The 144179-nt window shown below is 35.8% G+C and overlaps 3 protein-coding genes across 5 annotated transcripts; 2 read left to right on the forward strand and 1 right to left on the reverse strand.

Moving 5' to 3' along the window:
- The first annotated feature begins 3315 nt into the window (after positions 1–3315).
- Positions 3316–38561, forward strand: LOC121418699 (neutral alpha-glucosidase AB-like). 2 transcript variants are annotated; one of them, XM_041612711.1, is made up of 26 exons: positions 3316–3396; positions 7017–7133; positions 8734–8973; positions 9564–9737; positions 13157–13259; positions 15339–15459; positions 17086–17182; positions 17899–18000; positions 18759–18837; positions 19562–19735; positions 20036–20097; positions 20738–20815; positions 21648–21723; positions 25866–25992; positions 26961–27184; positions 28072–28168; positions 28650–28751; positions 29492–29550; positions 30140–30324; positions 30919–30983; positions 31709–31782; positions 32373–32447; positions 33743–33856; positions 34894–35003; positions 35413–35513; positions 36103–38561. In XM_041612711.1, exons 1-26 carry the CDS (start codon positions 3365–3367, stop codon positions 36204–36206), a joined length of 2892 nt encoding a protein of 963 aa, XP_041468645.1. In that variant the 5' UTR covers positions 3316–3364; the 3' UTR covers positions 36207–38561. The 2 variants fall into 2 exon arrangements, with proteins under 2 accessions (XP_041468645.1, XP_041468646.1); XM_041612712.1 differs by having other exon boundaries at positions 13235–13259.
- LOC121418698 (nuclear valosin-containing protein-like) lies at positions 37254–70755 on the reverse strand. Of its 2 annotated transcripts, none has more exons than XM_041612710.1 (25): positions 70602–70755; positions 69101–69236; positions 67007–67080; positions 65686–65735; positions 64275–64368; positions 63360–63426; positions 62647–62928; positions 61938–62130; positions 61454–61518; positions 53181–53315; positions 52473–52574; positions 51467–51584; positions 50741–50879; positions 49376–49513; positions 48419–48681; positions 47817–47896; positions 47078–47200; positions 46081–46185; positions 44924–44986; positions 44533–44655; positions 44111–44210; positions 43550–43656; positions 43083–43159; positions 42238–42424; positions 37254–40011 (listed from the first exon to the last, which is right to left on the reverse strand). In XM_041612710.1, the coding sequence occupies exons 2-25, from the start codon at positions 69197–69199 to the stop codon at positions 39898–39900; spliced, it is 2898 nt and encodes a 965-aa protein (XP_041468644.1). In that variant the 5' UTR covers positions 69200–69236; positions 70602–70755; the 3' UTR covers positions 37254–39897. The 2 variants fall into 2 exon arrangements, with proteins under 2 accessions (XP_041468644.1, XP_041468643.1); XM_041612709.1 differs by having other exon boundaries at positions 70421–70755.
- Positions 70756–70768: 13 nt separating this feature from the next.
- On the forward strand, positions 70769–92704 carry LOC121418700 (elongation factor 1-gamma-like). Its single transcript, XM_041612714.1, has 10 exons — positions 70769–70854; positions 70994–71152; positions 73002–73065; positions 73446–73588; positions 74709–74852; positions 75967–76096; positions 76462–76645; positions 82660–82838; positions 84618–84742; positions 91420–92704. The coding sequence occupies exons 1-10, from the start codon at positions 70843–70845 to the stop codon at positions 91570–91572; spliced, it is 1293 nt and encodes a 430-aa protein (XP_041468648.1). The 5' UTR covers positions 70769–70842; the 3' UTR covers positions 91573–92704.
- Positions 92705–144179: the final 51475 nt, after the last annotated feature.

Consider the following 144179-nt stretch of genomic DNA (forward strand, 5'->3'; position numbering starts at 1 on the left):
GAACGGTCAATATCCTTTTTAGGGATTCATAATCATGTAAACCATGTAAACAGTCAATACTCAGTTTATGTTTATGTAAATACATGAAGTAAAATATATACACAGTCAATATCCTTTTCAAGCATTCATAATGTTATGTGAATATATGGTATAGAATAGAAAACATTCAATTTCCATATATGTATGTAAATCCATGTAAGTATAATACATACACAGCCAATACCCCTATTCAGCATTCATATCACTGTTACGAAAATATATGAATACAACTAGTCAACATTCAATTTTGCATATGTATAAGTATAGAGTAGCATGCATAAACAGTCAATATATCCTTTTTCAGGAAAATGTATAATATGGAATGCAATGTGCATTTCACCACATATATGTAAATATATGTAGTGGAATGCATAAACGGTCAATATCCCATTCCAGCATTCATAATTACGTATATATGTGATATGGAATATAAACCATGTGATTTCCATATGTATAAATATATGAAGTAGAATACATACACCGTCAATACCCCATTTCACCATTCATATTCATAATGCTATGAAATATATGATATGGAGTAAAAAGTCAACATTCAATTAACATGTATGCATGTAAAGGTATGAACTTAGCATACATAAAAAACAGTCCATGTTCCTTTTCAGTAGATGTGTGATATGGAATACAATACTCTATATTCAGTTTCTGTATATGTAAATATATGAAATATGAAATGGAATGCATGAACAGTTAATATCCCTTTTCAGTATTCTGTAAATATGTGATATATGTGATATAGAGTATAGACTTTGTAAACAGTCAATATTCAATTTCCATATGTAGAAATGTAAATGTGTGATATGTAATTTAATTCATGTAAACGGTGTATATATTTAATTTGCACATATATAAATACATGTATATGAAGTAGAATACGTACACAACAAATACCCTTTTCAGCATTCATATCACTGTTATGTAAATCTATGATTACAAACAGTCAACATTCAGTATGTAGCAGTATGAAGTAGCATGCATAAGTAGTTCATATCCCTTTTCAGTAAATGTATGATATGGAATACAAACTGTCGAATATTAATTTTCCATATATGTAGGTATATTAATTGGAATTCTTAAACTGACAATATACTGTTCAATATTCTGTGGATATGTGATATAGAATATGAACCATGTAAATGGTCAATATTCAATTTCCATATATAGAAGTATATGGAAGAAATATGGAATACACAGAGTCAATATTCAGCCTCCATGTGTATAAATATATGAAGCAGAATACATACATAGTGGAACAAGAGTTGATTTTCGTAAATGCTCTTCTATAAAAATGATACATGTGTGTACATGCTGCTGAGCTCTCGATAGAGGAGATAAACTTTGTATAATAAAAAAAGGAGATTGACCATCTTGCAGTATTCGGATGAGATATGGAATACAAATAGTAAACATTCAATTTCCATATATATAAATATAAGTATGTCAAAGTATGAAGTAGCATATATAAGCAGTCAATATCCCTGTTCAGTAAATGTGTAATATGGGATACAAGCTGCGAATTTTCAGTTTCCATGTATGTAAACACATGTTGCGGAATGCATGAACGGTCAATATCCTTTTTAGGGATTCATAGTCATGTAAACCATGTAAACAGTCAATACTCAGTTTATGTTTATGTAAATACATGAAGTAAAATATATACACAGTCAATGTCCTTTTCAAGCATTCATAATGTTATGTAAATATATGGTATAGAATAGAAAACATTCATGCGTATTTATGTGAAGCAGAATACATACATAGTGGAACAAGAGTTGATTTTCGCAAATGCTCTTCTATAAAAATGATACATGTGTGTACATGCTGCAGAGCTCTCGATAGAGGAGATAAACTTTGTATAATAAAAAAAGGAGATTGACCATCTTGCCGTATTCGGATGAGATATGGAATACAGATAGCAATTTCCATATATAAGCAGTCAATATCCCTGTTCAGTAAATGTGTAATATGGGATACAAGCTTCGAATATATTAATTGGAATGCTTAAACTGACAATATACTTTTCAATATTCTGTGGATATGTGATATAGAATATGAACCATGTAAATGGTCAATATTCAATTTCCATATAAAGAAGTATATGGAAAGATATGGAATACAAAGAGTCAATATTCAGTCTCCATGCATATAAATATATGAAGCAGAATACATACACAGTCAATTATCTTTTTTTTTTCTTTATTTTCATAATCTTGACATGACCAACTAAGAAGAGTATTGTCAGGTTTCACAGTGACGACTGATTGCAATATACATGTAGCTTACATATGTTTTTTCTTTTTATTTTTCTTTAGTTGTATGGTATATAAAGTACCAATATTCAGATAAACAGATGAATACTTTCCAGTAAGTTGTTGAATTCTTAATAAGGGGAATTAGAGTAAAATATGATATGATACTGTTACCTAGGACGATGGAAGATTGAACTTCATGCATTTTTAGCAATATCAAACTTACTTCTGTACATGATAGTGGAATTAAGTTTGAACTGATTTTACATGAACAGTTTATGAATTAATTGCGAGTGATTTCTGCATCAAAAGATGAAAAAGGGGATACGGCTTCAGGAAATCGCATTACTTCCTCTTGATTATGATGATTTTCATGATTTTTATATAATCCCCATCTCCATCAACCGGAATTCTTTTTATTTGTATAGTTATACTGACCCAAAAATTTTTCCACTTTCCATTTCAACTTGCCTTATTCCATTCCCTTTTGTCGACATCTCTCCTTTTTTTTCTCCGCTCTCCTTTTTCTTTCCAAGTATTTTTTTTTCTTTCTCTCCGCTTTTTTTGGCGCCGCCAACAGGGGCAGGGGAGGGGGCCGTGGCCCCTCTGCCCATAGCGGCGGAAGCGGGGGGGGGGGGCAGGGGGGACGTGTCCCCCCCTAAATTTGAGGAGGGGGGGACGGTCCCCCCTAAATTAGTTGTTGATGACCTTTTTTTTTTTTTTTGCTTGCTTGTCAATTTATTTTCCTACGTCCCCCCTTAAATTTTTGGGCTGAGAATCTTTTTTTTTCTTGTCAAAAATTTTTTGGTTGTCCCCTCCTAATTTTTTTTGCTTCCGCCGCCAATGCCTCTGCCCCCCAACTGGATCCGCCTATTGAAGTAAATTATAAAATAAAACTGCAAATTTTCTCATTCAAATCTTTATGGAATCTGATGAAAACAAATATTTAAAAAAAACATCTTAGCAAAAAGTTTAATCCGCCACGTAGTCCACCACGCAGCAGAAACATGTATTTCACAGCTTTGGTGATCCCTTCAAAGCTACCATAACATGTCATCATGGCGATGCTGAGAGCGACGTGTAATAAATTGTAAGTTTTCGCTTCCTGTTTATTTGATCATTTAATGTAGTTGCAATAAAGCTTTGGTGATTTTTCCGTAATGCAGGTATATTTGTATTTGTTTCACATTGATCGAATTGTAATAAATAATGGGAAAGATGGATTTGGTCGATTGTTGAGAGGATAAACTGAGCAGTGTGATGCCACAGTTTCTCACTCAGTCACTGCGCTCATCTCGGTGCGACAGCGAAGAGATTCGGTGAGAAAGCGGGAGCGATGACATCGTTGCGCGGTGTCGCTGTCGAAAATGTGGGATTGGGAAGGAACTGGGATATAAAAGAGAGGTGAGAGGTAGCCAGGAGGTTCCGGCCTTATCCTGAAATAAGTCACCTCTCTTCTTGTGTGTGTCAGAGTGTGTGCACTCGTTGTGTACAAATGGGAGATGAAAGAAGTACCGTACCGGTACTAGGTAGTCACTGCCATCGACGAAATGAACGGCAGTGAATGGAGTGGTGATTGAAACCAGGACCAGGTAAATGGCCCGGGGGGGGGGGGGGGGGGGGGGCACTCGACCAAAAAAATGGCGGGGGGTGTGCCGCAGGTGAGAGCGGGTTTATTGTAAAAAGGAGGGTCCTCGGAACGGGCTTCGGACCTACAAATGTTTGTGAAAACTGGTCCTTGGAATGGAGGGTACCCTGGAACGGATCGCCAGTGTGTGAGCGCGTTTAGGCTATGGAACGGTCATGCAGCTAGCGCCGGGTGAGCTCTGTGGCCGCTTTTCACCAAAATTGCGGCTCATTGTAGCAGATCAATGCGTTTGGAACGGCATAACGAAAAATATGCGAAGCTTTGGAGCGGATTTCTTTCTTTTTTTTCTCAATAAGAAGAAATGCTATGCCTTGGAGTGGCTTTCTTTGTTCTTTTTCTCAACAAGACAAAGATGCTGTGCCTTGGAACGGAAATTTGAGTGTAAAAATGGGGGTCCCCTCCGCGGCACATACCCACTATGCATTATATACTGAGTGCCCCCCCCCCCCCCGGGGTAAATGGCGAGGCTCTTAGAGAGTTAACCCAGGGAGCTCTGGCCTGCAAAAAGTGGGCCGGAGCCCAGGACTTGTCCATGTCATACGAGGCAGACATATGCTCTCCAAAAAACTGGGTAGAATGGGGTTGCAATAGCACTCAAAATAAAAGAGGAAAATATAAATTATGCACTTGATTATATGGATGAAGGTCTATCGTGAGACACAGAATCCTGACATTTGAGGCACAAACTAGACCCTCAAAAGAAGGAAATGTCCTGTCTCGTTCGTTCTCCTTCTGTCAAAATTGAAAACAAAGTGGCCAATTGACACCGAGAACGAACGCGATTGTGGTCTAACTCCCTGGGTTACTAGGGAGTAAAAGTCATGCACTAACGTGTGTTACTCTCCACCACTTGTTCACTGCTACCATCCTGCCTGTGGAGAATCTACAGGTAGGACTATGGTATGCCAATGCTGTATTGAGCACACTTTAAAAAATCATTGAAATAACACTTTTGTGACCAGAATTACTAATTTCCATACAGTTGCAATTTATTTTTCATTAGTAACTTGGGAATAATTTTTGTATTCACCAGAGCACTCAAAAACTTGAATTTTTGGCATATTTTTGTGTACGCCCTCTATTGGTGGAAAGTAATATGGCACGAAAATTTTCATTTTTCAATCTCTATTTTTAATTAAGAAAAAAATAATTAAAAAAATTAAATTTACATAAGAGCCAAGTTATATGATGAATAGCTGTAATGAAAACTGACAGTGTAAGAAAATCAAGCATTTCTCCCATAAAAAAAGAGAAAATAAGCCAAACATTGCCACCCTTATTTTGTCACACATGGAGATGTAACTGAGAACAAGGTTATATCATAACCTTGTTCATTGAATGAGTGCTCTCCACAGGCTCAGAGCCAGGGACTCACCTTACCCCCTCCCCCTCATCACTCTCCCCAAACACTTACACATGCTCACTTCAAAAATCACCACTACCCCCCCACCCAACCCTTACCCCAGTCATGATACACATCCATCCACACATGTACACGCATACACTCTGCATCCTGCTGTGGTACATCTAGCTGTATTGAACAAATAAAACAAAAATGAAGCAACCAAGACATCCATAGTATAAAGACAAGTATGCATTGATTTGTTCCCACTTTCTTAAGTGCACCCCCAGCTTCCCCTTTTTAAATGCTATTTGATATTCCGTATCTATATAAGTGACATGTGTCACTTTCTGTACAGTTGGCAATATTCCGTTTTCTTGAACTAAAAATAATGTACTTAACTAAAAATATAATACAGTTTATTAAAGAAACTCAGTAGTATTTCCAGATATCCCCATGATAATTGTTTTCCAACTGTCAGTGCCAAGTTTATTCATTTGTAATGTTTTATCATCACTTCACGTAATCGCTTACCCTCGGGACAATAAAAAAATAAATTTTGGTAAGACTTGACTTCTTTTTTACAAAAGGAACAAAAATGATCTGTCTCAAAACCAAATTAAAAAAGTTCCCTTTTCGTGTACAGCCCCTTGTAATTGTTTGTATTGAGTTTCTCTGTGTTTATTGGAGAGCATTGAACATTTGAGTCTCAGAAATACTTCTTTCAATTCTTCCATCCCCAGACCTTATTCGGATTTCCCATCTGTAACATGAAATAGTCATTTTGAAGTTGTTCAATAAAGTGAGCATATACTCGTCTATATTTTATATCACATAGTTTCTGAACAAACCCAAATATCAATTCAATTTCAAAGTTGTCTGTTCCCACTGCCATGAAATCACCTTGTATCATCCACTCTTCTGTTATGACTGAAAATATCTTTTGAATAGTGAGCATTTTTTCAGATGAAAATTTTATATTTCTTGCACATTTGCTACAGCGCCATCTACTTTCTTGGGAGTGTCTAAAATTAAAATGCTAATATTTTTTTCAGTTAGAGTATACAGATTCTTTACAGCTGCATATTCTGTAGAAATAGACCCAAGGCTGATATCGCTGACAGAAGTGAATTATTGACAATAAAATCAAGAAACTTTACTTTATGCACTTGATCTGGAAGATTAAATATATGGCTTGATGGACAAAACTAATTTGTTTCATATTGTATGTACCCTTATCCAAACTTGGGGAAAATATTAGATAAGTTTAATTAAAAGATGATAACATGTAAAGACCTTGAAAGGTCAAAAGTTTGCCAAGCTTAGAGCATTAGGAGAAAAATGGGCTACATTTAACTTGATGTTACTCTCCAATGCCGTAGTGCCTTTTATTTTTGCATACCACCTTACAAATATTGTAGCGATTTGGTCATAAGAAACAACCACCAAATGTCACTATCGTCACAGCAGATAGTCTTATTTCGTTGTTAAAATTTCTTTCTTTGTACCGATGCAATTACTTTTTCTGTTGGTATTCTGTATGAGATAATGCCAATGGGAACGTGGGAAGGGGTGGCTTGCAGCAGATAGGTTACTTCTACATCTGTACTTTAACCTGTATACATAGGATCCTGCAAATAGAATCATATTTGCATAAAAAGAAATACTCCTTGTTCATATTCTCTCTCTCTCTTATATTTGTCTTTTTCATTGCATCCAGGAACATGGGTCTCGCACAATTGTCTTTGATTGGCCTTTCCCTTGTGCTACTATTTGAAGTAGGACATGCAGTTGACAAGTCCAATTTCAAAACTGTTGATCAGTGTGGTTTTGCAAGGTAAGTTAATAAACCAAGTTGTATGTATAGAGGATTATCTCTCGTCTAGTGATGTGAAAATTATTAGAATGGAAAATAAAGAGAATTGTAAATAACACATTTTTTTAGCACATTGTATTCCATGTTTTCTGACTGTAAGATTGAAAAGTACGAATGATCAGTTATATTTGGATAATTGATACTTTTTTCCCATCAGAAGCCCATTTTTCTGTAATACCATATATTTAACAGCCAAAATTAAAACTTGAAATCATTTTAGTGGATGTGTTTGAGATCTGACCAAGGCCCTGTAACACAAAGCTTAGCGATGAATAACAAACACTTCTGATTGGTTCCTGGTCAGTCCATTTAGCGATTGATCTCTAATGTTTGTGTTACGGAGCCCAGAGTGGTCATAACTCAGGAAGGAAAGAGTAAAACTTTTGACTGGCCCTGATTCCACAGTCAAAATCCTAAACAAGATGAAGAAGTGGTATTCATATGCCTTTTTGGATGTAGAACCTCTTTCATTATTGTGACACTATATTTCTTTGCAGATAACCTACCACTGTTTAAATTAATAAGATTTACCTGATGTTTAATTTACTGAGGAGCTGGAAATAAAAATGGATCGATATAAAGTTTGAAACACTTTAGTTCAAAGGTCAGACCATTGTTCTTGTGTTGAGGCAAGGAATATAAATGTTGTAATCCTTTCAGTTACAGAAGAAGGTTGATTGATGTTTGTTGAGTGCTGACCCAAATGTATATCAAGTAAAGTACCTTAGGAGATCTTTGTACTCTAATCATATCGAGTTTTCCAAAGGAAGTTCTTTGTACTCTAATCATATTGAGTTTTTCAAAGGAAGTTCATTAAAAGTTATGTGTGAACGATTTCTATCAAACAAATGTGGAGTAATATTTTGCTTCTCTAGGCATTAAGGAGGTATATTCGAAAGCTCATAAATGATAAATAGGTTTTACTATTTAATTTGTCATGACACAAAATTTGCTCCTCCGACAATTGCTCTGGGATTAATTTCGTCTAAGAATTAGGGTTAGGGTTGCAGTATGTTAGGGTCAGGGTAGGGTGAAGTGTTAAACCCAGGGTTAGTATCGCGCTCGGTGTCCATCTGCCGCCTGTCTGTCAGTCTGTCAATCAATTTAACTTTTCAATGATAAGTACGATTTCTTCAGTTTAACTTACCCTGGCTTATATAATTTGGTGTGTATTATAGTAACATGGGTCCCAGGAAGCCTATTAATTTTGAGGTCAAAAGGTCAAGATCACAGTGACATATTTTCATCTTACCCTTCTGCAGTCCTTGTAAACACGATAACTTCAGTTTAACTTAACCTAGGCTCATGTAATTTGGTGTGTATTATATTAGCATGGATCCCCAGAAGCTTATTGATTTTGAGGTCAAAAGGTCAACGGTCAAATCGCCACCTTCCACTTTTCTTGCGTGACCAATAACTCCATTTTCAGCGTTACAGGCGGGCGTATTATGTGCTCGCCCCAGCAACACTCATTACTTATTCATTACGGCAGTTTATCATTTTTGGTACTGCAATTGTAGTCAAACATGCTATAAACTTTGCATATCGAATCTTCATACAGGCGGCACAAGGACATTCCCGAAGGCCAGTCACCCTATGCAGCTGTCCTTGATTCCTTCCACATCGAGGCTGATGGAGTGATGCGAGGGAATATTCTCAACACCAAGAATGGTGTCCTGCTCAGTCTTGAGGTCTTTGGCCTTGAGGATCGGATGGTCCGCTTCAAAGTCAATGAACTGAGTCCTATCAGACCGAGATACGAGGTTCCTGATGTCCTGGTCCTAGAACCAACTCCTGTCAGGTAAGTCATAGCAAGTCAAGTCCAAGCTGACCGTGATTTCATTACTCGCCTATTCCATGAAGTAGTATGGCCTTGAAAAAATCTCAGCATAGAGGACTTAGACATAGATGGCAACTATCAATAATTCCTTCCTTCTCCAAAAATGGTCACACCGTATATGCTATGAAGTCGCATTGAATTGATGGTACATGGTGCAATTATGGATTTCATAAAGTATTAATTAATGCTATCAATTGATTATTGCGAGTAATTGAAAAACTGTCATGTGGAAACATGCCATGATTATGTACATGTTATCCACAATGAGTAATTACTTCAGTACTGGTAATGCATAATGTACAAAGTTCCATTACATAAATCATTGTTATTGTCATGGTAACATGGCTCGACTGCCAATCACTGTCAAGGTTTCAATTATTCACATCGTTAACATGATGATTATAGTAAAGTTTTATGCAATATGACCTAAACACTTTTTGAAATAAAGTTGTCCTTGGGTTTGTTGAAGCTGACTTAATACTCTACCGTTTGATGTGAAAGACTTATTTCCTTATCTCCATTACTTTCCCTCCGACTCACCTTCATAAAAGATGGACTATCAACAAGCAGGACTCGACGTCCATTGAGGCCACCACCAGCTCTGGCATCACCGTGCTGCTCTCCTCGCAGCCATTCCGTATGGACTTCTACGACAACAAGCAGCTCGTCTTTAGCATCAACCCTAGAGGGCTCATGAAGTTTGAACATCTACGGGAAAGGAGAAAGTAAGATTAAATAAGAATTTGGTAGCGTGGCTTCACTTCAATGCCTAGACTTGCAAAAGAGAATGACGTCAAGCACAGAGTACCTCTGTACTGGTGGTGGGATTTTGATTTTACATTTAAAAAAAAAATAATTCTCTTAAATACACATATTCTCTTCAAGATTCTTGTTTGCTTGTAGTTATTGGTATCCTTTGAACATATTTTTTGAAATTCTGAATATTTCGCATAATAGTCTGGAGTCAGTAAAATTAGATTGGAAACCGTTTAACCACTTTTTGTCAACACAAAGGTCATTTGTTCAAGTTTACCTGCAAAAGTTCATAAGACAAATAACTTTGCCACGGTTTAAAATACATTTAACCTTTGCACATATCAATTCAATTATTTTACTCATATCAAAGGGGAGGGGTAGGTGAAAGGGATTAGCATTTCATGAAATAGCCCTTCTGAAATTTCATAGGATGTTGCATTCTACGGCAGGTGTTTCACAATGAGCAGTTGATACAATTATATTGCATTATGACGGTGATCATGATATTTATTTTTACAAGTTGGCAAGGCAAATATCACTCGTACCTTGCTTTGAAAAAAAGGAATCAATGCAAAAGAAAAATCTATGCAGGGCCTTGTGAAAAAGTATAATATTGATAATTTACCCTCTAATGGTAGTGGTAACAATGCTCAATAACCAAACAAAATAAACAATTCCATGCAAATTACACAAGGATGGCGAAGATACATCATTAGTCAATTTAATGCATAAAGGGTCAGGGGAACATGTTTGTACTTCTCTCAAATCAATCATACAGGTCTTGATCAGCAACTTTTCCCATTTCCTTCATATCATACCACCATTTTTATTATTCTGTAATGATTTCTCATATTTTTTTTTTTTAGATATTTCTTCCAGCCGATTGCCTCAGCTGGTATTCTATCACAATACTTGCAAAGAGCTAAGCATGCTACTTTTTACCTGAACTGAAAAGATTTTTGAAGTGCTTTAAATGGTTAGGATATTAATATTAGAGCATCACCATGTAGTCAAAATCTTTGTGGAAGAAGTGGGAAATAGTCCTACTTGGCGAAAACATAGTATCAATCCATCCTCAGAACATATGATAAAACAATTTTCTTATAAATTTAGACCATGACAGTGTATACTTTGAGACATATGACAGTTTATGCTTTGAGACATACAGGTACTGTAAAACTGGAGCTGTTAATTTCTGATGAAAGAATATGATTTTTTTTTTGGGGGGGTTGATACAGGCCAATATAGTCTATCATTTGTGATTGCATCATGCATACCTTATCTTGCCAGTATTAATGTACATGTATCTGTGCCATCCTCTGTATTTTTGCCAAAACAGATTCATGCCTTTGCTCTGAATGACATTTCTTTCTATGTTGATGTGCACGTGTTTAAATGCCTTTGTGTGCAAATTTCTGTTCTTCTTGTTCAAATCCATTATATACTGAGAAGTATTTCATTAAAAAACTACATGTTTAAAGTTTAAATGCATTTGAGTTAATCCATTGGCCCGTATTTTGAACTCTGTCTGAAGTCTGTCTGTTTATCAAAAAGTATGGATGATAGCCACAAGTCTAAAAAAAAATTGTTGTTCTTCTTGACCTGGCGCATCTCTCAATCTTTCCATAATGGATAGAACTTTTGTAGTTCCATACAAAGTTTAATGATTCAAATATCAAATGTGATGACAAAAGAAAGTGATCATTTTGTAGAGATGGCTGTCCATAGTTAACCTGCTATAGACCCATGGTTTGATTTTAATCCAAGTTCAGAAAATGGGCCATTTGTTTTAAAAAAGAAAAAAAGATAGACAATCTCCTTAGTAGGGATTAGAGCAGTTTACTAACATGCATTCAATCTCACACTATACTGAACTAACATTTTTATTTTCAAGTGGCAGATTCTTATCTTTTTAGCATTTCATCCAGAAATTTGCGTGGACTTTTACTATCTTAGTCTAGACCAGTAGACCACCTGATGACATCATACAAGATTTTTTTTCTTCTGAATTTGAATTGTTTCATGCATTTGACAAAGTACTTTGCATGCAAAAACATGAATGGGATTGATATAATGGGAGGCAGGGTGTTTCTTAATTTTTTTTTGAAATTTTAAGTGATATTTGAAAGAATTGAATAAATATGCATGAACATAGCTCATGTTTAGTTCATAATGTCATAAGATCATACTATAGCTGTTGCTCTGTACATACCCATAATGTTTCAGTAATTCATGTCAATTAACCATATTCTGAAATTCTGTTTGACTATTTGTCAGTGTCCCTGCATGCCAGTCTGTTTCTGTACTTTTACATTTTGGTAGTTACATCAACACAATTTATGTGCCCATTGGAAAAAAAAAATGAAAGGGGTGTTAGACATCCAATACTTGAATTTCAGTCAAAACACTAATTCTGACAGTTTAATATACAACCTATCAGTTTTTGGTTGTCATCTAAGCACACATCTTCCTTTTCATGGCATTGCAATATCTCAAATTTCAAACTTGGTGGAAGTTGATGCTGGTATCCGCATGCATCTCCATGGCAACGAATTGATTATAATTGGTTGTTACATGTAGGTCATGAAGGTCAATCGAAATATCATTCAATATTATTGCATTTCTTGTTTATGCTTACATACATGTATCCATGGAAACATTTCGTCTCTGCTAGTAACATCTAATTCCATGTTGTAAACCAAAAAAAAAAGAAGAAAACGTTTATTGTATTACCCAAATGACTGTGCCATTACCCAATTTAACATGGTGGTGGTTTATATGGTATAAACATGTCCATTCAATTTTCTAAGTTTAAAGAGGGTAAATCTTTAGTTACTTTCAATATAAAGTGATCATTTTGTGTAAAAAAGAAGAGGATAAAATTCCAATTTTCATTAAAAGGCAGATAGTACCTAACTATCTTTGTCCAGAATTCAAAATAACAATGCAGCTGCAAATTCTTTTAAGTTTTACAGGAATTGCAATAGTATATGCCAAGTGGTCAGTTTATTCATTAAGATATTTAATAAAGTGAACCATCATACTGTTAGAAATTCTTTAGTAACTGGCTGAAATTGTCTCCATGTATCAACATGCTGCTGCACTCTGCCACCCATGTGGTTTGCCTGCCTGTGGTTTGGGTGCTCTCAGGCATGGTGTATGGCATGCCTCACTCATTTATTGCCTTTTTAGATTAATGACTTCCATGTCATCTACCAAGTTCAGGTATTGTTAATAATACACTAAGAAGACTGCGATACCATATACTTCTGATTCCATCAGTAACAAATTGTTCTACTGTGGACAAAGTTAATTCATCTCTTGACAAGGGAAGTATGGTGTCTAATAACATATGTGTATCTTACTATTAACATGTATACTACCCCAGCTCTTTGGACCAGGGTGAAGAAGGCCCTGGTCTACTTGACCTTGCTAAAGATGCCATTCTTGATTTGGTTGGTTACAGATCCGAGGAAGACCAAGACCAACCGGTGAGTAGTCCAGGAAGCTGTCTCATAAAGCTGTTTGTAGTTTACACATGATTTACACACAATTGTGACCATTTGTTGGGATAAATAATCCTAATATAGTTGACTTTGTACCTAAGAACATGTTCCTGTCTTGTGTACAGTCATGGGTATCATGCAAACAGCTTTATGAAACACTATCTCGCTTTAAATCTCGGGCAGCATACATGTACAACATCTTCCATATTCAAAACTTTTAATAGCATTCTTTCTTTCAACTATTCAATCAGTTCTCTCTCTTTAAAAAAAAATTGTTTCTATAAATTCTTATCCTTTTTAAATTATTATTTTAAGTGCCAAATTACATTCCATAATCCAAAGGCATATACAGTAGCAATACAAAAGAATAAACATAACTTGCATAGCATTTGCACACACAAAAATATATAATGAAAACTATCATTGTTTAGAAATATAATTTATATCAAACACTTCGAAAGATGAAATGAAATTGCTGTATGTGATATTTTTTATTATTGTTTTTGTTGTGAGTAAAACATCTGGCAAACATTATTTTACTGGTATTTGAAATCATACATTTTTCATTTTGCTTTTACATTTTTAAGTCAGCAAAATATTTTTATATACAGTCTTTTTCGAGTGGTTTTTTTTTCACTCTATATCCAGAATCTTTGCTCTATCCTTGAGTAGTAGATATAGATGACACATATGGTGGAGGGAAAGGTCCCAAAATTTATTTGAAGGGATTTTAGAGTTCGATTCTTGATGTGTTATATAGACCTACCTGTGTATTCCATGCACTTTATGGTCCTGTTGCATATACACATGGTGGCCCTGAACTGTGCTCGACGATGAGTCCTATAAACTTCAATTTGCATCAACTTGATAACTTAACTTTAAATAAATAAGACGGTTTTGATCACCAATTTGACAATTTCAGTTTGCAAATTTGCAACTTTTTATACCAATATTATGATTTTTTTTAACCATTATTATAGTTTGGCAATATTTTTATGGATTTTTACAGATGGATATGACCAGAAAGCACTTATTTGCCATCTGTTTCTTCAATACTATCAATAGATGATTGTGAAGTTTGCTACTAAAAATGCAAGCTCAAAAGCAAAATCTTCTCAATTGTTATGAAATTCACAGCAAATTGAAAGGCCATGGAGCACATTTTTAGGCCACCATATATTATAAAGCTGGCTTTGATATTGTAAATATATAGTTTATCTGATAGATGTAATATAGATATGGGGACCTAAAAAAGCTGTATTTTCAAACTCGATACTAAGTATTTTAGATTGATGATACATGTAGGTTAGTGTGGTGCAAGGTTTCTTCTAAAGGTATTTGACTATGCTTCCAAACCAATAAATTCTAGATTTGAGGAGAAACGTGTATGAATAGCTTCATACATTAGTATGTGCAGTGACATTTTTTTTTTACTGGTGACAGCTTTCTGAAGTGATGCTCTGCTTTAATGTGCACTTTTGATTTATTTAAAAATAAAAAAAGAAGAGGGTCAGATAATTTTATACTCTCTTATTTATGCCAAGTGTATTCATGGCAAGAAATATTAATTGAATAATTGAATGAGAAATGACAAAGTTTAAGGTTTGCTTTCTTTCATGAGATGGAATATGCTGTACCAAAACCATTTCTTTTGTATTAAAAAATATTGCTTTGGTTATTTTATCCTGCTTATGTATAACATAAGAATCTGAATTTTTAATGATGTCTTTCGTTCCACTCTCTTTAAAAGCTATTTATAATATCTCAGTAGATTTTTCTTATACAAGGCAAAATGTAGCTAGGTACAATATCCAACAGACGTGAGTACACCCCTGACAAAAGTACTTCACTTACAGCTTTTCACCAAAGTTCTGCTTCTTAATCAACATATCCACGAGGACTGTGCTCTCATCCATTTGATATAGATGACACACGTCAAAACGAAATGAATTTACTTTTAAATTGTCCAAAACATGCGACGGGGCTTATTTCTCCTATGTATCTTGGGGTAGTTGGAATATTAGTTTAGCATGAGATTTGAAAATGGCTCCTTATATTGATCAGGTGGAGGATGGGGAGGAGGTGGAGAATGTGGAGCAGGCCGAGGAGAAGGAGCCGGAGGAACCGGAGGAGCCCGATATGTGGGAGGAAACCTTCAAATCACACACTGATAAGAAACCATACGGTGAGTCCAGGACCTTGCAACACAAATCTGAGCAACTGATTTGTGTTTACAATTGATTATTGTAATTGATATTGATTTGATTGCTCATAGTGATCAGTGAAATCAATCAGGAAAATCAGTCCTGTGATCAGTTGCTAAAGCAGTGTGTCGTGGGATCAAAGTTTGATGAAAGAATTGTATGAAGTCTGTCTGTTAATGAGCTAGCTCTTTGAAGGTCCCTGGACAGTTTGTGTGATATTATTATTGTTACTTCTGGGTACTAAGGGTATCAAATTCTTAAAATATGAACTATACCCAAATATCTCATATTGCATACCTCCCTATTAAAACTTTTGCTGGGGTACATGTAGGCTTGTGCCTTATTAAAGGCAAATGCTTGTACCTTGGAATACTGGAACTGATTTTTTTTTCAGGCCATAGCTCAAGTCTTTTTTTTTTTGTATAATCCCATTTTCTATTTTTTGGGGTGTTTAGCAAACTGGCATCCATGGCTCAGGTATTAAAAAGTGACTAGTGTCCTTTAGCTGACTTCCCCTCTGCATCATTGTATGAACACTCTGGGCTACTTTTATTTGATGTCCTGAAATTTCTGCCATAGACTATACAGTGCGTATCAAAAAAAAGTTTACACTTTGAAAAAGCCCTGGGAATTAAAAAATATACAACATGTGGGTAATTTTTTCACATATAATCATGGGTTTGGGTCTCATCTATCCAATGAAGGTAAAAGTTTTGACAGAATGTTACACTTGAGTGAGCACTGTCCATTTTTGTAAAGCTCGCAGAAATCTGTTTGCGCAGAAATGCTTGTTTTCACGCTGTGTCAAGGGGAAAGGGCGAAATCAAACTTACCCTGTGAGGCATTTCTCCTAGATTTCCCTAGCACTTTTAGCCAATTGAAATAAAACGTATACATTCAAGCATTTTGTAACAATTTTGCCGCCCAAATTTGAAATTTCAACACTTAGTAAGCACAACCTTTACCCTTTTTGTGCCAGCTGGATCTGAGGACATAACTGAATCTGAACAAAAGTTTATATCAGACATCTCCAGCATTTTCACTAAGCTTTTATCATTCAAAGTTGGTTTACATTTCATTTTCATTTAATACTTGTTTCTCCACACTTTTCCCAAGCTTGGCAATGATTAACAAAATGAAAATCAAGCCTAAGCCATTTCATTTAAATCACAGCTCAGTGTAAAGCAAATATCGTCACGATGGACTCGGTGTGTGGGGGAGTGGGATGGGGCGCAATGCACTTTTCGAAGTGTTTGGGCAAGGAAACACGTTTAAAAAGGTAAAAGATATCTTCATATCAATTTTACTTGCTAATTTCCACGTGTTCTTCATGATTAAGGTCTACTTTTATTCGCATAACTATTTCAAAGTTCTGCGCAAATCATTTTTCATCAACTTTTCAAAACTAAGTGGTGCTCACTCAACCGGAAATATTTTTCGACAGTTATATCGTCATTTGCTTAAATGGATCTGTACCAATGCTAAAATGTGGAAAAATCGTCAGGATATTACAAGTATATAATTTTACAGGATTTTTTCTAAGTGTAAACTTTTTTTTGATCCGCACTGTATAGTGTATTATGATGTATTGTGTCTTTCATTTACAGGTCCTTCATCAATTGGACTGGATTTCTCCTTCCCTGGATTTGAGCATGTCTATGGTATCCCGGAGCATGCTGATTCTCTTGCTCTCAAGGCAACAGGGTAGGATACCAGCAAAACAGAAATTACCATCTGGGCCACGTCTGACAGAGTTTCGATTGATCCAATCAAATCAACTATGCAAAATCCATCAGTGTCATAGTTCTAATATATATTTTCGGCACCACCTGTGCCTGGGAGCCAAAAAACAAACTGAATCACTGTGACCCAAGGCCTCTCCTCCAGATATACCTAATAACTGAAAATATATTGAAAATGTAAACAATCCCCATGTGGAAATATAGAGGAGCACACAGATTTGTCAGGAAATTATGCTTGTACAAGTAAACATCATATTTAGAGATCTCCGTAGTCAAACGTACGTTCTAGATGTTTGTGTTGATGACTTTCTATAGTTGTGATTGATCAAGTCAACCAGAACTGTTTGTAAGAGCGGGACCTGTTCTTGGGGAATTCATGTAGAAGTTGACATTTCTCATTTTTAACCATCATAATCGGTGGACCTGCGATGATCGGTATGAGTAGAAGATATTTTGTCTAATGTAGGTGTGTTTTTTTCTGATCATCATCTTGTTAGCATATTATGTAATTTTCTACCATCTTATATAGCTTGAGCTTGATTGGCGAATATTCAAACATTAATAGTACTATGAGATATGAAGATCTTTTTACATTACAATCCTAAACGTTTGCCTGCTGCCGAAAAATATTTTACGCTTAAGTGTTCATTGAACATCTGTACCCCATTAATATTGCAGATCATCTGATCCCTATCGTCTCTACAATCTGGATGTGTTTGAGTACGAGTTGGACAAACGTATGGCTCTATACGGATCTGTACCTTTTATGCAAGCTCACAAGTAAGTGATTGCTAGCTCTAATCTTCCTTGTGTCTCACGAGTGTTATGTCTGTAATTGATTTGCTTTTTATGTTTTTTTTTTATATCACTGAATTGAAACCAAAGGCTTCAGTAATATCGAGACTTGTTTTCACCAAATAGGGCGCCCGTTTCATAAAAAATTGTTACCATAACAAATTTGCAATTACTGTTTAAAGCTACTGAAATCATTCATTTTGACTGGCTGATAGTAAACTTGTAAAATCGTGCATTTGTTGTTACCACAAGTTATGAAACGGGACCTCGGTCTGGGCCATGGAATCGGCCTGTTCCTGTACACGGTGCATGAAAAATAGTGGATATACATCATTTATCTAACTATTTCCAAAAGATTGTATATACCAACTGTGCTCAACATTTTATATGGGATGTCTTTTGGGTTATTTTGATAAGATGGGACTAGATGGCCTGTGTCTTGTTTAGTATATCACAATGACTTTCGGCTGATTGTCAAGAGTTCAGACTCAAAAAAGATTTACATCTCTTTATTAAGATAAGTTTTGTCTATTAAGTCTTGAATAATTTGTCGGTAGAGTAAAAATATTAATTTATGGTGCTTCTCTTGTACTATGAGTTTTTGCTTCTCGGTTTCTCCGCCTCCATTCCTTTTTTTTATTTCTCTTTTTCTCACTTTCTAAAATTGGGAAGGTGATGTGGAGATTGGTAAGGTAACTTTGAACAAATGATCATTGCAATTATTTATTTCTACGTACTTTCAGCAAAGAGAGGACAGTAGGTTTGTTTTGGCTGAATGCAGCAGAGACATTCATTGATATTACATCAAATACTGCTGATAAGGTGAGATCTAATATTCCATATATAAGCTTATTTGTGAAGTATAAACTTTGTTTTTTTATTTGTCACTTTTATTTCACTTTTTCACATGCTGGTCATCTGATAAAGATAATATGCTTCATGTTTAAGTTATTTTGCAATTCATCATAATGCATTCCTTCCCAATTTTTTTAGAGAGTATTATATTCAGATGAGTTTAATGAGTGTTCAAATTGTATAGTTCAACATATGTGAACTTTATTTCAACGAATTTACTTGAAGTTAAGGATATTGCTTGAGTTTAAAGCTAATGTGTGATATATGTTAGTAAAATTGATTTGAACTAAATAGAAAAATGTTATTGAGAGAGTCTTATGTAGTCTTGAGGATGATTCATAAAGCTGGAATCAATACTGTTCAGAAGATTGACACTAGTTACAACAGTGGTCCAGGTAGGTATTTCCTAAAACTGTTCATCAGTTATGAGCAACTTCACGAATGACTGGTGATCATTTCTTGTGGTAAATGATATTCACCAAATTTTCATAGATGTTGATTTAGTGCCTAAAGAGGATCACCAGTCGGTCGTAAAGTCGCTCGTAACTTACAAACCGCTTTATGCAACACCTTCCTGTTCATGATCATTAGCAATGTTGATCTAACAATGTATGTTGACCTTAAAATTGATTTCACCTCATTTACAGTTGATTTTAATTGTTAGTGAATGACACCTTTGTCCTTGTTCTAGTCTTTCTTTGGAAGAATGTTTGACTATGTGAAAGGAGAGAGTGATGTCCCACAAGTCGACACCCACTGGTATTCTGAATCTGGTATCATCGACACCTTCCTTCTTTTTGGACCTTCTCCAAAGGATGTCCTATCTCAGTATACTGATCTGACTGGCAAGCCCTTCCTTCCTCCGGTTAGTATCAATCCATGATTTGTTTTTGTTTACTGGTATTAGCAAGAGATTTATTCACATTGTGCTGCACTCATCTCAGGTGAGGTGAATTGATAGCCAGCAGGATTTATTATATCTCAAATTCTCAGAGCGCTGGAGGTGGGAGCTTGAGCAGTGGAGTCAACAATAGTGTGCCTTGGAATTGATTATTTCTAGATAGATGATGCACTACAAATACCTAATATTATGGGGTTTTTTTAAGAATAAAAACTTATTTGTTGATATTGCTGTCATTTCCATTTCAAATTTCTTTCATTACAGCTCTTTTCCATAGCATACCATCAGTGTCGCTGGAATTACAATGATGAAGATGATGTGTTACAGTGAGTAAAACAAGATATTCTTAAAATCAATATTTACCATGAAATCCACCCTGATGTCAAGTGGGTTTAAATTAAAACAAAAAAGTGAAATGAACGTACAATTCATTTCAATTCAGAATCCTATTATTCTTGAAAATAAAATGAAAACATCAAAGTCTATGTGAATACTTGTATATAATGGCATTAGAATAAGAAGAGAGGGCAACACTTGAAAATAACCCTCCAAAATACAACAAAGCATGTATATGTCAGCCGAAGACCCATTTCATCCATTAATAAAGTAATAGCATAGGTAGAAATAGTGAATACATACACATGCACACATCTTCACACACAAACATGCCCAGAACTTTCATCCTCCCATTGACACTTATTAATGAACATGACGAATATAGTTAGATAAGTTTGGTATTGAGTGAATGAAATTTTGGCAGAAAATCCATCAATAATTGTTAAGGTTATCTATTTATAAAGTTTTTATTTTTTATGTTATACACAAGCAGCTCCACTCTGAAGATCCGCACATGTATTCAATAAAATGTAATTTTCTCACTAATTTAATAATAAGAAAAACCAACTCAGTTGAGACGAGCATTGTGAACAGGAAGGCCAATATGTATATTGTATTTCCTCCTTTCAGAGTTGATGCTAATTTTGATGAGCATGACATCCCCTGTGATGTGATCTGGCTTGATATTGAACACACCAATGGAAAGAGGTATGTTATTTTTCAATCCTTCATTTGCAGAATAATAAACAATAGAAATTATTATTAATTTTTTCTCTTCTTTCAGTTAACCATGATGAAAGGTGATTTAAGCCATTTATAATGTTGATAGGAACATTAATATTTATTTGAAACTAAACACTGACATATTGTTTGGCTCGGATATAAAGAAAAGTATGTTTGATCATCTGATATTTTTCTTATGACTTTGGGATAAGTTTTGATATATGCTTGGGCAAAATGATGCTTGCGTTTGTTTGCATAGAATGTGCATGGTGATTCATTCAGTGCTTGCGAATAACGATGGCCTGCTTATGTAAAAAGTTTAGTGTCCTGTCTCTGCCTTATTACATAGCATCCTAGGTCTAACCTATTTTTACATCCTTGTTTGTCTATTGTGTGTGTGATCATGAGGAATTTTTTTTAGTATTCTGCTATTTACCAGTTAAAAGTATGAAACTGAGTTCGGCTGATGCCTTTCTAAAACGAGTGGGCTTTGAATGGAAGATCTTAGTTTCAAGATCAATTTTAGGCTTGAAGTAAACATTTATCATCCAAACAGCACATTATTTTCCCCAAGTATAGCAACCATGGCCTTGTGATAATTAGATTTTTTTCTCAATGTTGATAATAAATCTGTTCTGAGTTTTAATTCCAATTCATATCTTCAGTCCTATTCAATTCATAGTCAATATGTAGGATTCTTCATATATTATGCACAATGCTTTCTGTTTATATTTTTGTATTTTGAAACATTTGTATTACTACATTTATTATATGCATTGTTTCGTTTATTATGAAATTATCATGTTCTTTTTCATAGATATTTGACTTGGGATAATCATAAATTCCCAGACCCAGGAAGAATGTTGGATCAATTAGCTGCAAAAGGAAGAAAGGTAAATATCCAATTATTTTCTTATCTTGTTTATACACCAGCTTCCAATGACAACTGGTCATTTTCAAACAAAAGTGGACAGGGGGGTGAAAATTAAAACTTGCTAGAAATCATTAGGCTTCAATGTTTTTTGAAACTAGACATCTTAAAGTATATTTTTCCATTTCATTTACATAAAATTATTAATTATGTCTTGAGATACAGTGAATTTTATGCAAGGGAAATTAAATGTTACAAAATGTTGATTTTTGCATTAAAATTCACATATTGCCTATCACAATATAACATTTGTATTAGAAGCACATTTGTTGGCAAGATACAAGCTGTGTATTGTATCTAACTCCTAAAAAGCAAAAAAAATTCTGTGAAGTGTTTTTCTGAAAAAAATTGGGTTTCGAAGTTTTCAAAACTGGTTGTCGTGTCACTCACGTTTTAAATGCAAAAAGTTTTCTAGAGCTGTGTATTGAAACTAAGTTACGGGGGCTTGCCTCCCATACAAGCTTCGCTTTTCTTGGCAAGCCCCTCCGTTCTGTTTTATATAGTTATTATAGTCAAAGTTACTTTAGTTATCGATTGATGTTGTACTTTATATTTGACTATGTATTGTTTGATTTTGTTGTGCTTTGTGAACGGAAAATTAATAAAATCTAAATCTAAAATCTAAAAATCTATTCTGAAAATTATTTTATCCCAGTACTGGAGCAAATACAGTTTATCTGTACCTTATTGTATATAAAGTAACTTGGTCCAATGTGTTAAGGTAAAGCTAAACTGTCAAAGTTGTGTCGTGTCACTCACAATGTCGTGTCACTCACGAAATGTTGTGTCACTCACGGTATTATATTGTGTATAAAAAAGGACATCCAGTAATTTTTGAAGCGTTTTACCAGGGATACAGTCAAAATGTTGTTCCTGACATCATTTAGGCCTATTTTAGGCTAATAATTTCCTCCATCCTAATTTTACTCCTATTTATGGAAATATTGAATTTGACATTGAGTTCATCTATTTTCTCTCCTCTCCGTGGTTGCCTTGGTTTAAAAAATCCTGACAATTTTCCATTGGTGTGAAGACTCGGATCCTAATTCATATTTTGGTGAATGTACTGTGATTAAGAATATAACAACATAATCAACACAAAATTATGAATGTATCAAGAGAAAAACCACTATACTTAAGCAATGGACATATTTACAATGCATAAAGGGTTGGTGATGGTGATGGTTCAAGTCATACCTAGGTATTACTCGAACATTCTCTGTCTCCATTTACAGAAATAAGCAGAAAGTTCACCTTTCTTTTGAGTAATGTTATTTCTTTGTTATACTCAGCTAGAAAAGTCACAGATCCTTTTTTGAAATTTGCAGAAATTTTAGTGGTAAAGTAGTGTACATGAGATATAAGAGATCACCATGAACACCAAACATTTTTTCAAATTTGGAAAAGAAAATATTTTTCTTTTCCTTCTGATTGATTAAATCAACCTTTTCATTTGCCATAAAGCTTGTATTCCAGGACATGAAATAAACAAACATTTCAGGTGAGAATGTACTGAGATTTGATAGAACATTTTGGATATTGCTTGAAGCAGCTACATGCCAAGTTCAAAATCATTATTTGTTCGGCCACCATTCATAACGCTAGTGATTAACTACATGTAGGGTCTGAACAGCAAACTACCGTAAGTGGGCCGATGTGTGTTCAGAGCAGATTTGCATTTACACATATTCATTACAACAAAATGATGCATGTTCATGTAGGTCCCAACAAGTCCCAACCGAGACCGCATTTTGATTTGAGCAACTTTGGATGGGTTACCATGTACCAGTAGATCAATTTTTTTTTTTGGGGGGGTACCCTGATAAGAACAGAGCTGGACCTCGAGGGGAAAAAGCTATTGAGGTGTAAAGGGAGCCTGGTTGGGATGTTGAATTGGATTTTAGTGTGACATCCAAGGGCTTAGAAAAGGAAAGGCTAATGACTTGTAGTTGTTATGTAATAGTAGCAGACTGCAAGAATCAGGTACTGACTGCGTCTTTCACCTTGTGGCTTTCCCTGGATTCCCGTGGTATGGTATATGATCAAATAATTAGCAATGAAAAGGCGCTTACAAATTCCAGCAAAAAGCATAGCTCTGAATTTTGGTACAGTGCCTTCATGTAATGCCTTGGGAGGGTCCACATACAAGCAGTGTTCAGGAGAAAACCTATGCTTGTTGAGTTGAATTTCCAATTTTCTCAAGGCGATTTGCTGATAGTCCATCTGAAGTGTGCAGCAACGTGATTGTGGTTTGGTACCAAAAAAGACATTTAAACTGCCATGTCCTATTTGGACAATGCCTATAAAAATATTAAAGGAGGATAATATTGAAATCCAATATTTCAAGAAAAGGGAGTCATACACGACATCATTGGCTACCAGACCATGCCAGATGATGTGAGTGACTATTGAGAATACCTTTCTTACAAGGAAAAATTATTCCATCCACATTTAAACTGCCATGTCCTATTTGGACAATGCCTATAAAAATATTAAAGGAGGATAATATTGAAATCCAATATTTCAAGAAAAGGGAGTCATACATGACATCATTGGCTACCAGACCATGCCAGATGATGTGAGTGACTATTGAGAATACCTTTCTTACAAGGAAAAATTATTCCATCCGTTGTGGATGCTGAATTGTATAAACCTGTAAACTTTCATATACAGATAGGGAGAAAGAGTTAAAGTTTTGAATGATATCAGGCCACAAAAAGAATGTTTGAGTTGATGTCAATGCCAAGACCTCATAACACCTCCTTCAAGTGCCCCCTCCTCCTCTAAAGAGGAGAGTGGTAGAAGCCCTAGTGTGACAATTTGGTATGGTATATGGAATGTGAGTTGATGGGCAAATATGACCATAAACCAAGAATAAAACATCAGGATGACATATTATGAACTTAAAAGAAAGCAGCTATTATGTAATTAAGCTTGTTTTTTGGTTAATGGTATTTTACTCTTCTACATCATGCAAAAAATACTTTCAATGTTGAGATAAATGTTGTATTTTTGCACTTGTCGTGTCACTCACGTTTTGGATGTCGTGTCACTCACGGTATATAGGAGGGTACCATTTTCCATAGAGAAGGTTTGATTGATTTTGACTATATGTGTTAGATAGGTACACTATTTATGTCCATTTACTGGTACTCACAGTACTCCATGACAACTACTTGGGCACGAATCCAACTATATGTGTTAGTGTCACTCACGCACCGTTTTTTAATCATATCTACTAAACAAATTGTTGAATTCAAATCAAACTCATAGTGGCCCATGCCAGTCCTACATTGTATATAATATAGTAGTCATGATTAATAATAATAAAAAAAAACGCGCCTCGGAATAGAATATTTCTAGATAGATGGCGCTATATAAATGCCTATTATTATTATTATTATTATGATTGATTCATAACCTTTAAGTTTGAAGATATGAGCCCTTAAACCTCTCCAATTGTCGTGTCACTCACGTTTGAAAATGACAACTGTAACCTGGCAGAGTATCCTCCCATTCATAGAAATATGAACTCCCAATTATTTCTATGATATTGTAGTATATTTATATCATAATCATGATAAACAAGGCATCCTTGCATTAGGCATTGATCAGTAGCTTGGAATCAGGGACTCATTTTTCGCAATCAATGTCATCACAGACACATACTTTCTGTGATTTTTCTGTTTTTAAATTTCATTGAACTTCAACCTGATAGTCCAGTTGTAGTAAGTAAATCTTATGAGTTTTCACTTCATTTTCAGATTCAGGGAGATTATGTAGAAAAGTGTTAAACTGTTCTCGATATTTCCACACATTCATGTTTATAGGAAACAACAGGTGATACTTTTGGTCTGACCACTTGTGTGTAGTCCCACATATTTATTGCTACGTGTAGTGCATTGGGCTCTGCAAAATTACATCAAAATATTATAATTCTCTTGATTTCACTACCATACAGCAATTGCCAGTTTTTACATGCTCTTGGTGCTTGTTATAGATCCTTTCACAATTCTTCAACAAAAATATAAAAATTATTGTAACCAATTGTTTTGTAAAACTTGACACTTGGTAGACTGTCTCTATCAATTGCCTTCTATGTAGATGGTGACCATTGTGGATCCTCACGTTCACCGAGATAACAACTATCACATGTACAAAGAAGGCAAAGACAATGATTATTTCGTCCACAAACAAGATGGCAGTGAATATGAAGGCTGGTGCTGGCCAGGTGAGGAATTCCTTTTTTATTTTGTATTTGTGATTGAGTTCACCAGAGACTGCTAAAATGTCTATATTATACCCTGCGAACACTTTTTGAAATATACTTTTCCAATTGAATGGCAAATTAGACTGACACTTTGTGGGAGATACAGTTCTTGATTATTTTCTTGTTGAATTACACTCCATATTGTATGACAGTATGGGATTTTCTCGAAGGTATGCATTTATAATTTAGTTATTTGTAATTGGGTAACAGTGTAGACTGCCACTTGATAGATTATACCCTGTAAACTAGTACTCTATTCTTTACTGTATTTTTGTTGGAGTGACACCATAGATTCCTCTCGGACTTCGGCGGTGACTTACCGACCCTTGGCTATATTTCAGATTTTTATTTCAGAGGGGAATATCATGACTGTTAATAGAAGTAGCAGTATATTGTAAACACTCAAAAGAATTGAAATGTGGTATTAAACTGCTGGGATATTATCTAAAATTTCCACTGAAGCTTGCAAAGGATTACTGGTGGTCTTGTTGCTGTTTGAGCGTAATAAGATTTAAAGTTGAAGTAATGTGATGATAAACAATTATGGAAAATGCTTAGAAAAGTTCTGGCCATTACATATGGCCTCATTCTCCAGTTATTTTTTACATATTCAGATATTCCTTACCCTTTTTATGATACACTCTCCAAGGGACCTGATTCACAAGCATGACTACTGTCAGTTATCAGATGCTGTTGGCCAATCAAATTTCAAAATTATCCGGATGACACAAAATTGGTCTCAAAAGTTGCGCAAGACTTGAAAGTAAAAAGTCAGCGAGCATTACGGTCAAAACAATTTGCGCGGCAGAAAATATCGCGCGACTTGTGGAGGGGGGCCTCCGAGGCCCCCCCCCGCACTAGATAGGGTTAAATAGTCGCTCCCAAGATACTGTAAGTATATGATTATCCCCTTGTCTCTGGTTTCCTAGGGTCATCAAGCTACCCAGACTTCACACGGAAGGACGTCCGTGATTGGTGGGCAAGCAGACTGAGTCACGACAGCTACCAGGGCAGTCGTCCCAATCTTTTCAACTGGAACGACATGAATGAGCCGTCTGTTTTCAATGGCCCTGAGGTCACCATGCACAAGGATGTTGTCCATGCCAACGGCTGGGAGCATAGAGATGTTCATAATCTGTATGGACTCTATTTTGTAAGTAGGCTCTTCTAAGGGAAAGTTCTCGTCTTCTTGTGTAATCAAGATCTTATGTGATATTAAGTTTAATTTTCATCGATAACTGCCTGCCTCTTTATATAATTTAATAACTTTTAAATTTAAATATTATTTGGATGTTAGGAGATACTACAGTAAACCCTGTTATTATCTTGTATTGAGTTGATTTCTTCAGGAGTGTGATGCCATGTCTGATAGACCATTGTTCCAATCTAGTTCATTTTATATACTTTCCAGTCGACCAAGTGGTTATTGGAATGAATTACAATTGTTTGAATCATATTGAGAGTATTTGTTATTTTGTGTGACAAGTATTAAAGTTGAGAGGCACATACTTTCTATAAAAAAAAATGATATAGATATTTTACATGTTTGACAAGAAAATTCTACTAAAGATTCTGTAACTTCAGTTTCATGGCAAATTTTACATCTCTGTCCATCAAAAGGCATCTCAATGAATATTAAAATGAATGTTTTGTGAAATATGAGTGGGAAAGAGATTTATTACCAATGGAGGTGTACATTCTTCTCCTTGCCTCACATGCTGAACTATCCTTTGTCTTAACTAAATCAGGCGAAGGAATATCTTTGATATCAAATCGATGACACTGTCCAATTTGTAGAGTCACAAATAATCAGCTATATTGTATGTATTTCTGTTGCTTCTCACTAAATCTGATGTCCACAAATTGTAATCTATTTCCTATGAAATGTCAGTATAGACTGGTTTTAAGTCCTCATTATGTCATCTGTGTGAAGTTTAATTGATGTAAAGATACTAACAGGTATGTCATTTCGAGCTTTAGAAATGGCTTTATTTCCACTTTATATGAATTGAATTGTATTTGCTCTCTTTACCCATGAAGCATATGGCCAATGCTGATGGTCAGATAAAGAGATCAGGTGGAACTGAAAGACCATTCACCCTGTCAAGAGCATTCTTCTCTGGAACGCAGAGATATGGTAAGTCATTACAAATATTCCTGAATCACTGTCAATTCAAGTGTGCAAACCATCACTATATGTTAAAAGCTGATTATATGAAATAATGTAATAAAAATGTAGGATTTGTATAGCGCACATATCCACCTTGTTTAGTGCTCAAGGCGCTCCTATATTACCACGGCTGAGGTAGTCTACCGATTCCGGTGCTCACAGTATTCGGGGGAATTACTCTGCTGGTATGCATTTGTGAGTACCTTTATTTGTGGTGTGGATCAGTGGATTAGTCTATGGAATTTGAACTGCATGGTTGGAGGTTCAAATCCCAACATAACACTCATTAAAGTCATGAAAATATTTTGCCTGATTTAATATTGGCTTTTACAGTATGTCTTTTCTACCATGGAAAGCATTTTTCACAATGCTGTTTATTCATAATAATACTTGTTGATTCAGTGTTGTTAGGTTTAATTCAAGGTATTTGGTGATGTCTTTTTGGTAGGTGCTATCTGGACTGGTGACAATGCAGCAGAGTGGGGTCATTTGAAGGCTAGCAACCCTATGCTTCTGAGTATTGGTCTAGCTGGAATTCCATTCATAGGAGGTCAGTAACTAACAAGAGGATCTGTAATGATAACAATTTATATAATATTGTATAAAGGCATGCACTCATGTGTACATAACATTGTCATAAGGGTATGTACCCAGATGTACAACGTAATAATGATAATAATAATAATAATGATAATAATAATAATGATAGTTATGATAACAATAAACACAGCATTTATTATGCGCCATCTATCTAGTAAAGTATTCCGAAGCTCAGAGGGATGGGGAGGGGGATTACAGAAAAAGTATTTGCTTGTGTAGGTGTATGGTCAGATCAAATTACCTTAACATATTCAACAAAACTAAGAAGATAATAGATAGGATTTTAGATCATTTTTAAATGCATTAGATAGTCAATAGGGCCTGATGTTTGATGTCAAATCATAACTGAATGTTAACAATTTAGCTGAATTGGATAATGGCATTTGAAATTCAGTTACGGAATTATGAGACCAGCTAACTCCTTAATGAACTATTTCACCTGAGTACAGCTTGTCATGGCTGAATGGTCATCATTGCTGAGTGTGATATTGATTGCCTCGTCGATCTGGCGCTGCACGGTGGCTGCCGGGCCCACGATCAATTGGGCAAAGCAAATTTTCGGAGTATATCATTTCATGTCTATTTCAAACAATAAATTATGGATGGATGGATGGATTGGATATTCATGATTATAAACAATGAATCTGACAATGTACATGTAATGTTGCAATATGTTTATTCCTTCTCCAGCGGATGTTGGTGGATTCTTCAAGAATCCAGATGAAGAATTGCTCACCAGATGGTATCAGGTAAGATGTTTGTTTTGGAACTTCTATGAACTTCTCTCCCACCTCCTCCATGTCATCGTAGTTTTTGTCTTTCTCTTCTTTACGTTATAATCTGCCCTTGTCTCCCACCTCATGTTTATCTTACCTACATAGCAGCAGCAAAACATAGATGTTGCTGTTTTTAAGCAGTTGTTTGTCATATAAATTCAATTAAAACCTCTTAGGTACCTTGTAAAAAATCAAAGCTACCTTCATCACCAATTCATAGACATGACAATGGGGAATGCGGGAAAGCCGCTATGAATAGACGCATAGTGCCATTATAGCGGGAGTCGTGCTTATACAAGTGGCACAGACTTTTATCAAGGTATGTAAGCCCTGTCCCTCCCCTCATTGTCTTCTTCATCCTTCTCCTTTCCGCCTTTCATTTACCACACTTCCTCTTCTCTTCATTCTCTTCAACTCTCTTACAACTTCTTTCTTTTTTATTTCACTGAATTAAATGTAAATCTATAATAAAAAGAAAATGCTTGCTTGAATTTCCTTATTTTAACAAAACAGGGCTTTGTATTATATCATATAATTCCAATTTACTACACATTTTCCCCAGGCCGGTGCCTACCAACCGTTCTTCCGTGCCCACGCTCACATCGACACCAAGCGTCGGGAACCGTGGTTGTTGCAACCGGAGAACAAGCTGATCATACGCAGCGCTATCCGTGCAAGATACGCTCTCCTTCCTTTCTGGTACACCCTCTATTACAACTCCTCACAGACGGGTCTTCCACCTATGAGGTATGTTTGTCCAAAATTTGAACAGTTGTCTAAAACAATGATGAATTTAAAAAGATATTCTTGATATCCTTACTATATTTTTTATGATGATGCCATGTGATCTACTGGAGTGAAATCATTGTCGCAATAGTATCATTTATGTTATGCAGGGCCCGCTGGATGATTAGCTTATAGCTAAAAGTGGCCATCTTGGTAAATTATGGACAATTGTTATTTGTATATTGTTACAATTGAAGACATAGATGGAAGTACTGAGAAATACTGATTAAATTTGCAGAGAATCTGACTGTAAAACAATTATAAGTGATCAAATCAAGAATGTGCTTTCATCCTCAGAGAAATAAAACACAGGATATTATCTGGCAAATACCATTGCATGTCTTTTAGTGCATGAAGTCCAGAAGTCAATATATTTCCTGTTGTATCACCCTCTCTCTCTCTTTCCTTGGTTAATTCTTGTATGGCACTGATTGTAGTCTGGTATACTGATAGTCTTACCTGTAACTTTCAACTGTATATGTTCACGATCAATGTTATCAAATGTCAATATTATGAAAGTTATATTGACAGATTATTTCCCCTCTTTTTTTTTAGACCTATGTGGATGGAATTCCCCAAGGATATGGATACATTTTCAATGGAAGACCAGTTCATGCTTGGTAAATTTGTTCTTAATATTAACAAAAGATACTGATTCATGTCGGTAAAATGGTCAAACTTACATTAGGTGTTGGAGATAGCAAATATTGTAAATGTGTTTTTAACAATAGCACCAACATTGAACATGAAATCTCCCATTGTTAACTGCCGAACACTATGTGATGTCAATATAAGCTCAAGCTCATTTTAGGTTTAGTGTTTGGCTAGTGCTTCATTTCAGTTTTGGTGTTGTAGCTGGTACGTAATAAAATCAGGCCAGCTTTCCATACTGTACTTGAAAGCATCCAATGAACCTGGGTAATTCTAGATGAAAAAACAATCACACCACTTCATAAACAAGGTAAAAACAAATATTCACATATATTCATGTAGGAAAGGGTCATACCATGATCATCATTAGTGCCATAATATACATTTGATTTTATAAGGCACTCTAATTGTTCTGTGTAAATTGCTTAATTTTTGTAAAAAGAAAATCTCCTTTGTTCAATCATGAATTTCATTAGAAATGGAATGAAAGTGTTCTAATGGATACAGAATTATTATTCTGATCATTGCATGTTACAAATGAAGTCAAGGAATAAAACAGGCATGCAAACTAAAAAAATATGAAATGGAACTTGTTTAACTGCCCATCTGTGATTCATGTAATAGGTAGAGTGAAAAGTCCTTATATTCTTTGTTGTATAGCAAATGAAAATGATGTACATCTTTTTTTATGCAGGTAATGCCTTACTGGTTAGCCCAATCACAGAAAAGGGATCAAGAGCTACTTCAGTCTATTTCCCTGGAACTGATGTAAGTCATTTAAAAATATTACTGTAAAAACTTTAACTGTATAAAACTTTATTCATGTTTTTGTTTCACAACTTAAAAAAGTTCAATCCAGTTGTAAGTAAAACACAGCATGCATTTAGTTACAGGGATGTGATGATGATGATGGTGATGATGATGATGATGGTGATGGTGATGATGGTGATGATGGTGATGATGGTGATGTGATGCTGATGATGATGGTGATGATGGTGATGATGGTGATGATGATGATGATGGTGATGATGGTGATGATGATGGTGATGATGATTGATGATGACGATGGTGATGATGATGATGGTGGTGGTGGTGATGCTGATGATGCTGCTGATGATGCTGATGGTGATGATGATGATGATATGATGATGATGCTTATGGTATTGAGAATAGATGGCGTAAAATGCCGTGTATTATTATTAACACTCTTTATTATTAGAAACTTAATTTTTTCCTAAAAAGATATATATCTTTCATTTGCTCAGACCTTCATTCTAATTCTAGACTACAGATTTGTTAAATCTAGGTATGAAATGTCTTGAGTATTCTCTGCGTATCTTTTTTCTCTTTCTTTCCAGCCATGGTTTGATGTTGATACATTCTTTGCCTACCAAGGACCAGCTACTCATAATGTGAATGCTGACCTAGATAAGGTATGCTTTCACTAGGTTCACTCCATTGTCCTGTAAGCCATGTAAATATTAATTAACTCTGCATTATGGCATATAACATGAACTGTACAATTAAGCATAACTGTTTATTCTATGGCAAACCATATTGTGAAAGATACAAATGAGAATATTGAGTAGATCTCTAAATATGTCACACATCCTTTCTGACACTAAACGATAGATTATGCATTATACTTTATACCGGTATATTATACATTATACCGGTATATTATACATTATACCGGTAGGAAGTAATTCCTTAAGAAGCTGTGTGCGCTATGAACGCCTAGCTTAGCCGGGTAATATAGGAGCGCCTAGAGCACCTAACAAGGTGGAAATGTGCGCAATGTAAATATCCTATATTATTATTATTATTATTACTTTACATGTGATTCAGAGTCTTCAAAATGTGTGTTGTTCTGAGTTGCAAAGACCTGTGATCTGATTTTATGCAGGTCGATAGTATATGTATTACAGAATGGGTATGCATTTAATTGAGAAATAATGCAGTTGCCAAACAAAATGAATGGAAAATCAAGTGGTAATGATGAATGCTACACTGACGATACTCCTGACGTGTGATCAAATCTAGAAAAAAGATTATTCATTGATGGTTGTTTAGAATTTAGTTTTTGTAAGTGTTCATATGGGTCATATTGTTTCTGGAATATGAGGAAATTTTGAAAATACTTTTTCAGAAGCAAAAAGTCAGGAAATTTGTTCATTTCTGCTTGAAAGTAATGGAGGGGGGATGGGTGTGTTCAAAACACAGTTCAATTTAGATGTACCTTTCACGTTTACATGATCATTGTGGAGTGTGCTAATTTACTCTTGGGGTGGTCCTGCATGAATGACTCTTAATTGACGAGTCTTTGAATTTACGGTGTATATTTTCTGATCTATTGGTCATTGAAAGTCAGACGATTTTGAAAATATGAGTGTATTAACAATATTCCTACAATATTTATTTTAATTGTCTATGTCAAATAATGAGAATAAAATTACTCTAAATAGATGATAACTGTTGTGTTGGCTCAGTTGATAGAGTGTCCATCTCACTACTGGGAGGTTGGGAGTTCAAGCACTGGCTGCATCAGGCTAAAAGACATTTAAGGATTTAAGGGATACAGCATTATCAATCTGGCACACAGTGGCTGCCGGGCCCACTGTCAATTGGACAAAACAATTTTTTTTAGTATTTCTGTTTCAGATTTCTATGGCCGATAATAAAATATGGATTTTTGAAACTTTGCTTCCTTGATTTTTGTATCTTGTAGATCCCAGTCTTCCAGCACGGTGGATCCATAGTCCCTCGTAAGGAGAGAGTCAGACGATGCTCATCTCTAGCCGTCGATGACCCTTATACATTGACTGTTGCCTTGAATAATGCTGTAAGTTCATCATTCCATTATTACAGGAACTTGCTTATTTTTCAAATATTTTCAAGTGAAGGTGATGCATACCACCATATTTTAGGGTTGATAAGTGGCTTTAACCTATTTTCATATTTTGATCATTTCTACCTAGCAAATACATTTAGATGTGAAAACATGTCAGTGCCTTCTTGTCTAGGTCTTGTTTAGATTGTGTGATATGGTAACAATTTACCTTGATTGAAAATACTTTTCCATCAAAATTATTGCTCATGTTGAATACCCCAGTTTAGCCGTGAGTAAAAGCATGCCTGTAGACCTTGCTTGGTCATATCAGTGGCCAAGGGAGGGGGATTTCCATGCAAGATAAAAGCATATCAATGGTTGGTATACTCTGTAGATCTATCCAATCTATAGATATCTACCTTCATATGCTACAGTTTATTTATACATAGTGTCTGTTTTCCCACCCCTCAAAACTAAATCCAATGAGTTATGACAGAACCATATTGTCCGAGTGTTGAAAATTTGAAAGATTAAGACCTTTTCATATGAACTTGAAAGCATAGACAAGACACAATTAATAATTTTAGGAGGGCATCTGCATTTAAGGGATCTGATGTATTAAAATTCTTTGTGGAAATGCCACATATTTTTTTTTTTTTTTTGGGGGGGGGATTTATGCTGTAAAATTTCATCCCATCAACTACTGAATTATTTAATCCTCATATAGGCTTGGTACAGGAACTACCTGTAGGTGATGGGTTAAGTTAAGAGGATGTAATGCTCTTTATATTGCTCCCAATTAGGGAAGAAATACACTGGGGCTTGCTCCGGCGATCTAGCCCCTGAAATACACTAAATAGCCCTGAAAATCCCCATTCCTCTCAATGTTAAAGCTTATCCATTATTGCAAATTTAGATAGTAAGTTAATAGGAAAATTAGCTCTCAGAAATAGAAAAAGAAGTATATATTTTTGTTTTGCCTGCTTCCACTATACTCTGGGTGTACCAGTCTGAATACTTATAGATATTTAACCTTCCTTTGACAACAGGGCACAGCTACCGGTGATCTTTACATCGATGATGGTCACAGCTTTGATTATAAGCAGCAAAAATATATCTATAGACAATTTACCTTCAGTGCCAACAAATTAGAATCAAGGTAAGGAAGTTTGATCTCTTTTTGTCAGAAACATATCAAAATTTTGGGACCCCCCTTTTATTACTTCAAGTAATTTCCTGTAAAATCATAGCTCTGTATCTAAAAAAAGGAAATGAAACCACTAATGTTATGTAAAATGGAAAAATATCCTGTTACTCAAGTACTATTACAACAATTCTTTTACAAGGGGTAGTATATTATTCCATTCTCCCTTTGTCCATCTTGTGAAAGTGATGTTCTTAGAATGTGAATGTTACTTGAATCTTCATAGCTAAAGCCAATACGAATAGTGGTGTGGTCTGGTAATATTTTGGAGCCATAAGGTTGATAACAACATTAATATTGCTTGTTAACATTGTTTAGAATGCTATAATCATACTTTTATACATGAATTATATTTTACGAACAGGGCATTATCTGGCACTGGATTTGAAACCAATTCTTGGCTTGAGAGAGTAGTCATCATTGGATTGAAATCATTACCAAAGAAAGTAGAACTTATTTCACAAAGTAAGTTTATTGTGAATGTTTCTACCGTTCATTGGATGTCATTTGTTCTATTTAGGTCTTGCTAGAACTTGTATACTGAATAATTGCTGCTATTTTAGAAGTAAGTAATTAAAAAAAGCGAATGTGCCAATTTATGTGTTTTCTTTCATTTAAATTTTAATATTTCATGAAATGGTATTTATTTGATGTATTTTCACCAATACAAACAATGCACTTTTTCATACACCCTAGCCACCATGGTACAGGGACATGGGTTAATTTGTTTGAAATATTGATTCAATGGGCCTTTCTAGATTTCTTTCATTCAATACTTGTTGATTATTCTGTATTTTGAAACAGAAAAGGTTATTAATTCAGGAAGTTACAAATATGCATATATGATGTACTGGTAGTCTTAGGGTCAAGATATAATCAACAGAACAGAACAATTTGGTTTGCATTTTCCTAGAAGCTGATGAAATTGTTAGAATCATTAAATATGTTGAAGATGAGGAAATTAGATTTTATTTGAAGTTCACAGATGTTAATAAATTTCAAAAGTTTTCTTCAATTTCATCTCATTCTTTTCATTCACTTTATCTCTTTACAGCTATCACCCAGTTGTCTTTCACTACCTCTCATAACAGACAAGTTTTGACGATACGTAAACCAGGCATCAACATTGGTCAGGATTGGACAATACGTTTATCTTAGATAATAATAACCAGCAATAAATCATTATTTTAAAAATTGGATTAAGGTTAGAGCTTGTTACAGCAGAAACCCCAAATCCTCACAGTATTCCTAGGCTTGAATATACATTTACGTTTTGAATTCAGTTGAAAAATGATTTTAATTTTACTGCCGTTTTGATTTGACCATAGTACACACAATGGATGTCATAAGAACAAGGACCTCAGAATTAGCAAAGTATATTGTTCCATCAGTGACAAGTTAGTAAATAATTGTTGCCATAGTAACAGTGCTTCCCAGCCAATCAAAACCAGTAATTTCACCTTAGATATAACCAGTCATTGGGATCAACCTATAAAACAACTTTCAAGGGAGTATATCATGTCCAATGTTTGAGGTCCCTTAGAGAGTATTTCTCTTCTGAAGAGCAACATGCTAGTCATTGGGGAGTTTTCCTAGACCCTTACATTTGAGCTTGAAATGAACAAGTTTTACCACATGTATTTCAAGAAGCACACGTTTCGTTGACAATGTTAACATTGCCTTTGCATTGACAATTCAGACTATTGATATAAAGGTAGTATTGTTTGAAAGTTTTTGTTCAAGGATTTTGCATTCTTAAACTTAAAAGGAATTCATTTGTACCAGATTTTCTTCCTAATATGATTTAATCTTATTTTGATTTAGGAATTTATTTGTATATTGGTGTTATAGAGGATGTAGTTAGGATGAATAGATATCAAATATCTGATTAAACTATTAATTTCTTTTGAGGTCACCCATATATTGTATTGTGCCCAGTTTATAGAGATATTTGATTTTTTCCCCCTTTCTTGTACAATACAAATCCCATCCTTCATCACTCTTAATGTTTCACAGCTTCCATTTTTAATCAATATGTCAATTTATGTAAAATTTATGAAGATGAAGAATTATATCAAATTATGTATTAATCTCAATCTCCTGCATGTATATCACACCCACATACATACATACATGTATGTAAATACACCTCCATATATTGCCATATATATTTTGGTGTAACCCATTGCGTTTTTTGGTATGGCGCAAAGAATCTTGCCTTGTGGCCAATTGTGAGTTTGGAGCCTAGTAGTCCCATAGTCTCTCATTGGAGTGTTACCAGTATTCAGCACTATACTCAAAGTCAGAAAATTGGTGATTTAAGAGACATAACTTAGCCGAATATATACAATATATATACAAGTTCTGCTTTTGTATTTAATCAAATTCCAGCCCAAGAAACCTCTCCTTAAAGACCACCTTACCTGACTAAGAAGACCAACTTTCTTGACTCCAGATTTAAGTGTAAACAATATTGTGTTAATGGTGTAATATTTAAATTCATGTTTGGTTTGTGTTGGTTTAAGTTATAAAGTACTAGACTCATGCCTCAGGCTCTATTATAATTTGTTTGTTGTACTTTATCTTTCTGATCTACACAGAACATTGTGTTGTATTAGATTACTAATTATGCTAATTAGAGAGAAGATAATCATTTGAACGGAAACATCGAAGGTATTTGATACTTTATATTTCATGCATACTTGATTTAAAATCATTATTTGTCAATGTCAATATTCATTCACTTTTTTCATTTGTCATGTAGTTTGTTTTGTTATGTGTATTCTATTATTCTTGCATTCAGTGAAATTGAATCAAATCATGTCTCCAGTGAAATTGCATCTTTTATTTTGATGCTGGCATGCTGCACCATGTGTGAGATGGCCAAAGGTCACACAATCATTTTCCGTGACAAAACCAATTGGTGGGCGTTTCATAGAGCTGTTCATAAGTCACACACACAACTGCTGACCCTTTCGCGGATGCTGAATCAGATTTACCATCATTTTTTTAAATTCGCAATCAATCTGATTCCCTTGTGGTTAAGTTGTAATCTGACATCTGTCAATGAAAATTTTCAATTTTTCAATTCAATACTGTCAAAAGTTTGATTAGAGTTATAGGAAATGCCCTTCCATGAATGTTAATTTGGGGTACTCACCAGTCATACCTAACTTAACAAACAGCTTTATGAAATGACCCCCTGGTCCTTGGCCTTTGTATTTCTAGAAAATTACAAAGTAATTCATGGCTGAATGGTAAAGTTATCACTTGACTCTAAAGAAAAATGTTCAATTTTTAACATAATCTGTACCCATGCATAATGTTGTGTTCCATTGTCTTTTCTATTTGATTATTGTAAAATTATACATAATTCCAATGCCTTCTAGTGAAGTAAAACCATGATATTGTGATGTGAAAATGTAATTATGATGAAATCACCTGAACATAATTTTGTACAAGTTGTAATGGCAAGAAGGAGTTGTATACAAATTGGAAATAAAAACCATGACATTAATTTGGAAAAGAAAGACTTGATTAAACTTTGTTTGATGTTTTACAATAAATAATTGTATATTCATGTACTAAAAAGAAATGAGACAAAATATCAGAATAGATATGGTTACATACATGTACAAATACAATAGACATAATTACATAAAGGGAAAATATATAACTAAATACATAACAGGATTTCTAAAAAAAAAAAAGTTCATCCCTATTGGCCAAATTATTGCAATTCACAGTGATCATGGGAAATCTCATATTCAGTGTCTTGAGCATATTTCTAAATAAAATATATGTGAAATTAACTCCAATGTTGGTACCTCAAAGTTAAGAAATTGAAAATTCTTTTCTGTCTACATTCCTGTAATGTATTTTAATTAAAAACAATATGAGTACAAATTATGAAGTAAAATTATTAAGGTATTGAAACTCAAGAGAAAAATAGAAGGGTGAATAAAAAAAGGGAGAGTTAAACAATAAAAATCTATGTCAAGATTGGAAAAAATGTCACACACATTTATCTAAATCCTTTGAAAAGTCAACAAAAATACCCCCCAAAATATTCCAAATAATACCGAAAATCCAGGTACCTAGCTTAACTTTCTATAAAATGATTTTCACATTTTACTGAAAATAATTGATTTGATTGCAGAGGGTACCGGTAGAATTAAACAAGCAAAACACTCAAAATTTCAACAAATTTAAATGTAAAATTGCATGTTTTGGCATGTCTTCTATTTGCATTATTTTGGTGACATAGTTCTATGCATGTCATGAATATGCATTGAGCAAGCTGATGTAAACTCCCACACTTCTTATGTATTTTGATTTAAGAAATAGCAAATATTCAAATTTTTCGGCTCCAATAATGAAAGAATAGAATTAATAATTTAATTTTTAAGATCTGAGCCATAATTTGTTTAATACAACAGATATTTTCTTCTGAGAATAAAATGAAATAATTAAGATTTCATGTTATAGAAAAAAGGATGACTATTTGATATCATGAGCTCATTTATTGCATATTCATGACCTTAAGCATATTTTGTTCTATTTTGCTTTTATAAATATTGAATCCATTTAGTCAAAATATCAGTTCTTCATCACCCTGAGTAGAATAGAGTTATATGTTTCATTTCATGAAACTGCACAAGATTCCACAGGCGGTCAAGGCATATTGGTTTCTTTTCCATACTTGCATTAACCTCTGTTTTGCTCTAATGCAATAATGTATTCAAGTCCATGAGCCATTCTTATCATCAATCACTGAACAGTGTTCAAAACAAAATCACAAACACAAATCAGCCCAGCTATTGGCTTCCAAGGGACATTCTGATTATGGTCATGTCTTTGGATCCTCATTGCTTTCCTCAGGTTTGTTTGACATAGCATCCTCGTCACATGCAGACGCATCCCTGAGCACGCTACTTCTCATCCTCTCGTACATGATACGATCCTGTATGGGTGCAAACAGAAATCATTTCATGCTTTAGGATATTATAATGAATCCCTGGTCAAAGAAGAGGAAGGATGAACTGGTCAATGGATCAATGTGACTAGTTGATCAAGACAAAGTTTTAAATATTAATGAGTGTGGAGTAGTGGAGTAATAATAACATTACATTATGAACATTTTGCTAAATAACAGCGATGGGATGAAATATTGGTGAAAAATCTAGATAAAAACTATTTTTTTTTTACTATTTCAGTCTTCATCATGTAAAAACGATTTGTCAATAACCATATATTGCAAGTATTTTTTTTTTGCTCAAGAATATTGTATAAGTAACCGAAACCAAATATACATAAAGTAAAATGTTCAGATATCGTATAAGAATTCTCATCCCCCAAAAAAAGAATCAGAAAGATTATTGATAATAATAAAAATACATTTCTGATAAACAGCACCTTTTCATAAGATACAAGGCACATACTCCATAGAAACAAACAAGCAAACAGGGGTCAACCTCTAAAATTTAAAACTATGCAAAAGTGGAAACAGAAATAGAGGTAGGTTTTTTAAAGGTAAAAGGCAGGGAGTTCCATATTTTGAGGGGCTACATCTTAAAAGGTCTATCACCTATAGTTTACTGATTCAAGGGACTAGTGGCAGAATATGTGTTGCAATTGAATATGTGTGCATGTACTAGTATATCAGCTAAATATATTGGGGCATGATTAATACATTTGTAAGTGAGGGTTAATGTTACATACACATATTTTAAACGGTTATTAATATTTATTCAAGAAAATGATATCCCAAAAGACTGCCATTTTTTTTCTCCACTGTTCAACCAACAAATTAATGAATAACTGGTTTAAAGAAACAAGGAAATAAAGATTAAAAAAAGAACTGAACAATTGAAAGAAATTCAGGAAATACAATGCTAAGAAAGGCAATAAAAAAATCAGCCAGCCTCCTGTATTATGTCATTATTGGAGACAACAAAATTCATTGAAAAATCTAAATGTGCAGAAATTATTCTGATTTCATATAAAAATATGAACCAAATAAAATAAAGCCCAGCAAAAGATTTTATTTTCACCAGGTCAATGCTCTCCATCTATTGTAAATTACACATTCCTCCCTGTTTACAGATTTTGACCGATAAATTACTTGGTGGTAGATTTCATCCTGTCTGTAATCTACATGCAGGACTAACTATTGTTTCAACATACCATGATTGTGAATTTCACATCAATGGCATGCCAGTGTTGCATACAAATGTCAATCAAAGTCAGCTGCTGAACTTTGTGACCTGATTCTGTTCTTTGAAACTGGTTTGAACCAGTTTAAGGATTGCAATGATTTAGTGAAGTGTGCAAACCCTGTATGTATTCATCTTATCTTTGTTATTGAGTATACAGAAAACTGAATTTAAATTGCCAGAACTACCATGATTTTTAAAGTAAATGTTTTCAAATGGATTCAAACAATATTTTAAAAAAAACACAAAACAAACTATAACAGCATCTGCATTATGCCTGCGTCCATATGAATTGTACTTCAGATTTATTTTCGCTTGATTTGTTCTAGTATAACTTATGAAATACTTAATTATTTGTAATTTTCTGGGGAGCGTTTCATGAAGGACTAATCAGATGTTTTATTCGACAAATTCTTTATCTGACTGTTAGTAAAAGTAAAAATAAAAATGAAAATCCAGGACAATCAATGAGATCTGACAACTTTTCAGATAAAAATTGTTGGTGACATCTCTACTACAATGTATTTATGAAGTACTATGAAGAAACACTTCAGTTGAGAATTCTTCATCAATGTTCTGTGTAAAATTATAGCAATATCATCATGCTTGCAAATGATGATCAAACTTTGTCGATGGTTTGCCAACAGTTTACAAATTATATTAAAATTTGAATCTGTCTAGTATAAAAAAAATCAGGGCACATATCCAAGGCCTTTGACAATCATGCTTTAATCTGAAATCAAACCTTGTTTCATTATGTTGATTTAGTAAACAACCGGGGGGCATTTCAGAAAGCTGTTTGAAAGTTACGAGTAAATTTTACCCATGACTGGTAACCCTCTCTTATGCTAAATGATATATCCATATGTAGCTGACTTAGCAACTAAGAACATGTTCTTCATCAAGTTGTGCATATTTAACTTTACAAACCCCTTTCTACATGAACATAGTAAGATGTAAATAATATTTCTCACCTTTCTTGACACTGATGGTTTCACTTTCCTGAAAGCTGCCTCAAAGTCATCTCTGCAGACAACAACAGTTAAGTCCTTCTGAGAGGCAGCAGCAGGGTCACCCCTCTCTAATAATAGACCATTCCTAATGACCTTTCTCAGTGCTGACATTGAAGCTTCACGGACAAATGCTGCTAAGTCTGCACCCCTGTTAGTAAAATACAGAATTTGATTAAAAATATAAACACTTAGCTCATTTATACATATTTTTTCAATTCAAAGGTAATAAAAAATGTAGCAAAGATGGAAACCATCACTGTGAACTATCATATTCTTTCTCTGATTTTGTTCTCTTGTTGGAATGCTCCTAAGGGAGTGGAGAAAATGCATACATTATGTGCGGGCATACCAGGATCCAATGACTAGGGTAATGATAATTGCAATGTAAAGCGCTTAGAAACATAAACGCTCTATAAATGTAACTATTATTATATTAAGGAAGAATATCATGGCAAACTGGTCCATTGTAAAGGAATGCTCTTCTACCGCCCCTAACATTCAACATATAACAATAACTGCTCAAACTGTAGGGTTGACAAGTCCTATATGTGCCAGATTTTTGTGTAAATAATTATTCTGAAATAATTAAACAATTCTGTAAACCATATCAGGAAAATTGTAATGAAAGGTCCTACTTCATTCATCTATTCATGAAAAAAAAGGGAATTGAAAAAAGAACAAGGGAAATATGTCAAAATATGTCGAAAAACAGTCCAGGTCGATTTCAAAACCTCCCATAATATCACAAATAGTCCACACATGGATAGCTGCATATGCGATGTAGGCCATATCTATAAATAACTTACGTGAATCCATTACATCTTGAATCTTCTGCAAGATCGTTCAAGTTTACTTCTTTCTCCAAAATGGGTTTGCAACCATTCTGAAAATCAATTCAAGACATATCGCTGTAAATAATGAAAACATTATGACACTCTCAGCTGGACATTTCTTTAACATTTTCAACCATTTGCATGTCTGACTTTTCCTGAATTTTAATCCACGTCAAGAAATGAGGAGATAATTTGAAAGCTGCATAATTTTAAATATGAAGTAAAATTAGAATTATTATCATTTTATTTTATTTTTTATTCTTTTTTTTTTTTTTTTTGGGGGGGCAAATCCTTTCCCAAGTCTCAAATATAGACTATAAAGACTTTATCACCATTATCATCATCATCGTCATCATCATCACCACCATCAACATCATCATCATTCAAGCATAAAAAATAAAAATATGCAAGTTGCAGACATCACAGGGCAAGAACATTACCTTCGTGATGGTTCTGAGTATTGCTATCCTATCTTGATTTGAAGGAATTCCTACATAAAGGATCTTATCCATTCTTCCTGGACGGAGTACTGCCGGATCAATGATGTCTATAATGATATCAAAACAACATTACAAGCAGAGCTGCAAAATCTGTACTTTTCTTTTAAATTATTCAAGAGCATATGATGAATGAAAAACTTTGATAAATTTTCATGATCACTTTACGTTTCTTTTACAGGAAAGTAATGAACAATTCAAAATGTGTGTCCCTTCACCATAAATGCATGGCATCAATATAATAGCACCGAAATATACAGGAAGATTATAATGACTACCATTATAGAATAGAGTAAAAGAAATGTACATTAAAGCAACACACATAATCCAACATGATATTTTTGCAAAAATGTATTGGTCTGAGTTGTTTTAACATTTAGTTAAATGAAATGAGAAGACCTGTCATTTATTTTTTCCTATATCAACGTATTATCATTGACAATTTTGATACAAAAACTCAAACTAATAAAAGTCTCAAAAAATTAAAAGAGTGTACATGTATACCTGGTCTATTGGTTGCCCCCATGATGAAAACTTGCTTCCTAGCTTCTAAGCCATCCATCTCGGTCAACAACTGATTGACAACCCTGGCACTTGATCCAGACTAAAATGTAAATTATAATTTATAATTTTGTAAATATGTAGTAAGTATAATATAAGGATGGTATTGCAGCATCATATTATCATGAGGGAGAGTTGATTTAACTGTGCAACTTAAATAAGGTGAATAAGAGAGAGAGAGAGGGGGGGGGGGGGGAAACACGAGCAAGTGGAATGCCCCTGACAGCCTTGCCTGCATTATGCAATTCCATACAAAAGGAGTGTTTGACATTGTTACAAATCAGCTAATCCCAAAAAATAACCCCTCCCCCTTTTAAAAATGAAAGGGGAAAGTGTAACCAGCAGTGATAAATCTGTATGCTTACATCAGAAACATCTGATCTTCTTGGACACAATGCATCCAGTTCATCAAAGAAGATAACACATGGTGAGGAATTCCTTGCTCTCTGGAAGCACTGGCGAACTGCTCTCTCACTCTCTCCTACATACTGTCATAATTCAAATACAGAAATATAGATTAATTTTCACTTAAAGATATGTTAAGTCTCTTGCACTAGGTATAAGACTCTCATGTGAGGGAGGGGCTCTTGTTTAGGCCCTAACCACCTTTCTCATGCCCCCCATATCCATCTACAAATTTTGAGAAATAAGGTATTGTCGTGCCATCATTAAGATATATCATATATTCAGGGTGTTTAATCTTCATCAGATATTGTACATGTAAATGAACTTGTTTAGGATGTGGACAGTACTTACCATATTCATCAATTCTGGACCTTTGACTGAAATAAAATTGATTCCTGATTCATTGGCTACAGCCTGCAATCATACAATAAATACATTTAATAATTATTTACATTTACATACAATTACACTGTGTAAATACATGCATTGTTTAAGCTGCAAAAAAGTATATTAGTGAGGTAATAAAAACATATATTTTGGGAATATATTTACAGCCCCCCCCCCCCTCCATGTCCTCCCTAATCTATTTAATGTAGACAATTTATTGACAACTTTACAATGATATTGACAAGGGGAAATTGATAAAACAATATTTGAAATTAGCTACCTAAGGCATATCATCTACCAAACCTGAAAATATGTAAAAGATACATTTCTTAAGGCTTAGTAATATGGAAATATATTTTGCTGACAATCTTGTAAAAATAAGTAAAATACAAAATCAGAATACCTAAAAGTTCAAATACTATTGAATTATTTGGAAGGCCAAACAATATATATGTAAAAGAAACCAAAACTTTCACCTTGTTTTGAAATAGACATGTATGGTAAGTAAACTTTCCATTAAAATATTTTAAAGCAAAAACAAGCAACAAGAGTGAGCAAAAAATTAAGATAATTAAGACATGGTCGTTCAAACTAAGGGGCATTGCTAGAAATTTTTGACCAAAATTAAGGCAATTGTAAGAGTCCAAAATTAATCATAAGTCTTCTACTAACCAATTTCCACTTTACAATGGAAATTTGCAATCTGTTCCAAATTAGTTTCTTGTAGCACCCCCCTTTAATAGGTAAATATAATTTCATAAAAATTTATCCTGTTCATATATGCTAATACTACAATATTGATATTACCGACGCATAGCAGTAAGCCTTTTCCGAAACCCAACTTCACATATGCTTCACGATACTGCAATGAACCACTTTTTTTTTGCCTCCAATTAAAGGATTTTATTTCCAACAAAGCAACATAACATGTTATAAAAATGAACATACATGAGATGACAAGACATTTTGGAAATTATATGTACGCCAACATTGCAGTGTCATAATTCACAAAATAGCCACAAAATAAGCATCAGGAAGTAAAAGCAGCGAAGTACTGATTTATGTGGTATTAATGATTTCTTCATTCAATGTAATAGATAATCAAGTTGAGCTCTGCTTACTTTAGCAAGGAGTGTCTTTCCACACCCTGGTGGTCCAGCTAAGAGGATACCAGGAGGGTTAGTGAGGCCAAGGGCGTGGTAGGCTTCTGGGTTGCGTACTGGGGCCTAATGGGTAAGACGTAATGTTATAGTGAATAGAAAATACATAATATAACAAAGTAATATGTAGCAATACACTGTGATTTGTCAGCTTTGAATTATTGACATGTGTTATTTTGGTTATGTAAAATATGTTATATGAAACAATGTCTCTGATTGGTCAGCTTTGCTCCTCTCACCAGTGGTGGACCGTGACCCGGAAGAGACAAAGCATTGGAGGGGCACAGCATTGTTCACAAAGAATACAGTGCCCCTCCAATCATTTGTCTCCTTCGGGTCATGGTCCGCTACTGCCTCTCACTAATGCAGAATTTGTTATTAACTGATCATCAGAGCCACTATACATAACCATTTCTGCATGCTTTCTTGTGCTAAAAATTCAAAGAGGCCAAGGTGCGCAAGAGTGAAATGTGAAAACTGTATTGCATATAATTATCCATATCAGGCATTGTAGAGATTCATGAAGACAATGGCCTCCAAGGGCCCATAACACAAAGCTTAGCAATGATCGTAGAACATTTTTCTACGATTGATTCCATTGACTGCAATGTACAATCAATCGTAAAAATCAAGGGTATAATTAATCGCTAACCTTTGTGTTATGGGACCCAGATGTACAAAACTGCAGTGTCCCTAATAACAGAATGTGATTAGCAACCTGGATTTCTTGAGGTAAGGAATACGAGAAAAAAATCACCACTCGCTAGGGCCAATATCTCTGGCATCAAATATACACAGGATTTAACATTAGTTTCCAATTGTACCAAATGCTTCATAAGATTGAAGATGTAATGAAAACTTACTCAATATCGTAGACAGCAATAATGATATATCATGAATACATCAGATAAATCTTGAATATATTCAATTTGGAATGACCAGTGTTTTTTAAACTGACCAGGATAGCCATGGTGAGTTCCTCCCTGACTCCTTCCAATGCTCCCACATCGTCCCACGTCACATCAGGAATGGTAGCAAATCCTTCTCGTTTAGCCGATGGTTGGACATTGGGTAACGCTACCTGATAAGAAGACAGAGAACACTGCTTTCAGAGAGAAATGACTCAAAGTAGTACTGGAACAACACAAAGGCACATCCAACCCCCGATATGTGAGACCCAGGCCTGAAATGCGTATCTGTGTCTACTATTTCAGATGAAAAATGGTCATGCTCTAAATCTATCTTGGGCCGAGCAGTTCATGCAGTTTGCCCATAAAGAGATTGGAATATTGATTTATTCATTGAATGGATTTGATTCAAACTTGTATTGGTCAAATTTAAAGTCATATTGGTATAATTTGGTATTGAAATTACATAAAGCATTTTGGAAAATCATCCTGACTTTTGAAAAATAGAGTCTATGGAGATGCAACCACTATCAAAAAGTCTTTCACTATAATACGCTGTATACTCTGCACTGAGATGATGAAAAATAAGAAATGAATCAAAATTGTGAATTTAACAGAGACATTTCTAAAATAGCAAACTGACACTGACTCATCAGAGCTAATATGAAATGTATTATTCAATGATATGATGACAAATAATACATTAATGAACTTATAAAGGAAGTTTCTTTAAAAGTTTCAGTATTGACATCGACTCACTGTCTATCTTATCTGTTTAAAATCCCTCACCTTGAAATCTTCCATAGTGATGTAGAGACCTTGTAACTGGCTTTCAGAAAGAGGAGGATGTTCCTTTAACCAACTTAAAACTGAAAATATCACAGAAAACAAAACCTCCAAATAATTGGATAGTTCAAGGTTACAAAAGATTTCTAATTACAAAATTTATTTGAGTACTTGTAGGGGTGTAACATAAAACAAAAGAAGCTTTCAATATCTTAAACTTACAGTTTTGCAGGATTACACAATTGATTTATCTTGAGTTATAGGGCCTAAAAGCAATATTCAACGGAGGGGGGGGGAGGTCATTTTGATTCAATACAATTAAATTGGACAGTTGCATATTTCACACTATAGTCCTGTAATATAAAAAATACAAATGTCATGGAACGTTACTTTGAAATTTGAGACATAAAATTACATTAAATTAAAGTGGCACGAATGTAAGCCATTAATAGTGCCTATATTATACATGAGGGGATGTCTGACATGGGATCCTGTATATCATAGCAACCTTTCATGAGAAAAACATTTTTTTACAGCTTTTAAAAAAAAATAGTGGAATTTGGGGATATGTAATATATTTTTGATACAAGCATATTTACTCTCACCCATTTTGTAACTCTCTGATTCCTTCAAATCTGAATCACTTCTTGAAGACTCGCCAACCAACTCATTGACAGGTCCCGTGTCCATCTCCTCTGTTGCTGAAGTTGCCTGTCCTTGTAATGTGGCAGTGACATGTTGTGCCGATACAGCTGTGTGTTGTAGCCGTGGTTGGTCAGAGGCTAATGCAGTTCCATTACGATGCAGTGATGTCCCAAGAGTTGTATCTGATATTGGTTTTCCTGTGTTTTGGAGGTAGGTGAATATCCTGCAAGAGAATTATCAAAGGGTGTTTAATTACATTATTTGTGGGAGTGAAATGGTTTTATCATTATGTTGTCATGAGTGTGTCAATGTAATTTTGGATCACATTTCTACTCACATTGTAGTTATGTGGTGTAAAGGGATTTTATGTTTTTGCTTTGTGCTGCAACTTCCCAAAATGTTGTCCCCTTCTTTGTTCAAGCCTTGTTTGAATAGCATTTTTTTTTTTACTTCACCTGTCTGTTATATACGCAATGTACATTTGGTGTAAATAGATTGTTTTTATGCTGTTTTAATTGCGTATATTGTACTTTTTTATCAGTAGGAACGGACCATGTCTTGAGAGTGCCTCTGATATAAAGGAGTTTTGTTGAAATAAATAGATGGATGGATGGACAGATACCGGCAGATAGATAGATGAATCATTATTTTCCTACTTATGAACAATTATTGAGCCTAGTCATTTACTAAAACCATTTTCCAAAATTAATCTTTCACATCTTAGACACAAATTTCACAGTAACAATAGACTTTTGAAATAGAAACAAAACACAAAGGATCATCACCTAGTTCTGTTCCTTTGAAAGGTGTTGGCATCACATACATGTACCGCCTTTGCCTTTTGTCACAAATCTTTCAAACTTCTCCATGACTATTAAGATCAATTCACTACATTAAAGGTTGGGATGACTTGTTACCTATTAACAGCAGCCATAGCTGCTTCCCTGCATAATGCCGTCAGGTCAGCACCCACGTAGCCAGGGGTCAAAGCTGCTAGGGTGTGGTAACTGAAGTCATCAGACAGACGCAGCTTACGACAAAGAACATGTAAGATCCTAGATGGATGGCAATAAAAAAAAATAAGTGCAATTTTGTGACTACTATCCTCAGGATAATTCTATGAAATATATGTCTGACCCTCTATAAGAGTGACCTTCCTTTATCAATCATGATTTGTCTCTGTTCTATAGTTTATAGGAATAGTTGTAATGCTCTCAAATTATCATGGCTTGGGCTCGTTTTGAAAAAAAGAATGGAGAAAAATGGGATTGGATGTGTCTTGATTCATTTCATGGAATTGCCCTTCACAGATTAAAATATGTACTCACATTATTTTAAAGACTTTCATGAAGACCCTACAGTCATTTGCATTTGCATTTCTATTGCAAATCACAATTCAGATATTTGAAATTTAAAAGTGCTACTAATTCAAATAATTTGTTCTTTATATATTTTGTATTTTAACAATAAAAATAGGCAATGATTAGTCATAAGGGGAGATAACCAAATAGTACACCTGGGTCCCGTAACACAAAGGTTCGCGATTAATCGTAAGCTTGATTTCTATGATTGATTGAACAATGAAGTCTATGGAATCGATCGTAGAAAAATATTCTACGATCATTACTAAGTTTTGTGTTACGGGCCCCTGATCAGTTGTCACAAATTGGTGGACTTCCTTGTCTTTCTACATCATGATGATCACCCTTATCCCTGTATTTAGGGGGTGTTTCACAAAGATTTAAGTATGAATTATAGCCACCACACACCTTACGACCCGACTGGTCTATGACTGGTTTGCAACTGAGTGAGGGGAGATGTGACGTCACAGCTCTTGTCAGCTTGAGAGTCGCAGACCGGTCAGAGACAAGTCGCAAGAAAAATCGTAAGGATTTGACATGTCGAATCCTTATGACTATCCTCATGACTACATGAACCTTCATTACCTTGCGATTCATCTCTACTCACTCAGTCGCAAGCCAGTCGGTTGTGCTTCAATGCTAGTTGTGTGCGTTATAACAGACATGACAGCATTGGTCAGGTCATGCTGAGAGGACGCGCACTTCTGCGCATTGATCAATAAGATTGCGTGTTGCATATCATGTATGCGTCGTCATTGATGTGCGACTCTAAGTCATACTTAAATCAATTTGAATCCCCCCTGATCACCAAATATATACGAATAGATTTTTTTGCTGCTCTTATTTAACATGGGGTACTAGTTCATTATGGCTAATACCATGTAGACAGATCTACAAGCTTAAACAGAAGATGAAATGTACCTTGTCCTTGCTTTCTCATCTGGTATACCCAATGAGATCTCTCGATCAAATCTTCCTGCTCTCCGCAGGGCGGGGTCTAAAGAATCTACTCTGTTTGTCGCACCAATCACCATCACGTGTGAAGTTCCATTATTTAGTTCTGTATTCATAGAATAAAAATACAAGCATTTGTGTCGCTAAAATGATTATTACTGAAATTAAACTTGAGCTTTGTCTTCCTTTCATTTTTCAAATACAGAAACATAATAGAAGATGTTCCTAGAAAATTTAGAGGACGATTTGAAAATGAAGTACATTTGTTGGATACAAAAAGGAGCAAAAATGGTACACAATTCAAAATATGACATTCTTGATAATCAGATAATCCCTAATGAAAACAACGGCTCTTCAATAGACTAATAATATCAGTAAGTAATCAATTCATTATACTAATTGTACACCACCAGGGTGATTTTGAACAAATTATGAATTATGTGCATTGTATCCCAATGAGTGCCATGCCTAAGATATCCTGGGCTGGGGTATATGGAAAACATGAATCATTCTTAAATCAATTTGTGTTCAATTGGTAAATAGATATTTTTAAAAATGTATAAGTACTTGAATATACCAATATTCACCAGAGGAGCTTAAACTTTTATTACTGTTACCGTCAACAACTAAACAATCACATCTAAGCAAAATTCTAGGAAGACTAATGATTTTCTAGATATTAAGTTGGCTTACCATCCATACAGGCTAACAGCTGAGCAACTATTCTCCTCTCCATCTCACGTTGAGCAGTCTCTCGTTTGGGAGTGATAGCATCTATCTCATCTATGAATAATACACTAGGAGCTAATGCCTATCAGGTCAAATGAATGATATCAGAAGAAATAAGTTATGATTATAATTTTTTGTTCTCTATTTCCAGTGCCAGTCTCTTTTGTTCTCTCTCTCTCTTATCCCTTTCTTCCTCTTTCCATTTTGCATGAGAAAAAAATAATAAACTGGATTCCAGAACTTATCAAAGACAAAAAAGCAGAATCTATATTGAATGTATTAATAACTAGAAATTTTACGTTTCCAAAGGACATAGATGCCCCCGCTTAACGCGATCAGAAATTCTTTCAATATGATTGAACTTAATATTGTGCAGAAACCATTATGCAATATATAAATAATGAACAAATTTAGAACTTTGAACCAACTCCTTACATAGTGAGCTGTGACCTTTGACCTGCAGACTTTGAATTTGAAGTTGTATTTTGGTGTCATCTACCACAACCCAAAAGTTATTAAAATCCATTAAATATTTTTTGAGTTAATGCGTGGAAACCACGTGGAGGGACAGAAGGACGGACAGGGGCAACGCTTAAGATTGTTTGTTCCTATTCCTTACATTTTCACTGTGTCCAATGTACAGAGCATACAAGTGAACCAAGGGTAATTTTACACAGTATTTTCAAAATAATGGTGTTCAGTGAATCACAGTCTCAGAAACATCAATGTCCTTTATATGCTAATAAAATGTACTTTTAGAACATGTGATATCAATCTGATTGGAGATATAAAATGGAGACAAATTCATTTTTTAATGAAGAAGAAAAAATGTTTCGAAAGGCTTTAATCTGTGATGCTATGAGGTGTTCAAACATTTGTTCGACCAGAATATCATAATTCATCTTTGAAATGCTGTCCTAACTATACATCATTATTTCCACTACCCAAACCAAAATGGTATCAACCTTACCTGTGCTTGTTCAAAGAGATCTCTGATGTTCTCTTCCGACTCTCCTGATACGCCAGACACTATCTCTGTTGCTGCAAGCTTCAGGTAAGGAAGGTCCAACTCCTAAATACCAAAAGAGAAAGGCAAGGAACAATATTCAGTCATCCCATGGAAATTTAACAAGATTGTCACTAATATTTTGAGAAGCTTGAAAACAAATATTCTGTTATATGTTTAGAAGCTTTATGACATGAAAATAAGCCACACTTAAAATGTTTGTATTATGAAAATGCTGCATATTATCATCGGGGTTCAATTTCTATGAAAAATCTTTCAGAGGTTGATATACACAATATAATAAAAACATTTTCATAGTACTGAGAATTATTGCTAAACTACATGCTTTCATTTTTCAAATGCACTCTTGTAAAACAAGCTTTGTGTAAAGTGAACCTCAAAACGTTAACCTAAAATAAAATCAAGTGTAATATACAAAAAATAAAATAAAATCCCAATCCTAAGAAAGACATCGTCTTAAACACTTTTGTTCTTCTTTAATGAATATAGTGATTAACATCGGGATTGTCAAAATAAAGTGTTACAGTGGGCAGGGTTTTTTTTCCTGCAAAGTACTAAAATACGTTGTCCTGACAAATCAAGTAGAAAGTTTTAACTTTTAAGATTGGGGTAAACCAGTGCCCCTATTTCAACACCTCTAAATTAACTCACCCCAGCAATAGCATTAGCTAGGAGGGTCTTGCCACACCCTGGCGGTCCATGTAATAACACCCCTCTGGGTGGAGACACTCCCAGTTGTTGGTAGACTTCAGGATGCCTCATGTGGACCAGAAGCTTACATACCTCCTGAAAATTCAAGAATTAAGAACATATTTTTTAAGTTATAGTAGGGGAAGGCGGGGTAAGTTGTGACACTTTTTGCATTTTGCATGTTAAAATTGATATGACTAGTAATATTGTAGAAATAAGTACCTTGCCTTTAAATTTGATTCTTGGGAAATCTTTTTCACCTATAGATAACTTTCTACCCCCCACACTGAAAGTAATCGTGACCTTTGAAAAAAACGATGTCAAATGGCTCAACTTGCCCCATCTGTGGGGTAAGTTGTGCCACCGTCTGGGGTAAGTTGAGCCACAAAAACTATGTACAAAATGTATGCAGGAAGAACCAGGATGTCAATTTTTCATTTAAAGTCTTTTCACTTACTAATTCTCTATAAATACTAACATCTTCTAAAAGTAAAAGAACTTTCATGTGAATTTGCTCCTTTCTGCCTGCATATCAATGGCTTTTTACATTTTTAACATTTTTTATTATACATCACCATAAGAATTACCATGGCTCAACTTGCCCCATGTCGATTTGGCTTAACCGTATCTAGGCCGGGGGGGCCTCGGAGGCCCCCCCTCAACGAATCGCGCAATATTTTTGCCGCGCGAAATTTTTTGACCGCGCCGCTCGCTGACTTTTTACTTTCAAGTCTTGCGCAACTTTTGAGACCAACTTTGCGTCACCCGGGTACGTGGTTCCGAAATTACGCAACATTATGTAAGTGCATGTCAGACCAAAAATTGCTCAAAAACGTGATTTCGTGTACAAAGTCAATGCAAATTGTGTTTTCAACCAAAATTCATAAATGTATGATTATTTTTAGTTTTGCTGGTCTAAATGTATTTATTTTATGCTTTTTATGATCACAGAAGAGTCACCAACAAATTTCATTGAAAAAAACAATGAAAAACAAAAGGTCAAAAAACAAAGAAATACATAAGAAATTACAAAAAACAATAAAATACATCAGAAAATTATTTGATATCGCAATTTTTTTCATTTACACTTGCTAAGAACACCACAAAGAGTTTCTATACCAAAAATTAGTACATTTGGAGCTTTATTTAGGGAGTTAGAGGAAAAAGTATGATTTCGCATACTAATTACGCATAAATTAGCATAATCACTTAATAGCGATTCGCATGAAATAAATTACTATACAATCTTGTAGATTATGTCCCAGGCAACCCGCATGCCAATTTTCGGCGCAATCGCGCGGTCGACATCTTGGGGGGGCCTGGGAGGCCCCCCCCTGGCCATATGAACTCCAAAAATACCCCGGCCTAGATAGGGTTAAATTACCCCAGTCCAAACTTATTCCGATATTTTCACATCCACACATTTCTCAAGCATTCATCATGTAAAAGACTATGACAAAAATGAGAATCCATACCTGGACTAACGACATTGTTCTTATTTCTATAGTATATTTAAAGTAGAAATATATTGAAAATCGTAAAAATGGAGAATCATATATCACAATAAAGGAGAAAATAAGGAGAACACGATGGTGTACATCATTTATCATGGAGACCGATGAAACTCAGTTAATTGATAGTTTAAAGTTCTCTCTCTGAATGCTTCAAACACGCAGAATTACGTCCGCGAAATTGGGGATTTTTTATGACGTCACTGTCTGTACGAGAGGCGTGATTGGCTATCACACGTGAAGCTCCACTTGCATGCAAAACCTGTTGCAAGGGTACATTCTTCCACATTGTCACTGAATACTTCGATCCCGAAATGAAAGAAAACCCAGAATTTTATCTAGATTTGGATTTTCAAATTGATGATTTTGAGATGAAGAGAATGATGATGAAGTGAACAACACAGTGACGTAGTTGGAGGTAAATTGGGGGAATTACGCCGATGATGATGATGAAAATTCAACTTGCAACACGATCACAAGTGAAGTCATGTACATGCCGATTCGCTACCAATTCATGCTGCTGGAAGTGCTAGCTACACCGCGCGGGCCAAATTGAATTCATGCTGAACATGAATAACCACATCCAGACAGAGTCTATCATAAGAAGGAAAATAATGATATAACTGTACTTACAACTTTTTTTTTTTTTTTTTTGTTGGTTGTGTGCGCCTGCTGGTGGCCCTTCCACATTACTCTTACTTTTCTGCTCATTGTTGCTAGTTTTGTGTATTTCCATGTTGTATTGATTATATCAAGTGTTTTGTTACTATGTTAGGAAGCAGGTAGACTATTTTGAGTGGCTGGTAAGCTTGTATTTCGTTGTATTTACTCATTTTGATTTTTGGATCTTGACCCACTCTGTTCACTGTACAGCCATTTTACTCTACTCTCCATGTACATTGCCAGATAAGTTTGCTGTTTAGTCACCTTTGTTGAATGCACCTTTGTTACTTTGAGAATTTGTGCAGCAGGTCTATTGTTACCTTGTTTACAGTACTTTAATAATCTTGTACACAATGAAGCCAGCTTGCCTGGTATCTCTTAGATTTTGTTTAATCCTATTGTGCTGTTGTCAGCTCCAGCATCATGAATGTGCACTGGATTTCAGCCGTATGCACTCCTCTCAACCTTGTGTTTTAAAGGGAAAGTATGTTGGAGCCCCTGTACAATATTATGCAAACTCCGAATCTACATTTCAGACTTTGTTGCTGATATCTGGTGATATCAATCCGAATCCAGGTCCTAATAGTGATCAATCTAACCTGTCTCAAAAACACAATACTCGTTCCATTACTTCACACTACAAATATGATTCTCAAACACTTCATTCATTCAACACAAGGAATAATTCTCTTTTTAAGAGTTGGTTTGATGCCAACCAAACTGCCTGGAATCGGATTGTATCTCTTGGAATTAACAGAAAGCGGAAGACACATCGTGGTAGGCGTAGTAACCATACCCATGTAGGTAGCTATATTAGGTTAGGTATTCTTAATGTTCGTTCGATTCGCAACAAATCCTCTATTTTCCATGACTTTGTCTTAGATCACCATTTTGATTTTACATGTATCTGTGAAACTTGGCTAACAACCTCTGATGATGCTGTCATTGAAGATCTTCGACCTAGTGGTTACACCTTTCTCCATCGTCCTAGAGTCTCCAAGCGCGGAGGTGGTGTCGGTTTCCTGTACAATGTGGTTTTGAATCCACCACAAGAACATGACACTTTTGAATCAATGCACGGGACCATTTCCAACAGTTCATCATGCTTGGACATCATGGTTTTATATCGACCACCTGGCAATCAATCTTTTTCTGCCTTTCTCGACGAATTTTCTGAGCTTCTTGATATGACTCTCCTCAAGCCATCTCCTATTGTCATCACAGGCGATCTGAACATCCACCTGGACAGTTTGTCCTCACCGAACACACAGAAGTTCAAAGATCTCCTTAGTAGTCATGGTGTATCTCAAATTGTCACCTCTCCTACCCACGACAAAGGTCATACACTTGATGCAGTCATCGTGAGGAACTCTGATAATCTGCTTTGCTCTGGTCTGAAGGTTATTCCTGGTATTTCAGACCACTCTGCCATCACCTGCTGGCTTCGTCATAAAAGGCCTCTTCGAACTGACTCCACGTTTACCTGTCGCAACATCAAGGCAATAAATAGAATAGCGTTTGCCAATGATGTTGCCAGCTGCACCATTACAGCCTCTGATACAGACAGTGTATGCAATGCTGTGCGATTGTACAATCTTCAGCTCGGCACACTCCTGGATTCTCATGCACCGGCCAAGACGAGAACCATCAAGAACCGTAATGACTGTCCTTGGTTCAATCCTGATATCTCCGCAGCTAAGAGGAAACGCAGGAGACTTGAACGTAAATGGCGTTCCAACGGTAAGCTACACATCGACAGAGAACTATGGTGTGCTCAGAAGAACTTGGTAAACTCCATGCTGATGAAGGCGAAACGCTCACATTATGTTGGTCTCGTTGACGACTGTGGTAGCGACTCACGCAAGCTCTTCTCTCTTGCTAACCGTCTTTTGAATCGAAAGCAGTCTACCCCTCTACCGCGTCACACTGATAGTCATGTTATGGCTGAGACGTTCATCCAGTTCTTCCAAGCGAAAGTTCGGACTATCTGCGACACTCTTCACCCAGATGAGTCCTGTCCTCAACCTTTCACTGCGACCTTGCTTGAGACTCTGCATCCTACCAATCCAGATGAGATTCAATCAATTCTTAGGAAAATACCACCTAAATCATGCCAGTTAGACCCGATTCCTACCATTTTGTTAAAAGAATGTTGCACTACATTTGCTCCCATTATTTCTCAGATAGTTAATTTAAGTATTGATCAGGCTGAAGTTCCGACTTGTTTGAAGGTTGCCTATATCACTCCACTACTGAAGAAAAGTTCTCTTGATCCAGAGGTACTGCAAAATTACCGTCCTGTATCTAATCTGCCATTCTTATTCAAAATTCTTGAAAGGGTTGTTTTTTCTAGACTTTCTGATTATTTTTCTGACAACAATTTATTTGATCCCTTTCAATCTGCATATCGTCCCAACCATAGTGTGGAAACTCTCTTGGTCAATGTGTCCAACTCTATTCTTCAGGGTATGGACAAAGGAAATATCTCAGCCATGTTCTTACTCGACTTGTCTTCCGCTTTCGATACTGTCAATCATACTGTTCTTCTTAATACACTCAGTTCATTTGGTGTTAGGGGTCAGGCATACGAATGGTTTCAGTCATATCTTTCCTGTCACTCGCAGATTGTCTGTATTAATGACTGCAAATCTAGTAGTATGCCTCTCTCTCACGGTGTACCGCAGGTTCTGTGGGCGGACCCACTTTGTTTTCGATTTACTTGATTAGTTTGGGACATATCTTACAACGTCATAATATCCATTATCATATCTATGCCGATGACATCCAACTCTATCTCTCCTTCAAACCCAACCAGGCTGATGCAACAAATGCAATTGCCCTTCTTGAGAATTGTTTAGCTGACATTCACTCCTGGCTGGATAGTCATTCATTGAAACTGAATCCCTCCAAAACTGAGTTCCTTCTATTTGGTTCAAGGGCTCAACTTAGTAAGGTCAAGTTGTCATCCGTCTCTTTTTCGGGATGTATCATTAATGTGTCCCAGACGTGTCGTAACCTAGGTGTCATGTTAGATTATGGAATGTCTATGTCAAATCAAATAACCAACATTTGTAGGTCTGTAAGGTATCAGCTCCGCAATATTGGGTTCATCAGGAAATATTTGTCAAAATCTGCTACTGAAAAATTGGTTCATGCTCTGATTTCTTCACGACTTGACTTCGGGAATGCCTTACTTTACAATTTACCCAACACCCAGTTGTCTAAACTCCAAAAGCTCCAGAACGCTGCAGCACGTTTGGTCACCCTATCTAAAAAACATGTTCATATCACACCCATTCTGAAATCCCTTCATTGGTTAAAGGTCAACGATCGCATCATCTTCAAAATCCTTCTCCTTGTATTCCATGCAATTAACGGCTCTGCTCCACAGTACAATATTAATCTAATCAGCAAATACACTCCAGTGAGGTCCCTCCGTTCATCAAACTCCGGTTCCCTAGTTATTCCCAAATCCGTTAAAACATGGGGGGCTCGGGCTTTTGCGCATGCTGGCCCTGTTCTATGGAATGGTCTTCCCCTGACAATTCGTGAATGCACGTCCATTGATACTTTTAAACGTTACCTTAAGACTCGTCTATTCAATGCCTCTTACTCTTAATTGTTCCTGGATTGATTACTATTATATTTGTACCTATTCTCTTTCGTTCTTTCTTTCTTCTCTCACTGCGCCTTGGGCATTCTGCCGAGTGGATTTGGCGCATTACAAATTACATATATTATTATTACAAACAAGTGAATAATCCGAACCTGATTGCAAATCAACTCAACGAATAGTAGCAGACGATATGGCATATGCACTGACGATAAACTTCATGTGGCTGGGATAGATTGTCACTCGTTCTGTTAGATGTAACTTTTATCTCATTAATTTGACAAAATTACGAAACTCGGGGAATTTTTTATCTATATAAAAATATAGTAACATCTCTTATCATTTTTTGAATTACGATAAAACCTGTTTTGAAAACGTTGAGGTAAATTAAAATAAGATGTAAAAGATCATCCCATCATGCGTAGCATTATGTGATCGTAAACAAACCATCACAACAACACATGCCGTATTGTTTGCTCGCCTTGGCTGAGACTGAGAGAATAGATCTATGCACGTGTTGCACAGCTCTCAATCAGCCAGCAAGGCGAGCAAGGAAGGAATACGTGCATGTTTGAGATGGTTTGTTTGCAATGACCAAGGAGCTTCCAAAGCTCCTTGCAATGACAAACAAGCTACGCATGTTGGGGGATGATCTTTTAATTACATGTAATTTTAGTTTACCTCAACCTTTTCCTTCAAAACAGGTTTTATCGTAATACAAAAAATAATAAAAGATGTACTAAATTTTTATATATAATAATTCCCCGAGTTTCGTAATTTTGTCAAATTAATGAGTTACAAATTACATCTAACAGAACGAGTGACAATCTATCCCAGCCACATGAAGTTTATCGTCGGTGCATATCGTCTGCTGCTATTCGTTGAGTTGATTTGCCTTCAGGTTCGGATTATTCACTTGTTTGTAAGTACAGGTATATCATTATTTTCCTTCTTATGATAGACTCTGTCTGGATGTGGTTATTCATTTTCATGGATTTAATTTGGCCCGCGCGGTGTAGCTAGCACTTGTAGCAGCAGCTGCATGGGTTGGTAGCGAATCGGCATGTACATGACTTGTGATCGTCAGGCAAGTTGAATTTTCATCATCATCATCATCGGCATAGTTCTCCCAATTTACCTCCAACTACATGTGTTGTTCACTTCATCATCATTCTCTTCATCTTTAAAATCATCAATTTGAAAATCCAAATTTAGATAAAATTCTGGGTTTTCTTTCATTTCGTGATAGAAGTATTCAGTGACAGTGTGGAGAAAACGTACCCACGCAACAGGTTTTGCATGCAAGTGGAGCTTCACGTGGGATAGCCAATCACGCCTCTCGTACAGACAGTGACGTCATCAAATTCCAGTCAATTCAGAGACCGATGCGAGGCATATTTCGGAGGGGCATTTTCGCGTTTTTTAATCGGCGATTTTCACCTTTTTGTATTATTTTCGGTATTTTTGAATGACCCTCTGATGATCCCCACATCTTTACCTTTCCATTGATATATAATAAGACCACATTCATATTCAATAAATTTCTCCTTTAAAGATGTGTGTGGGTAAAAAGCACTTATCTATTTTACACCCTTTTTTACTTTTTTGGCTGAAATTTGTATTTTCCCTCTAAAAAAGCACTTTTTGTTTCAAAGTTGGAAACAAAGTGGTGAGGTTAAGGGTTATGCTATGGGTCATCAATACATGACACCACCATAATGTCTGACTCATTCATTATTAGCCTGGGGGTGGTGGCTTAACTTGCCCTTATGCTCAACTTACCCCGCCTTCCCCTACACATTTTTGTTATGTAGGGCACACTGAGAAAACAGTTTGTAGAACTCCAGTAGCTAACCTGTACAGTCATCATCATTATTACATCTGGTTAGATGGTGCAGTAAAGAGGCCACATAGTGGTAGCAGTACATAGTGGAAGTAGTGGTGGGGGTGTTGTGGTAGGAGTGGTGGAGATGGTGTGTGGTGGTAGAAGTAGTAGTAGTAGTAGTAGTAGTAGTAGTAGTAGTAGTAGTAGTAGTAGTAGTAGTAGTAGTAGTAGTAGTAGTAGTAGTAGTAGTAGTAGTAGTAGTAGTAGTAGTAGTAGTAGTAGTAGTAGTAGTAGTAGTAGTAGTAGTAGTAGTAGGAACAGCAGGGGCCCATTGCATAAAACTTTTTACCTGAGAAAACTCTGGTAAAAACTGAAAACTAAGGTTAGTCTGATTTCTGCCAGTGACTTTAACACAGGGCAAAAACTCTGGTAAAAACAACCTGAGTTTTCTCAGGTAAAAAGTTTTATGCAACGGGCCCCAGTAGTAGCAGCAGTAGTAGTAGTAGTTATAGTAGTAGTAGTAGTAGTAGTAGTTGTAGTAGTAGTAGTAGTAGTAGTAGTAGTAGTAGTAGTAGTAGTAGTAGTAAGAGTGTTATCAAGTAAGTTCGAATCATAATTTTACCTCTAAGGTGCTATCATTTCCTCCAATATCAGCAAAAGTGTTTGTGGATCGCTGAGGTTCAATAACTGGAAATGCAGATATGTACAGTTTAATGAATTACAATAGCTGATAATGAATAAGTAGTATTAGACAAGAAGTGAACAGTCGAAAAGGACATACTGTACATCACAAAGTACAAATCCATCTTTTTTTACAGTTGAAGGTTTTTTAAGCAAATTACCAATACACATGATATGATTTTTAGACTAAAAATGTACAATAACTAATCAATTAATTAAACTATTAATTGTTTATTGAAACTTAAAAATATGGATGATATCATGATAATCACCCTTCACATGAGAAAAAGTGATGATTTGTTCAACAAATATTTCACCAAACATTGTAAGATTTGTCTCCTGAGATCTCAAGAACTTAACATATCAAATCCTTTCTTTCTATTTCAGTAACATATCAATGCCACAAATCCAGACCAATGAAATACCTTTTTTCTTTCCTTTCCTAGGTCCTTCAGATTCCGAGGAGCGAGGTTTCTTTTTGGTGCTGGCCTCCGTTCCGTCTTCACCTTTGGTAGAAGATTTTCGACTAGGTGTTTTGACATCTTTACTGTTTATCTTGCTTGGTGTCTTAGATATATAAAAACTACTGTTCTGAGATGACTTATCTGATACAGCTTCCTGTCATAGTGATAAAAATAATTTATTATGGATTCAAGAAACATGCTGCATAGTTAGTAACATATGACATCAGGGGATAAACTGAAGTTTAGCCAAGTGATGTCACTGGTCAAAAGTGACATCATGTGATAAAATGACATTTCCCACTGATGTCTTTGGGCAAAAGTAAGATCATGTCATAAATTGAAGTTTTGCACATTGGCCCCCGAGGTGAAGTTTTATCTTTAACTGACCTCTCAACTAACAGTTTTGGTAAATAGAATAACAATGTGTATTATCAACACTAAGAGTATGAGCAATAATTAAGTTGGTTGCACTGTGCATTATCTTGAATAAAATTTTGTTGCAGTGTATTATCTCATCCAGAAGCAATGCTATATCATATAGTCTGTAGGATTAATTTTTGGCCATGTTGCTAAATTGAATTTGGCATTTTGAACCCAGTACTAATCACATCCCTAGCCACAACCCCTTCAAGATATCAGCTACATCTATATAATCATCCTGAGAATTTACCTCCTTCTTTTTGACATTTGGCATCAATAGCTTTGGCTTCCTGGATATCTGCTTCGCATCATCCTCCATCAGGTCACCGGCCCCAGCAAGGTCAAGGGTCACAGTACCCATCTCCATGCTGTCTCGATCATCATCTTCACTGTCTGAAGGCCTGGGTGTGGCCTGGGGTGTGACAAGGGGAGTGGCAAGGGGCGTGGATGTAGCACTCCGGCTCTTGGGGGTGCTGGTGGGAGTTCTCTTCATGTAAAGGTTGCTCAAAGAACTGTTGACTAGGTTGGAATCCTACATGTGATGGAACAAGATTGGAGAGTACCTAAATTTAACAATTAATTATTGTATGTTAGGCTTAATCATAGTAACGGGGCGGGGTGGGGGTATCCCTGCTACCTTCGCAATACAAGTTTCCGTAACCCTTTTTTTCTATGATCTCTCATAATGCACAAGTTCCAATACACAATTTATAATATGCACGCCTGCTCCTGTCCCTTATTCTAACATTACCAAAATTAACTTGGTACTTTTTACACGGCATTCATCTAGATCATATCAGTCAACATGTTTTAAGTAATATTTTTTTAAAAGGTTATCACCTTCAGTGAATTGAGGAGTTAAACAGGGGGTGGGGGTGAAGAGGGAGCAAGTAAAAAGGGAGCACAACCCTCCCCCCTCCCCTGGATCCGAACCATAAGAAAGGAAATTAAAAGTACACCTACCTGAACCTGAACGTAATCTGGATTATCAGATGAGAAACTATCACTGTTTGAGTCTTCTTCAGCATCGCTAGAAGTCAAATTAGGCAAATAAAACAAACAATTGCAATAGGTTTCAATTCAAGAATGGCATAAGCAAAACCACAGACTGAACAAATCAAGATAAGTCAATATCATGGATTGAATTAACAAACAACAGACATTCTGTAGTATTCAAATTCTTCATTGATTGGCAGTTTACCTAGAAATTCAAAATCATAATCCGTTTCATGTATTTTCTACCACCAAGGACAAGAAAATGCAGTTTTTCGGTATATTTTAAAACTTCAGAGAATGATTCATCTATCATTCTATTCTGGTCCACTCCATTTCACAAAACTGAATACCACACATCGCAAAAATTTGGTCGTTTGGGCAACACAGTTGTTTTTCTGTGCTTTTGTTAATGAAACTCATTGGCCCGAATTCAAAAAGGTGGTTTTTAAAACCATCGGTTGAACCCATGGTTCATGCAGATTTCCTGTATAAATTACGCCTATTTATCGCGTATATCAATGTCCAATGCTGATGCACATTTTTGTCACAATGCGCCAAATTGACGGCTTTTGCCATGGTTGAGTACGCTATTTTATTGAGTCCACTGTTTGAACAGTGGACTCATTAATTCAAAACATTGGACTCGTGAATAAAATAGCGTACTTAACCATGGCAACAGGCGTCAATTTTTTGCACTCTGACAAAAGTGTGCATCAGCATTGGACTTTTTTTAAACTATGCGGTGAATAAGCGTAATTTATACAGGAAATCTGCATAAACAATGGGATCAACCAATGGTTTTAAACACCACCTTTGTGAATTCAGGCCTTTGTCTTTTATCATGTTACTAAATGTTTAATAATACTTTAATCATAAACTTACTCCTCTTGTTTACGTCGTTTGGACAAATGCCTTGCCTCAAATTCATCCAGGTTATGATTAGATCTGGACTGCTTGGATTCAATGCAACTGTAAGCTATGTAAACAAAATAATGTGACGTATACATCAAAATATATTTTTAAAAAATAGGTAACATAAACCAAATATAGAGCAGAATAGGCCTATTTTAGGACCTATGCATTCTTAAATCCATACTAATATTTTCTTTAACTTCAAATCTTTTAAAGATACTTAAAACAGTTTGCAAATTAGTAATAGTAAATATTCGCTAGAGGGTATTCATTTGTCTCGCAATCTACTATGGTCAACAAGGAAATTCGTGATCACTCTCGCAAAAAGTGTTCACTGGCTTTCTAGGAAATTCGTGATCACTCTCGCAAAAAGTGTTCACTAGCTTACAAGTTCACGAGCTTTCGAGTGCCACTGCAACTCTTTATCAAGTGACAGAGATTGTCCGATATCGTACTCTATTTATACTAGTCTCCAAGACCGTACGCACAAACGCGAGAACAATAGGTGGGCACTGATGCGTTGTGTGATTGGTCAGGAGTTATGCAAATAAGCCGGGGGTATATGCAAATACGCCGTGGGTCGGCAATATGCAAATGAGACCAAAATTGGTGGGCTCGCTAGTTTCCCGTGGGCGGGGGTTGACTAGCTGAGCCGTACTTCGATTGGGGCCGGGAACGATCGGGTCGAAGTGCACTGCCAGGTAAGGGGGTATTGTGCTGTCGGATGGTTCGCATCCAGAAATCGGGGATGTCGATCCCGCTGTCTCTGTTGAAGCTGTTAGGACAAAGACGTATACTAATAGCCTCCTTAATCCTGCGTGTATACCAATGTCCTTCTTTGGCAATGCAACGTACACCATCCCAATCTGGGTGGTGTTGCTTCTCCCAAGCATGTTCTGCCACCGCGGATGTGTCGGTTCGCTCTAACCGAACATCGCGCTTGTGTTCAGAAATGCGTTCAACTATCGGTCGGGCTGTCTCTCCGATGTAAGACCCGTCACATATTCTTAGTATTACTTGTACATGTAGCTCAGAAATCTCATAAGCTTTTATCACATAACAATGATCATGCTGCAACAAAGAGTTATATGAACTTCTCCTATCTGTGTCTGTACATGTATGTGTAAACTTTGAGAGAGAACTGTTTTTGATTCATTTATCTCAGTCAACACCATTTTGTACTCCATTACACATTAGTTACATGTATTTGCCATTATGATACACAGGAAAGAATTACAAATATGTTGGATTTCTTTGAAAACATTATTACCATTATCAAAGTAATGATAACAACAATGTCCTATGATTCCATCATTTTTAAAATGTGTCCTGGCAAATGTCAAATATCTGGCATTCTATTTAAACAACAAATAGTACTCACCTTTTTCAACAGCTTTCTTAAAGACTATTCTTTTCTTCCTGCCATATTCTCTGAAAAGAAAGAATAAAAAACAAGGTAGTAACTTATTATATGAATAGAGGATGTCCACCTCATGATCCCTTTACCAAATATTTTAAATAACAACAAAAACACTTATCACTCTTTGTTACATAAGAAATAGTGAGATGCATTCACTTCTAGAAATAGAAAATATAGAAATTTGTGTGATTATCAACTTTCAGAAGTAGATTTTATTGAGTTTGAAATAATAAAATCTCACAAAAAAGTGAAATTTCATGAGAAAGAGGGATGGACCCCAGGGAGGGGTTTCATAAAGCTGTTCGTAAGATAAGAGCAACTTTAAGAACGACTAGTGAACCTTTCTTACACACTAAACCATCGCCAATGAACATTTTGGTGCCTATACCAATTACCACAAACAAGTAAATATACCATCCAAGTTTTGTTGAAAAGTAACTTTCGGTTGCGGAGTAAGGTGTCATAAGAGTCTTGCATGTAAACTGTGACGTTGACCTGAAAATGACCTTTGACCTTACCATGTGACCTCAGACTGCAGCATAACATACAGGTCCCCCAAGTCCATCTACCATCCAAGTTTGGTTGAAAAGCGACTTACGGTTGCAGAGTTAGGTGTCATAAGAGAGTCCTGCATGTAAACTTTAACGAAACTTTAACGTTGACCTGAAAATGACCTTTGACGTTACCATGTGACCTCAGACTGCAGCAAAACATGCAGGTCCCCCAAGTCCATCTACCATCTAAGTTTGGTTGAAAAGCAACTTACGGTTGTGGAGTTATGTGTCTTTACAGGTTTGTGACGGACGGACGACGGACGCCGGACGGAAGACATTTGGATCCCTAAGTCTCGCCTTCACCTCTGGTGGGCGAGACAAAAAGGATCACCAGTCGTTCTTAAAGTCGCTCTTAGGAACAATTACGAACAACTTTATGAAACACCCACCAGGTGTCACTTTCAGGTGGATTTAAAAAGGGCAATTTTCATAAGAAAAAAAATATTGATAGTTGATTAAATTACTAATGAATGAGAAAAGTTGCATCAAACTTTATAAAAGTGTGATTGAAACACTTGTCCCTGCATTAATAGAAATAGGGGCTAGATTGATACCTTGCCCTGGGCACTATTTTTCATAAATACGCCTCTGTAAAAGCCCACAAAAAAATAATAAAACAACAAGGACATCAAAACAACTTCAGTGCCATCCACTATATCTAGGAAAGAATTTACTTGATGATAAGATTTTGAAAAATTAATCAGTTTACAAATTAGAAAGCTTTTTACTTGTAAATATGCTGAAGATCTTCCACCATGGTGTCTACATCCACATAGCCATTCTTTGATTCGGAGTCAACATACTGCAAAAGGAATAGTGTAGAGAAAAAAATATACATTATTCCATATTCCCTCACATATGGAATATAAAAAAATTATATGACACCTAGATATATCCTTGTCATTTGATTGGTTGGTCGATATCGATCATTCAGCCAATTTTACAATGACCTCATCAACTGTGTAATTTTAGATCCATACGATTTTGTCCATTGCACGCGCGCATCGAGACAGCAGGCACCACAAAATATTGTATGAATGCCAGCTTGCACTGCATATGAGCATATTTTACATCGAAATTCACAAATTTCATATGAAAAAGAATCTAGTTTTGGGTGTCATATAAACCAAATAATGAATGTTCTTTTCATTCTTGCAATGGACAGAATACTTCCTTCGATGAAAGATGAAATGATCCATTGCACTCATAAACATTCATTATTTGTATAATATTTTCCTTTATTTAGACAGGGGCTATAATGCAAATTAATCCTGGCCACTTATCCTGGGGCAGAAAAAAACTGCAGAGATTTAGAAAGAGGTTGTAAAGATTGGAGAAACTCCTTATCATAGTGTCTGCACATCTCTCTGAAACTTGATATAAATAAAAAAAACAAGTGGAATGCTTCTGGCGGTCTCACCTGCATCACGCAATTCAACATAGCAGCAGTGCTGACTTTGAAAACTACTATAACTCACACAAGATGTTCAATGATACTTGGTTACTCTTATTTCCACGTTTTATGAATTAGACCAAGACACTTACAGAGATAGGATGGTAATTCAACAAATACCCTCAATGCGGCCAAAGTTCATTGATCTCACATGACCTTTGACCTTGATCATGTGACCTGAAACTTGCACAGGATATTCAGTGACCCTTGATTACTCTTATGTCCAAGTTTCAAAAGTCAGATCAATAAACTTGCAAAGTTATGATGGTAATTCAACAGATACCCCCATTATAGCCAAAGTTCATTGACCTTTGACCCTGGTCATGTGACCTAAAATGCGCACAGGATGTTCAGTGATACTTGATTACTCTTATGTCCAAGTTTTATGAACTAGACCAACATACTTTCAAAGTTATGATGGTAATTCAACAAATACCCCCAAATCAGCCAAAGTTCATTGACCCTAAATGTCCTTTGACCTTGGTCATGTGACGTGAAACTCATGCAGGATGTTTGGTGATACTTGATTAACCTTATGTCCAAGTTTAATGAACTAGGTCCATATATTTTCTAAGTTATGATGACGTTTCAAAAACTTAACCTCAGGTTAAGATTTTGATGTTGATTCCCCCAACATGGTTTAAGTTCATTGACCCTAAATGACCTTTGACCTTGGTCATGTGACATGAAACTCTAATAGGATGTTGAGTAATACTTGATTAACCTTATGGCCAAGCTTCATAAACTAGGTCCATATACTTTCTAAGTTATGATGCCATTTCAAAAACTTAACATTAGGTTAAGATTTGATGTTGACGCCGTCACCGTCGGAAAAGCGGCGCCTATAGTCTCACTCTGCTATGCAGGTGAGACAAAAACTGACAAGAGCATTTTTAAAGGGGTGTTAGAGAGTAAAGAGAGGGGGGAAACAGTGCAATCAGTACCAAGTTGCTGTATTAGGTCTACAGTTCTAAAAATTATAAAATTTTTATTACAGCTAATAACACAAATGCCAAAATCAATGTGGATAGTTGTTTTGCATTAATAGATGAATTGTTTCACTTTTACTGATTCTTGGTGCATTTTGTGGTTTCTTGCTAAGTATCTTAAACACAGGAGTGGAAGCAAGGTGAAGATCACCTTATCATTTTCAAATGAAAATTCATCCTTAAGCAAAGTTTAAGTTTTTCACAATACATTTAGAAGTCATATATTTGGCAACATAACATTTCCAAAATGGGAGTTATTACATCATTTTAAATATTCAACTTCCAAATAAAGGAATTAAACCTCCAATATCTTAAAAGCATGCCCAGAACTGGAGACAAAAAGGGAGGTTACTTCCTTTATGACTGGCAGCTGAAATTACCTCCTGTACTCTCTTGAGAAGTAAACGATCTCCATAGTAATTGGTTGAGCACTGTTTGCGATCACTGTTACTCTGTCTGGAATGTTTTCCTGGAGACATTTTGTACTTCAAGTAGAAATACTGTACAATTGAAGTTCTACAGAGATGAAAAAGAAACTTTTTAAAGACAGTTAAAGCTGGCCATGGAATGTTGTAAACGGTACAAAAACACGAACAACTGGAATGCAGTCTCGAATGAATTATGCAAAATAGCATTTATTCACATTCATGGCTGTGAAATCTATTAGTTACTTCATAGAATTCCATTTTTGTCCTCTCCCTCAAACAGCAATATTAATTTTCCACCCTATAGCACACAATTGTCGATAGTTTGAGGACATGTTGAGTTCTAATACCATTCATAAACACAGAATGACATTAGGGCCTATATGTAAGTCATGCTCTGCATTCGGTAACAAGTGAGAAATGGCCAACCTGGTAATGTCTTAATTGTCTACCGACTGGAACAGGATGGTGCCAAGTCCTTATACAAAAATGGGGCAACAGTAAGGATGGAGACACTACCTGCGACTTTGGAGAGGACCAGACAATGTCTTTCCACCCAAAGCCAGATCTTGTACCCTCCACTGTTCTTTCTGGATCCTTTCTCTTTCTCTCTGTTCATTTTTCTTTCTTTTCTTCTTTTTTTACCTGCCTTTTTTATTAAATTTCCTTTTTATCATTCCTTCATTCTTTCTTTCCTTAAACTTTTCTTTGCTTCCTTCCCCCTTCCTCTCCTTTTTGTTCGTTCTCTCTTCTCCTTTCTTTCATTCTATTTCTTTTCCCTTATTCTTTCTTTCCCTTCTTTCTCCCTTCCTGTTTCTTTCTTTCAAAGAACGAAGGAAACATATTTTTCTTTCCTTCATCCTTTTTTTTCCTCCTTAATTCTTACTTTTTTTCTTTCTCTCCTTTTTGTCTTTCACATATTTATTCATCTTTCATTCCTTTCTTTATTTTTCTTTCTATATTCAATTTAAAGAATGACGGAAACCTTTTTAAATCTCTTTTATTCTTTCTTTAATCCTTTAAAAAATTTATTTTTACTTTCTTTTATTCCTTTTTATTTTTTTCCTTCATAATTTCTTTCTTCTTAATTCATCTCTTTTCTTCATTCTTTCGTTCTTCCTCCCTTCCTATTCTTTATATTTTTTCACAAGTCTATCACTTTAGTTTTTTCGTCGATTGTCCCATAGCTAGGGCCTATTTCACTTTGTGAAATCTGGTCACTGATTCCGACCCAGGCCAGGCCTAAATAAGAACATAATGGAAAATGAAATTTACCTTAAAATCTTCTGCTATGCTTTCCACTGCAACTTTTATCGCACTGTGTCTGTGACCAAATGTAGTTTTTCTGATGAAAATTTCGAACTTAACACGTAAATTTGCATGCATGGGACTGCAGATGTTTGCAACGTTAGTTTTGGAGCATAACATTGCAATTAAATATAAAAAATGAACTCACTGAGAATTCTAAACAGGACTGATGTTTCATCAATTATGTTTTGATCAGATGACTACAAGAAGTAATAATTTCATTCCGGTTTATGGCCGTACATAGTCAAAAAGCAGCTATTGTCATGGAACATGTGCAGGCCGGCAGCTGACTACGCTCCATAGGCATCGGGAATCTCCCGGCGTGTTGTTCGCGCAGCTCTTCTGCTTCTCTTTTTGCAACGTCAACACGGTCTTTTCAGCTAGCAGCCATGGCTTCCGGGGTAAGTCCACACGTGTATCTTGATTTAAATCCACTTATATTTCTTTCATCTTATCAATGTACGCTCTAAAATACCTTTGTTTGTATTGATATAATATTGAATATTATGATGATCTATTCATTGTCATCTTGTTTTGCAGACTTTGTACACCTATCCCGAAAATACTCGGGCATACAAGATCCAGATCGCTGCTGGTTACAGCGGTACACAGCTGACCGTTGTGCAGGACCCACCGGCTTTCAAGCTTGGCGAGACCAACAAGTCAGCCGAGTTCCTGAAGAAATTCCCGTTGGGAAAGGTAGGCCTCTCTCTCTTTCCTTCTCTCTCTGTCAGTCACAAGGGGCTTTGTTTAACTTGGGAGCAAAAACATTGGCTTTGAATTTGATTGACAGTTTTTGAGTGCTGTGGTGAATCGAATTGGGCCAAATCATCATGGTTTCTGCCTCGTCATGCTCGTCGATTTAGATCAAAGCGCACTTGTGACAAAGTGAATGGAGGTGGAAATATCCGCCCTGGACTCTGGAGGCGTCTGGGGAGTAAAAGTCATCTACTTTACGTAGGCTTAGCCAGGCGGCTTCTTGAGAGTAAAAACAGAGGCGCTGGTCCAAAAATTGGGATTGTCCCAGAAAACAAGGATATCTTCATAAATCAAGACAAATCATGTCTTGATAAATTGAGACTGTCCTTGTTTAAGTATGGGGACGTTTTTTTTTTTTCACTTCCTCCTACGGGACAAAGACAGCAATTACGGAAATTGAGAGTGCTAAAAATAGATTCAGTGACCTCAATTCCCCCCAGTTCACCGTCTATTTTTCATGACTTACCGTCTTCCAATAATCTTGTTATGAAACCTGATATGTTTACATTGACTAGCACACTTGATTGGTGTCGGCACTTGACAGGTGAACGAACTTTCCTAAAGACCTAAGATGAATGTATTTAATGTAATTTTTACCTTCATTGGCATAATGGCGCCCTCCCCATCATTGCATTAATTCCCAGTATGGCCGCTTAATACATTGACGAGTGGATACCATGCACGACCAAAAAACATGTAGGTCCTAAAAGGATTTATTTTTCAAGAAAGGGCACGTTCCGTACATAACGTGAGAAGGGTGTCAAAAACACAAAAATAATGAAGAAAGGGTATCTCGCTAGGAAAGCTACGTGTTCAGGGTTGAATGTGCTGGGATGATAAAATGAAATTAAAATGTTTTATTAAAGGATGTCCCTTTCCCCCCAACACTACGTGTTTAAAAACCATATGGTGTGTAAAGGTACCCCCTACGACCGATGGACGTGTGAAATAAAATATCACTGTACTTGTTTAGGGATTCATTTCAGGGAATACTTGCCAAGAGTATCGTTTTATTTCCAATACTTGTTGAGGGTAGGGTTTCAGACGCCAATACTTGTTAAAGCCTGTGTATAGCTTGGTAAAGGGTCAATAATGTGATTGATAATCGAATATCATCTAATATGACAGTCTTACTGAAGCGTAGAGACCGTTAGATATTTTTCCAACTGCACTTCTCTGAGAAAATTTCAAATATTCAAATCTTGGATATATAGCGCCCTCTCTCGGCGATGCTTGTTTTAAATTTTAAAAATGGGCATTCAAGCACTTACCTTATAAATTAAGTGATTAGAATTAGATATCCAAAAGTTACAGACAAAGAACATATCTTGAAAGTTTCAGCCCATTCCATGATTTGGAATAGGAATTAATTGAAAGACAAAAACACACAGATATTTTAATTTGATCGGGTGACCCGATCAAGTTAAATTTCCATGTAAATTCGCAAAATTTATCCTGTAAAACACATTTTCATTTCATATCCTCCACATCATAACTGTTATAGGGCATATCCATATCAGCTAGCAATGAATTGGAATAGTGATAGGTGCATTTTGGTGGATTTACCAAAACTATACACAAGCATTTCATAATATGGAAAATATGTGTTTAGGGTGCTTTTCAAGACCCCATGGTCGCACATATAGTATCCACTCGTCAATGGAAGTGGGGCATGAATTACATTTAAAAAAATTTCAGGTTGACCACTCTCAATCACTTTTGACAGTTCCCTCCATATTTTACTTTCATGACCAGAACTAATGTTTAACCTGATTTTTTTTTCATTTAGGTCCCAGCCTTTGAGAATGGAAGTGGAACAACATTGTTTGAGAGTAATGCTATTGCATACTATGGTAGGTTATACAGTATTTGTGTGGTTTATATATTTTGCATAAATGAAATACATTTTAAAGGCGTGGTTGATTGGCTTAAAAGTTACTGTGTGTTTGATTATGTTGCCAATTCATTGGGTATTGTCTTAACATCTCTTTCAAGAAGATACTGTAGGAGCTATAGCTGGTCACAACATTTTGCATTTTTTATTGCAACTGTTGTATAAATGTTGTGTAATTTGTATAGCAAGACTTGTCAAATACTGCAAATTTAAGTGTTGTAATTTTACATTTTCTGAGATGTCCTGTCCGTCTTAACATGGAATTGCCTATAATCTAAAAATTGGACGATGCAATTTAAAAGGATTAGATTCTCACACTGTAAATATCTTTTTATATAGTGAGCAATGAACAGCTGAGGGGTACTGATGATTTGTCAAGAGCTCAGGTTCAGATGTTTGTCAACCTAGCTGATAACGAGATTGAGCCGGCTGCCAGCACATGGGTTTTCCCAACATTGGGTGTAGTACAGTACAACAAACAGGTATTTCTATAAGACTTATTGAGAAGCAATTAGAATATTTGAAAAGATAATCCTGTGCACCTCTTTACAAAGAATCGTGGATCCTTGTTTCTTCTTCCATTAGTACTAAACTTGTTTTAAACCGACTTCTACTTCATCTTTAAGTACATAATAGAATTCAAAATCAAATTTACAGAATTTGTATATTATCTGTCATTGTAAGAATATTTGATGGTTGGGTTTGATTTCGGTCATATAAGAGTACTTTAATTTACAATGATTAATTACCCAGATGTGTTGATTAAGTTTATGCTGGCTAGAAGATAGATGAATATCAGTGTATTTTTTAACATGTTGAGATTGTTTTGATCAGTGGTCTCGGGCCATGGAATATATACCTGGGTGCCATTTTGTAAAGCTGTTCGCAATTTTAGAGTGACTTTATGAACGACTGGTGATCCTTGTGGTAAATGATATTCACCATTAAATGTTCATTGGTGATTATTTAACATGTAAGAAAGGTTCACTAGTCATTTTTAAAGTTTGTCTTAACTTACAATCAGCTTTATGAAACACCCACCTTGTTTAAAGAGTGGAAGAGACCATTTTTCCCTTTATTTCAATTTGTAGGTGTTCAGTAAATTGTACACCCCTCCGGCCCTCCCCAACATTCAATGATACAACTGGTTTTTCTTGCCAGTAGTTGTTTCATTTGGAATTGGGGGTACATTAAGCATGTGAGGTTTTCGTGTTTGGGAGAGTCTTTCTATACTCTTTATCCAGACCCCGTGCTTCACTGACATTTTAATAATGAAGAACAACAGATTTTTTTCTATGCATCCCATACCAACTATCTTTCTAGTGAATGTAAAGTTGTGTAATTGTTTTCTTTGATTTATATTTTTGTATTTATTAGTGGATAGATACCATGTAAATTAAATGAATGAACTATTGTAACTTTTGAGAAATGATGAGTAAACCCTATTCCCTGGAGATAACTTTGGCTCAGGCCCAAGACTTTGTTTATTATACTGAAATCAAATCATGTGAAACGGGTCATTTAGAGTATGAAATGTGACTTGTTTATCCAAATTGATCTGAGATTGACTTAAATTGATCCCTTCTTCCTCCTTTAATTCAGCAAACAGAGAAGGCAAAGGAGTCATTGAAAGCTGTTCTTAGTTTCCTCAACGAGTACCTCAAGACAAGGACATTCCTGGTTGGTGAAAGGGTCACCCTTGCTGATATCAGTGTAGGATGTCAGCTACTCCTGGCATACAGACAGGTCAGTTTAATAGCGATCTCCTGGTGAAAATGGTTAATGCTTCATGATAAGAGCATATGAAGTTGTTACAATTTAGTGTTAATGAGACATTCATATCGTCAGCAGTAATCGTATCACACATGACAAGGCAAACCCATTTCAGAGAAAATCGACTTAAAAGTTTACTATAATTTCCACACTTTGTCCCTCAGCATTACAACATATTTATTCCTTAAAAAATACATGGTTGGAAAGACCAAGACAATTGCTCAACATTGGCATCTTTATTTTTACACAAAAACCAAGAATCAGAGATATTACATTATTGTAATTTCGTTCTGAGAGGTTTCGATTTTCCCTGTACAAAAACTCTATAGGGGATGCAACAACCCTGGCCACGATTCAGTGTGCATGATCAGTCAAAACGTCTTCCACATGCAAAGTCAATCCAATGCCGTCATCATGAGAAATTGTTGCATCAGTGGGAAATTGGGGTTTTAGGAGAAAGATACTTTGGATGGACAGTATGTAGAAAATTTATTCAATAAAGAATTGGGAATGGTGTTAACAGAGAAGGCTAGGACCCAAGGGTTGCCCAACAGCATGATCATCAAACCTGGTGATATTCGCATAAAGAGAGAGATACAAGTAGTCATGAAATAGCCCCAGGGAGATTGGCAATAACAACCTTCCGGCCAACTGAATCTCCCAAACCGCTTCCATTGAGACAACTATTTTCTTGTGAGTTGCCTTAACATTGGCCATTCAAGAGTTCTTCGAATTGAATTATAGGCTGTTTTCAGACTCTGGATTTATAAGATTGGTCCAATGCTATTAACTTTATTCCAGCTTTGTGAATTTTCCCTATTTATATGCAGTGTGCAACAATGAAAGTTTGGCTTAAATCCCTCCAGTAGCCCTCTGGGGAAGCTAAAGTAACTGTACATTGGTGGAAAGATAAAGAGGAAGGAGTATAATAACACACATTTGCTTGCATTTCGGTATACTCTGGAGCATGGACCTTGAAAAATCAAACTTTTCCAAAGTTCCAAATAATACAGAATTTCTATTAAAAAAAAAAAATGCCTTAATTATTTGTATAATTTTCCCCCCATTCCTCTTGTTTTTATTCCAGGTGTTCGATGTAAACTATCGCAAGGCCTTTGTCCATCTGAATAGGTGGTTTGTCACATTCATCAACCAACCAGAGGTCAAAGCAGTCATTGGAGAAGTCACACTTTGTGAGAAAATGGCACAATTTGATGGTAAGGAGTTGTAGGGCATATTGGGCAAAGAAACCGTTCATTGACTTGTTCTGCGACTATGATCAGGGGGGGGGTTAGGTTTAAAGAAAAGGAGTATAGAATAATTTTTTTTTTTGGGGGGGGGCGCATCTCTTGTCGCACATGGACACATTGATGTTAATAGCACATACTGAAATTACTAGAAACTCAATCTTCCAGAGTCAAGAAAAAGGAAATATTTTTCTTTTCTTGGTAGTTTCCATCAAAGTCAAAATACTTTCAAGGAATGAAATTATGATTGATTGGAACAATCATAACTCTTTGTAAGATGGGGCCTAGAAATGTTTTCATTTTTTTTCACTTGTAAAATCTGTTTTGCCTTGCAGCCAAGAAATATGCTGAGCTATCTGGTGGTGGTGGTTCCGGTAAGAAGGAAAAGAAGCAGAAGGAACAGCCCAAGAAAGCCGAGAAGAAGCCTGAGAAGAAGGCCAAGAAAGAAGTAGTAGAAGAGGATGAAGAACTTCCTCCACCTCCTAAGAAGGTTGATCCATTTGAAGACTGCCCAAAGAGGTAATGCAGTTCTGTCAATGTCTAAATGGCTCTTGGAGAATGGGAGTTATTCAGTTTGAGATATATTTTTGGAAGCAAAACAGTAAACTGGTATAAAATGTTAGTCTCGACTTGTCAGTGTAATCTTCATAAAGATGATGAATGATCATGTTATTTTCTTAATTTGTATATCTATAGGTATAATGTAAAATGGTAGAATTTTGCATTTTTTGATCACGAAATCAAGCAAGACTTGGTTTGTGAACCACCTTGTTTGTCTATTGATGAAAGCTGGATGGAAACCACAGATGTTAACAAGGAAATTACTGTTAAGTGGTCTCTGAAGTGCAGTTCTATCTTTTGCCAAACACAGAATTCATCACAATTACTTAATTCTTTGTTTCAGTTATTCCTGATTATTTGCTGCAGTTTCAATCTGGTTTTCATAATTGCAATTGCCATTTCATATTTCTTGAAAAAAAGAAATGAGTATGAATATACTTAAATCCTTTTGTTCCTCCTCAAATATCCTAGTGTGAATGTTATAAAGATAAGCAAAATTGATTTGTTATTGAAATAAGCATCAGATGTTTGAGTGTTTGCATGGTGGCATATACAATTGCTGATGTGGTTTAGGGTACACCATGTGGAGTGTTATAGAAACAGTGGATAGAAGAAGAGAAGAAGTGGATAGGCAAGAAAGTGGAGATTTGAGAGTAGAGTATTCTTTCTTGAAAATAGTCCTGAAAGGGACTGTAAACCAGAAGGAATGTTGAGTGAGAACAGCTTGAGTAGTAGAGCTGATGAGGAGATGCTGGCTTGAGTCGGCGAGTAGAGATGATGAGTAGTAGAGAGACTCGGACAGGTTGACTGTCTGTCTTCAGGTCTGTCCTGAAGGCCTATCCACTTCTTCTCTTCTATCCACTGTTTCTATAACACTCCACATTGTGTACCGTAAACCACATCAGCAATGAAATTAGCATGTACTGTAAGAGTGTGAGATCAAAATGTTGCTGGGCAAGGAACTAGTGAGTATTTCTGTAGTTTATGCTTAAAGGGGAAGTTCACCCTGAAGAAAACTTTGTTGTAAAAATAGCAGAAAAAATAGTAAAAAATATTGGTGAAGGTTTGAGGAAAATCTGTTAAAGAGTAAAATCTGTTAAAGAGCTCAAAATTTGGGATTTGTGACGTCATAAACGAGCAGCTGCCCCATGTGTTATGTAATATAAAATGTATGAATTTCAAATTTTGTATGGTTCCTGATGACTTAATTAGGTGGTCTGTCTATGACAGATCACCTATTGATTTCGTCAGAATTTTCTTTATTATTTATTTATTCTTAGCACCTATGTTTGTCGCCAACTTTTCTCGGAATTGGCTGAATCAATTTTGCTGATTTTTTCGTCATATATAGAATCTATCATAGAGACGGCAAACTAAGCTTTTCAAGGTCATATGGTCATGATGACGTCATCTACGCGCCATTTTGTAAAATCCTTCATTTGATCATATTTTCATTATCAATTATCAAAAATTAACAATATTTACATGACATTAACTTCATGTCAAGGGTCAACTGTCAATGTCATCAAAGGTCATGTAGAGGTCATGACGCGCGCGTCAAAGGTAAAAAAATCGTCTAAATGACCTATAAAATTTTTTGGGTACGTTTCAGGTCATTTTAAGCATTTCAAAAATTTGCGCGCGCGCGCGTTTCCGCGCGTTACACCTTAACGCAACGCAGAAAAACCGTTTCTTTTAATATCATTGCATTGCTAATAAAATTCTGAGCAATTTGATACCTTGATCAACCTTCTACAACCATTAATATAGAAATTAACACCCATTAAAGTTTGCAGCACGTGTGCGCGCGAGCTCTCACTATAGGCCATATATGGGCAAAAACATGCCTATTGTAAATTCACTGTAGCTCTTTAAAAAGTCCGTTGACCCCCAATTTTTTTTTCATATATCGATAGAGTATGAGTTGTAGATTTGATTTCATGTCACCATTGTCCCTAAATTATATCGTGACGTCATCAAATAGGCGCCCAAACTAAAAATTTCATTTTTTTCAAAAATGACGTCATCAAATTTATGCAAATTTGGCTGTAACTTCTCGAATATAAATCATTTTTCGCCCAGATTTCAATATGTTGTAGTTTATAATGTACTCTTTCTCCTCAGTTAACATGAATATTCGTTTTGAGAAACGCATCATTGTGTAAAACAGCGATGAAAAGAGGCATGTCATTTTTCCTCATTTTGCGTGTAATCTCTATGGGACATGACTTTTTCCCAAAACTAGATTCGACATTCCTCTATTTCGTGAGCCATATCTCCATTTTTTCTTGTCAGCTTTCCTTGAGCTTTTAACATGTTGTAGCTGAGATTCTGGGCTATCGGAAGTGTGCCCTTCATTTTTTGATCAGATGCCGGGATCATGCCCGTATTTCACTTGCAAAATTGGAATTGTAATTCTCAAAATTGCTTACGTGTAATCTCTATGGGGAATATCGTGGCTCAATGGATAACGCATTTGACTTGCTTTCTCGAGGGCGGAGGTTCGATTCCTGGGGTAGAAAAGATGATTTTTTTTTTCGTTTTTTTTTCTTTTTGCCACCTCTTACATGATCCTTTATGATAATTAAAAGGTATGAAAGTTAAAATTTAGCAAGATAAAACAGATTATAATTGTTTTTTTCATATCACATGTATTTTGTGTGTAATCTCTATGGGACATGACTTTTTCTCAAAACTAGATTCGACATTCCTCTATTTCGTGAGCCATATCTCCATTTCTGTCAGTTTTGCCGGAGTTTTTAATATGTTATAGCTGAGATTCTGGGCTTTCGGTAATTATCCCTCCACTTTTTGATCAGATGCCGGGATCATGCCCGTTTTTCACTTGCAATATTGGAATTGTAATTCTCAAAATTGCTTACGTGTAAAGTCTATGGGAAACATTAATAATCACATTGAGCAATGGTCAAAATTTATTCTTAGGATGTCTAGAATCAAGATTATCAATCATATCTAAATTATTCATTTTATACATTAGCCGACTCTGAATGAAAAATCATGACAGACCACCTAATTCGTCCGCATGACGAATTAAATTCTATTTATCTATATGTCCGTCTGTCTATGTTTTATTAATATAACCACCTATCATTTATCTCTCAATCGATCACTTGATCCATCCATGTTCTATCCATCACTCCATCCATCTATATATATATATATAATCATCTATCTTGTATGTATCTGTTTGAAGATGTATGTCTGACGATTGTCATCACCACATCAATAATCACATTTAGCAATGGTCAAAACTAATTCTTAGGATGTCTACGATCAAGATTATCAATATATCTAAATGATTTATTTCATACATTAGCCGACACTGAATGAAAAATCATGACAGACCACCTAATTCGTCCGCATGACGAATTAAATTCTAGTTTTGTTTTCTTTTCATGATCGGGTGTGAAATGATTTGTCTATTGATATACAAAAGTTACAGTGAAAACCATTTTCAATTTTCTGAGAAAATGACATTTCATTGATTTTTTACCATTCGCTATGTAGGAATGCTGCTCGCATATGACGTCACAAATCAAATAATTGAAATTCTAATAACTTTTTAATTATTTGATGAATTTTTCTCAAACCTTCGGCAATATTTTTTATCATTTTTTCTGCTATTTTTACAATAAACTTTTTGTCAGGGTGAACTTCCCCTTTAAAGCAGATGCTACTCAGAAAAGGGCTCTGGCTATTTGGCTTTAAGCCTTGTCAAATGATACCAACTGACTCTTTTGATGTACCTTTAGCGTTCTTAACGATGTTGGAAAATTTACATCCTAAATCCCCCAACATTCAATGATTCATCTGGTTCTATTGCCAGTAGATGTTTCATTTGGAATTGGGGGTACATTAAGCATGTGAGGTTTTCGTGTTTGGGAGAGTCTTTCTATACTCTTTATCCAGACCCCGTGCTTCACTGACATTCCTATGAAGTGGAAAGGATGAGTGCATTAGTTTAAAAGTGTCTTTGGGGGATTTCTTTGTGTATGTGTGTGAAGAAAATATTTATAGATTGGCAGAAAGCCTTGTTATACAATATTTGCTCTGAGTCTCCATGTCCCAAACCTAATCTAATCACTCAGAGCAATTGCATTAAAAATAAAATGTTACAATTATTAAGAAATTATGCATTATTGGTGTGACCAATCGCTTTTGAATTATATCCACATCAATTAAAAATTTATAATGTTTTCATGTACTGGGACGGTGCATGGAGTCTGTTTGATGTGCAGGGACTTGTATGTGAAACTCACTAATGATCATTGAGACATTTCATGTAGATCAGTCTCTTGTGCAGGAAAACATGCTGCACTAACCTCTATGGTTTGTAAACTGACGGAATCCATTGTCACTTAATCTATCAGAACCCATTTGAATGAGTACTCTGGTGAATCCCCAGCAGCACAGGCCTATGGAAGGTTGTTCATGAGTAACACACACAATTGATGAGTGTAATGCATGGTTGAATATCCTTGACAAAACTGCCTCCCAAAATCCAAAATTGGTGCAGTATTTTTAGATTTTGCCAAGGCATTTTATGTAATGCCTCATGATGTCCTGAAGAAGAAACTAGCTACAGTTTAGTATAATATATTATAAATACTTATGGCTTTCAACCTAGTAAATGAGATCGCATTGATCGATCTGTTTGATAAGTCAGACTTATCAAACAGATTTATCAATGCGAAAGCCATAAGTATTTACAATAAAACTTCCCTAGCAAGCCTTTCCGTTTAATGTTGTAATATCTTGCAAGAATGCCAACAACAAGTTGTTTACAAGGGCTGTTTCTCAACTTGGTACCTTGTCACTTCTGGAATACGACAGGGTAGTGTAATCGTCCTGCTCCTCTTTGATTTACTCATTAATGATTAGTTTTATTCTCGAACTATTGTTTTAACTTGAAAAATGTTAAGCTGTTCAATTTAACATTCATGTCAATCCAAGATATTCTGAAATCATTTAATTCAAGCAGCTAGAACATTGACTGCATAGTTCTGTCATTCACACATTTCTTTTTGTTTCAGATTCATTACCTACTTCTCTTAAGGTTGATATTGCTCTGCTGTCATTTTACACATGGATTTTGTAAATTTCGGGAACAAGTACCAACAATCTGTTAATTTCTATTTCTATAGGACATTCCCTCTTAAAATACTCTGACCCATATTCTGAAGTCGGGTTTAACTAGACTATGGTCTAATTCTGTGCTAAAATTATGGGAAGCCAAAAGTGTCAAAATATATAGTAAGTTGTGTTTCTTATATTGATTGTGCTCTTTCCTGATTCATTGATGGTGAAGACAATCATCTATTTATATTTCCTAGACAATTATGAATGATTTGAGAGCCAAAATATTATATTTCTACTGTTAGTGATTTATGTAACAATTTGCTATCCATACTTAAACCACAACTTTAAACCTGAGCTTAAGTGAAACCAGAGTTCAAAATACAGGCCTATATGTTTGCTAGTCTTCAGGCACTAGAATTTTAGGCCCTTACAAGCTTTCCATTCCATGGAGGCGCTTCATAAAGAGTCAAGTATTGCTTAGAAATCATGCTTTAATGCCGACATGCAAATGGTTTGTTGCATGCACTCTTATCGCTTAATATGCAGTAGTGTGCGTCCTCTTGGTATGACTTGACCGATGCGATGCCTTTTATACTGCACGCAACTGGAAAGTGCAACATCTAAACCACACATTTTATTAACTATTTATATTATTTTATTAACTGAGGGTGTTTGTGAAACACCCTCAGGTTTATTTAAGCTTGATATTGTACAATGCACAAGGGGATTTCACAAGTTATTTTTTCTCTCTCTATTTTCTTTCAAGTCATATTTAAATATACCAATACCAACGTCTAAGTGGTTGTATTTCGAAAAGGATGTCTTTGAACCTTTAGATTTACCTCACTACCTTTTCATCCTTCCTATTTTAGTGACTTTGACATGGATGCATGGAAGAGATGCTACTCCAACAACGACACAAACACCGTTGCATTGCCTTATTTCTGGGAGAAGTTTGACAGAGAAGGTTACAGCATCTGGCATTGCGAGTACTTTCCATTATCATACCTTGCAGACAACATGGTCTTCCAGACCTGCAATCTAGTATCAGGTCAGTAGTCGATCATCGATGATGAGGAAGAAGAGCAGGATTTAGGTGCATTTCATAAAATGCTATTTGGGGTGATCTGGGAGATTTTATTAAAATACAGGTAACTTTGCCTATTGTAGTCAAAGCTATAGACGTTAGGCTTTTGACGTCATCTCATAGCGACATCCCTCATCAGCTATATATACGTAAACAGAGCTGCTAGAGATGCACCAATGCACGTTAGGCAATGGCACTGACCCCTAAGATGACGGGGTGGTGATGTCAATGTATAAGGTGTATTGAGACCAAAGAAATCTCTTGGTCTTGGGTTATGACATTTTCTTATGCATAATCTGGTTTAAAGTTGCTTTGACTATGGTTAATATTCAACTTCTGGAAGGTTGTCCTTATGCAAGTGCTATTCACTTGCACATTACACAGATGGTATGGTGCATAAAGCAAGCCATTCATAGAAGATGCAGTTTTAGTTTCACCGACATAGCAGAGTGAGACTATAGGCACCGCTATTCCGACGTCGGCGGCAGCGGCGTCAACATCAAATCTTAACCGACGGTTAAGTTTTTGAAAATGACAGCATAACTTAGAAAGTATATGGACCTAATTCATGAAACTAGGACATAAGGTTAATCAAGTATTACTGAACATCCTGTGTGAATTTCAGGTCACATGACCAAGGTCAAAGGACTTTGACCATATGGGGTTATTGTTGATTTACCATCATAACTCTGTAAGTATATTGGTCTAGTTGATAAAACTTGAACACTGAACATCTAATGTGAGTTTCAGGTCACATGACCAAAGTCAAAGGTCATTTAAGGTCATTGAATTTTTTTCAATTTTAGAGGTAATTTTAAGATTGCTGTCATAACTTCCAAAGTTAATAGATATAGTGTATAAAATGGGGATATGGGGGTAATCAAGTATCACTGACAAGTTTTAGGTCACATGATCAAGGTCAAATGTCAATGAACGTAGTATTTTATCATTATATGAATAGTGTTTTTGTGAATAATTATTTTATACTAGTTTTTAAAGTCGGCACTGCTGCATGATGCAGGTGAGACTGCCAGAGGCGCTCCATTTGTTATGAATAATAGTTATAATTGAGAAGGAATCTTGACACTAAAGAGTGGGAGTTAAACTTTTTATGGAATCTCTTCAATCCTTCACTGACTATTGTCAGCATCTTTCTTTCTAAAGGCAAAATCATTAAGATTTACGTAAACAGGCACCCGATTTTTTTGGTTTCCTTATGCTCTCTTTATTATCGTACTGAAAAAGAAAATTTAATATGAAAGCTTGTTCATGAAAGTTCATAAAATAAATGTATTTCTTCATTTATTGTTTTAGTATTTGTTTCCATGTAATGTGTTGGTAAGTCAATTTTATCATAAACAGCAATACATCTATTGATTTCAATCCTCAAAAGTGTAAATGACCACATGTGAGCTTAATGACTCCAAAGTCAAGGTGTAGCTCATGGCCTTGGATACCTTATCTTTTGGCCTTAATGCCCTTTACATTGGCTTGGATATTTTTGTTCCCTTAGTGGCAAGTGGTCTTGCTTTATATGCCTTAGATGATGTTAGTCAGTGGTGATAATGATGGTGTTAATCATGATGATTGTGGTGGTGGTGTTGGTGATGGTGATTACTATGATGACGATGATGATGGTGGTGGTGGTGATGGTTGTTGTGGTAGTGGTGGGGTTGGGTGGTGGTGGTTGGGAGATACTGTGTTGTTGGTGATGATCATGCCATAATCCTTTTTTTTCTCCAGGATTTTACCAGCGTGTAGATAAGATGATGAAGCACGCGTTTGGTGTCATGCTTATCTTTGGAGAGGACAAAAGCACCCAAGTACAAGGTGTCTTTTTCTGGAAGGGAAAATCTCTAATCTTTGATGTAAGTAATGCTCTGTCAAATTTGAACTCTTTTTAATTTTCCATTAGTTCTCCCTCTTAACCCTAATTCTCCCGGGGGGGGCATAATGGCCCCCCTCGACAATTTTCGCGATATATCTGCTGCGCAAATTTTTTTACCTCTCCGCTAACTGACTTTTTACTTTCAAGTCTCGCGCAAATTTTGAGACCAAAATTGTGACGCCAGGGTACGCAGTTACGATATTATGCAACATTATGTATGTGCATGTCAGACCCCAAATTGCTCAAAAACGTGGTTTCATGTACAAATCCAATGCAAATTGTGTATTTAGCCAAAATTCATAAATGTGTCATTATTTCTACATTTACTGATCAAACTTAATTAATTTTGCCTTGTTTATGATCTAGATTAAGTCCGGAACGATTTCTATCGAAAAAAACAATTAAAAAAAAAAACAAAAACGAAGAAAAACATAAGAAATGTAAAGAACAATTAAATACATAAGAAATCGGTCTTGGTACCAGAATTTTTTTCATTCACAATTGTTAGGAATGCTATAAAGAATATTTTCACCCAAAAATAGCTTTCTAGGAGCTTTATTTAGTAAATCAGAGCAAAAAGTATGATTTCATGAATAAATTAGCATAATCAATTCATATGAAATAAAAATATATGAATTCAGTGAAATTTACCAATGCAACTGCGTAGATTACGTCATTCTCTATCTTTCTCTATCTTAAGGGGGGCCATATGGCCCCCCTTAAGATCCCGCTGTACCAAAACCTCCTGTTTTCAAGTACACACCAAATATATTTCCCTGCACTTCGAGTTATTGTTTTATGTAGTGACATTTGCGTCTTTTTCATGACTACTTGAGTAATTGGCCCGTTTTAAGGTCTTAATATGAAATATTGAATGTCCGTGCATACGTTCGCATTAGTGGATTTGTGAGATATGTCTGCTCTTCTTGAATTCCTAAAATCAGTCCTTAAAAATTTCCTTTTTTCTGATCTGAATATCAAAAATTTTCAGCTCGGGCTTCGCGCTCGCATTATTTGGTTAGTGAAATACGTGTGGTCTTATAGTGAATGCCTACAAACAAGCCTTAGAATGCCCTTCAGGTCTGAATTTCCTAAATTTTTAGCTTGCGCTTCACACTCGCAATATTTGATTAGTGAGATGCATGTGTTAATCAGGATTACAATGACCACAAGTGCTTCATGTGTCTAAAAGTAATTCTAACAAAATCAGCAAGCACTTGGCACTTGCATTAGATGAGTATGGTGAGAGATGTACACTCTTAATGGATCCCTAAAATATAGTCCTTAAAATGTCCGTTTGGGGTCTATTAAAAAAAATTTCAACTCACTTTTCATATATTTTGTTTAGCGAGACAGGTACGTATCATGATTAGGGTTGCAAAATTCCCAGGAATTTTCTCGATGGAAACTTTTGATGGGAATAAACAGGAGTTTATTGGGAATTTTCAAGAAATGGTGGGAATTTTTGAAAAATAGCAATTTTCTGATATATACAGGAATTAAAAGGATTACCTTGGCAGATGTTGCTTGATTGTGCTTTGTCAGCAAGTTTAAAGCCAAATATTATGCTCAACAGTCAGACAAGGCAGAATTTCAATGAATTTTAATGTAAAAATTGATTACTGTATGAGTGGCTGAATAGAACATGCGATGGCAGTACATGTACACTGCAAATTATGCTTTACACAAGGGATATATACATGTATACATTTACATTGCTTGTGGAATGATGCCTATTGGATATTCTGATCTTTTTTCAGATGATGAGAATCATTAGTAATAATAAGTGAGAACTTGCTGCTGTTTGCGGGGTTACTATAAATACAGATTGCAGTTCAATTAACCCACTTATAGAAAAAAAACATTTTGTTCATTATTTTCAAAATACTGTAGATCAAATTAAATGAAACTGATATGAGATTGTCATTTAATATAATAGAAAAATTAATAACAAGTTTCTCAATCTCAATCAAGGTCAAAGGTCATTCAAGCTAAACAAAATTTAGTGCATGTCTTTTTTTCTCCCTTTGTGAAAAAGTATTCATCTTGATTGCTTTCAAAGTCAGCCATTATATTGTTATTTCTTGCTCCCCTCACCCCAGTTTTTCGGGAATGGAGGGGGGCATCTTAGAAATGAATTAGCAATGTAAAAATTTTGTTCCTGGACCTGATTTTTCCCTTTTGAAGACTCAAGCCAGTGCCATAGCTGCTGGTGGAATTAGTCTGCTGTGCAAACCTAGTCTGCAGGCACAAACCCTGGTTGAAACTTAGATCAACAAGTGGATCTCCCCAAAAAGACAAGCACATAAAATCTTGTTATCTTAGCGAGAGGGCCTTCAGTACACAAGACATGAGTAGGCTGCACATTCAGACCCTTAACTCTACTGAAAGCTTTGCACAGCAGACAAGTTCAAACCCTTCCTCGAGGAAAGTGGTTTGAATTTGCAGCCCAAAGTTTCTGCCAATGACTTGTGTACAGAAGGTCCTTTTGTTCAACAGAAAGTTTGTGCTAGTCTTGTGTGAAGACCCACTTACGGATCAAAGTTTCAATAAGGGTCTGTGTGTGCAGACATGTGGGGGGGGGGGCAATGTTCTCTTAACATGTTATATATATAAAATCTGTTGACATTTAAAGAAAAATGAAAAAATAATGTAATGCAAAGTGGTTATTTTTTCTATGTTAAATTGAAAAGCTTTAATGCACCATCATGTTAATGGATACATGTAATATAATGTATTTACACAAGGCTCGACATTAGCGGTGGCCCGGGGCCACCAAAAATTCATCTCGGGCAACCATTATTGAAAAAATGTTAAGTTTTGGTGGCCCGAATCGGGCAACCAATAATTTTCAAAGTAGCGCAATTTTTCTCCCGATTTTGCATGTTTTATCAACTTTCTACAGTTCAAATTGCAAGCCAATTCGTCATGCGCCTTTTTTGTTAATCTACACACAAATACACACACACAAAGATTGCATAGTCATGACAGTACGTAGGCCTACCGCTAGCATACAGTAACTATTATTCAGCCGGCCGCGCCGGCTGTCTGGCTGAGCTTTGTGTGCATGAAACCACTGCAGCTAGCTAGCTAGCTGTGCACGAGCAGACTATTCAGACTCAGGGAGCTGCGATACGAAATGTTACTGCTAAGAAACCTTCCCCAGAACTCTGAAAATCTACGTCAAAGTCACATTTTACACCAATGAAATGCCCTTCTACAGTCCGTATTACTGAAACCTGATTATCTGCAAGCATTAAAAGGAGGAATTATGACCTCTCTTTTGACTCAAAAAGACCGATTTCCAAATGCATTAATACACATAAAACACATAGGTGAGTACATCAGAGTCCCATATGTGCATTTGTATGTATGTTGATATTTGGTTTATTTCGAAGCTGTGTCTCTTCTAGCCAAAAATAAACAGGCAGCTTCTTTCTTTCTTGTTTACAAATGACTTCTTCAACCACTCTTAACCCTAAAAAGACTGGGGGGGGCTGATTCAGCCCCCCCCCTCGACATTTTTCGCGATAAATCCGCCGCGCGAAATTTTTTGACCGCGTCGCTCGCTGACTTTTTACTTTCAAGTCTCGCGCAACTTTTGAGACCAAAATTGTGACCCCCGGGTAGGCGGTTCCAAAATTACGCAACATTTCGTAAGTGCATGCAGACCCAACATTACTAAAAAACGTGAATTTGTGTACAAATCCAATGCAAATAGTGTTCTTAGCCAATATTCACAAATGCATCATTATTTTTCCTTTTACTGCTTAAAATCAATTAATTTTATCTTTTTTATGGTCAAAATAAAGTCCCCAACAATTTCCATTGAAAAAACAATAAAAAAACAAAAAGTCGAAAAACAAAGAAATACATAAGAAATTTAGAAAACAATAGAATACATAAGAAAATAAATGTGATTTTGAAATTTTTTATAATCAATTTGATCAGATGCCTATCTAGAGTATGTGAAACAAAAATTAGCATTTCAGGGGCATTATTTTATTAATTAGAGCAAACTTATGATTTTACGCATAAATTAGCATAATTAATGAGACATGAGATTTTTTGCAGAATTTGATGTTATAGTTTTGTAGATAATGCCATGGGTAACGCGTGTGCCAATTTTCGTCACGATCGCGCGATCGACGGCCGAGATCATAAGGGGGGGCTGAATCAGCCCCCCCCCAGTCTTCTTAGGCGTCGAAATAGCCCAGTCTATTTAGGGTTAAGGAAGTAAATACTTTGGGAAGGGATTTCATTGATATGAAATGTGAATTTTTCCATCATTTTGTCAAATATAGGGAAGGAATTTTCTCACTTTTTTTTTTTTGCCGTTTTCTCTTTTTTTTCTTTCATTTTTTTTTACAGTGATTAAACCATTTATACCCCTTCCCATTGAATATGCCTGATTAAAGAACATGTTTCTACTGAATAATAATAATAATTTTCCCCATTTTTTGATAATTTTGTCTTATTCATCTTTCTTACATTTTCTTTTGTTTTTTCTCAAATGTTTTTTTCCTGTTCTTTGTTTTTTCTTTCTTCATTTTTTCTTTTGTTTTATTTCACTTATTCATTTTTAAAAAATTTTGATTTCTTTTTTCAGTATACTATTCTAAAAATGATTTTTGTTTATTTCCCCCTTTTACACATTGTTCTAGTTCTGCAGCATATTTTTCTGTGATTTTCTCCTGCTATAATATGCTGGAAAAGAGAAAATAAACTGGATTTGGGGCCTGCATAATCTAGGTTTTATGATCAAAAAGGAAGAAAGGAAAAATAATTGTTTTGTAAATCTATCTGAGTTTGCTATATGCACTATTTATTTACTTTTATACCATTATGAGTGTGTGTCGATACGGAGATTAAGAGTCCACAACCTGGGAACAATACAATTCTTTTATTCTCTTTCAATCATTTCATATTTACAATGATAGAACAATTTATACCTGTATATTACCACAAAATAAGCAAAGTAAAATAACAGCAAGCACGATTTACATACAAGATGTACAAAGAATAGTGGTATGTGTTAGTGACTGCAGAATATTTCAATTTGTTTTATTCATTTTAAATTAATGTTTTTCTTTATATTTTTCGGGCCACCAAACTTTACTAATGGGCCACCAAAAAAAATTATTTGAAGGTTTTGGTGGCCCGAACGGGCCACCACCAAAAAAAGTTAATGTGGAGCCTTGATTTACATGTATGTACAGTTTGATGAATATTTTATACCCTGGGCAATTTAAAGAATGAAGAATAGTTTAAGTACAAAAAGAAAGTATAATATTTGAGGATATCAATTTATAATGTATATAAAAACAGAATTTATCACTTTTTGTGAAAAAAATGAAAATTCCGGCAGGTGAAAATTCCCGAAACTTTCCATGGAAAGTTACCAAAATTTCTGGAAAGTTTCCAGCCCTTTGCAACCCTAATCATGATTACAAAAATTTGTCTATAATGTCCCTTTTTAGGTCTGAATATTAAAAATTTTCAGTTTGCACTTTACGCATTATTTGACCAGAGACCTACATATCCGTTTAATGGCTCTGTCCTTAAAAATGTCTCCATTAGGTCAGTATACCTGGCAACTGAGCGCGCAAAGCATGCTCACTAAGTGACTCAAAATTTTTGCTGGTGCCCCCCCCCCCAAGCCGCGACCCACAGTACGCCACTGCGAAGAAGTATCGTTATGATAGCTGTTTTAGTTGGAAGCACAAAATGTTCGCTTCATTTTAGATTTGGATTTTTTGTGAAATAGATATTCAATCTCATGGTAACTTATTCTCATATACTTTACATGTTGTACAGGAACCTATTAATTACAAGGTTAGACACACATGTAATCATATCCATTTGTGAATTAATCAACCATGTACTGGCTTCATTGCTTTCGATGATTGGAATTTACATTCTTAATCCCCCAACATTCAATGATTCAACTGGTTCTATCACCAGTAGTTGTTTCATTTGGAATTGGGGGTACATTAAGCATGTGAGGTTTTCGTGTTTGGGAGAGTCTTTCTATACTCTTTATCCAGACCCCGTGCTTCACTGACATACAAATGTGTTGTTCATATCATGATACAGGTGCAACCACTGTTCAATATAATGATAGGCATGTGGGTTGTCCACTTTTTCCTGAGACCTACAAATAGCATAGCCCATGAGTGAAAATTTGAAAAAAATTCATATGATGAATCCAATTCCAAAGCACAAGGGCGGAAAGAAGAATTAGAAAGTTCTAACCTATAGTTAATATATGCCTGGTGTTCAGTCCACTGTGATTAGCGTGGAAGAGTGACATCACAATAAGTGCACCATTTGTTTTGAATCACGCAGATTCAATAGGTGTCCTGGTTTAGTGGATAGGTCTCTCATAGATTGCAAGGTTCCGGGTTCAAATCTTGACAAGGCATGAAAGTTGTTTAGGTAGGCATTTATCTGCATTGCCAAACTTGACCCAGATTAGGTTAACAGGTACATGACAAAGGATGTATTCCTGAATAGCGAAAGCAACTCCTTGCAGCTACATGTATGCTAAAACTTGGGTAATGATTGTGCCGCACCTGAAGCTTCATATTGAAGCTTTGAAAAGCTTCCATATGTGCTGCTCGCTGACACATTGCTGTTTGTCTTTTTCCATTACAGAGGAATCCAGACTGGGCGGTGGACTCCCCCTCATACAAATGGACCAAACTAGACCCTGATGCAGAAGAGACAAAGGAGATGGTAAAAAAGTTCTTTAACGGGGAAGGAGACTTTGGGGATCTCACGGTCAACCAGGCGAAGGTCTTTAAGTGAAAGAAAATCTCTACTATCCATACTGCAAAACCATATGTGTCATTTTGTTTCCATTCATAGTCTAACCCAGCGGTACCTGTCCAGTCACCCCCCCCCCCTTCACACACCTAAGTAAAATCCCATCCAATCTTGATATGGTTTCGATGCAGTATGAAAGTAACATATAAAGAATGGTGGTAAACTAACTTATAATTCATATCCACTCTATTATTTTCAAGTGTAATCTAATTTAAGACAGTCAATGACTTTAAGTACTGTTTCTAATGAGGGTTTTATTTGTATTCTTGTATCAGTGACTTGACATTAACAAGCCAATCATGATTATTGCCTTGCAAATTTTGTGGTCAAACAATATTTGTGAGTGTTATTTTGGTTTAATAACCAAGTTATTTCCATCTGTGCCAGCACAAAACTCATTTTACCAGCTCATCTTATCATTCAAGGCATCACAAATTATCCTGTCCTTTTCTGATTATCAAGGCTCTCAAATTGGGTTCTAATTTAACTTCTATTTCAAAATGTCCAGATGTGCTGTGTCATTTTGAAAAAGAAGAAAAATTTCTCACAATGTAGGTCTCCATGCAAACATCCGCAATCCCACGCTTTTGTCCCTTCCTCCACTCCTGAAAAACCAGACTTTTTCTCTCTATTTCTATCTCTCACTTCATATATTAGATTCAAAGACATGCCAGCAGTTGTGCTTTATTTTCAGACTGTCATAGATCAATAGAAGTATATCAAACTTCCAGAAACCTTATTCTATCTCTCCAGTATGCGATGGCAGCAGAAGCCTATTGTAATTGCCTTCAGTTGATTTTATGTTTTCTCTAGATTATCCTTTAAGAAATTACTACTGAAGATCAGATTTAAGACCTATTTAAGTCAGTTGAAATTGTAAAATATACTTTAAAGTGCAGTTCATAGTAAGTTATGGAATGATGTGTGAGAATTATGGGAAAGTAATCATCTGTTTTTACATTAATTTACTGTGTATTTATTTCATGAAAATTATTCATTTTATGGAAGGTGTGGAATGAGATTCGCCAGTCCCATACCTGGACCTCCAAGAGGTTAACAAAGTCCCGACAGCCAAGGAAAGAAGATTTCAATAAAGTCTTATTATTTACAACTATCTGTAAAAACTGTTTCTCTTTAAAATTTATGATGTGCTTGGTTTTAGTGTGTACTCTGAGAAAAGTTGGGGAAAAAGTGAAGTATTAAAATGATTGAAATGATGACTCTTCACTGAAATGATGATTGTTGATTTAAAATGTTTTGATTAAAATGACTCTATTGAAATGACTGTCGATTGAAATGATGAATGTTGATTGGAATGATGACTGCTGATTAAAATGATGACCGTTGGTTGCTGAGATGACTTTTGATAGAATGGTTGATTTGATGACTGCTGGATGCCAAGATATCTGTTGATACAATGACTGTTCATTGAAGGACAAGTCCACCCCAACAAAAAGTTGATTTGAATAAAAATAAAAACAAGCATAACACTGAAAATTTCATCAAAATCGGATGTAAACAAGAAAGATATGACATTTTGAAGTTTGTGCTTAATTTCACAAAACAGTTATATGCACATCCTGGTCGGTATGCAAATGAGGGGACTGGTGACATCACCCACTATTTTTTTGTATTATATGAATTATTTCCATTTTCTCCTTATTGTCATGAGAAACAAGGTTTCATTTCTCCATGAACATGTGGAATTACCATTGTTTGAACATATTGTGGTCTGACCAAGAGGGACCTTATTGTCAGATCTATGAAAATTTAAATATTGTATGATTCAAACCATAAAAAACAAAAAATAGTGACATCAACTCTCTCATTTGCATGTCACCGAGTTGTGCATATCACTGTTTTGTGAAAATTAAGCGAAACTTTAAATGTCAACTTATTTTACATCCATTTTTAAAGATGAAATTGTCAATGTTATGCTTGTTTAATGTATCTCTATTGATATTGATTCAAATCAACCTTTTTCTGAGGTGGACTTGCCCTTTAACAGTGTTCTGTTGGTTGCTTAGATGTCTGTTGATTGAAATGATAACGGAGCACTGATTGTATAAAGTTTAAAGCAAACAAACTGTTCAAATTTTTATTTTCACCAATTTTACTTACCCTTCCACATTCTATAGCAGGAAACCAGTGAAAACGTTTTAGATATGTGAAATATAGCCATCACTTTATTTGTTGCATATTTTTAAGCTGTCATACTAATGGATGGAAATAAAATGGTTATAGAATTCATATTTTCTCTTTAAAATTCAGACACCGCCCACCAAATAAATTTCGGTGCCTTCTGTTCGAATTGTTCTCGAGTAAATGCACATTACAAGGAATATCACACGAAAGAAGAGGACCTGCTCTCAACATCCGTTTCATTTCTGAAACTACATCGCGAGGTGGTTTTCCAAACTGGTTTGGAAGATCGCTTCCAAGGCCGCTTTGATCGTTCTCACTACGCGTTAAACTAGTTTCCACTAAACTAGTTTCCAGTAAACTAGTTTCAGGAACGTAGTGAGAACAGCCTCTTTGTTTGCAACTAATTTGCGATGAGACCTGGACAATCTCGGTATCGTCTAATCGATGGTCCTCGTGCATTTTACACAAATAGCGCCACCACGCGACCTCTGGTCTTCAGCCGGAAGAAATTATCCTCAAATTATTTACCTCACAAACTTTACTAATGTTAATTTGATTTGATCCCCCTCTTATAATACAAGTAATCCGACCTATATATACCAATAGATTCTCTTTGCCCTAGGTGGGTTTTGGAATGTTAGGAGTGGGAGACTGAAAGATTGCTCAAGCACATGGGTGTTTCGTATGAAGTTTGTTTGCTCGCTCCGGTTGAGAGAGTGCTTATTATTCAACCAAATTTTAAATGACTGAAAATGTAGAGTGATTGATTGATTGATTTAGGTCATAATGATGTCGGGCTTTAAGTTTTCAGTGCTTGTTATTACACCCACACCTGCACTCATAAACTGATAATGTTGACATAGTAGGCCTATAACAAGATACCAACTAAAGACTGCGCCCTTTAATTTGGAAGAAAGTATTTTGATTTCTATCAAACATAGCCCTTGTTTCAATGGGATCTTCCTATTGTTTCTCGATAATCTTATAACGCTCTCGGAGACTCCCACCCAATATAGGGAAATAATGTTTCTTTCCGACAATGTCTCCAAAAGGATAAAAATATTGATACAAAATTATTGGTTAAAAGGTGATAGAATTGGGTTTGAATTTGACTATCATTTTAGGGGTGGGGTCGAACACATCCATCCGTGTAATTTATAGCTCTTTTCGCTATCCCTTTATTGCCAAGCTACACCACCCTTTTTAACGAGATGGTTGAAAGTTTTGATAAGTATAGGTCCAAGCATTCCTTGTACGGTTTGTATTTATGTTGTATGTAGAGATCCTTGATTCTGTTATGGGGATGACGCCAGAGCATATAGCAAGAGAATTGTCATATTCAAACAAGTTTTAACTGATATGTCAAAATTTTGGAATTTAAGTATTAACGTAATATGGAGCATGATAAGTCTTGCATACTGCTTGATTACGCCGCTCTTTTATGCAACTCGAATCCCCCTCCCTTACAGCTTTTTTGTTAGGGTGGACTTGTCCTTTAAGAAGACCCTTGAATTTCCATGTTCTTCTTCATCATTGCAAACGCAATTATCTATAAACTAATGCATTTGACTCGAGAAAAATACCAATTCTCTTCCTTTAAATGTGAAACTAACTTAATGGATCATGGATGCACCCCCCCCCCCCCTCTCTCTCTCTCTCTTTCTCCCTCTGTCTATCTGATATGAAATAATTCTGCATTACGCTCAAATTTCTTTTTGATAGGCGGGATCACACAATCCAAGGTTGTTTTCTAACATGAAAAGAAAGTATCTGTCATATTCTGGCTGAAGAGACATCGATTCACACTCACAATTTTTTTTTCATCCCCGACAAAAATATGTAGCACTGCACTTTTTTATTGTATGCTATGAGCAGTCATTCGTTACATCTTTTTGAGTTCCTGTCTGAATGCAAACAATGAAAATATCGTGAAAGCGCACATTAATTTCAATCATCAAGGTCAATGTGTGCCTTATACATGTTATAGATAATAAGGATTTATTTGAATTAAAGAAGCACACTAAAATCATTGGATTATATATATGATTTAATATTGTCTATGAGGGTAGTCATACTAAATTTACAATAGATAGTTGTGGATGAATTCACTGAGTCAAGTCATTTGATCGCTCTCTTCTCTTCAAGCACGCATTTCGTCAGACTTTGAATAGCATGCTTCATTGTCATGTTCTTCCCCTCCCTAAAATAGTAATTCATTAGACCTATATGTGCCATTGTAGGGGCAAACTCAGGGATTAAACAAATAAGAAGTGACATTTTAAGAATTTGTGAATTCTGTTTTTATATGCCGTTTTGTGATCTTTTGGGGGTCTGCAGGGTATGCGAACAAGTACAGCAATTAATATGATGCATCGAGCATGTTGCGCCCGAGTTCCATGCCGATATGACACGACATATGCTCACACGACATTTTCTCCTGCGAAATTTGCTCCGGTCTTGATATCTCAGAGGGCATAGGTATAGAGGCATGCAATGTATTATAAGCTTTCATCCGAAAAACCCAAACGCAATTCTCCGACATTCTCTGTGAGTTGAAAAGTGTTTGCCCACACAGGAACTAACCATTTATTGTACAAGTTTTTATTTCATGACATAATATGCGAGATCAAAGTCGATGAATAATTGCAAGACCAAATCTTGGTTGACACAATTTTTACGGTTGAAATATCGCGACACACAAGCGCAATCAACAAACAATTATTGAAATAATTTCCGCGTTTGTCACAAATATTTGACATTTTGTGGTGCATGTGTATAGTTGTAATTGATAGCCAATACGTATGTTGGTCCTGCCATTTTGTTGGTGGAAACAGACTGTACATTTAAAAGAATTCAGTCAATCGTAACGCTAAATACAATTTTCAGTCCGTTTACCACAATGATGATGGAATTCATATACGTAATGGGTACAGTAAATATACTCTTTCAATTACATTTTCCGACTGTAGATTGTCATTTTGCATTCTACAATTCTAAATCGTAAGATAAGATTATATCATTTATAACTTCACTCTCATATTTCTTTCCCCTACCTTTCTATTTCTTTGCTTAACACCTCAATACACTCATCATTTCATTTCCCATATTCGTTTTTTTATACTACTGCTGTAGATTTTGTTGTTGTTGTTGTTCTTCTTCTTCTTTTTCTTCTACCACCACCACACCACCATCACGACCATAAGTAAGCCTACTACTACTACTACTACTACTACTACTACTACTACTACTACTACTACTACTACTACTACTACTACTACTACTACTACTACTACTACTACTACTACTACTACTACTACTACTACTACTACTACTACTACTACTACTACTACTACTACTACTACTACTACTACTACTACTACTACTTCTACTACTACTTCTACTACTTACTACTACTACTACTACTACTACTACTACTACTACTACTACTACTACTACTAGTACTACTACTACTACTACTACTACTACTTCTACTACTACTACTACTACTTCTACTACTACTACTACTACTACTACTACTACTACTACTACTTCTACTACTACTACTACTACTACTACTACTGCTACTACTACTACTACTACTGCTACTACTACTACTATACTACTTCTACTACTACTACTTCTACTACTACTACTACTAATATTACTGCTTCTACGACTACTACTTCTACTACGACTACTATAGTAGATTATTAGTATACACATGCGCACTTCCTCCCCCTCGCACATACGCACATTTTCATCGTTTTCACCTTCGTTTCCTATATTGTTGTCCCGCCTCCCCCTATCAAAAGTAAATAATGTCAATTTTAAAAAACAAATACGTAATTTAGAAAACGTATCTTGTCAAGTCGACATACAACTATCTGTATGTCGACTTGGCGAGATATACGTATCGCGGATCTCGTCACGTTGAAATAATAACCTCAGTATGTCGATTTGGTGGTATAACTTATCTCGCCATCTCTACAAGTCGATGACAATTTAAAGATTCCAGAGGTTACAGATAAAACAAGTTTTATATGGGCGCACAACAGGACATTTTGGTTGTGTATTACTGGTCATCCAAATGAGAATAAACAACGATATCCGAATAGTCTTTCCATAGTCGTAAAGGTCAGTGGCTTCGCTTGAATTGTCAAACGATTTTTTTTTACAACAATAAAGCTTAGAATGGTACCAGGAAATATTTTTTTTATTTATTTCTAATCTGTTCTCAGGGTAGCCCATTCACCAAAAAACTAATCGCCAACCATGGGGCATTGAATAATTACAAACATATTATCTACGCATAAAAAAAATCGTAACATAATACACCACATTAAAAAATTTAGGGGTCATTTTATAAAATATTTAAGGGGTACCTCGTGCTGAAAATAATGATTTCTAGATAATAGATAAGATTCACAGAATAAAGAAAAGTGAGATTATGGGGGAAAGAAGAAAATGATTGCATGAGATAGACTTAATATGAAAGAGGAGCGACGGGGGGGGGGGCGGGATGAGATAGAAGGGCAGTGGGATAGAGAGAGAGAGGGGGGGGGGCAGTAGGGAAATAGATGGAGGAAACGGAGTTACATGGAAGAGAAATCACAATACACGTTCTAATAACATATTTGTTGTTATCCCCAGGGTAGGATTATAAACTTACATATTTCAATTTCATAGAAAAACAAACCTCAAGGCTGCAACATTTTGTAATTTAGAATGCAATTGTGTATTGTATCTTACAACGCTTTTCACTTCAGATCAAACTGCGATAGAAATTAACTATACCCAACAATACCTTGAATACCTTTTCAATAATATGTGCATTGTTCTTTCATATTTATTATGGAATTAATGCAACCCAATTTGTATTGAGTCAAATCCCAATACGATGAAATTACCTGTCGCCTTCAATGAATAAATTGAATGCATATCCATAGAACATATTACTTTTCATACAGTGAGCAAGTAAGTTAGCGCCATACTTTTGAAATACTAGTACGTTGTTTTGAATTATTGAAATTATAAAAGTGCACTATTCGATACTTACAAGGTCTGTTGTGCGTTCATTTCAATTGAAATTTCTGATTATAAGTAGCTAAAGTGAAAATCCCATTGTTTAAAATAATCTAATGGTGAGTGCAAGGATAAATGAGTTGTGATAATTAAAGTTATCTATTGTAACTACATCTATTGCGCTATCCATTTGAATAAGATAGACAATGAATTGTGACAGACTGCTGAAAGAAATATGTATTGTAATTGTAGATCAATAGTTCGAATAGGGAGATAGGGTAAAACAATTAGTTAAATAAATAGGTCTACTCACTGATTTGATGTTAATTCAATTGTCTTTGTGAAACGTATGGGGGCTTCAAACATGTCCAGCATATTTTGAAACCTGAACAATTACTGACATGTCAACACCCCTGACTCATAAAACTTTTTTTTTACCTTTGGTCGGAGTTATCGGTTACATGCTAAATGCTTCAAGATTTATTAAGTACCTTTAAGAAAATGTTGTGTTTATAATGTAGAAATAATATGAAAATTTAATTGCACCTCCCAAAAGAGGAGTTTGATGAACGTTTAAAATTCTTGTTCTATAAAGACCTAATGGAAAGTGGGCCCGTTGCCTACGAACCAAGTCACAAATACTCTCGTTAGGACCGCCCACACACAGATGAAACCCCCTCAAAACGATATAATATGAAAAGAAGTACTCCGCCACTCACTACGTGCTTGGATTAAGTGGGGAAATATGAAAGAACAAGCAATAACATTTCAGTCTGAATCTAAATTTTGTTAGGACTGATTTGAGGTGGAACGAACACCACATGTGCAGAGGTGTCAGATCGTGAATAAATCGTCGCATATTTTCGCGATGACTGTACTTTTATGCAGTTATAACAATATTGATAAAAACGAGTTGAAAATTGTAGTCTATTCATTGGCGGGGAGAATACCAAGTTCTGGTGGTATTCGAAGCTGTGGTTGCATTGTGCTGGCATAAAGAGAGGTTGATAAATCAAACAATTTTTTGATGCACTTCTCCATATACATGTATATATCAAATCCCGTGTAAACATCCAAAATATACAAAATATTATAGGCTTTTTATTTCATTTTCTCTATTCAGACATTCATATTAATAACAAAGATGGTGATTTGTATGGTATTTATTTTCCATATTACAATGTCAAAAAATACAAGGTAAATAAAATCAAAAGTATAGTAAAATAATAATAATGACAATAATGATAATAATAATAATTAGAACAATAATAATGATGATAATAACGTCATATTTATCCAGGTAGCCACTTCAGTACCAAAAACTATTCTGTGGGCCCTGTATACACATGATAATGTCATTATTACCCCGGTTTGAGCTGGGGTGCCTAGGCACTCAAGCTTTCGATGAATTTCTTCCTATACCTGGTAACCATTACTACACCTGGATGGAGAGTGGTAACAGTATTAAAAAATAATATAAGCCTTGCAACTTGTGCAGAAGGACGCGAGTAGAATGAATATGTTGTTGTTTTGAGAAATGCTTTTTTAAACTGATTAGATATAGTCAGAGTATATAGATCCTAAATTAGTGTATGTCAAATCTAAGTACAGTGTCAGATTTAATCATATAAGACCTTAAACTGGCCTCAATAGGCCTATATCTTTTGAAAGCTATATACCCTGTTCCAAATTTTTCACATTAATCTCCTTTAAAATCTGCCAAAGAAAGTTATACTTTTACCTTGATATTACCGATATGATTTGAGGATGAAAACATGATAAATTTAAAAAAATAAAACATATAAGAATGATTGCAGGCACAAAAGGGAATTAATCTCTTGGTTGTATTCCATGTAATATATGTTATTTACATTACCAAACGTAATATTACATCATGATGAAATGCATGAAGAAACGTGCAGGACTGGACAGATAATAATTTTATTAAAAATTAAAATAATAATAATCTGTCAATCAGGGGCAGATCCAAGAGTTTTCGAAGGGGGGGGGGCACATTTTCCCGAGGAAAAAATGACAAGCAAAAAAGGGGTTTTAACAAAAAATCAAGGGTATTTCGTCAACGAAAAAAATTGACGAGCAAAAAAGAGAAAGGTCCTTCACTTTCAAAAGGGAAGGGGTCACACTTTTGTTTTAACGGCATTTTTACACTACAATTTTACAAATTTTAATTGTGCCTCTCACAAGGGGACACGGACCGGCTGTGCCCCCCCCCCGCCCCTGGATCCGTCAGTGCTGTCAATGTATACAGCACGATATGGATAAGTATCATGTCTGTAAATCGTCATGCGCTGTTTAGAAGTCAATTTCAAATGCATACATTTATTTTGACGGTTATTAACAGGCCACGCTTTCACACAGTGCCGCCCGCACAGAGCATAAACCAACTCATATAGAGATCACACCACAGCCAAGGTCGTATGATTATTTTATGATAACAAAAGGTGTAATGACTTTGGCCAGTTAATCAACCACAAAATATTAAATAGGATGGGACCTTTGTCATGTTTTGATTTTACATATTTGAAATTTGTTTCATCAGTTTTTCTGTTTGGATAATTTTCCTCATGTCAGGGTTTTGATTTAAAAGGCTTTCATTCAAAATATATGCAAATTATATCGATACTGATATATTTTTTCAATAAAGAATTCAATTGAAGATTATTCATTTGATAATTCATTTTGTGTCGTCAATAGTTCTCTGTTGTTTGTTATGGTTTACGTTAACGATAATATCAGCTATATAGGCCTATATCATTAGGCATTTACACTAATAAGAGACTAGTTTTCCAATGTTGTGTGCATTATATTGAAATATTTCCATATTCTAGGCGCGTTAAAACTCTTTTGTATATCCCTCTGTTTGAAAAAAAAAACTAAATAAAAACTTAAAAGTTAAGTTTAAAACTGAATGACTGAGATCGAGCAAGGAGAGTCAAAGGGCAAGAGCATGTGGACTTTAAAACCCTCCCTGGCTTTCTTTCCAACCACTATAAAGTTAGTCAAACAAGCTACAGATGAACAGGCAACATCTCTGTACTCTAATGGTAAAATAACTATTTGCACATACTGATACGCTCAATTTGTGAGGGTCGAGTCGCTCCCTCCAAACGCCCCCGCATCCTTTTTCTCCAGTCTTCCTTTCTGCATATTACAATCGTCTACATTAAACTGAGTTGGTGTAGTGTTTATAATTCAATCTCTTGCTATATCACAAGAGATCAATCATTTGTTATGATATTTCATCTCTTTATCAATTTTTGTTATATTTTCATAAAAAAATAAAAATGCTAAAATTATAGTTTGCATGATATAGATCTGCAAAAAGATTGGTAACATTAATATTTTCAATTCATTGGATTATGTTAAATAAAGGGAGTCACAAGATGTGATTATTTTGTAGAATGAGGACATCATCACTTCCATCTAATCGCAGAAAGGTGTAAAACGTTATAGCAATGAAACTTTTCCCTCTAAAATATCTGAAAAAAAATCGTACCTCCCCATCAATGAACTTTCTCCTAGCTTCGAGTCAGTCATCAGTATTTTTGGAGGTAAAACGCCCCCTCCTGGCGGTGATCAAGAATGTCTATCACCTAAATTGTTTTAATGTGGGAGTCGGATTCTGAGAATACTTTGGTTTTTCTTTCGCCCACTCCACGGATGTTAGGGTAACAATGAGAATCACCACAAAATTAAACAATTAGATTCATTGCCTAATAATGAGTATTCAATTTACATGCCTTCATGTAAAAATCATTTCCATTGCTATAAACAAGATTGGACCATTGTAGGATGATGCTTCGCGTGAAATATTAGCACAAAACAGAAAACAAAATTTTATTAGTTTTGGAATGAATTTCCTACTTCTTGAGTAGGAAATTGAGAGGGGATATAGAAATAAATATGAACACATGCTCATTATTTATGAATGTATCATTGATCTATTTTGAATATTTTTTTTGTTAATAGATTTTACCACTATTGGATGGATTAATGGAACCACGTCATCTAATCACTTACCTTCTTTTGATTAATTGTATTTGTTTATCAATTTCTTTATTCTTGCACGATGCATTTTCAAATTTTGACAAAACAAAATTAATGAATCAACCGATGATATATATCACGCAAAAAATGCACACAAAAATGCGCCCATTTCTGTATTTCTCTACTCTAAATCTTATGAAAAATAGACGGGCTCAACATAATAAACTTTTGAGTAAGTTATACTAATGTTCAGTTTTGACGCTACTGCTTGAGAATAGAAAGATGATGAAATCAGGGGCCTGTTGCAGAAAGAGTTGCGTTTAAACGCAAGTCAAAAAATCAATCGCAAGTCACAAATGCGCGCTGTTGATTGATTGAAAATCAAGTTGCGCATGATTTTTAGAGTTGCGATCGATTGCAACTCTTTCTGCAACGGGCCCCAGACCAAATAAAAAAAACCAAGAGCTATGGAAATCGGGAAGGTCAGGGGGAGGAAAGATGGGTTTCATCTTTTCTTGCTGTTCAAATGTCCTTATCGTATTTTCTATAATTTGATATTTAGGGTATATATGGTTTTATTACTGGTGATTCTACACATTTTAGCCACACGATAAACCGAGTATAGTTCTCTATTGCCTATATACCTGGTAAAAATACAATAAGCTTCTCAAATACCGGGAACGATGGAATTAAATACACCGATCTTTACAACTGAATGATGAATTACGCAATAGATAGGGTTGGAGATTTGCCAATTTCTTTATTTGCCTCTTTGTGTTTTTGTGTGGACTGTCTATTCACGGATCTGGTCCTTTATTTGACCCCGAAAATCACCAAAATGAGTTGTGATTTAGTTGGTGTTTGAGACCTTCTTCAGAAGAAAAACTTTCTGAAATTTTGAAATAGCAGGTATATATCTTCAACTTAGTTCCAAAGTTGCCTTAGAATACAATGATGTTGTTGTTCTCGAAAAGATGACAGAAGCGAAAGAAACCTTCATACTTCTCAAATCTACGACTTTCACTATAAATGTACGTATTATAGCGCCTCAGATCGAATATAATAATATTCTCGAAAATTATATAGACGACTGAGATGATGAACATACATTTTCTCTTATCAGAATTAAATCAATAGTTGAATAATCTTTAAAGGTCAAGTCCACCCCAGAAATGTTGATTTGAATCAATACAGAAAAATCTAACAAGCATAACACTAAAAATTCCACCAAAATCGGATGTAAAATAAGAAAGTTTTAGAGTTTCGCTTATTTTTTTCCTCAATGTAGTTATATGTACAACTCAGTGATATGCAAATGAGAGAATCGATGATGTCCATCACTATTTCTTTTGTTTTCTCATCATAATACAATATTTCAATTTTTACAGAATTGACAATTATGATTTAAAACTTGACTAAAGTACAAATTGCTAAACAATGTTAATTCCACATGTTCAGGGAGGAATAAAACTCGATTTCGCGTGAGGAGAAATCAGAATATTTCATTATATTAAAATACAAAAGAAATAGTGTGTGATGTCATCAGTTCCCTCATTTGCATACCGACCAGGATGTGCATATAAACTGTTGTGCGAAATTGAGCGAAATCTTAAAATGTCACAACTTTCTTAACATCCGAATTTGATAAAATTTCAGTGTTATACTTTTTGGATTTTTCGCTTGATATGTAATAACAACTATCAAAATAATCGCAACATTGAATACGCTTATTTCTCCAAGTAAACTTGTGAAGTTAGGCCTATAGATTAGATGCGACATCAGATTACTGATGTTCATAAAATATCGAGGTCCTTAATCATTATTGATCACCCTTTTTCTTTGTGCCAACTAACGGGGGTCGTTCAATACCCTTCATAATCAAACATAATAAATATCAAACGTCACATAAACAAATCATAGTACAACGCTGTGTAGTAAAACAACACAGAACCACACAGTCAAGAGTAAAAGGTGGGCGTGGCACATCCATGTAGATTACACACGTGTGGGACCGAGCTCTCCAATGGAATCTACATGTATGGCAGATACCTTAGCATGGCCTCGCCGTGGTATGCAAACTATGTTGTGAGTTTGGCCTGCCCTGTTCAGGCATATGCATCTAAACTGGTCATTATCTCCTTCGCAGCCTTTTGAGTTCCAGTCATCCGTGTATGTCTCCACAATCATCTCTCTTATTTCGCCTTCTTCTTACCCTTCTTCTTTCATTTCTTTTGATTATGAATTGGATATTATGTAAGGCATCGAGAGTTCATTTATTTTCTGATCCGATTAGGGCACTCGGAAACGATTCATCCTTGAGCCCCTTTTCTATACACTGAGGGATTCCTGAGAGTATTTTCATCACCCACCCCCTCTTTTCTGCCCCCACCCCGCTTTTTGTTTTCACTTTCATTTTCTCTTCCGTTCTGTCATAAATGCATGGCCGCCAACCAAGGTATTTCAATTTCAATATTCCATCATCACCCTATTAACCCCCCCCCTTCTTAGCTTCCACATCCTCCCCCAACTCTTTGCTCTTCATCGTACCATCCTCTTCCCCCATCCTGTTTGTTTTCCTGCTTGATCCTAAAATTATAAAGATTACTTAAAAGCATTTTTTTCAAATTCCTGGACAGTTCTCTCGCCACAATTTTAAATTTGTTGATGTTCGTCCCAAGGATGTTCCGTTACTATTACCAACAGTTTACGAATCGCAGCGCCCCAAAAATGTATCAACATGATTTATATGAAAACAGATTATAACTTTGCCTCGATTCTTTTGGGAATAGATAAATTTCAAATATTCCATGGTCACTCAGTTTTCATGTTACTTTTTTCTTCCCGAAGAGAAAGATGTTTTGCTGGTCATTTGCCCTGTTTCTTTTTCTTTTAAAAATAAATCAATATGAAAGAAAATTGATAAGTCAAACCTACATGTTTTTGTTTGAATTTCATGTATTTCCCTATATTCACATTTCCACAAATGATCTTCCCCGCCACCCCCTCTCTCCCTTTCTCTCCCCCTCCCTCCCTTCTTCTCTCTTCACTCCTTCCATCTCCCCCTTCACACCCTCTTCTCTCTCTGCATGCCTCTCCGGCTCCCCCCCTCTCTCTCTCCCTCTTACTGCCCTCTTATCACTCAAATGTCACCATCAAATCATATGAATATTACCTGCATTTCATAATTTTCTCTTAAATTAATGTTTAAACAACAATAGACCCGAGCACGGTACCTATCAAAATAAACCTGCTGCAGTCATCAATTCAGTAAAGAATGTCTTTTTTTTAAAGAGGAGTCTATTATCATATTTTGACATCAAAATTGATGACCAGTATACTGACAAATAAAAGTCCTCTCGAACGCACCCTTGAGAAGAAAGTAATTTCAACGGATAAAAAAGGCCTTCTTGTATTTAGTATCAATATAGCCACAAAGATCCACCCAGTTAAAGATGTAGCCCTTATTATCTGCGCTGTGACCCGTTGTAGAAAGAGTCTTTTTTAAAGTGCCATTGAACTTTGAAGTTGAGTTTGATATGCAGCTTTTTCTTCAATAGTTTCGAGGCGGTATTTTCAAAGTAAAACATCCTTCCATCGCATTATCCTTAAAGGTCAAGTCCACCTCAGAGAAATGTTGATTTGAATCGATAGAGAATAATCAGACAAGCACAATGCTGAAGATTTCATCAAAATCGGATGTAAAATAAGAAAGTTATGACATTTCAAAGTTTCGCTTCACTTCACAAAAATAGATATATGAACGAGCCAGCTACATCTAAATGAGAGAGTCGATGATGTCATTCACTCACTATTTCTTTTGTTTTTTATTGTTTGAAATATGAAATATTTTGATTTTCTGGTCATTGTCATGTGAAATGAAGTTTCATTCCTCCCTGAACATGTGGAATTCCATTAACATTTTGTGCTTCAGGCATTTCGTAAAAATTGAAATATTGAATAATTCAAACAATAAAAAACAAAAGAAATAGTGAGTGAGTGAGTGAGTGACATCATCAACTCTCTCATTTGGATGTAACTGGCTCGTTCATATAACTATTTTGTGAAAAATAAGCGAAACTTTGAAATGTCATAACTTTCTTATTTTACATCCGATTTTGATGAAATTTTCAGTGTTATGCTTGTTGAATTTTTCTCTTTTTATTCAAATCAAGTTTTTGTTGGGGTGGACTTGTCCTTTAAACATAATTATTTTCCTTACAAAATATTACACCATGTGGTTGATTTTCAATTTATGATTTTATAGTCATGATTTGCATATTGAGGTAAATGGTATATGGAGAGAAATGGATCCATTCCTCAATTTGAAAACTGTTAGAGATATCTCTGATATTTTTAATGAAATACAAAGCACGTAGGCCCTATATGTATTGCTTGATTTTAAAGAGAATGTAACAGGTGAAGCATTCAAAGCCATACCTTAAGCAGTCCTGGGGGCCGTTGCAGAAAGAGCTGTGTTTAAACGCAAGTCAAACAATCAATCGCAAGTCCCAAATGCGCGCTGTTGATTGGTTGAATATCAAGTTACGCATGATAGTTTGCAATTGATTGCAACTCTTTCTGCAACGGGCCCCAGAACTTAAGAAGATTGAAAGAAATAGACAAAGTTAATGTTGGAAAATGAGACCACCTTAGACTAAATCTTAAATTGGCAACTTGATTAATTAAAATGAGATAGGGCTAACCGTTATACCCTTGCATGCAGGAAAATTCTATGCCTATATAGTTATCAGAATTCGTGATTTTCTCCAGAGCACAATGCCTTATATACAGGACCCTAGTCAAACCATTAGTAGGTCCATGGTCAAACTGTAGCGGAGCATGTAAATATAGGTCATCATTAAAACAAAAGATTTTTGAATAATACATTTAAACACATTATTTTTAGTAGTTTTGTGTTTTGCTTATTGAATGCCATACAGGAGAGTAAGTTATCCCTACCGTTAGGCCTACATCACAATGAAATTACGTATGTTGTCAATATCAAATCTCCATCGTGCCAATAGGTTTAGCTATTACAACTTATAGCAACATTAAAAATTTCATAACATTGTCGAATTTTGTTTTAACCTGCAATTTATATGCTTCATTGATTTGCCTTTCTTTCTCAAAAAAAAAACACTTTTCAGTTTTGGTAGAATTCCCCTTTAAAATCATAACTGGTCTGTAACCCCGAATATCACTCAACGTATCGTATAATGTGACGTATGATTTATCGGAGCTGACCCGTTCTCAAGATTTTCGTTCACATAAAATATGATGGATAGAGGATTTATATTCTCAACTTGTGATCGAATAATAGAATCCATACGACGGTCATGAAAAGGAACGTAGATCGGATTTCTAATCGTGCCGAACTCAGTAATGCCAAACTGCAATTTTTCACCCCAAATCATCATGCATTATTTGTACATTATTTAATATGAAATGGAAGCACATTTTAATATTGTGATTATCATCTGTCGTTTATATTTATCCTTCAAACGGTAGAATAATGTGTCTGCCGGGTGCGTCTGACAACAAGACGCAATTTGAACAAAATAATTCCTTTCAAGTTGAAGAGAAAAAAAAACACAGGAAAGAAAAGTGGAAATACATGAAAAATGTAATTCATCGGTCAGTCGTAAAATTGCGATTGCTCGCCTGGGAGAAAAGAACATAATGGAAAAATTATTTTTCCCATGACAGTCTTATCTCTCATTTTTGTTCATGAAATTGTTATAATTATCATGGATAGACCCTGGATAGATTGTTTAGATTTGATTGTTTCATATTTATTTCATAATGTAGAACGCAACTATTACGGAATTTTGCTCAGAAAATTATATTTTAAAAAAAGATCATGGATCATGGACGTCAAAGATCAACTGGTTTTGAATTTGATACGAGGGAGATGATGTTACACACGGCTAAAGGAAGATCCAAAGCCAGTAATAAAACCGTGCTGTTATTTGCTTACAACATTAATGTTGCGCTTATAATCACTGATTCGCGAAATTCCCCTTTACTTTTAAATCAAAACAAATATTGTGGATTTTCCTTTTTGATTACCACCGCTTTCAACCTCCTATTCATTGGCCTCGGAGAATCCAAGTTCGCTTGGTTAAATGAAATGATTCAATCAACTGAGGTAAATGAGAGACCCGTGCGATAAATTTAATGTAGTTATTATGCCACAGCGAGACTAATTCTGCGTTATACAAACTCAACCGGACTCGATAAGTGTAAATTTAAATTGAATTGAATTTAAATTTAAATTGAATTCCCCAGGTAGTGATTTTCGGATGTGAGTATTTCGAAGTAATAAGAGCATGTTTGGAAATGACAGATGGGCGTGGTCATAATGCTGGTGGTTTTGTCGTAATAAAGAGGGGAGGGGTACAACCAAGGGTGGTGGCACAGGGGCAAGGGGTGACTGCCCCTGTGATTTTTTTCAAGTGATTAGAAGCGGAGAGAGAAGTTAAATAACAAATACAACAGTTAAATCATGTATCATAACATCTTTTTTATTGAAAAAAGTGAAATTTACCATGTCCCCCTTCAAAATACCTTTGCGTCACACCTTGGTATGCGGCCTGGCCCCTGGCTAACAACAAAAACATTTTTAGTAGAAAATAATCGATCTTAACATATTTTTAAAACATTATTTGCTAAAAATCGTTTCTACCATTAATTGTGAGCAAACTGAGAATATTTTCATCCCGACATTTCAGAAAACATGTTTGTTTTCTCTCACAACTGTATTGCTTCTGTGTCAGACATTTTGAACTGATTTCTTCGTTTCAGAACAATCCCCATTCTGAAACTAAAATATTATACTGCATTGATAACGGGGACACGCACATACAAAACTAGATATTTAGGGGGCACCCGAACTTTCTATTTTGTCACAAAAATTATGACTTATATTCGAAGTGACAATCGTTGGAAGTACTTTCAACTTGCTGCTCCTGTGCTGTTAGAATGCGATATCGAATTACCGAAACTACAAGTTCATTGTCGAGAGCCCCTGAAGCAGTGATGGTGCTGTGAAAACGTGTAGGGCAGCATGTTTCGATGTCAACATGGAGCCCTGCAGTGATTTCTTAATTTCTGTATAGGGGGGCATACCAAGTTGTTTTATTATGGAAGGGATGAGGCGAGGCGATGCGAAGGAGGGTTGGGGACATGGCGTCTTGGGGGACAAACGGGCACCCCATTCTATCTCTGTCTTTTTTCTTTCGGAACTAGCATCGGTATCCTTGAATCTCGCCATTAATTGCTGGACATTTATTTAGGCTTTTGAAGTAGAGGATGTGTGCAACAAAACTCTAATTTTACTTCTGTCAAGAAATGAAACACACGTATCACATGATACATGTAAACAATAAGACCTCTCTATTAAAATACTGTACGTCATAAAAATCTTGACCTCACTTATATTAATTTTTCCATTTGATTTTATTCATATCTGGAAAAGTATCATTTATTTATTTGCGATGCAAATAATAACAAGCACCCGTGGGGCTAGGTGTATAAAAAAAGCTGTTAGGTTCTCTCCTGCAACATTTTAATATCAAACAAGTTAATCTGACAGCGAGTCCCTATGGTCTACATCATCTAGTGCAACTATTTTTGCTATTTGTCTCTTTTCAAAGATGGCGTATCGGAGAAGGGGTTTGGCCGTGCCCTTGGCGCCATTTTCATCAGAGGGCGTGAAAGGGGAAGGGGATAAACATTAATAAGTCAGAAAGATGGAAAGTGCAAAGACAAAAAGGAGATAAAGAAAGTTTAATTTGACGAATAACCAAAGAATCTGCCAGCATCAAAGTTAGATGGGGTGCGATTTCATCTTTAGAACATTGGCGTCAGGTTTCAGAAAAGTGCACAATATTTTAAGTGCTTGCACATTGCGCTTTTTTGTGACTAGAAACGCCACTGTACCCTCCTGAATGAAGTCTTCATTCGATGACACTACAATATTATTTGATTTATAACGCAACCATCGTCACTGACCAAAAACAACAACAATTACTAAGAATAGCAATAGATGTCGACAGCTTGCATGAAAGTTGTCTGAAGCAAACTTCATGTATTCTTAAACTGGCGTCACACCACGTGGATCGCAAGAATGGCCTATAATATATAGAGCTATGTAACCATTATTATAGCCATGCGATGTGAGGTAGAGAAGATGCCTGGGAGAGAAAATATTGACGATTATGGAAGGTGAAAGAGGGTAGGCAGAGGGTTCGGACAAACTAATGGTAGCTACTCCAGATCAATTACTGGGTTATTTTTGGAGTTCAATGTCTTCAGGACAATTGGAGTTTAAATCGAGTTTAAACATTGGTACCCCTGGTTTCACCGACGCAAGCACAATAGGGCTCTATTTTATAATGGACCTACTACTCTGACAGAGTAGTATATGCCCATGGTTTCATTAAACTTGCTATCATCAGGAACCGGGGGGGGGGGGGGGGGGGGCTTTTTTCCAAAACCATGTACAAAAACGTAAAAATTGCCATCTGGTTGTGATTTTTTTTGCATGATCAGCCCCCTCCCCCACCCCCACTTTTCGCTTATCACCCTCCACTTTCAAAACCGTTCCACGGCCACTGATCATTAATGATGCGATGAGTAAGTCGGTCGAATATCGGTTTGGGTGTAACTTCTACATTGTGACTGAGGTTATAATACCTCAAACTAGGTCCCATGATCGAACCAGCAACTTTCCAAGGGTGATGCCAAGTTTTTGTTTTCAATTTTGAGTTGAGTTCTCAATTTCCAAACACCTTGCACTCACATGGTGTGTATAACGGGAGAGAAAACTAGGTTATGATATAAACAGCCCATATGAAATTTCACCTCTCTCTATTTTATCATGATAGGAGGTGGTATGTGAGAAGTGTATTCATAAAGCCTCGGATTTGACATATTGAATGGTCGGAAGAAAAGATTCCATGGATCATACGTCATTTTACATCCTATTCGAGGGATTCTATCATAGGAAATAACTACGCAGCGAACATCAGTGACGAGGAGGAAAGAGAGGGAGCTTCCCTTTTCGAGGTTGATTGGTGGTTACTTTGCAGCAATAAGGTGTAATTATGCTAATTTCTAACCTACACTTAGCTCGTTTGAAGATCGCCTCGTGTACACCTGAACGTGCACCCTAAACAATTCGGCCCGATCAAAAGAGAAGAAGCATGCCATAAACAAACCGTAGTAAATTCTTGACGATGTTACGTAACTTTTAAAGCAGAGCTGCAGAATGATCACGGTGACACTATAATTATCTTTAACTACCGCAATAAAGAGGCAGTAAATTGGAGTAATTGCTCCTGCGATGGATATAGAGCCTATATATATATTTTTTTCTTTTTCATCGTTATTACGCCTATTATGTGATGATTACAAGTTGAGGAAGTTTCGTTGAACCCAACCGTGTACGATACCACCTCACTAAAGTGTTTTGAATGACTTTCGTTGGGCTTGAAATGTCGACGTCACAAATAACTACAGGAGGGCAATAAATATGCCTGTGCAATATACAGAATAGACTTTGATTTATTGAATAACATGTATAGCAATTAATTTGTCATCCTGCATAACCAACTGGAACAATATATCATGTGGAAATTTAGTGTGGCTGGCGAAATCAACAGCATACAGTCATTTACAGTGCACAGGCGCGCCGGAACACTTTCAGTTTTTTGGGGGGCAAAATCCCGAAGGGGGCACAATATTTTTGACAGCGTGAGATACCGAAGCGATCGAGCGGGAGAGGCTATGGGACCCCCCCACGGTAAGGATTTTGTGTAAAAATGGAGTATAAAAGTTGCGTTTCTAAGTGCATTCAAAAATAAATTTCTTGAGAATTAAACAGTATTGGAGTTCTTTTTGCTCCTTCTGTTTCCTCCCTTCTGACCCAGCCTGGTGTTTCTTCATGACCAGGGTCGCAGTTCCAGCAAATTACGAGCCTTATTGCAAACGAAATTGTTTCAAACCAGTGTAATATAGGCCTTTTAAAGACTTTAAGATGACAAACATGACCATACGCAGCCGGGGGCCGCCGATCGAGAGGGCAAAATTCCCAAAATTCACCAAAAGTGTGCACGAAATCCTTCAATTTCATTCTAGTAAATACAAAAGCTCCCCTATCACAAATCCCCCTCGCTCTTACGTTTCTTCGAAAATTTAGGTCTTGCAGCCCCATCCACTCCCGGGTTGTTTTTTTTTTATTTTTGCAAACGTCCATGAATAACAAAAGCTGGGATGAACCAGATACCATAGCTGCCATCTCGATCTGATTAGTAACAGGTAATGGGAAGAAGTTTTGGAATCTAAAATACATAAGTGCTATATATAAGCTGAAATAATAACAGACAAAACGCCTTCCAATCATGCCAATGAAAAGGAATAGAGGAAAATCCGGGGCTGTGAAAATATCTTAAGATTTTTTTTATAGTAGAGCACTACTGTAACGCTTATTTTTTTCTTTTATATTCTTTACATTTTTATTCATATCTCGGATAATATGAGTCCGGTCAAGAAGACACTTTCACAGATGATTTTATTTTTTTCATGTCTAAACATTATCTCTAAGTTGCTTTCGAGTGGGATTCACCATTTTTACAAATTATAAATTATAATCCTCGACACATGATTATTCTGAGTGTAATTTTCTGATAACATGTCTATATTGAGTTGAAATGACCTTGGTATTTTCTTTAGGGCACTGAATTGTTATTATTATTTGTTTGGCGTCACCTGTTCCTGAGAGGCGAAAAGCGAACTGAATCACTATGGTCCACAGGTCTCTCCTCCCGATATATAACTGATTGGGGGGGATGCAGGTGGACCTCGACACCGGGGTTTCCCCCTACTCTTATACGAATAGTGCAGTGGGTTCTTAACGTGCAAAGGTGGTGACTCTCCTCTATACACGGGGCCTCCATTTAACGTCCTATCCGAGGGACGGAGTGTTTTCCATTGTAACATAGCCTGCATCTATGAAACATGGGAGAGACGTTTACACACAACGCACTGACTTCAGTCATCCGCCCAGGGTGGACTCGAACCTACGATCTTTGGTTCGACTTCGACGGGCAGACGCGTTACCGACTGAGCCAACACCGCTCTCTTGTTATCACTGTATTAACTCAATTTATATTTAGTTGAAAATGAAATAATTGAAACAAGTTTCTCGAGATGTTATGGTTTCTGGGCTTGACAGCTATGACATAGATTCCATATCTTGCTCGAGTAACTAGTGTTCACGCGCGTTAGTTATATCGGGTCCGGTCTGAGCGTTTCTGGGCGACCGCGCGTTTGTTAGACGACACAGCCAGCATCATAGAATTATAAACCTAATCATTGGTGGACCACTATCAATTTGCCATTCGCTTTTAGTCTGAAATGTATTCATTAAAAGGTTGAACGTTATCACACTGTAATAAGATGGAAAATGGGCTTATCAAAGCTATGTTTCACAGAGGAACTGTTCGTCAAAAGACGCGAGGCTTACTATGATAATGTATTTGCCCCGTCAGGGGCAAAATTTTTTCATTTTTGACAATGGAAATGGAATGGAAGTGCCTTCATTTACTTTTGTCCTTAAATAATTTATCATTTTTCATCTTTCAGGGGGGGTCACGTTGGGGGGCAAAATCTCGTTTTGCCCCCCAAAAATTTTATTTGGGGGAGCAAGTGCCCCCCTGCCCCCCCCCCCGCTTCCGGCGCCTGGCCTTGACAGTGCAATAATCCCATCCATCTCCATGCGTTTCTTTTCGACTTTCTTTGTTTTGAATAGATAACTGCAATTCTATTTTACATGTAATTTTAAGGTAGCTGAGCATAGTTCAATATGTACTTCTCCTCAGATGATAACTGAAGAATCCCATTTATATGAATATTTTGTTTTAATTTCGAATATTTCAAAAAAAAATATCAGAACTAGGATTTTACAAATTGAAATTTTTATGTCATCAGATGACGAATGATCACATTTTGTGATGATCAACAGGACATTCTACCTTTTTTTTCTTCAAAATGATGTTTCTTTCCGTTCCCTCTGAATTTTACATTAATGATTGTTGTATTGACCACACTGGATCAATAGGCCTACCCCCCCCCCCTTCCAAACTATACGCCTTTGGTTTCAGTGTAATCAGATTTGATTGCACTCGTATTACCACCAATCTGACAGAGAGCACTTGTCCTGATTTGGGGGTCAAACGAATTTTCGATGCTTCCTTTTGAATTTCCAGCAGGCAGCGGACCCGTGTTGCAGATGGGTTTGAAATCAATATGGGAGAAGCGAATTTCAAATAAAATTAAATGGGGGTCCGGATTAATGTGATTTATATAACGTTGTTGCTACGCTCATGGCTTTTGTGAACGCCACTGCAACGTCCAACGCCAAATATTCAATTAAAGTTCGAGTGTGATATTGTCACTTAAACATTTTCAAACTGACGATTGAAAGACTCGATATGTTTTCTATCAAAATAGTAGCGCTCATATTCCCTAATTAGGAACTTCTTTAACTCCATACAAAGCAGGAACCCGAACGCAAGACCAACTATGCTCATTATAATTCAGTAACTTGAATTGACTTTAATAGGTCTGTCATGACTAAAAATATTCCAGCCAGGGTACGTGGTATACGTGCCCTTTTTAGACAACATCCAAATCTTTAATTAGGGTCGGCGGGGACGTACAGGGGCATTACCCTGTTCCTCTGGTCCTTCCAAACCAAAACACGAGCGAACCTTTCCATATAAAAATTCCTTTGACTGTCAATCTGACTGGTTCTTCCCATGCCCGAGGCAGGAGGAGAGAATGGGGGGGGGGTGCTTACTGTCAAATGAAACCCCCATCCCACAACACAACCGATGACATGTTGCCAATCATAATACTGGGCTAGACTACCACGGTGTCTTGGTGACGGTGTAAACACACCGATGGAAACAACAACATTGTAAGGATACATCATACCCTGGCTGATAGATGGCTCATCTTACGTCGTAGAGAGTGTCATCCAATCCGATAGAGATGCGGTTCCATAGGATGATATTTTGTCCGGACGAGCGGGCGGGTGGGGGAGGGGCGTTCTTCCTCTTTGGAAATAAAAATAAAGAGCTATTTTTAGTGCAATGTCTTGGGCTACAACTACATGTACATTCACTTTTCGCATTTCTTGCTTGAATTCTATTGTTTAGAGTGTTTTTTTTTTTTTTTTTTTTTGGGGGGACTGTCCTCAGGGCAAGGCCCTGATGCCACTTACGTATCATCTATCTATTACGGATACCCTGGTGTTGAGCTATCATCATGTGACGTTGGAATTTCGATAGGAATCCGTTGGACGATGGAGTCATGGGTCATGTAGTCATGAACTACACCACAATCTCATCATCAACGTTACCACATTAAAGAGATGGAATATATTACAGTGAAATATATATATATATATATATAATCAAATTGAAGGGGCATTCCCCCACTACCATATAGTATAGGGAAGGGTGAGACCTAAAACAAATCGAGTGAGGGCAAGCAATGATTCCGTTGTAGAGAAAAAATGTGTATGGCTGGAAATTTTTGATTTGTAACTCTTGCTCTTATGATAGCAATTTGTGATATGACAAGTCCCTTGGTGGGGACTATAAGCCGTCTGTGTCTTGGTAAACCATCCCTATTACTAGATAACAATATACCCGTGATTCGATTGTTTCCTCGTTCACGACTGTCTACAAGACACTTCTCATGCAACGGATGAAAACAAAATATAGATTCTTTTTTATCCTAGAAAACTGTTACAAAAGCTTTCCCCAGCATCCCCGTATAAAAAAATCAGCACGCATCCAAACATTTCCTGATCCCAAAGTATCCCATCCTTATTATTACTTTTTAAGAGTCACCTTAACAAAAACACAGTCCTTATAATCCTGCTATAACGCTTAACATCATCTTCACACCTTATGCCATGACAAAACATTGACCTATCCGTAAATGAGAAAATTTGCGGTAATTAATCACTTAATGATGCTAGCTATAAATAGGCCTGCCATTTTGTTTCATCACAGTCATTTTTTATCCTATCACATTATTATAACACGTGTATTTACAAGCAAGGATCATTTCTCGCCATCGATAAAGTCGTAAAAGACAGTTTTAACTCATCTATCATTGAGTACCATGTGTGCACGCATGGTTATATTCATTTTGTAACTTGTACTACTAGTACTTGAGCATTTGCTATATCTCAGTAATAAAGTTTTGAAGACAAATCAATGGGGCCAATTACAATTTTCAAACCTTTATCACCCTTATGTTCAACCAGTAGAACTCCCTAACAACAACAAGAAATAAATGGGTGAATAAACGTCTAAATCCAAGTATATCAACAACTAAATGAAACAATCACAAAAAATATGTCATTTTAAGCTCACTAATGCGTTAATGTGATTTGTTGCTCAAATATCCTTTATTCGATGGTATGGAAGAAAATAGTCACATGACCAAAATCGTTAACTTGTTTTCGGCGTTACCTGCATATTTACACTGCAAATTCTAGTAAAACTTCGGCCATTTTTTTCTCTCCAAAGCTGTCTTCTTCGCCAACAGGAATAATCCGAATGCCTTTTTACATTAAAAATGAAGACTCCCCCGACTCTTTGGATGACCTTTTTTCACTTATATGTAATAAGGATTTTCTTGCGCTAAACTGTACAGACGGTGATGATCAGAAAGCACAGCTTGAGACCGGTGAGTTTCGTAATCGATTTGCAATATTGCTGCTCGACCCCGATTTCAAGTGAACCCGAATACTTGGCTAACGAGTCATTATCATATTGAGTATGTTCTCACTGTGACTAAGCTTTAAGGGACTCATTAATGTGAAGTTCATCTGATGCACAGCCCAATAAACCATTATTTATGTCCTGTTGTAAATGCAATGTGAGTCAGGAATGGGAACGTGCATATCTACACTCATGTTATTAATATCATATTGGAATAGATTCAAATTAGACAGAGTGATGATTGCATTTTCTTACATAATTATGCTGTGTCTTCTGCCTGAATATTCATCCAAATCATCGATAATTGTATGGATGTGACCCTCTCCCCTACTCAAATTTCTAGTCATAATGAAATAATTCTTCTTCTAATAAAATAAAGTTTTACTTTGAAGTGTTTATTTTTTTAACGGTAACTTTCGTGTCCCCTCCTATCTTCCAAAAGAGCACTATTTACACGATTTTAAAGTGCATTGACACACGTTTCTTTATATACAAGCGCCCCGTAGAATGCGTGCAATATTCCTCGTTACCGCGTCAAAAATGAATTAAAGTCTTATATGAGGGATTATATGTGCATGTAGTCACGGAAAACAGATTCATAATTATAAAAATAATTTGCTGCATGTTCTGTGAGGTTAAAAAGTGTATTACATGTAATTCATCTTATACTATGATTATCGTTATGTTTTACTTAATCATTTAATACACGAATCAGTAGAGTAAGGGGACCAGACTTGGCACAGTGGAAAATTCCTCAAAAGCTGAGAGTGAGCGTAGCGAACAAGCAAAATTTGACAAATAGCATTCAGAAAATAATAGCCTATTCCACTCCTTCTCTTTCCCTTTCTCCTTGTTTTCTTAGTCGTGAAACTTTTTTTTTTTTGGGGGGGGTCCATCGTGCCCATGCCCCCTCATCTTTAAGCCATTGAGATATTAACAACAAAAATCTTAATTCCTGGGCAGCACTGTATGAGGTAGATGACAATTACATAAATCTGTTGTTTATGTGTTTCAAACTGGGCAGTATAATGACGGATATTGACGACACCTGTCGGCGGGTAACCTGAACGGAGCCGAATCCTCAACAATCATGATGTTGGGCCGCTACTTTGCGCCTTTAAACCACAGGTTTTAAAAGCTAAAATGAGATCAGACGTGATCATGTTCTCATGTTTCGCTTGGCAAATGAACGACTGCTATAACTTCAGGCCGCCTGGCGTCAACATTATACAGGAGCCACGCGGTCGGTGTTTGCAGTACAACTTGGCAGGTACTCAAGCCAAACTTAATTAAATTAACAGAGATTAAAGGACTATTGATATCCCGTGATGCAACATGAAACAATGAAAGACCGGAGTTCTGTGTGTAAATAGAAAGAAAGATGAATACTTAAAATATCAACCTTGAAAATGATAGGTTGCAGATATAATTATGGTAAAGTACACTTTTGTTCAAAATATTGTAAGATAATTTCAGATCCAGTATTTTGGGGAAGGAAATGATGAGTGATCGTTGCCTCGAATCTCTACAGTTGTTGCAAATGTTTCGCTTATTTTTATAAAATGCTAAATTTTTTTTATTTGTGGTAATATGAAGGGAAAATAACTCCAAGATGAACTCGTTTTTTTAATCGTTGCCATATTTGAAATCTACGATGGAATTTTTACGTTCATGTAATTCAACAATGTTCAATCAAAGGTCAAACGAACATAATGAAGAAGGGGAGCAAGAGCAGTAATGTTGTGAAAGAGTGTATCTGCAGAAAAAATGAAAACATTGCCACAAAAGACATTCTTTCGGCACAGGTATGCATATGATATTCCCATGACGAATGTTAACAGGATGGTACATGATAAATGATGACATATAGTGACGGATGGATCATCTCTCGACCTTCACTCCCGTAAGAAATAGGGGCAAATAAATCTGGGGTGGTGTTTCATCAACGTGTTCGTAAGTTATACCATAGGTCCATGGTTATACTCACGACGTTACACACGACCCGTCACAATTTCTTATGCCAAGATGCCTTAAACTTTCATTTTCTTTACGTAGTGGAAGAGTAACTCTCCACAAACAGTAATCAGATTTTTAAGGAATTATCTATATAATATTCCATTCAAATGATTGCTAATGTTGGTCATTTTTAATCTTAAAAAATATCGAATTTCACCTTTAGCTTATGCAAAAGAAAGGATTGAGATTCTGATTTAGCAGATGAACGTATCCCAATTACTATTTTTAAGTCAAGCACAACATACAAACATCTATTTATAATTATGTGTTTATTTGACTCGTACAATCAAATCTATACAATAGAGGAGTAGAAGTAGTAATAAAAGTAAAACTAGCAGTAGCAGTAGACATAGAGAAGAAGAGAAGAAGAAGAAGATGAAGGAGAAGAAGAAGTATCAGCAGAACTATAGTAGACGTAGAAGTAGCAGTAGACGTAGAAGTGTCAGTATACGAAGAAGTAGAATTATAAGTAGCAGCATCAGTAGCAGGTTTAGAAGTAGCAGCAGCAGCAGCAGTAGTAGTAGTAGTAGTAGTAGTAGAAGTAGTAGTAGTAGTAGTAGTAGTAGTAGTAGTAGTAGTAGTAGTAATAGTAGTAGACGTAGAAGTAGCAGTAGAGTATAAGTATAAGCAGTAGTGCAATAAGTAGCGGTAGAGTAGAAGTATAAGTAGAATACGTAGCAGTAGAGGTAGAGGTCTAAGTTGCAATAGAAGTAGGGCCTACTAGCATATAGTACTAGAACTAGAAGTAGCAGTAGACGTAACACTAGAAGTAGCAGTTGAAGTAGCAATATTAGTAGCAGTACTAGTGGACATAGAAGCAGAAGAACTAGTGTATATCAGTAGAAGTAGAAGTAAAAGTAGCAGTAGAAAAAGAAATAATGGAAAAAATGGTTCGTGGTCAGCCCCACCCATGGAAACTCCTAGAAGGTCCCCTGGGAGACATTTCATCTGGGGAGTACTCTTGGGAGCCGTTCTTCAAGGGGTTTATCAGTTGGTATTAAAATTACGCAATATTTAGTTGAAGACACAAAGATATATCAGCTAAGTTATGTACTTTGTAGAATCACAATAACCTGTTGCATCACTATCAGGGGTTTTTTTTTCATCCCCAGGTCAGTGGATATACGTCAGTGGTGGATCCACGCCAAGGACTCGTGACACGAAGCCTAGACATTGAACATTACGAAGATTTGCAGGATTGATATCTATCATCAGTCAGTGCAATCAATCCTAAATATCGGCCTATGATCAATCGCTAATAGTTTGTGCTACAGACCCATTACACAGTGCCCCTTACTCGTGCCAATCCAAATATTGATAAAAAATCATCAAGCTTTCGTTCTTTGCCCGGGTTCTTGGTTTATTTCGTGCATGATGTTTCTCTTTGACTTTGAAATATTCCTCCGTCAAGTTCCCAAATGCCTTGCCTTTAATTCGGGGGAGGGGATGATACAGTCCTGGCCAGCAGTGTAATGAAAATTATGATGATAAATATGAAAAATGTGTTACGAATTTGAAGAAAAAATAAATAAATAAAATAGAATTTAAACAATCTTTAAATGTAAGCGTTTGCAATGCTACCTCCAAAACAAAAGGCATGAGTGGAATTATTGAAATCCAACGTTATTACTTAATTCTCCTGTCAAACCTCATCTCATCATCTGTTCATTATCACAACTAAAACGACACAGGGCATAGTTTGAACAGGCCATTCTTTTTCCTCAAGATGATAGTGGTGTGAGTCAGCCCTCTGTTAATCTGTCACGTCTTCTTCAAGGTTTCTCATTTTAAAATGATTTTACACCGGTCACAAATAGGAGGTCAGAACCTGGATCTATTTATCAAATACTTTTTGAAGTATCTTCGTTTCGAAAAATGAAAATTTCGGATCTTCGTTTCTTAAGGTCCCATTCCATTTAGTCAAACTTCGACAGGAATGGAGCATAACTATAGCTAGAAAGACGACCTGTTCAAAAGAGAGTTTCAATTTGTGAAAATGCTGCTCTTGTTATCAGGGCAATTTCATGAAATTTCTGTTTTGGCCTCTTTTATATCAAATGTATATATACATTAAAATCAAAGATGACAAAAAATCTGAAATCAAGGATATTTACTGGTCATATAATTGGAAAAATCATACGACGTTGCAGCAGCGAAGACCAGACTGAACTTCATAGAAGAAAAGGGCGAGTAACATCAAACCCAGCCATTAAGCAGTTTAGCTGGAAGGTCAGTTGATAAAGTAGACGACTCATCTCCGACAGCGTTTTCTTTCTAAATTATTCAAAATGCCCTCTCTTCTGATTCCATATTCTGCCTTGGAATCAAGCCATTTTCTCTAAATCCATTCGATGAATCTGGGGCTATTCCAAATCCTGGGTCCTACCTTTAAAATCACATTCACAACTTCATTCTCTTTATGATTAGGCATGCTGTGTGGAAAACAGGGCAACTGATTGCCAGAATGAAATTAAGTAATTTACAGCTACAGTTCACAGCGTGTGGGTCCAAAACAGAGCGGTGAAAGATAAGAGAGTGAATCATTGTTCCTTGAACGTTGTTTCACCTATTTGAATGTGCCGATGAGCCATCGAAGGGGGGCATCGAAGAGATACCTCAGTAAAGATGACACCTTCCACCTCATATCATGAATGTTCATGTCCTACAGAAGAAATACATGAAAAGAAAGGGTAACGTACACGTCTTTCTTCTATAATCAATCAATCAATCTATCTATCTATCGATCAACCACTCAATATAATCAATCACCCAATTACCACTCATCAATTACTTTGTTATCGATTGTTTTTATTTGTCAATATAATTATATTGAATTCTTTGACATGAACTAAATGAACTAATTAATCAATTATATGTCCAATTCACCAATTAATAAATGAAAAATTCAATCAATCACCCAATATTTCTATAATTACCACATGACAAAAGACAAACCAATCAATCAATAAATCAATCCAATAATCAATCAAGAAGTCAATCAATCAATCACGATTGTTATCGAGGTCCTGGTTTCTTGGAAACATGTCGTAAATAAAGAAAGTACATCAAATGAACCTATACGACGAACAACGGTTCTGTGAAACAGACCACGAGGCCTCCAGCGTTTGTAAACTCAAACCGAAGGAGATGCTGCAGCTGAAATACTGATCACACTCCTCTTGGAATCTTCCTCGTAAATAATACATGGATTCAGCGGTTAATGAACTTAAATACGGCCGCAATAAATAATGTATATGACTGTTCTTAGCATGCTTAGTGAGTTTCCCGGCATGCAAACACATAGTGGTTTTAATTGATAAATCCCCCTCCCACAAAAATATTTAAAAGAATCAAAGTTATTGATATAAATACTAAAACAAAAAATGTAAGAATAATAATATCATAATTAATAAAAAAATAGTTTGATTTTTCAAAGAATTGTATAAAGGGTATAAATATCAATAATTGTATAATCTGAGAGTTGTAAAAATACTTTAACCCAATAAATAATGGTAACAAATAAATGATACTGTAGGCGTGTTAAAAACCTAGAACCGAATTGATAAATATAATTATTAGATTAATTCATTAATCAATTCATCAATTCACATCTAAATTAATACAAATTATTAAAAACAAGGTAAACACAAAGAGTATCTAAATAGATTCATATAGATGTAATGGATGTAATGTAAGGAAACATAACAAAACATCGAGAAGCTCAACTATAGGAATATTGGTATTCACGATATTTGATGACAAACTTCTATTTCTTCTACTTTTACGTCTATTGCTAGTTTTACACTTTTTTTAATTTGTGTTATTCAAGTTAGTTTGTACGGAATTACAATCATCATGTAGATTTCACTATTCTTAATAAAATATGATTACATCAATTCGTAAACAAGTATAAATATATATACGCATATATTTACATGATTAAAGAGATAAGAATATGAGTAAAGAAAGAAAGAAGATAGATAGATAGACAGAAACATATTAGTGAGAGAAGGAAAGAAAGAACAAAAGAAACGTTTCTCGTAACCTAGATAAAAACAGACACATTTATTTATGCGAAAAGAGGAAAATTTGTCTAAGCCCATCTCTTTTTTGCATCAATTACACTATTTTTTTTACACAGCTTCCACCAGCCCCCTAAAACACTTAAACTTGATAATGAGTGCATAAATGTCTGAAAGGAGCTCACTAACTGGTTCCTAAGGGACCCTGTATAGCCATGAGTCATTTTAGCTCAGGTTGCAAATGGTTCTTTAAATGGTTTTCCGAGTTTAGAAGGAAAAAAATCATGCAGTTGTATTTTTTTCACAGAGAGGGAGAGAGAGAGAGAGAGAGTGAAGGGGGGGGGGGGAGAAATGAACTATCTCTCTCTCTCTCTCCCCTCTCTTTCTAAATCTCTTTTTAGATGTGTTCGTTATCGGAAGAAAAGGGGTGGCATGGGTGATTACGAGTGGACAAAATACCGAATTAATGATAATAATAAGTAATTAATAAACAGTTATAATCTGCGTTATACAATAATAAACAGTTCTTGTATAACGCATATCACAATTATGAATAATGTCTCTATGCGCTTAAAGTGATTGGTTAACATTGGTTTGACTTCTAAAAAATCTGAGCTAGAAGGTAACACCTGTCACCTGTGTCTGTGATATGTTACAAAAATGAAGCCCAGAAAAAATTGCGTTCGAAAATGATTATTTAGTGCTTCAAAAATTAAAGTGACCGGAAACACCATCTTAATTTCATCCCATACACTTATGTGTACTATTTAGGTGTCTATAAGACGCCTATTTACAAAATCGGGGTTTGCCTTGTAGATTTAGCTTTTCATTCTCAATAATGGTTGTTTTCAGGGTTTATTAGTTCTAATATATGCACTTGTACACATGTTTCATGTTGGTTTGAGAACTTTTTAAATCAGCTGCTCACAAAGTTAAACAATACCTTTAAGGAGTGGTATTTCTTAGACCACACTTTAACGGAGTGACAGTCGTCAATATTCACCAATTAATTTTTTATCATGCTGCAACAAGTTCTTAAAAAATTAACCGACTCGTGAAATTGCAAAGAGAAAGTGCAAAAAAATATTGTGAATTTTAACGAAATAATTTAAAGCCTAGATCTGTATTGTAATTGTCAAGAATATGGAAGAATTATCATGAAGCCCAGCAAACCGTAGGAGTGTGGTTCAAAATTCTTGTTTAGACCAGGGGAGCATTTCATGAAAGGACATGTCAGACGTTTTATCCGACAAGTCCCATGTTATCCGACAGTTACCATAGTAACAGTGCTTCTCAGCCAATCAAAATCAAGGAAAGATGTCAGATCTGACAACTTGTCGGACAAAAATGTTGATGAAACGCCCCCCCGGGTTGTTAAACCAGGGGAGCGTTTCATGAAAGGACTTGTCAGACAGTTTATCTGACAAGTCCTGTTTTATCCGACAATTACCATGGTAACGGTGCTCCTCAGCCAATCAAAATCATAGTTGTCAGATCTGAGATCTGGGGAGCGTTTCATGAAAGGACTTGTCGGACGTTTTATCCGACAAGTCTCATTTTATCCGACAGTTACTATAGAAACAGTGCCTCTCAGCCAATCAGAATCAAGTATGTCAGATCTGACATCTTGTCAGACAACAATGTTGATGAAACGGTCCCCTGAAGTTGTCAGATCTGACAACTTGTCGGATGAAAATGTTGATAAAATGCTTCCCCGGGCTCCGTAACACACAGGTTAGCGATTAATCGCTAATTGAAATGGCCTATCAAAATTATCGTTGCATGCGCATTTTGCTCCGTATATTCTTTCAAATTAGCGCTAATCTATCCATACAATATGTTGAGTTTATAGGGCAAGCGCCCCGTGCCCTACGAGCTACGCCAACGAACATTATTTTTTTTAAGGTGAACAGCTGTTCAGTTTAAAAACTGAATATCTGCTCACCTCCACCTTCAAACAAGAGTAAAAAATCATGATTTTCTACGATTCTCCACATGTGCACTCCTTTATCCTCGTTTTTTTTCCAGACGCATTATGTTATCCAAGATTGTTGTTGTTCAGTGTTCCCGTGAAATATGTCCAGAGGGGTAGAATGTGATATTCCCAACTTGACAATCAAATGGGTCAACTTCCCGTCAAATAACAGAGTATGATCTAGCGACATTTTATTGGCCGCGGGTTCCTTCTGCTTTTTGAAGCAAAATCCTCATTTTGGATCGAAGAGCTAATATATATGTATCAACCTTCTATTTCGTCTGATTGTCTTGCCCCATTTCTTGTTTCTGTCTGCCGGTCTGTTGGTCGATCTATTTCACTATCTATACCCCCCCCCCCTTTGCTGTTGTTTAACAAATAGAAATAAAACACCTACACGCGTTCGTATCAATACTGCTTATAGAATTTTTATTTATTTGATGTATAGTTTAAAAAAAGATCAACAATTGAGTTAATGTATGTAATGCCTTGCTCAAGGGAAGACGTGCTGTGTCGGGAATCGAGCCCCGGATTTTCACGTGAACATGGTGAAGTCAGGCCCATTGCTATGGTGGCCCTGAAGGGACATCGCATATAGACCAAATCGGTGTGCCGAACGAATATTCACGACGAAATTCACGACGTCGTGAATGACGTCGTGAATAATTCGCGACGAAAATCACGATGTCGCGAATTTCGTCGTCAATATTCAAATTGGCGACGTCGTGAATTTCGTCGTGAATATTCGCGATTTGGTCTATATGCAATGTCCCTTCAGGGCCACCATACATTGCTGCCAAGGTATCACTTCATCACATCCCTTCTATCCCCCTCTCTCTATCTCTCTTTCTCTCTCCCTGTCTGTCTGTCTCTCTCTCTTTCTCTCCCTCTCTGTTGCATACCCACGCGGAAGTATACTGAAACGCACACACTCATGTACCCACTCATTCCACAACTTCTCTTCAACTTCTCGTTCTTATTCTCTCCCGGTCCTTCCGTACCTTGTTGCTCTTTAAATTTGCCTTTTCACAAAATATCTTCATTTCTCTGTCTTAATATCTCTGCTCCTATCTTTTTATCGCATAGTCGGAGAGTAATGAAGCTAATCACTCGAACCATGGACCTAATGTATTTCTGATAGTAGTAGGTCCACGCTCGAACATACAATCCCCTCTCGTGATAGTGATTTTAAAAAACCTTGACTTGATGGCACGTCATTATTTCAGATGGATAGTTAAAAACGAGAATAGGGAAATTTTGAATTATATCAATATACAGTGCGTCCCAGAATAAACGAAACCGAGATTGATCGATGATTTATCATTATTATTCTTAATCAAATTTCATAAATGACCCATCATTTTAAAGCTTAGGGTCTCCTCATTCATTTCAAGAAATCAATATAACCCATACGTCACGCATGAATACGTAAAAACAATTTAAAGAGAGGAAACTAAAAAGTCATTTGGCGAGCGATATCTGACATTCTCTTTCAAATTTACATATTCGATAAGTTCATTTCCTGCCCTTTCATATGACACCACAACCAATAAAAATGCTTCAAAAATAAGAAAGTTATGTTCGTTTGAAACAGTGCTTGCATATCAATAATTTCATTCGATGAATTTGTTTGACTGTTGCCTTTCCTCGCACTATACCGAGGTAACAAAAGAATTTATGCATGGATGATCATTAATGGTTGGTCGATGTTAATCAAGCGAGCTGAAAATGACTATCAAACGAGTTTGTTGAATAAAATTATTGAATTGCAAGCACTTGTTAAAATGAACATAACTTTCTTATTTCTGAGGCATCTTTATTGTTTGTGGTGTCATATGAAAGGGCAGGAAATTAACTTTCTGAATATGTAAATTTTAAAGAAAATTTCAGATACCGCTCGTCAAAAGATTTTTTGGTTTCCTCTTTACTTACTCATGCCTGACGTACGGGTCATATTGATTTCCTCACATGAACGAGGAGACCCTTAGCTTTAAAATGATGGGTCATTTATGAAATATTATGAAGAATAAGTTATGATAAATCATCGCTCAATCTCGGTTTCGTTTATTCTGGGACGCACTGTCAATGACTGTAGACACATCTATAATCGAATATTCATGAAATATTCATAACATGGTTTGTGATACCCTCATTACATTGAAATGTATATGATCAGGGGGAAATTACTTTAATGTGAACGAAGTAATTAGATGAGTGACAAAACACTTATTTTCTTGCGATGAAGAACTTTCTTGACGCAGTTCTTTGACCAGCTGTTTATATCGTCCGGGATTGGGTGGGATGACGATGCTGTCACCTCGTGAGATTGAAACATTATTACGTAATTATCATTAAATCATTTAAAGGGAACATTCAAGAAGTTGAAATGGTCAAATTCATCTGTAGCTGTGTCATGTGATGTGAAACAGCCCGTTCATATTCTTAGTGTTTGAGTCCTGTTTTTCTTTTTCTATTGAATTTTCTGACGATTTTCTTGTTTTATTGAGTTTTCACAAAAACATATATTCTGTTAGAAAGGAATAAATGAAAGAACACTCCTCGTATGTTGTCTCAAAATTCCCCACATCTCAGCAGATGTTGATATCTGAATACAAATCCAACCCCCCCCCCCAAAAAAAAAAGAAAATCTATTCTCATATCCTTTTAAATTCTAATTCATGCTTATGAAGAAAGTTAGTGCACAGAGCAAGTGATCGTTCGGGGACGAAAGAATAGTTGGCTCTTACCACAACAATCGACGGCATACCTGGAATATATTAAAAGGTAACTGGTGGCGTCTGATATTTTACTGACAAGATAGTAAAAATGTCCTATTTTTTTTATTAAGCTCATGTAAGTTTATAGAAATGAAATTTGTCTATTTGGTAAACATATCATGACGTTATGCCCAGTATTTCCGAGAGAAGCGGGTAGGGGCGCCATCCCTCGATACCCCGTTTTGGTCGCCCCTGTGCAACATTGCGTGTTGATGGCTGGATTCCCACTCGGCATGTACTCTCGGGTTACGAGGAGGCCTCCGGAAAGATAGAAGGAATGTTCGGCTGTGACCTGTTGAGTCAGGTATAAAGGGATGAGTAAGGAATTGTCATATTTAAGTGCTCGCCTGATCTGGATCCGTGCCACCTGCGTTTCAATGGGCTGGTCCAGACTCGGCACAAACACAAAAGCGACACAATAAAGATGGGGCTATGATTTCCACCCTCCTGTTTTCGTTTCTGTATCTCTCGTTTGTCAACCCAGTATAAGGAGTGGCACAAGGGCATTTTGATAGGAGTGGAATGGGGATGGGGTGGGGCAAGAAGACCAAAACATTACGTCATTTTGTTCTTAATTAGTTATCATCGTGAACATCGACAAGATAGCTTTTCACGATTCAGACCTCTCCAATTTATAATCTTTCCTTTCCCCTTTTTATTCCTCTTTTTTCTGTTATCCCCCTTGAAATAAACCATTATGTATAGTAACACGCTTCTATTCGTTGAACAACGTGCGTTTCATATTTAGATTACGTAATAAACATGTAACCTTGTGTCTTCTTTAGTTGACCCTCCGCGTTTGAAGTCATCGGGGTGCTAATTAAATACTTACGTTGGTATTTAAGACCAAAGCAAGAGTGTGAAGCCGTTGTCATATTAGTGTGATGATGTTGACGTTTATTCCTTTTCTTGAATCACCATGTATCCAAAAATACTCAAATCGTGGACATAGTGGAAATAATAATTTATCATAGGGAATGGGAAGGTGGCACAACAATCCTGTAATGTGTCGCCTATATGACGAATCAAACATAAAAATCTAAAGATCAACCTATACCATGCCAAAATATTCCAGGAGTGGAACGTTTATTGAGACTCCCAAGGTGGGGGGAAGGGGTGGGGGTAATACTCATGTATCTTTGTGTGTGCATTAAACTTGGCGAGTGACGCTCTTAGTGCAGAAAGAGTCGAACGTGTTACATGATTATCATCACGCAGAGTGTTGTCTCCATACTGTATCAAATTGCACTGTAATGGTCTCTTATGGGGGCGTCGTCTTTCGTAAAGAGGATACCAAACTTTCATCGATTGGAGTGCGAAGTTTATTTGGAATGATGAAATAGGACCAAGAAAATAGAGTAAGTAGCTTGAGACTAGCAATATCCATCATGATTAGAATTTTACTAGACGTAGTTATTGTAGTTGCATGCAAAGTTTATACTGCATAATAACTTTAGCTATTGCACTGCAGTCCTTCGATCTTTTTGTTTGATTTTTACATCCGTTCGATTTATGTGGTTGAAATCTATATTGATTTCCGCCAGGCAGTGAAAGTGTAAACTGTTTCGTGAAATCTTGAAATTTAATTCTGAAATATTGTGAAAAGCTAACAATGAGTCGGTGATCTCACGCTTTATATAAAATACATACAAGAGAACAAAACAATAAAACAACGTGCATGTTTCTACGCCACATGGGAATGGACGATCGGGGCGATTGACCCCCCAAAGAAAAAATATAAAAATGAATAAAATGAAATAAATAAAGATATAAATAATAATAATTATAATTAAAATAGATAGATAAAATAACATAAAACAAAACAAATAGATGTAATACAAATAGAAATAAAATAAGATAAAAATGAAATTAAACTGAACAATTTAAATTAAATATAAATAATTTTTAAATAAGTTAATAATAATTAAACTAATTTAATATTAAGATTTTATATATATATATATATATATATATATATATATATATATATATATATATTATATATATATATATATATATATATATATATATTATTTTTATTACTAACCCCCAAGTCCACGTAATAATATTTTCTTTCAATTCTGAAATGAGAGAGAGAAAAAAACTTGCCCATCCGAGAAACAAACGAACAAAAAAATAATGATAATCCTACGTACAGCAACGATATCAACAGACTATGTAATGGATCAACATGTACACCTGATATTTTCAGACTAACAATATATTGATTTGTTTTTGTTTTTCGTAATGCTTTAGAAAATGGTAATGAGCTGGTGCGACTGTGCCAGCTGCATCGTTCAGATTGTAGGAATAAAATGTAAATTTAGACTGTGCAGAGTGTGTGGTAGACTCTTTCTATTCCCAGTTTGCCAATGAAATAGGTTCAACCCAAACCCTTATTTGCTTCTTCTTAAATTTTAGCATGAATATATATTTTTTTTAAATATTGGCAACCCTTTATGGTAATCGTTTCAAGTTTAAAAAGGTAAAACAAATCGATTGGCATGATCAGTAGCTAGCTCCGTTATCTACACTTGTTGCATCATGACAAAAAGACAATTTTCGTAACGCATTCAACTAATCATTAGAAGTTCACTATGCAGTTTACCGTTTTTATCTTTTTTTTGTAAAATATCTTGTCTTTTACAATAATTTGAGATGTTTTCATCATACAAACATTACAAAAATTAAACAAATTACTAACGTACTCATGTACAGATGGTGGTGGGGGGGGGGGCTGCTTGGGGCACTGGTCCAAAAAGTTTCAAGACCGAAAATAAAAAAAAAGATTGGAATTGAAAGGGAAAGGGTAAAGATAGCATGTTTTCTAGATATCATATTAAATCATGTAAAAATAAGAAATAAATTCAAGAAGGCCGATTGCCCTTTCTTTTGAGGGAGGGGGGGGGTGCTCGCTAGTTATTTTTATGTTATTTTCCCCGAACGCCATGTTTCATTCCTGAAAGTTTTTCATTCATTACGCCACTGTGAGTGATGTGAAATAAATGCAATCTTTTGTTTTGTGTATATGAATATAATTGTCTAATATAAATATACACAAAACAAAAGGTTACATTTATTTCACATAATCTACTAGATTATCTGGATGATGATTCGATTAAATATAAAATGAAACTTTAGAAACAAGGAGTTATGTAAATTCACTAGTGACGCTAATAATAGTTTGAAAGACACATGACGATCAAAATATCGCGAAGTGTTTACAATCAGAAACATAGATTGTTTTATTAAAAATATATAAATCATCCTAAATGCTGTTGTGATATTCCACGTGATTGCCCAGTAAATGTACACATGGATTTTTTATTTTCATTTTTTTATTATTATTAATTTATTAATCAAACAATTAATTAATCTATTTATTTGTTTATTTATTTATTTATCTATCTATCTATTTATCTATCTATCTATCTTTCTATGTATCTATCTATCTATCTATATGTCAATCTATTTAAGTATTTGATTACTCATTTATTTTTTCTTTATTCATTTAGTTATTTCTTTCTTTCTTTATTTATTATTTTTGTTGTTGTGGGGGGGGGGGGGCTTTAGCTATTAAAATATGCATTGTTCGAAATCTTAAAAAAGAGGATAGAGACAATATTTCCCCTTCCGAAACAACCCCCACATCGGGAAGTGATTATCCCCTATCTGAGGTCGAAGGCTGACAGCTCTTGTTAGATGTCATCTTTATCTTCTCAATTTAGTTTTACTGGAGATACGTCGCCATGTTAATAGAGTTTGACAGATCTCGTTGTACATACAAGGGACTACATCTGGGTAACGTTCATCTAATGATGCTCAAGGGTACTTCGAACAAGGTTTTGCCTGATTTTCGTACTGCGAATAGAAGTTTCTTCATCTTCAAAACATGGCAGAAAGATATTCTGATTGTCACAAGTTCCACAACCTTCCCAGAGTGTAGGGGACGCCCTCGTTGCATATATAAATAAAAGTCACCATATCGTTGGATAAGAACGTGACATTACTGTTTGAATATTAATATGATGAAAATATAGATTGATGAATATATCTACTGCAATTTCGATGAAAGTAAAACTAGACGCAAAAGCAACATGAACAAAATTCTTCACTTCAATATGTACTCACATTGACTGATATACCCTTGCCCTTTGCGATTATTGCCCTCAATCTTAATTTCTTAAATGCGTTTTGATTATATATTTTCTTAATGTTACAATAAATTTGTGTATCTCCTTCATTACTGCATTTTTAATACGTAGTAATATAGACATTGTGGAAATGATAGTGCATGAGCCTCATGTAAATTGACATACAGGAAATTATTCTGATTGTTATAGCCTTCACACAGAGTGCAACAAGGGGGCCTATATGACACCTTCTCATCCGATCATGCCAATAATAGATCTTGATTACAAAGCCCCCCACCCCCACCTACTCCCTCCTCGAGCCTATACAGAAAAGGAAGGGGAGAAGGCGATTAAAACGGGGCCAATTAATTGGAAGATTAAAGCGGGCGGAATGAGTTTAATCACAATGATTTGACCCCAGAATTTGTTTGTCTCGGTCGAATTAATGAAATCATCACTTTCTTAGCAAATATATTGCAATTCTTTCTGATATACTCCCTGAACAAAAAAACTTATCCACGTCGTCCTATCATACCACCAAAAGCAGAGTAAACCTAATTTGACGTACTACAAAATATATTTATAATTCTATTTTATTTTTTATTACTTTGATAATTATAGTAATCTTTATTTTAGGTAATTTCATCACTGATTGACAGTTCTAGGTCCGAATGTGTTTCGTCTATTCAAGATAATGTAAACCTCGCTACCTCGTTAATATTTTTTTGTCAAGCTGAAATTATGGTAGCATAGAATATAGAAGTGAGAAGGCATGAGTCTTGCTGCTGTGCAAGTCGTGATTAAAGTCACGTATTTAACCACAAAACTGGTGTTAATGGGGTTCTCTAGTTTCAACCAAGCTTTAACTGACGCTGCCTGTTCGACGCTAATTGCCGAATCAACCTATGATTCATGTAGGGTTAAAAAAGTATGGGCGGCCATAAGTGCCAAAATTACCGATTTGAGAAATATATATGTACCGTTGAAAATAAACTAAAATGCAGAAATATATCTAAAAATAAAGAAATTTTTAAAATAATTAAGATAACAAAAAAATAGAAATTCACAGAATCAAACATTAGTGCAGAAATAAGGACAAACACAAAAACAAGACAATCGCAAAGAATAATAAATGATAAAAAAAATACGTAGATAACCATATATTTGAACACAATCACAGAAATATAGGTTCATGCAGGAATAGAGAAAGACTGAGAAATGTAAAGACATTCATAGAATTAAATACAACTTCAGAAATATAGACAACCGCAGAATTGAAGAGAACTACAGGAATAATAGAGACGTCAGAAATAAAGACATTTTCAAAAATATAGACAGCCAGAGAATTGTAGACAACCTAATAAATATAGACAATCTCAGAATTTAAGAAAACTTCAGAAACATAAACAACAGAAATATAGACAACCTCAGAACACAAAAACTTCGGAAACATAAACAACAACAGAAATAGAGGCAACCTCAGAAATACAGACAACCGCAAAATTAAACAAAACGACTGAATTATAGTCCATCGCAAATAGCGCTACCTCGTCGAAAATAGAGACTGCAGAAATTCTGGAGAGCACAGAAATTCTGTAGAGCTGAGAAATAAAAGTACAGCACGTCAAACATACTGGAAATGAGAGGGCAATAGAGGGCGTACTACCACCACGCACGTGTATGATGCATGCATGCGACGAATGCGATCGAGCATGTGCTATGGTTTTCATCGTTACCGGTATTTTGTATTACATTATCCCACTTGTTTTGGGATTTAATTTCAACCTCTATGGTTGATTACGTTTGTTGGGCCTGAACTTGGTAAAGAGGACTTCGTGAAACAGCGGACAAGTAGCTCACTATCTCCGATTCAGTCAAGAAGTTAGACTTATAACGGTGTTGAGAAACGGGCCCCATGATGTTTAATCTACGATGACCGGCGTGAAGTTGGTTGGATATTCGATATTCGATATTCAAACTGTGAAGTTGGTTGGATATTCAGGTTCGATATTCAAACGCGTGTGAAGTTGGACAGATATTCAATATTCGATATTAAAAAATTAGGGGTTTTGAAAGCTAGCTAGGGGGTTTAAAAGGTGGAACACGTCTCGGGCAACCATAAAATAGCTGGCTTGCCCTAATACGAGGATTTTTTAGGGGACAAAAGTCAGTGAATAAAAGGGTTGGAAATTTCTAATTTAATTGTTTTTTTCAAGGGGCCCCCAGGGATATCCCGACGGCCTAGCCAGGGTAACCACCTATCCTAACTTGTAGAACTCGATTCGGGTAACAAGATAAACACCTGCTTGACCCGGCGCATGTACATTAAGGGGCTCAAATTAACAAAATTAAAGTGAATAAAGGGCTATTTAGACCATTTTTTAATTAAAAAAAGTATTTTTTCAAGGGGCCCCCAGGGATATCCCGACGGCCTAGCCAGGGTAACCACCTATCCTAACTTGTAGAACTCGATTCGGGTAACAAGATAAACACCTGCTTGACCCGGCGCATGTACATTAAGGGGCTCAAATTAACAAAATTAAAGTGAATAAAGGGCTATTTAGACCATTTTTTAATTAAAAAAAGTATTTTTTCAAGGGGCCCCCAGGGATATCCCGACGGCCTAGCCAGGGTAACCACCTATCCTAACTTGTAGAACTCGATTCGGGTAACACGATAAACACCTGCTTGACCCGGCGCATGTACATTAAGGGGGCTCAAATTAACAAAATTAAAGTGAATAAAGGGCTATTTAGAGCATTGGGAACTACTGCCCCGACTTCCTCCCTATCTCTTAGTGCCGGCAATGGGAAGAGTAGAAAAAAAAACCAATAAGAAAAGGGAGAAAATGAAATAGAAGATATCATTTATTCTACTCTTTTATATTGTATTAATTATATTTGATTTTTTATACAAAATTATGAAAAAACAATAAAAACTTTAAAAGATAAAAAAATAGAAGAGAGAGAAGGGAAAGGGACTCGGAGAGAGAGCAAAGAAAAGGAGGGGGGAATATAAAGAAAAATAGGGAGAACGGAGAGGTCATAATAGTATGAACAGGATACTTTAGGATTGTGCCCCGAGCAACTTTGAGATTGTTTTAGACATGCATGGTGTGCAGAAAATGAACATCATATATCTTTCATCTTCCTTTCCTTTCTTTCCTTTTGTCATTTCTTTTTTGTTCCCAGTTTCAGAACTTTTTGGGGGGCTTGGGGCAGTGTTATCGGATGGGGTCCGGAACAATAATGGCACAAGGGTTTTTATCCTATAAGGAGGCAAAATAACATTCTCGGTGGGGGGGGGTGACACACAATTTCTTTAAATCGAGCGAGAAGTGCGAGCTAATTTTATTTCAAAAATAATGGTGTCCCTCCTGACTTGAAAAGCGACCTGTTAAGGACTAGCTGTTTGCATTAATTGGGTCATGAAGATGATATCTCACCAAATAAATAGTGTGAGCGCGAAGGGATGATACCTGGACGTTCTAAGCACCTTTTTTGTCATCATGAACTGAATGGGTATCTAATTCGCTGAAAATATTTCAGTTATGAAAATTGTGGACACGCAGGATATGTATCTCGCTAAAACAAATAATGAAAACTCTAATGACATTGGATTTTTAAGACCCATGTAAATAGATAATTTACTTATTTCAATTATTAGTTACTGCGAGCGCGTAGCGCGAGCGACATCGTGAATTTTATATAATGACCTGAAAGATCTATGTTAGTGACCAAAATTGTCGGGAGCTAAATGCTAACGGTGAATGGATGAGAAAATTTTCAAAATTTTAAGAACAAAAAAAAAAGTCTTGGAGAATTATGACAATGCTTACTAAACATTTTTTTCTTCAAAATTTCGGGGGGTTGGGCAACTCACTGGGCCTCATCCTTTGGTGCCACCACTGGTCTGGGGCGGAGCCCCCGGAACCTCGTGATATTTTAAAACTTTGCAGATGGCCAACATTTTTTTATCATATCGCGGGTATATACACCACATATTATATTAAAGGGATGGTCCGGGCTGAAAGTATTATAGCTTAATAATAGAGTAAAATTCACTTAGCAAAATGCCAAAAATTTCATCAAAATCGGATAACAAATTAAGAAGTTTAAATTTTAGCAATGTTTTGTGAAAACAGTATGGTCATGATATTCATTAGGTGGGCTGATGATGTCACATCTCCACTTGTTCTTTTGTATTTTACTATATGAAATTAGGTCTATTCAAATTTTTTTCCTCCAAGAGCTAGAAAAATTGGATTGTCCATTGATTTATTGCATTTGATATTATTTTATTGCTGCAACTTATTTCACTATAAGGGAGACATTATTCACACAAGTATGAAATAACGGGGAAAAAAATTATGTATTAACACGTTAAGAAAAATGAAAGTTGAGATGTAACATCCACAGCCCATCTAATAAATATTCATGATGATTGTTTTCACAAAATATTGCTAAACTTTAAACTTGTTTGTTTGTTTTATTTCATAACAATATAGATACAATAACGGAGGATCGCCCAATTCAGCTGTATTTGCAAAATACTGCTGTTCTTCCTTGGGGTCCTACATTTACCAAACAAAGTAAAATACACCAATGAAAATACTAAAAGAAAAACATTTCCAAGTAAAGTACATTGACAGAAAAGTGTTCAAAAAAAGCTTACTAAAACTACGAAAACAAAAAGAAAGAAGTAAAAATACAAATGCTCAATCTAAATAATCATAATAGAGTATGAAAGCAACTTAAAGTTGGTACATTATGAATTTCATTGAGCAATCGATTATAAATTGATATCCCCGATAGAAAAATGTCCTTTTACAATTGTTAGAATTTGGCTTGGGTAAATTAATAACAAATACTTTAGTATTTGTTTTCCGATTTTAATGAAATTTTTGGCATTTTGCTCAGTGAATACCACTCTATGTATCAAAATATAAATATTTTCACCCCGGACTATCCCTTTAAGTTCAAAGCAGTTCAGTGCGGATAATAAACGAAATATATTAAAGCAGCAAAACATAGCAAAAGTGGAAAATTTGTATAAGTCACCAGCGAGCGAAGCGAGCTAGAAAATCTTGGCCTTTTAAAAGATTTTAAATATAAATTCAAATTATGTGATGGTCGCATTGGCAATTTAGCCGATCAATCAATCAATAATTAGTCACGCGATATCGTATAAAAGAGACATGTTAATTCATAATACAATTATTTTTTAGGGGTATAACTCCGTCCTTGTTGATTAATTGAATTGAAGGCTACACGTGCCATAGAAAATGTTTCCTGAGAATTATTTGAAGATTAGAAGAACGTTAAACTCATATTTTCAACAAGACGTTTTGTATCGATATACGGCCCCATATTTTTTCGGTATGCCTATTTTCTGCAAGAGCATGCAGAGACAGCCGATCTACAACAAAAGGCTAAAGATAATCATTCGACCCAACCCATTCTCATTTTTCTTACTTTGTAATCTGATTACAAAAAAGTAAGTATGTATAATGATTAGACTGATTCGAGAAGAAAAATATGGTTAACAACTCAACAAACTTTGTGCGAATAAAACAAAATACATGTATCACTCGGTTTTCGGAACTTTGTTAGTGGCGGAGGAATTAGGACTGAGTGTCATTAATGAATAAAATCTGCTGATGAGATGCTTTACCGAGTTGCCCCTAAATGTGCATGCGCCGGGTCAAGCAGGTGTTTATCTTGTTACCCGAATCGAGTTCTACAAGTTAGGATAGGTGGTTACCCTGGCTAGGCCGTCGGGATATCCCTGGGGGCCCCTTGAAAAAAATACTTTTTTTAATTAAAAAATGGTCTAAATAGCCCTTTATTCCCTTTAATTTTGTTAATTTGAGCCCCCTTAATGTACATGCGCCGGGTCAAGCAGGTGTTTATCTTGTTACCCGAATCGAGTTCTACAAGTTAGGATAGGTGGTTACCCTGGCTAGGCCGTCGGGATATCCCTGGGGGCCCTTGAAAAAAATACTTTTTTAAATTAAAAATGGTCTAAATAGCCCTTTATTCCCTTTAATTTTGTTAATTTGAGCCCCCTTAATGTACATGCGCCGGGTCAAGCAGGTGTTTATCGTGTTACCCGAATCGAGTTCTACAAGTTAGGATAGGTGGTTACCCTGGCTAGGCCGTCGGGATATCCCTGTGGGCCCCTTGAAAAAAATACTTTTTTTAATTAAAAAATGGTCTAAATAGCCCTTTATTCCCTTTAATTTTGTTAATTTGAGCCCCCTTAATATACATGCGCCGGGTCAAGCAGGTGTTTATCGTGTTACCCGAATCGAGTTCTACAAGTTAGGATAGGTGGTTACCCTGGCTAGGCCGTCGGGATATCCCTGTGGGCCCTTGAAAAAAATACTTTTTTAAATTAAAAAATGGTCTAAATAGCCCTTTATTCCCTTTAATTTTGTTAATTTGAGCCCCCTTAATGTACATGCGCCGGGTCAAGCAGGTGTTTATCGTGTTACCCGAATCGAGTTCTACAAGTTAGGATAGGTGGTTACCCTGGCTAGGCCGTCGGGATATCCCTGGGGGCCCTTGAAAAAAATACTTTTTTTAATTAAAAAATGGTCTAAATAGCCCTTTATTCCCTTTAATTTTGTTAATTTGAGCCCCCTTAATGTACATGCGCCGGGTCAAGCAGGTGTTTATCGTGTTACCCGAATCGAGTTCTACAAGTTAGGATAGGTGGTTACCCTGGCTAGGCCGTCGGGATATCCCTGGGGGCCCCTTGAAAAAAATACTTTTTTTAATTAAAAAATGGTCTAAATAGCCCTTTATTCACTTTAATTTTGTTAATTTGAGCCCCTTAATGTACATGCGCCGGGTCAAGCAGGTGTTTATCTTGTTACCCGAATCGAGTTCTACAAGTTAGGATAGGTGGTTACCCTGGCTAGGCCGGCGGGATATCCCTGGGGGCCCCTTGAAAAAAACAATTAAATTAGAAATTTCCAACCCTTTTATTCACTGACTTTTGTCCCCTAAAAAATCCTCGTATTAGGGCAAGCCAGCTATTTTATGGTTGCCCGAGACGTGTTCCACCTTTTAAACCCCCTAGCTAGCTTTCAAAACCCCTAATTTTTTAATATCGAATATTGAATATCTGTCCAACTTCACACGCGTTTGAATATCGAACCTGAATATCCAACCAACTTCACAGTTTGAATATCGAATATCGAATATCCAACCAACTTCACGCCGGTCATCGTAGATTAGACATCATGGGGCCCGGCCGTTTCTCAACACCGTTATAAGTCTAACTTCTTGACTGAATCGGAGATAGTGAGCTACTTGTCCGCTGTTTCACGAAGTCCTCTTTACCAAGTTCAGGCCCAACAAACGTAATCAACCATAGAGGTTGAAATTAAATCCCAAAACAAGTGGGATAATGTAATACAAAATACCGGTAACGATGAAAACCATAGCACATGCTCGATCGCATTCGTCGCATGCATGCATCATACACGTGCGTGGTGGTAGTACGCCCTCTATTGCCCTCTCATTTCCAGTATGTTTGACGTGCTGTACTTTTATTTCTCAGCTCTACAGAATTTCTGTGCTCTCCAGAATTTCTGCAGTCTCTATTTTCGACGAGGTAGCGCTATTTGCGATGGACTATAATTCAGTCGTTTTGTTTAATTTTGCGGTTGTCTGTATTTCTGAGGTTGCCTCTATTTCTGTTGTTGTTTATGTTTCTGAAGTTTTTGTGTTCTGAGGTTGTCTATATTTCTGTTGTTTATGTTTCTGAAGTTTTCTTAAATTCTGAGATTGTCTATATTTATTAGGTTGTCTACAATTCTCTGGCTGTCTATATTTTTGAAAATGTCTTTATTTCTGACGTCTCTATTATTCCTGTAGTTCTCTTCAATTCTGCGGTTGTCTATATTTCTGAAGTTGTATTTAATTCTATGAATGTCTTTACATTTCTCAGTCTTTCTCTATTCCTGCATGAACCTATATTTCTGTGATTGTGTTCAATTATATGGTTATCTACGTATTTTTTTATCATTTATTATTCTTTGCGATTGTCTTGTTTTTGTGTTTGTCCTTATTTCTGCACTAATGTTTGATTCTGTGAATTTCTATTTTTTTGTTATCTTAATTATTTTAAAAATTTCTTTATTTTTAGATATATTTCTGCATTTTAGTTTATTTTCAACGGTACATATATATTTCTCAAATCGGTAATTTTGGCACTTATGGCCGCCCATAAAAAAGGGGGCTGGGGCACGTATGGATCCTAGTAGGCAGTCTGTATATGGTTGTATGCATGGGAGTGCATGGCCATAAGTATTCAAACACACTCTTTTTCTTCTGTATGATTGTTGGTATTTAATATTCTTTGTCAGGAAATTTCTTAGATACATTTATAAATCAATTACATCAATGTGATTATTCCGTGTTGTAGATGCTTTTTCTTGAAGAGAATCCCCCTTTTACCATTTCCCCTTTTAAAAGAATTATCCTTTTCACCTGTTTTCTCCTTAGAGCCTCCTGTTTTTTGTTTTTTGGGTTGCTAACATATACACCAGCTACCCCCATCCCTACAAAAATGAATAAAAGTTAAAATACATTCTGGCAAAAATTATGATTTCGCTATACAGATTTTGAATTTCATTTATTTATACGGGCAGATAGGGGGCCACTGTTTAAAGTAAAGGCCCCCCAAAAAAAAAAATTAAAAAAAAAATACTGGAAACCTCTAATAAAATTATATTATCATTGCAATAAATAATAATGCCAATCAAAGTTACAGTTTGAGGAGAAAACGGTGTCTCATTTTGCCTAAAAATAAAGGTAATAAGTTTAGTATATAGAACAGTTTTGTGCCTCAGTGCTTGATTTCACAACCCTCCCATCCACTACAATTTATTTCTTCCTTCGTTTTGTCTCTTTAAAATATTCAATATCATCTTACCTACTTTTGATCTTTGGGCAAACTTTACGTATTGAAAATGCGTGTGTTTTCACCCAAAATTTTGCCCTTATATTTCCGCGGTTCGATAAAATATGCCCCTATCTTGCATTGTTTGTTACGCAGCTGACGGCAGTATAGCAGACAAACATATCAAGGCTTTCATGGTTATTCTGAACAGGAAATGAAAAATAAAGTATTTTTTTTCTAAAATAAAACAGACAGAAGTTTTAATCGACCTAGGCCGCTGATGGATCACGACACTTGTCTAATACACAGGCGTTTATTTGTGTTTTTTTTGCTTGCTCAATGATTTGCCAAAACTTTGTAACAAATTGCCTCCATCCATTCGTGCATGGGGTTGTAATGAAGGCAACAGTTGATGTAATTAAGGTCTTCCCTTTTAATGTTCTCACAAAACTTACCTCTGCTTTTTGTAAGATTATATCTATCAAAAGAAATGTAAAATATCAATTAAATGATCACTGAAAATAAGGTTTTGCATTTTTAAGCATTCTAATTCATTAGAAATCACTTTAGAATCTGTAAAATTAGATTCTTAATCATTATGATTCCCGTCAGCTAAGTTGGAATTCGATATTTGATCATTAAAGGTCCTGTTGTCCATCTGAGTGGAAAGTTTATTACTTGTCAAATAAAATTAGGGTTATAGAAAATCCACTCTCACTCCAATAAACTGTGTGGAAATATGGAACGAAATCTTGAAAATAATATTAAAAGCTGGCCTATATCATCCCTCGGTGGAGTACACGCAGACACTATTGATGTTGCTTCTGATATTGATTTCTTTGATTGAAGATTATGAATAGCAAGATACTCAATAGACACTTTTGTAAACAGGTGTATCATTGTTATCCATTCTAAACTAGGGAAAGCAGATCGATCAGAGATCAACGGAAGTATTTCATGTATTGTAACATAGGTTATTCAGGTAAAGACATAATGTCACGTTATGGTATCCCAAAATTACCCCCAAAAATATATCACTGATCTTGATTCAGTTAATGATATTACACTGGTAGGGAAAAAAGAATGCTGAGCTTTTAAATTATCTTAATTGTAAAGAGAATGTCATAGAAAGTGGTCCAGTGTCAATGATTGCTGATCATTGCTCTTCAAATGCTTAATATCCACAATATACCACCAACCCTTCCCCCAGGTTTCAGCTACTACGGGGGAGTTGAAACCGTCTATCAGACGGGTTGTGTGTAGTCATATTATTGCAGTGACTGCAGTCAATATGACTTTTGGCAGAAGAGAGAAGATGTATCATCATCAGTATTGGGGTTATTGTGATAACTTCTAGCAAGCGCCATTGGCGGCGGAAGCCAACAAATTTAGAGGGGGGGGGGTCCACCTGAAATTTTGAGATGGACACAGGTAAAAAAAATGGACAATCCCCCCCAAAAAAGTTATCAACTAACTTGGTATTTTTTTTTGGGGGGGGCCGCAGAAATCTTAGGGGGTCCTCCTGATTTATTTGGGGGGGGGACGCCGCCTATGGCAAGTGCCCATTATTAAGTGCATTCACCCTTCCTAGATACTAACATAATTTAAACCAAAGACAATTTTAACCAAGTTCATCTATGTCGAACACATAATAGCAAAATTTGATTCAACTATATGGCTCTTTATCGTGTCTTCCGATTGTAGATAATGTTGTGTTAGTTCTTCATTACCATGTTTAAGAAATATTTATTGCTTTACAGTTTATTGTTGTTCTATCCAGCCTCCCCTAAACAAAAGCCATAATGGGGCTGCTGTGCGCAAATACGAATGGACTGAATCATTAGTGAATAGATAAAAAGGAAAATGAATAGGTATATAAATAAATAAATTGATTGATACTTAGAGACATAAAACACATTATAATTCTTGAGCTCTCAGGTCATGATCTTGATTTGAGACTTCGTATTCTCTAGCAAAGTTGGAATGATATAATGATGACATTTAAAAGGTTTATGAAATTATTGTTTGTAAATTTCTTTAGATTATTAATATAAATCAGTTATCGTCTCGACAGACCATCTGTTCCTATAACCCCAAATACTTGTTGATATCTACTTTGGAGAGTCTTATCTTATCTTCATTTGGTTTCCTACATGGGGGTGGTGTTTTCGTGGATGCACCGTGTCCTCTCATTTAATCTTGTTCAATCTGGCTTAGCCAACACATTCTTTTAAAGAACAACTATATTATACCAAAAAATCCATTATTCACGTGATATTCGAAATTAGCTCAGGGGGCGATCTGAAATAGATCCAAGAATTTTGGGTGGGACTCGGGCCCAAAAGTCATATCGCCAAAGTACATTTGTTCAGAAATAAAAGAGCAGTGGACATGATCTCCTTGATGTTTGCGATATGTCAATAAAGGAAATTGAGTGGGTGATATTTACATTTATGAAAAATGAAACCGAAGGGGAGGGCACAAGGTGAATGTCATTGTTGTTTTGTTCAGTCTTGGGAACATGGATGTAACATCTGACGTCGCTGTATGACGAATGTTGAGTCCAACTGTTCGAGACTGCCTGTGTAATTGTGTATACCTGTGTTTGTCGAGACAGAGACAGAGACAGAGAGAGGGGGGGGGGGGAACAAGAGATGAGAGGGAGAGGTGGGGGATGGGAAGTGAGATAAATCCATACCAGACAAACACAGAAATATGATGAGAGAGACAGACAGACAGAGAGAGAGAGAGACAGACAGACAGACAGAGAAAAG

The sequence above is a fragment of the Lytechinus variegatus genome, chromosome 7 (genome assembly GCF_018143015.1).
Source record: "Lytechinus variegatus isolate NC3 chromosome 7, Lvar_3.0, whole genome shotgun sequence".
NCBI classification, from domain to species: domain Eukaryota; kingdom Metazoa; phylum Echinodermata; class Echinoidea; order Temnopleuroida; family Toxopneustidae; genus Lytechinus; species Lytechinus variegatus.

Excerpts from the sequence above, each read along its gene's own strand:
- LOC121418698 (XM_041612710.1), bottom strand. The coding sequence starts at position 69,199 with ATGTCTCCAGGAAAACATTCCAGACAGAGTAACAGTGATCGCAAACAG. Across the intron at positions 46,186-47,077 it reads AACTCACCATGGCTATCCTG|GCCCCAGTACGCAACCCAGA; the intron begins GTCAGTTTAAAA and ends CTTACCCATTAG. Across the intron at positions 43,657-44,110 it reads GGGGGCAACCAATAGACCAG|ACATCATTGATCCGGCAGTA; the intron begins GTATACATGTAC and ends ATATCATTATAG.
- LOC121418700 (XM_041612714.1), top strand. Across the intron at positions 73,589-74,708 it reads TAGTACAGTACAACAAACAG|CAAACAGAGAAGGCAAAGGA; the intron begins GTATTTCTATAA and ends CCTTTAATTCAG. Across the intron at positions 84,743-91,419 it reads GAAAATCTCTAATCTTTGAT|AGGAATCCAGACTGGGCGGT; the intron begins GTAAGTAATGCT and ends TTTCCATTACAG.
- LOC121418699 (XM_041612711.1), top strand. The coding sequence starts at position 3,365 with ATGGCGATGCTGAGAGCGACGTGTAATAAATT. Across the intron at positions 9,738-13,156 it reads CATCTACGGGAAAGGAGAAA|CTCTTTGGACCAGGGTGAAG; the intron begins GTAAGATTAAAT and ends ATACTACCCCAG. Across the intron at positions 20,098-20,737 it reads GATGAAGATGATGTGTTACA|AGTTGATGCTAATTTTGATG; the intron begins GTGAGTAAAACA and ends TCCTCCTTTCAG.